General features: G+C 39.5%; 7 protein-coding genes, 1 long non-coding RNA gene and 1 other non-coding gene across 14 annotated transcripts; 7 read left to right on the forward strand and 2 right to left on the reverse strand.

Annotated features, from left to right (window-relative positions):
* The first annotated feature begins 5,642 nt into the window (after nt 1–5,642).
* Nucleotides 5,643–23,089, forward strand: LOC112565691. Of its 5 annotated transcripts, none has more exons than XR_003099467.1 (4): nt 6,515–7,268; nt 8,928–9,005; nt 11,839–11,946; nt 21,437–23,089. XR_003099467.1 is itself a non-coding variant. In XM_025241339.1 (2 exons), exons 1-2 carry the CDS (start codon nt 15,649–15,651, stop codon nt 22,058–22,060), a joined length of 660 nt encoding a protein of 219 aa, XP_025097124.1. In that variant the 5' UTR covers nt 15,238–15,648; the 3' UTR covers nt 22,061–23,089. The 5 variants fall into 5 exon arrangements, 1 of the variants encoding a protein (XP_025097124.1); XR_003099469.1 differs by lacking the exon at nt 6,515–7,268 and adding an exon at nt 7,468–7,598; XR_003099470.1 differs by lacking the exons at nt 6,515–7,268; nt 8,928–9,005 and adding an exon at nt 5,643–6,045.
* Nucleotides 23,090–23,661: 572 nt separating this feature from the next.
* On the reverse strand, nt 23,662–31,898 carry LOC112565690. 2 transcript variants are annotated; one of them, XM_025241337.1, is made up of 5 exons: nt 31,757–31,898; nt 29,356–30,957; nt 28,697–28,950; nt 28,293–28,436; nt 23,662–27,321 (listed from the first exon to the last, which is right to left on the reverse strand). In XM_025241337.1, the coding sequence occupies exons 2-5, from the start codon at nt 29,774–29,776 to the stop codon at nt 26,782–26,784; spliced, it is 1,359 nt and encodes a 452-aa protein (XP_025097122.1). In that variant the 5' UTR covers nt 29,777–30,957; nt 31,757–31,898; the 3' UTR covers nt 23,662–26,781. The 2 variants fall into 2 exon arrangements, with proteins under 2 accessions (XP_025097122.1, XP_025097123.1); XM_025241338.1 differs by having other exon boundaries at nt 31,623–31,759.
* LOC112565692 (V-type proton ATPase subunit E-like) lies at nt 31,870–38,543 on the forward strand. Its single transcript, XM_025241340.1, has 9 exons — nt 31,870–32,026; nt 33,225–33,290; nt 33,463–33,572; nt 33,776–33,842; nt 34,591–34,680; nt 35,054–35,152; nt 35,500–35,567; nt 35,815–35,902; nt 36,348–38,543. The coding sequence occupies exons 1-9, from the start codon at nt 31,994–31,996 to the stop codon at nt 36,408–36,410; spliced, it is 684 nt and encodes a 227-aa protein (XP_025097125.1). The 5' UTR covers nt 31,870–31,993; the 3' UTR covers nt 36,411–38,543.
* Nucleotides 38,544–43,225: 4,682 nt separating this feature from the next.
* Nucleotides 43,226–51,042, forward strand: LOC112566436 (ras-like protein family member 11B). Its single transcript, XM_025242638.1, has 4 exons — nt 43,226–43,523; nt 44,734–44,791; nt 49,396–49,472; nt 50,872–51,042. Exons 1-4 carry the CDS (start codon nt 43,460–43,462, stop codon nt 50,904–50,906), a joined length of 234 nt encoding a protein of 77 aa, XP_025098423.1. The 5' UTR covers nt 43,226–43,459; the 3' UTR covers nt 50,907–51,042.
* A 303-nt stretch (nt 51,043–51,345) lies between these two features.
* Nucleotides 51,346–52,957, forward strand: LOC112566437. Its single transcript, XR_003099588.1, has 3 exons — nt 51,346–51,776; nt 52,021–52,089; nt 52,396–52,957. It is a non-coding gene; the product is annotated as an uncharacterized LOC112566437 (long non-coding RNA).
* A 12,638-nt stretch (nt 52,958–65,595) lies between these two features.
* Nucleotides 65,596–65,668, reverse strand: Trnav-cac. The gene has a single exon. It is a non-coding gene; the product is annotated as a tRNA-Val (tRNA).
* Nucleotides 65,669–65,680: 12 nt separating this feature from the next.
* Nucleotides 65,681–68,894, forward strand: LOC112566588 (protein SMG9-like). Its single transcript, XM_025242826.1, has one exon. The coding sequence runs from the start codon at nt 65,751–65,753 to the stop codon at nt 67,353–67,355; it is 1,605 nt and encodes a 534-aa protein (XP_025098611.1). The 5' UTR covers nt 65,681–65,750; the 3' UTR covers nt 67,356–68,894.
* Nucleotides 68,895–69,494: 600 nt separating this feature from the next.
* On the forward strand, nt 69,495–81,126 carry LOC112566587 (CTP synthase 1-like). The gene is made up of 16 exons (XM_025242824.1): nt 69,495–69,666; nt 71,033–71,216; nt 72,815–72,985; nt 73,242–73,342; nt 73,945–74,061; nt 74,245–74,328; nt 74,877–74,957; nt 75,785–75,939; nt 76,131–76,263; nt 76,456–76,544; nt 76,844–76,938; nt 77,132–77,238; nt 77,814–77,910; nt 78,227–78,282; nt 78,776–78,872; nt 79,751–81,126. The coding sequence occupies exons 2-16, from the start codon at nt 71,051–71,053 to the stop codon at nt 80,008–80,010; spliced, it is 1,809 nt and encodes a 602-aa protein (XP_025098609.1). The 5' UTR covers nt 69,495–69,666; nt 71,033–71,050; the 3' UTR covers nt 80,011–81,126.
* Nucleotides 81,127–82,482: 1,356 nt separating this feature from the next.
* Nucleotides 82,483–119,400, forward strand: LOC112566033 (small subunit processome component 20 homolog). The gene is made up of 65 exons (XM_025241959.1): nt 82,483–82,619; nt 83,244–83,327; nt 83,809–83,875; nt 84,569–84,633; nt 85,303–85,373; nt 85,873–86,067; nt 86,761–86,845; nt 87,155–87,214; nt 87,423–87,500; nt 87,681–87,839; nt 88,384–88,539; nt 89,169–89,303; nt 89,892–89,969; nt 90,233–90,417; nt 90,583–90,705; nt 90,881–90,972; nt 91,569–91,677; nt 92,369–92,513; nt 93,036–93,101; nt 93,349–93,498; nt 93,855–94,011; nt 94,735–94,960; nt 95,712–95,945; nt 96,278–96,368; nt 96,705–96,790; nt 97,151–97,276; nt 97,511–97,677; nt 97,987–98,065; nt 98,563–98,758; nt 99,104–99,181; nt 99,421–99,500; nt 99,781–99,971; nt 100,712–100,892; nt 101,503–101,594; nt 101,756–101,763; nt 101,847–101,920; nt 102,542–102,611; nt 102,839–102,892; nt 103,157–103,312; nt 103,576–103,731; nt 104,278–104,415; nt 104,828–105,099; nt 105,359–105,462; nt 105,716–105,984; nt 106,285–106,424; nt 106,857–107,013; nt 107,509–107,775; nt 108,044–108,207; nt 108,356–108,500; nt 108,750–108,866; nt 109,126–109,200; nt 109,234–109,296; nt 109,747–109,878; nt 110,208–110,318; nt 110,568–110,717; nt 111,575–111,694; nt 113,329–113,391; nt 113,755–113,889; nt 114,148–114,280; nt 114,394–114,533; nt 115,218–115,289; nt 115,471–115,635; nt 117,437–117,560; nt 118,113–118,258; nt 118,852–119,400. The coding sequence occupies exons 1-65, from the start codon at nt 82,584–82,586 to the stop codon at nt 118,990–118,992; spliced, it is 8,184 nt and encodes a 2,727-aa protein (XP_025097744.1). The 5' UTR covers nt 82,483–82,583; the 3' UTR covers nt 118,993–119,400.
* The last annotated feature ends 5,064 nt before the right edge of the window (nt 119,401–124,464 follow it).

The following is a 124,464-nucleotide window of genomic DNA, read 5'->3' on the forward strand; positions in this document are numbered from 1 at the left end:
GTGATAGCAATCTGAAAAAGTCAGCCAGTAGCCGAGATTAAACCAGAGAAACACTGTGATCAGGTCAAGATCGCTGTCACCGTTGCCCTCTGGCAATGTGGACCTCACCAAACTCGGTTCCGAGGAAGTCTGGGCTCAAGTTCACGAGGTGCTGCACAAAGCAAGTCCCTCGCGTTTCAAGGTTGGCGGCATTTCTCATGCTTTTGAGATGCTGCCTGCCCAAGTGCCCGCGGAATTGGCAATTACAACAAGAGGCGAATTATTCTGATCGAAGTCTTTGCCGAAGCTTTCGTACAAGGCACACTAGAAAGAGACAGGCAATAACTTGTTGAAAACCCGCTGCTCCCTTCCCTTCCTTTGACCACGATGGGTCTAGCAGACAACAGACAAAGTGTTTCGTCTTTCTTGTGTCCTTCCTTCCTTCTACGACACCGTAGGTTATGTTCTGCCATCGTCCTACCCCCCTCCACAACCTCTTTGATAGCATAGCCACTCCTCCATACGAGCACAGAGATCAATGTCAGGCTATTTTCAGAACACGGAGGTGATCGTGTTACCCAGTACATCCTCAACTTGCTTTACTGAAATAGGTTGGCGGTTTTAATACTTGGACTGTACCAAAGAAAGAACAGTGTATTGACTGACATGTATTTTCTAATGAGACTTTCTAAGTCTGGGTCAAATAAACCAAAAATACTTATTTTCAAGACAAATTAGTCACAGCGACCTCCTGATCCAACAATCAAGCTACGAAGCGTTTGTACAAAATATCGAAAGGCAGTCTGGAAAAAATTAGAAAAAAAATCAATGACCTTTTAAAGTTTAAAGTTCGAGAACACTACACAGAACGATTACATTGAAAGCTTCATTGATGGAACTCTCGTTTCTATAGTTCTAAATAATAACACATTCAGTTTCCTGCAATATCTAATTCCTCTTTAGACCCGTCATTGCAGCTTCACTGGGCATCATCATGTGATGCTTTGCAATTGTCTGAACAGACCTTTGACACGGCGAATCGAGCACTGAGGATAATAAATATACATAATAAAATATACATAATAAATATACATTATCGTGTCGCCTCAATGACAGTAACTCTCAGCATCTCTAGTCCTAGTATCATAAATATGGCAGCTCAGCTTCCAACTTCCATTTGTCCAACATCAGAGTATAAAAGAACAACAATTAATTTATGTTATCCACTTCCTACTTTGAAAACTGATTTAAGTATACCTGTCAGTACATTTTTCAGACAATACAAGATTTTAGAAAGATACTTCCTGGAAAATGAATGAATTAGTAACGGCCTGGTCTGATGTTTAAACATCTTTTTTGCCACATGATAGTTGTTTAGTGCGTTTGGAGAAACAATTGTAACATAAATTGTCCTCATTTTGATTTGTGGTTTGTGTTCCGTACAGATATTTCTTCCTTAAGAGTGTACATCCAGTAAAATCTTTTTTTAAAAAAAAGTAGGGAAGGTATTCTGGAAGGACGGCACGTACGTCATCAGACTTCCAAGCAAACAAAACCTCTCCAGCAAATAAAATTTAAATACAAGGTAAGAGCAATAGGGACAGCAACTGAATCCAGTTAGAAGACATCGGAGCAGGCAAACAAAAACAGAAGGGGAAAAACTAAATCGAGACCCTGGCGAGAGAAAGCATCCAAAAACACAAGTCTGGTTGACAGAAAGGATTTAGAAGCACTTTGTCCAATCGCACAAAGTGTACAGAGCAAAGGGGGAAGAATTGCTGTCGGTGACAAGAAAGGTGGAAAAGTATTTACGCTGTCAGCAGCAAACGAAGTGCGATTTGTCAGAGAATTGAATTGGTTGCTAGGCTGGACACTGGCGCTGGCTTTTACAATGATTGGGTGAGCTCAGTCACGATCAAGATTGACAAGTGCATTACAGAACTTTCCTACCAGGCCTCAAACCTTGCAACCTGAAAAGGGTCCCTTTTCCGCCGACACGACCAAATTTTTTTTGTCTAATTCGATAAAAAGAAGCCTTTGGTTTCTTAGGGAGTTAAAGAGTGTTTTTGCAAACTCCTGTTTGCGTGCTCTTTGATTATCTTTGCCCACCGTCAAGATGGAAATTTCTGGAACGGCGAGCAGATATGCAAGGAGGGAGAAAAAATGCAGTAAAAGAGAGAAGAGAAAAAAATGTGGCGAGAAGAGAAAAAAGAGAAGTGGGAACCACGATGGATAGATGGGAAGACTAAACACATCAGAAAAACAGTGTCACGCGCGAATACGCGAACAAAAACGCAGACCAACATAGTGTTACATAGAAATCATAGTGTTACACACAAAGAAACAGTATTTTTTGAAAAATTCTTTCATACGACGACACAAACAAATAAATAAACACATTCCCTCTCCAACACGCACACAAGGAGTCGCAACTACACAAAGCAGACATCTTCTGTTTAGCTACTGAGTGACTGAAATCTTGCGGATTGTTGTATTCAGTAACATCTCATAATGTTTGCACCACGTTGTTGATTCATGCTTGACCTCTCCCCTGAGGTGACTCAGTCTTCCAGTGCCACAAAGGTCACTCAAAGACCCTCTCCACACTCCCGTTACTTTGGCTCTCTGGACTGAGAGGGTTGAAGCATGGACTCGTACCGACTGTGACCTCCTAGGTTATTGTAGTGACTTTATTTACTGTACTTCCTTCAACCTCTTCTAGTTCTTCCATGCCTGTAGCCCTATTTCCATCATAGTCTGTGAGCAAAGTATCCCTGCGTTTTTAACAAACAATTACAAACTTCTATAAGCTACAGTGAAAGAGTTTTGTCAACATTTTCGCCATCAATGTGCGAGTGACTTAATGGATTATAATTATAAATTTGGGGATGAAAATATAATCCAGAATAGAAAGAAAGGCACATGAAGGATCTAGCAAACAAACGAATCAATAAAAGAATGAACAAACAGAAAACAAATAAGTGAAAGAAAAGAGAAATTCTTCAGATTGAAGAGAAAAAGAAAGAAAAAATGAATGAAAGAATAGAAGAAAAGAAATGGAAGAAAGGTTTGCTGCAGTTTCTCCAGCAAGGCAGGTGCCTGTGTTCCCAGGGCTCGTGCACAGAAGAGAGAGAGAGCCCTGGGCGAGTCACCCTCAGCCGTCAACCGCACACTGCAAGCCACGTGAAAAATTTCTTGGCGCCTACTGGGTATTTGATCGGGTATCGATCATCTCTACCCTTCTTCACTCTCCATCTTGTTTCTCCTTCTTTTTGTCATCTTCTGCCTTCTCCTCGCATGGCACGCGCGTACACACACATGCACATACGCAGAGAGAGAGAAATGGGGAGTGGGAGCAGAACAGGTTAAAAGAGAAAGAAGGGAAGAGAAAAGAGATTGAAAGGCCGTCTGAAGAGACACATGGAGGTACAAGAATTGGAGGGGAGTAAGCGGTAATGAAGTCGCATTTTAAATCGAACAAGATTAACTTCCAGGATTCTGGCCGTCAGAAACTGTTTCATTCTTTGGCAACCAACGTTTTTGGAAGCAAAAAAAGTTGGACAGTTTTGGGATTAGATTCTTTAGGCAATTTGGCTTTTTAAAATTTAATCCTTCGGTCTGTCTATTTGTTTGTGTTTGTTTGTTTCTTGCATTTTATTTTCTTGCTTTCTCTTCTTCGATTTTCCTTTTTTGTGGATTTTATTTTTGTTACCATCTTCAAGATGTCCTCAGGGTATTCTTCATTGCTGTGTCCATATTTTGCTTTCACAAACGGAGCAGACAAACGGCCGACATTACTTCCCAGCACGCACGTGTCCACTTCACTGGTACAGGAGGCGAAGGGCTGAGTTGTGTCCCTGAATTCCGGATTCCCACCAGAGAGGTCAAGTACATCACCGTTACCAGAGTTCAAGCACCTCGCCACCAGTCCCATACGCAACAGAACTGCTGCTGTTCGATCTGTGCATCGCTGTTTATCAAAAGACGTGGATCTATAATTCTGGACATTGGAAGAAAACTGGAACTGCTTGAGCCTGCTGGTGAGCAGCTCTTGAACTAGAATGTTCTTTCCCGTTCTAGTCGTCGTCTTACTTTGAAAGAGAAACTCCACCTCTTCTTCTAGATCCACCTTATTCTTTCTCTTGTTTGTCGTCTTGTCCTCTTCTTGGTCTTCGTGTCCTCTTGCTGGTCTTCATGCTTCATGTCCTCTTCTTGGTCTTTTTCTAGATCTCGTTTATTTTTCCCTCTGCATCGTCTTCTTCTTCCTGTTTCTCCTTCTTCTTGTAGACTTAGATGTCTGAGGAAGTCGCCATCTTGGTCAGCCTGATGTTCTCGAGGGCCATATGTGACCTCATGTCCTCCGCCAATATTAGTATTTCTATGCTCACACATCCCGCTACTCAGCATACATCATGAATCGACCGGAAGGCAAAACGAGTTTATTTTGCTCTCAAAAATCGCCAGTGATAGAACATTTTGTCATGTGACGTCATCTGGAGATCGAGGAATTCTGGGATTGAGACATGGCGCTTACCCTTCCCCAGGAGGAGTCAGCACAGTTGCTACTCCCCCATCTCCAACAACCCGCACATCCATGGACCTTTTTTTTATGCCTCGAAGGAAGCACGCTCGTCCTTTTATCGACAGTGCGAAACGTGACGACACTGATGATCTATTGAAAGATAATCAATATTGAGCCTTCGTCGTTGATTAGTTCTCTCTCTCTCTCTCCTCCTACACACATCCGCTCTCTCTCTCCCCTTCTCCACCACGACAATGTTTTTTTCCTTATCGTCTCATTTTCTTCGCGAAATATGACCAAGACAAAGCCTTGTGCAGACTAGATGAACATTAGATAGCCATCTTCACTCAATCCGACTTTTTATTTAGCTCTTCAATTTCTTTTCTTTTTTTCCCCTAACCATTATCCTTGTCCTTCTAGAAACACGTAAAGCGGGGATAAAGTAAGGTGCTGTCCTCCAAGTTGTGTTCACACACTCAAGAGACAAGCGGCTATGAGTTCAGACATAATGGTGCAGTTAAAGGGAAGTAACTATTAAAACTTCTTCTTAACTAATTCTACCTTGGATTTTCTCCCCTGGTTCGCCTTCGTTCGCTGAGCGCAAGATCAAGTTACAAACAGAACAGCGTCGATAGTGAACCATTAGCACAATGCAAGTAATATAGCTAATAATCAAAGTTTATTTAAATGTACTTATTGCATAGTTATTTTACTTCAAAAATGTGAAACACTGTTAATCAGTCTTTCCTGCTACCTTTCTTTCCATTTTCTGTATTTCATTACTTTGTCGTCTTTATTTCTAGCGTAGGCACCGTGGCAAGGGGGCAAAGGGGACAGCCACCCCTTAAAAAATACTGAGGCAAGAATGTGAATATCGTTCACTGTCAGCATGGACCTTTTCTCCCCCCCTTACCTTCCCTCGATATTTACTTTTATTGCTTTGGCAAGGCGCAACAAACGAATAGTAGGGTCCTAGATCCCCGACTCTACCTCACACTTCATTTTATTATTTACCTCTCTTCTCTCTACCCCTCCCTATTCCAATCTACCATTGCACAGGTACTTTAATGTTTCCCGCACTCATGCAGTAAAATAGAGCAGATTTGTCTACTTTTGTCTTCTCTTCAGTAGGGCCGTGGGGAACAAAGACACCTTTATGTGTTTCAAACTGTTTCAACTACAGCGACTCGCCAAACCGTCCAGCAAGTTCGTCGCTGTATATTGCTTCTTTTGTTTAATCATGCTTGGGCTGAGGGTGGGAGGATTGGCACGATTGCTTTCCGTTGGCACAATTACTTCCAAAGAAGTCGAGAAGTTCTGCAAATAACAAGTGCACCTGTATAGTGGAGGGCTTAAGATATCTGCTGTAGCCTAGGAGTTGGCGGAACTTTCAATTCACCCCAAGCTTTGGTCGATGATCTGTTTGAACGGTGAGACACCCTGCGGTCTGGGGTATGTGGATAGGGGCAGATTGAACAGCCACTAGTGTTTGGGGGGTAGGGAAGGAAGGAGGAAGCACCACCACTACAGAGAATGCTTTAAAGGTAACTGATCTTTTTCCAATTTCATTTTTTTCGCGGGCTGCTGATTTAAAGATAGAAGCTTCTTGTCTTTTTTGTGTGTCACCCTGCTCGGCTGGTTCACAGAAATTCGACCCCTTCCCATATACCCATATTTTTCCTTCAGAGGATTTTTTATTTCACGGGTGAGTAGAGGTGACTGGCAATGGTAGACAACTTTTTATCCCCGTGGTAGCGAAATCTCCAAACCGTGTTCCCATGAATAATGCTTTCTTCTTGGTCTCATGAAAAAAAAATAGAACAGTCACTAGTACTCCTTAAATTACGATTATCAGAGCTCCTAGGTTAACTGATGAGCAGGTTTGTATTTTATTCGAATTGATTAAATTAAAGAATCAGGTCATTAATAGACACAAATTCTTCAAAACTGGTGTTAAGAATAATTCACCTCATTCCACGAGATACACGTAGACCAGCACAGAAAGGGTTAAACCTGTGACTTTATTGAAGCACATTAACCTTCCCCCTACCCACATCTGTTAACGCCGCACTGCCAGACCCGAGTACCCGACATTCTACCCGCACTCACCGCGGACGCTGAGTACCTGTAGGTCCTATTCTCACCGCTATGACAAGGGAGGCTTAGCAAATTGATTTCCTGAGGATAGCCGATGGCAGTGGTGGTCGTCAGGCCACGTATCCTATTCCATCTATAACTTTTTTAAGACTCTACAGCGCAAGGTTCTTTTTTTTTTTTCTCTCGGGGCGCCTGGATCGTGCGAATCTCTGTACCTGCCACCAGAGCTTAATTGTCAAATCCACGTTACAGCTGCGGATATAAACCATCAGGGGAGAGACTGATTTCTTACACTCCCCTCACCAAGTCTTTTTTTTTTTAAAAAAATATTCAGTAAAAAAATAATCCACCGTCTTCGTGAGACAGAGATAGAGCCGAACTACTGATAAGCGTCTGACGAGGAGTGAGGAGGTCCGTCTGCCATGCTGGTCTGACTGAAGGTATGATTGGTGTTATCATCCACCTGAAGTACAGGTCGTCTGTGTTTGCTCTGCTCTCAAATGTGACACTTCTTCCCAACGGTGGTTGTCGCAGCTCTCGTGGTGAACTACGTACAGCGGTTTACTTACCAGAATCAGGTTCTCCAACACTATTGACTGCAATGTAGCCTTGTGATCTGCGCCTTGCGGAGGGATTCTGTGCCGAGGTTCTGAAGGAGTTGGAGTTTCGGGTGAGTCAGCTTCACAAATTAGTTTTACACGAGTGTTATGATTATTGGATGATGACAAGCTGCAAGTCGGGTTCGCGAGTTTGTTTAGTCTATGTGATTGTGACAGAAACACAGTTGTGAACTGCTCCTTGGATTTAGGATGATATGATAGTTATAGGTCAGTCTCACACCCCTGCTTGGAAGTTTACATGAAATAAAGAAGACTGATGACACACACACACATACGTGGAGATGACAAAGGTGTTCAACGGTAGATAAGCAGCGACAAAGATTCCGAGGTTGTTGACTTTGGGGAGATTAAAACTTAGACCACTGCGGAAAGATTTTCAGGTAGGTGTTCCGGCGAGGAGCGAGCATGTCATACAAATTAATATATAATGATACAAAATTGATGTAAAAATTGTGACAACGTCTGATATGACATCATTTTTTATTTAAAAAAAATGGTTAACGATAGCAATTTTTCTCGCAAAATAATTTATTTCTTAAAATAAGGAGTTCGGGTTAGGAGGTAAGGTACTCTTATTTTATATTTTTACTCGATACGCTTAGAATTATCGTATAAGTGTATCAGCTCACTTGAAAGGCTGTGGTGTACACATGGACTCAGACACAACTCACTGTACCGCTGTAAATATTGTGTACTGTATGTGTTGTAAATACGGGAGACACAATGGACACACATGTACTGTTGTAAAGATTATGCAATCTCATGTGTTGTACATTCGGGAGACAGGTGGACAGACTGACAGAATTAGTCTCCGAAGGCAATGACGTTAAGGTTACCGGGCCAGGTAAAATAATTGCCAGGTGGTAAGCGGGTCAAGATGCCACCGTGCCAAGCAAGCCGCTATGCCGTCGCTGTTGCTGGTGGTGGAGAAAAAAAAAACATAAAAAATGCTCTTGCAAGTAATTTTGCTGCTGCCACTGACGGTCTAAATAAGTGTGACAAACGATCTGTTGCTGTTGCATTCAAGTCTGAGTTGTTTTGTTTGACTGGCTGTTATTTGTGTTCCAGTCATTCGCACCTCTGCATTTCTTATAGTGCTTTGCTCGGGGTGGCAGAGATTTAATATTTGGCGATCAAATGATTGGTGTTCGTAGTTTACAGGTCGGTTTGAATAGATTGCGTGTTGTTTTCCTCCCAGTAAAACTCTATTTTTCTCTATCCCCCCGTCTCTCTCTTGTGTGTTAGTGTGTGTGTTCGCGCGGATGCGTGTACATGTAGGTGTGTCGGTGTCTGCAAATTTACTCGTTCTTTCTATCTAGTCTTGATTTACCCGACGTTCGTGCATGTGCGTTTGCGTGTGTGCGCCAGAGTAAACATGCTTGCGTCACAGACAGCTAAGTGGCAACAGCAACATCCCGCACTCAAGTATCGTCCCCTTCAACCTCCTCCCTCCATCAATTCAATCGATAACACTCTCTCCCCCCCACGCACGTGGCCAGCTTCCTACAAGAAAACTTTGGAAGAGCCCTCGGACAAGCTTTGAGGTTCCCCGTCTTCACAGACCTCCCAGGCGCGTGTGTTTCCGCTTCAGCAACATTCTACAATGGATGGTTAGACGGTACAAGTCGGGCTTAGCAGGGCGTTCGAAATCCTGAGATTCTGCTGCATCCTTGTCGCCGTCTGATTAAAGTAACTTCTTGTGCGTGCAGAATAACGGATGGGGCCGTGCAGTGCTCTCGCCGGTGAGCTGCGTTCATAGTCCACCTCTTCAAAAAATAAAATCCACGGTATGTTGAGTTTGCGAGTTCTGGACTTTCTGTGAAATATTAATTTGTCATTTTTATCAGTAAATTATTGATATCCAGACTAATCTCTGACCTAATGTGTGTTGAGAAAAGTACAAAATTTTCTTTATTAGTATCTAATTTAAATAATAGAGATAAAAAATTGTGAAATGTTAAAATCTTGTTTTTTGGTTCCCATGGTAGCAGTGCATATCCTCAGGTGTACACAAGAACCATACACCATTCATCTCATCCACAAGACAGTCTACTGAGGGTCGATGGCGCCACCCTGTTCTCGGCCTTAATCGCGTTTTATTGTCACCGGTCGCGCCAGTGTCGTTGCAAATTGTCTCCCTTAAACCGGATGTGGCTAAGTAGAGCAAAGTGCGTGTGCGCATGCTCGTTGGTGGAAATTTGCCACGCTGGCTGCAAATGAGTGGGTGCTAGTCGATTTGTGCGAGGTGTGCAATTATTTTTGCCACGTGACAACTTGCACCTGCCGCAACTCCGACATCGGCTAATAAAACATGGAGTTCGCGAGTGACTCGGCGGAAAAGGGTTTCGTTTGAGTTCTCTTCCAGGCACATTCACGTTTTTGTAAATCAAATTTGCCATCTCTTTCCCCTTCTCCTTCTCATCCTCTTTCTCTCTCACACACACTTGCACGCGCACTCGCATAGAGCTCGTTATTTCTGGTCGTTTGTCACCCAGGCGAAAATCGTGCCGCGTTTAAATCGCGTGGTACCGGCAATTTCTCACCCCGTCCCTAAGGCTTTTTGCCCTGGCCAAAACCCTGCCTCCTTTAATGGTGCGATATAACGACACCTTCCGGACACTTTGTCGCCAAGAGCCTCCCACACAGCGGACTCCGAGGAGCCTGGACATCAGCCCGCACCTAAAAATTAATTTTATTTTTTTTTTGCTTAGATTTTTTAAGTACGATCGTAATAATATTTTATAAAACACGCTTTTCCAGTGGCTTGCATAGGGAAATATCTTTTCGACATGCAGGGTCATAAAATAAATTTTGGCCGTTATCTTCGATGGCAGGTTTATGAATGTGGCATTGCACAGCGACGATTAGAAACGCTCGGAAACGAAATGTTGGGAAGCGAAAGCCTCCAAATTGGATAGAATATTATATTGTTTTCTTACACGAAACTATAAGTCATTACTTCTTAAATTAGTTCTCTAGAGCCTGTGGCTACTGATCCAGTTCATACAAGTTTTTCCAGTCACACAAGTTGGAATGGCATCTATAGAAGTATTTTATCTCGGTCCTCTGGATACCTTTCAGCATGTTGAGGATTCTTGTTTGTTTTTTTTTCAGTCAGTGGCTTTCCCTCCTGGCGTTTACATCTGTTCACTGCTCACTCATGCGCACACTGATAACCGGCTATTGCCTGTATGAAACATGATTATTAAATGCAGTTCGCCGACTGTTTGCTTAGGAACTGCTTGTACAAGCTCAGTCAATTTAGTCGTAAAAAAAAAAAGGCAATCTAGTGATGAAAAAATATGCCCAGGCTCTTCAAAGGTATTTCGCGATAAATTATCGGCATAAACGAGAAAAAAGGGCAAACAAATCGGAATGACGGCTTTATGGAAAGGAGAGGTCGTATTTCTTTGACATGAGTGCCCTCGCAAAGAATTCCGTTTTTGGTCCGTTGATACCCAGAGGAGTGAACGCAGTCGTTTCCATGCATCATTTCCCTCTGCGTCTGAGCTGTGCAATGGGCGAGCTGACAAACAAGGAATGGCTCCAGGCTCGCAGAAATCTTCTTACAGCACATGAAAGATCACACGTGATTATTCAAATGTTTGCCAGGCTCTGATACTTTTACTTGCTGTGGAGAAACTATCTCTCTTTCCCAAAACCGTCAGGTGTCATTGTTGATGCATCGTTGTCTCCTGCATCTCACATCATTGCAGTCTGAAAGTCCACCTCTTCGAAGATTCTCCGCCATCAATGTCCTTTCTAAATTTCTTGTGTGGGGTGTAGATTACCAATATTTCGTGTCGATCTCTCTAACCATTAATGGGACAAACTTCAAAGGGTTCAGAGTAATGTCATTGGTATTGTCTTCCGCAGGCGAAAAGCAGACCATATCACGCCCCTCCTCCGCTCGTTTCACCGGCTGACGGAGATCACCGATCTTGTAATTATCCTGCCATGTTTTTCAACCTTGTCCAAGTTTGAACTACTGCCTACCTACTGTCTGAGTCAGTCTCTTTGATCTGTTATTGTTTATGTTGCTATCTATCGGATAAACAGTTCGAATCTTTCAAGTCCTGCCTCCAGATCCACCTCTTAAGGAAAAATCTTTTATATTCCAGCAAACTCTTTCATTCACTCTTCAGTTTCTTACTCTTCAATCTTGGGTAAGATTCTCTTCAAGTTCATCCTTGTACTTCACTTTTGTTTGCCACGGTTTTATCCATTTTATCTCTCTTGCGGGTATGTGTGTGGTTCGTTCCTAATCTTTCAAGCACAGCTCACCGTTGGCCGCCAAACAAGGAAATGCTTTTTCACAAAGTCAGCTCATGATTATTATAATTATTTAAATCTATCTGTAACTGTCCCATTATCTCAAGCGCATTCCGGTTTCATAAAGGAGTCTAAGGGATTTTGTACGCACACACACACACAAACACACACTTGCATAAACGTGTTTATGTAACATGATGCCGGCTGAAATCGCGATATAAACTGCTCCACTTCTTTATGTAAAGTTTAGTAACTCGAAATAAATTCTCATTTCGTGCTTGAAAATATACAGGCAGTATTCGTATGTGTGTAATTTCGCCTTAGTTTCATTTACTTTTTTTCTTTCAGAAGGGAAATTGCGATGTCCGCCCGAAGCTGTGCACGCGACACCATGGAAACACTGTTCGTCCGGAGTCGTACTTTCACCAACCGTCGCTGCTTTGATCTACCCGAAAGGTGAGTGGAATGAAACTAATGGAAATTCAACATAGGGTAGGGAGGGGAAGTACACTCTCCAACACTCGTGTGGGAAGAAGAGGACTTGACCATAGCAGTCGTCGTACTGACGAAGCTGAGAGTCGATTAACATTTGTACCGATGTGACATCTGCATAGCTTGTTATTTTCCTTCCAAAGATTAAAAATGGTAGTTCACATTAGAATTCAATACACACATGTGTGTGAGAGAGAGAGGTCGAAAAATCATTATGCGTCATGACAAGGCAGCAAAGAGACAAAAATAAAAACAAACGAAATATTGAAAAAACATAAAAACTTAAAGCATATAAAATATCAGCAGCTTAGCAAACCATTAACATCCAACTAGAGCAACTGTGCACCCGGACTCCAAATAACATAAATAATATTTAAAAAAAATTTTTTTTTTATTTTTCCGTTTCCCTGAGAGCAGACAACAGCAGGTCACATTTCTCACCGCCACCACACGGTCGAGTATTTACTCGCATCCTTGACAACCTATGGCAGCCTTGTGGTCAATATGGTCTACCTGTGCTCAGATATGTAAACAGACAACTTTCCCTGCCCACCCAGCAAGTGCTGTAGTAGCAAAGACATTGTCATTTACTAGGGTAGGTAAGCCATGCCCTAGACCAGGGGTGGGCAAAGTTTTCTTTTTAGCGGGCAGGTCTCAGAATTCTAAGCTGTGGGGCCGGTAACATACGAAACACCCAGGTGAGTACATAACAAATCTAGTGATAATGGAATAGACAACAAATAAGTTCATAATGATTTATACTTACCGAATATATTGTGTAAAGTGAAGCTGTGTGAATTCATTCACGATAAAACTTTAAAACCAACCTTTCCTTTGAAGGCAGCTGCCTCCGATGCTCTTTAATGATTCCATCAGACATGTCAGCTGTTATTTGTTATCTTTTGTACTTTGTTAGAATGTTACGGGCTGGCGATTTCTGATGCTGTTGTACTTGATAAATAAATTTTTAGTCAAATTAACATATTCCGAATAAAAGACATGAAAACCAGAACACTTCATATTTTGGCAGACGGACCGGTCCAAAGTTGTCCACGGGCTGTAGTTTGCCCACCCTTGTCCTAGACACAGTGGACCACGGTTATTGCTCCCACACCTTCTCGACTATTAAATCTTTTGCTTTTTAGTGAAAAGACTGTAGGGTGGGACACCAAAGAATGCTATTGACTGGAAAAAGAAAACGGATTTTTAAAGCAACTCAGCCGGCGTATGACATCCTTTAGTTCACTTTTATTTAAATGGTGAACCGAGACTACACTATCGAGTCTGAAAGTATGTATCCCTGTTCTACTGAGTTCCTTCTGCGAAGCGTTAAACGGTCGTTTTGGCCTTTGAAAGCAAAAGCAATGTATTAATCTTTCTCTCAATTTCACTGTCTTTCACATAATCTTTTCCCACCTCCCCCAACACACACAAGGAGGAGGAGGAGGAGGAAGAGAGAGAAAAGAAAGAGATAAGTAAAGAATTTTTGCTCTAATACTCTCTGGAAAATTACTTTCTCAAACAGCTTTCACGGGTCTGTGTTGTCGTTTTCGTCTGAATGCCTGGAACCGTCCGTGCTCACGGATCAACACTTTCATGTAGCTTGTCAAGAACCAAGTATATTCACGTTTTCTTATTGAAGCTGAACTTATGTTCAGGTCAACGATACTCGCATAAAGAGCCAACCAAAAGTTATAAACTGACATTTCTAAGCCGCGCACTCCAGTCCCCCGGCTGTTTTTTCTTTCCCAAGTGCAGCACTCGAGAAAGAGGGCAAAGGTCACAATACATAATACTTTTTCGATGGCGCGATCAGTTGAACGCGCAGAGAAAGAAAAAAAGAAAAAGAAAAGGCATAGCCTTGGATCACAAGTAATGAAAGTGTTGAAAGGGTCCTCTTACTGAAAGAGCCGTAAATCTCAACAGTCAGCTTCGGACGTATATCTCTACACCGCTGGCTGTCTGCCGAAAACAAGTCTTAACATTCCGGTAAGTCGTAAACTGTCAGGTATCGGCGAACCATTGAACAGTTTTACATCCAGAACCGCGATAAAATTCAACAATAGACTTGAATAAATTGGTTACTTATCCATTTTTCATTTCTTTCTTCTTTGACAAAAGCCCTTGTACTTTCACTTACTTGAGCCAATAAATCGAAAATTTAACAGACCATAGAAGTTAAGCTTTTGTGCCTCTGTCAACACGAGAGTTCGCATTGCCTGCTCTTCATGATGTTGATAGTTAAACCGGAAACGAATTTGTGTTTTGGCCTCGTTCTAGAAGTTAACAAGGGAAAGGACGCACGTTCCGTACATAAACTATAACCTTAGATCACGTGCCTTTATTTCTGATAATTCTTATATACTTCTTTTTAACACATATCTTTCATTTTCACTTTCATGCACCGAGCCACAAAAGGTTTTGATTGATCTGTCATTTCGCTAAAAGCTGTCGAAAAATACACGAATCTGTTTACACCATCTGCTGGTGTTTGTGAAATTCATGAGACATCCGGGTTATTCGAGATGAATGAATATTACAGGAGAGTATGTTTGGGCAAGATTTGCTCGCTTAACAACGAGTAGGTCGTCACAAAAAAAAAATAGGAGACAGTTGCTTGTAGTATTTGCTACTCCATCATGGTGTTAGTACCACAGATATTCTAGCAATACGTAAGCTGTCACCTAGCTATTATTATAAGACACGCTTTCCAATGGCACCTCACCAAAAGTCAAGAGATGTTGGGGTAATTAACTGCGACTCAGGAGGTAAAATGATGACAGGGACAGTTAGTTTCGACCCCAGAGGTAAATCAACATCGGGGACAGTACTTTATGATCTCATAGGTCGATATTACATTTTAAAACCTGTTTCTGTAGTTGTCATTTCTTCGTTTCCGAAGATCAGTTATTACCTGCGCACTGCGAAGATTTTAAGATTGAGATTATATCTTCATTTACTTTTCGGAAGTTTCAGCACAGCTGTAAAGCTCGTAGGTATCGTACGTGTTCGAAGATTTGAAGCTCCTAATTCTCAGTTAAAGAGTTAAAGCTCAGCTGATTTCTCTTCTCTTCGTCCTTCTCCACAAGCCAGTCATCCGTCACACACCTGAGATCTCCCTTTCGATCATTTGACATGACACAGGGATCGGGTATCATGATATCCTTCTTGTCTGAGTCGTCGGCACCCTTGTATCGCCCCATTGATCATGCAGCAATTCCACCGCTCCACACCCTCCCTCCTCGCCCCACTTCCCACCCGTCCCACCACGTTTTTACAACAGACATTCTCTTTGTCTCTCTCGAGGGTTTGGCATGACTGATATCCACGCAGCCAGATTTTCCTGGCGGTCGCTTGGAGAAGGTGAAACCTCAGTCCTTTGCCTTTATCAAACAGACAAAAAGCTGTTAGTGACAGGGTCAAGAACCCAATTCTCATAAAAGACTCCTTAACCGGGTGGTGAGGTCGGTTGCTGTCTGATTAATCTGCAAGACATCTCATGCCGAGGCAGTTGTGAGTACGACCGCCTTCAACAATTTTTGTGTGGGTGATGTTTAGAGAGAGAGAGAGAAAAAAAAAGAAGAAAATATTTAATTAATTCAAGGGACTCCATATAAAAATGACAACAAAGTGCATCAAGCAGTCGGTCGAAATCGCCAACGACAGATGGATTCATCCTTGGAAGGAGAAATTCTTTTTGGTGTAAGTAGAAGTTTTATCATTCATGACATCGAATCCTAGCATCAATATGGGCATGGATGTGTATAGGTGGACTGTTGTCTGTCTGCCGAGACCAACGCTTAGTCTCTTGCGAAGTTCTCCGCTGTTAGTCTTGGCGAGCCTAAACAAAGAATGTGACTAAACCGGAAGCTTTGAATACACCAGCCTCGTTTTAGTAGTTAAATGGGGGAAAAAGAATCGTCTGCCAGCAATCCAGTAATACAAGTTCGTGATACGGGTGAACGAAATAACTTCCGGGAGTGAGCTGGACCGAAGAACAAACAACAGCCAACTAAACTGCTCGTATTTTGCTACGCTAGAGAGAAAAACAGGTAAACACCTTAGCTTCAAAAACAAAATGATTAGAAAATCGATGAAAACCATGATTACATCTAACAGAAACAGTAATCAGCTAAATGTATTTGTATAAGCCATAGATTGTGGTAAAATATGTCGATAAAAGCCTGAAGTTATAATAATTGATAATAGAAAGGCATCACCATTACGATAAAATTATTGTAGTAGAGACCAGCTATCGGCGTTCGAACAAGGGTAAATCTTCCTGGGTGGGTGATATCAGCTGTAGATAAAGCACAATCATCTGCTGTGTTGTGTTTATAGTCAATCCAATTTCCTGGCACGCGCACGCGCAAAACACACACAGAGTAATGCACACAGTCACACACAGACACGCACCCACGGTCACACACACACACAGAGAATCACATACACGGAGTCACACACACACAGTCTCACACACACAGGCACGCACCAACAGTCACACACAGTCACTGCCCACTGACTTCTTCCGCTTGTGGTGATGTTTGTAAATTTGCATTTCTAGAACCGAGGTGGAAAAGAGGTGGGGAGGGGGATTGTTAGTCGCTCAAATTTGGGGAAAGAGTATGTGATAGCAGCGCCATCTGCACAGAGAGAGAAAAAAAGAAAGAAATAGTGGCACGCTGATTGTTTCCGCCTCCAGTGAATGTCGCAACGGTCACTGGAGCGTTGGCGGGTCACCTCAAGATAACCCCATCAAGTTCTGCACCCCATCCTTTCGCTCCCCCGCCCCCACACTCACCGCGCGACGTAATCATTTATATTTTCACCAGCACACACACACTTTCTATCATTTCTCTCTCACACACACACACGCCAGCAGCATGAACTGCTGTTTCAGAACCCCGCCCTCACCTTAACGACTGCTCTTTCTTTTCACGAAATCTGTCCAGCTTAGTCGTTAAAAAAGTAAAGAAACCGCTTTGGACACTTCCTACCTCCACCATCCAAAAATGAGAAGCCGTTCAATAATGCATAGACTTCGCTGAGTGCCCTGTCCCTCCACGGACGACAATCGAAGGTGGTGCCGTCTGTGCCCTGTTGGTACAAGGCTGACGTGCTGCTGCTCGTGCTGCTGCTGCTGCTGCCAGACTTGCGCTGCTGCAGGCCTGGAAAACGACCGAGGCATTCTTTGTGCTTTAGTTGTTTTCTTGTGAACATGTAAACATGTTGTCATGGCTGCAAATGAGCCGCGTGAGATGTGCTGCTCGTTAGACGTTTAGGTTTCACTGTGAATGTAACGGTTCACGATGTTTCAAGCGAGGAAAGCGCACAGAGTTCTCTCCCTTTGCCAGGCTCCTGGTGGATCAGGTATGACAACTTATTGTTCAGGTTCGGGTGGCACAGCCTTCGGATTATTTTTAAAGTGAATGCAAATTTGTAGATTTTGAAATCTCTTTGTGTATGTGTCACTGAGCTAGCTGTACAACGAATAATAGCCATCGTTTCATCTGACACTATTAGAACAGCTCTCATTTAACTTTGGCAGTTCTTAGATAAAAGAATGCAATTTTTTTTTTCATCGCTTCTATAATTTTGTTATCCATTATCCTTATCTGACCGAGAGGATAAGGCTGGCGGCCTGTTTGTTAAGATGTATGCATTTTTCTGAGGAACGTTTGATAAGAAGCTTTCTCAGTGACAGTAACAGCATCAGTCACAATTTCAGTGCAGAGAAACTGTGCAGTCACGTATAATGAACACACACACACAACAAACAAATACAAAATCTGTTCACGAACACATAATGCACATCCACTCCTACACATGCATCTACACACTCACGAGAGGTGACCTAGCTAGTATTACAGATCACACTTGCATATTTATATGTTTATGATATAGTGGCGGGGGTAATACATACAATGTAGTATTACAATAATGATAATAATATGTAATATAACACTGCACGTAATGTGGGATATAGTAGCGAGTGTGTCGTATCATGTATTATTTAATGGATGAAATATTAGTATATCATGTATAATAAAGTATTAGCGCAGCAAACTTCTCCAAGTCGACCCATCTGTTTGGGAATGGGTACCGGACACCATAGACGGCATAGAGGGTTTGGGAAGGTAAGCCAGCGAAGGAGAGGAGATGGGCACCACCCAGAGAAATGTGAGGTTTCTAACACCTCATTCCCCACCCCTACCGAGCTAAAAAAAAAAAAGGGTTAAGGGATGACCTTACTTTACCTGATATATTTATACACAAACGATATAGTGGAGGGGCGTAATACATCATGTATAATAATAACGATGACCTGTGAAATTACATAGCGATAATGCTTGATATAGTAGCGAGCATGCTATGATGTATTATTTAATGTAATGTAGCATGTATAACACAATATTATGGCCGACTACTTTATTACCCACACAACAGCTCCGGCAGCTTAATTTCGACTAAAATAAACACATCCCCGCACTACATTCACGACTCGACTTTCCCACTTCGTTAGGTCACATAATTAAAAATAATATTAAAAAACTCCTGGAAGGCCAGACACCCAACAGTGCAATGTGTGATCGATGTTTGTAACGGAGATGGATCACCCGGCAACGCATCCGTTGGGTGAGATAAGTAAAGCGCGGCTGTCCGTCTCCTGCCGGGTGGCCCCAGCGCGCGACACAGAGAATCGAACGGCCTCACCTTCCAGACCTGAGGTCAGTCCTCTGCCCTCCATTGTTTTCATCTTTTGTCTCGCACACGCGCATGTTTTCTCCGCTCAGGTGTGATCGAATAGATATCGACTAACATTAGACACACTGACCTTCCACCTCTGCGTATAGCCATTATGAACTCGGCCAGCGAGGCTTGTTTATTTATTTTATAATCAGACCATGATAACGATCACTCATGCATATTGCATACTTATAATACCGGTTGAGGGCTTTTCTACGATAAATCCTCTCTTTATGGGGGGCGGTGGTGTATCAGAAATTTTTCATGTTATACATTTTGTAACGAGCGGTGATCCTGGCTATGGATGGAAACAGCAATTTATATTCTTTGTTTGTTCCTTCATTATTTGTGTCAATTTTATTCTAGCACTCGTTGATTTATATGGTTCGTTATTCTCCTAGTTTGTTTTAGATAGCCCTAGTAAAATAACCCTAACCTTATGTCTATACACCGAGTCACAGTCACATAAAAGCGTACATTTTGTGATAAGCCCTGGACATGTGCAAAACACACACAACACAAACAAACAAACAAAATGACAGACAATAAAGACTAAGTCATAAACTTATTGTGCGTCCATATGCTCTAATGGGGATGAAGAGGAATAAAAAGAAGACACACATTGTAACAATGGGTAAATCAGAGCAGTCTGCAAAGACATTTCTAGGGGATAAATTAATTGAAATTTTAGAAGAAAAACAACCAACACCATTGAACAGTTGTTAGGAGGAAAAGACCTGCTTTTTAGTGCACACTTGAATTTTTTAGAATTGATTAAGTGCCGGGTACCAAGCTTCTGATGGAGGGCCATTTTTACAATTTGCTGGATGACCAAACAATTAGTTGTGCTCTGACCTGAGTTTGCAAACTTGTTTGTTTGGTGGCTGTCTGTATGTTTGTCTGTTTCTAATTCTACTATCCTCTTCAATGACCAAAATTTCTCATTTCAGAATACAGAATTGTGACTAACCTTCAAAGCGTGTGCTTCAGTTTCTATGTGTACAAATGTTTGTCTGTGTTGTCGTCGAGAGAAGCGCAGTCTGTTCCTTGCATAATACGATTTTTATAAAGTGCCGAGTGTTCATCCAACCAATTACAGATAAGAATAGGCATGTTCCCACCCGGCATTGTTGCATTGGGAGGGTGGTGGTGTGAGTGTATAGGTTGGGGCGATAATCGATGGCACACAATTACAAAACTTGGCAACGCAGGTTCCTGTGTCCACCCATTCGAGACTCGGTGTTGATTGATTAAACTGCACAAAGCATCGTAAACGCTTTCATGGAAACGCCTCCTCGACATTTCCCCCCAAACGATGTGTTCTTCCGTGGTACAGCAGGCAAATGGCGGGTTGGATGGCTGTCAGAGTCCCAGAACACCAAGCCGAGTTGCCCAATGTCATTTTATTATGCTCGGACTGCGAGTATGATTGATTGAATGATTGAATTGTCATGGTTGTGACAAACCCTGATTGTTATGGTCGTACGTGTAACGGGGCCTGTCTCATAACGGTTGTAACTGTAACAACTCCGATATGAGGGTCAACTGCCGGACTTTAAACTGACCAGAGTTGCTGATGTCCGTCACCTGCTAATAGCCTGGCAGATGCCTCGCTTGGTCGTCTGCCGAATCCTCTTTAAGACTGAATCTCTGACCGTTGAAAGGAGGCCGGGTGTATGCGGTTAGCTACACTTTGGCAGTGTGAACACTGTTTCGTGGTCTCTAAATAGTACATCTTGTCAGCCAAAGTTATATATTTTCATGACTCACAAGAACTTTGCACCCATCCTCCTGAACAGCACTCAAACAGGAAATGTTCAACTCCTTTTATAAATATAAACGGAATCCTTTAGTAAGGCCAGTCAACTTCTTGAGTCAACTTTACAGGCACAGGTAGAAATAGCTGTTCTTCAGCTTAAAACATCAGCTCGGAAAAAAACAAATAATAACAACAATAATAATAAGAAGAAGAAGTTGATTTGTATAGCGCTTTTCCCTACCATTAAAGGCGGGCTCAAAAAGCTTTACTATAATGAAAAACACAAACATAATAAGAACGGATGCTGGAACCAACGCAGACGAGACACACACAAACACTATAATTTTATATATACGCACATTCACTCACACTATATATGCACAAACTATAATTATATATATTCACACACTATACACACACTATATAATTATATATATACTATATATGTATACACACTCTATGATTATATATACACACACATTCACTCACCCTATACACACAGACATGTTGTCTCTCTCACGTGCAGCAGGCGACACGTTCTTCCAATCAATGACGCACTCAGTCTGACGTCATTCTCACTTGACGTCATGTTGTTCGCTGCCCCCTTCTTCCCTACAAGTCAGTGACGCAGTCCATGACACTCCTTATTCCTTCGCCTCCTTTCATCGCATATTTCTGGTGACCAAGGTGATGATAGTGCATAGTTGTCACCCCATAAACAGTTTGCACGTGAAAACGATTCACCTGCCGGGAACACCTGTTGGCATCATTGCGTCTTGGCATGAAAACTTCGCTGTTTCTGTGGATACCTACTTCTTAGTTTTCTTCTAGTTTTCTTCTTGATTCTTCGCCTTGTGCTTCCCTCCTCTCCCAGTCCGCGGAACATAAAGTTACAAATGACCATTGGAGTTCTCCATTTTTTAAAATAAACATTGCTTTCTGTTCCAGTGCTTTGCCGTGTTGGAAAACTACTTCGACTATCTGCGATTTTCTTCCTCTAAGTCCACTCAGGTCAAGGTCGGCCCTAGTGACCTATGCCCCTGCTTTCCCAGCGGAAGTTACGGCATGTCGCGAAATAACGTCAGTGTCGCCCGCTTCTACGACCTGTCGGACGACAGGCAGGGCACCGCCTCGGCCTCGCACATCTACCGCGAGATGGCCGGACCAGCGGGAGGACCTCTCTCGCTGTCGGAAATCGCGACGAAAAAGGCGGATGGAGTGAAAATGTCGATGTCTAAAACTACCGCCCGGGTGACGCCAGGAAGGATGTTTCTGAGAGACAAGGGCATGTTGACGAAAGGAGAACGGGAGATCATCAAGGGCATTTGCAAAAATCGCGGCGACCTGCGGCGTGACGGCTGCTCCCAGTCGGACATGACGGTGCGACACCATCACGAGGCCTGGCAGATGGGTAAGGCAATGACTGCGAGCAAGGATCTGCTGCGTGGCACCCTTTTAGAGATGGCCTCATCAGGGGTGGCAGGTGGAGAAGCCGTCAGTGTCAAATCATTGACGCAAATCAAGCCAAAGCTGGTGGAGAAGGTAACATCGCTCATCGTTCTCAATGTTTGATGTGTTTGAAAGAGCAAACCTGCAGCACCCGAAGCTCCGCCTTCCGACTTCTCGCCGTGATGGCGGCGGTCTGATAACACCGCCATCCACTCCAGAACCATCCAGCATCCACGGCGCCAGTTTGTCGAACAATTTTCAGCCCCATCATCACTGCCAAACCTTAGCACCACACCATCACACCATCACGCCTGCACCCAGGCTACCCCACCGACGTCAGGAAACCAGTTCCCATGAAACGATAGTTGTGACCCCTTTAAGTGCACACACCTCTCAGGATACGGAACCCAGTGACTCTGACAGCCAGGATTCCAGAGGCAGACGGAAGATTCAGGTGAAAGTGTACTTGCCCAAAGTCGGCGCCGATACGGTTGATGACGACATAAAGGCTTGTATTCTACATGGAAAACCCATACTGGCCAGGGAGAGACACATAAACCAGAACGATCTCAAACACAAGAAACTGCACAAAGACAGTTTGGAGACTACTCAAGCGTCCACATGGGAACGACTTCCGACAACAAAATACAGAGACAAACCCAGAGTAGTGACTCTTACAAACCGGCCATTCCGTGGTGCCACAGAGGGAACAGGTACAGGTCGATTTTTACCAGCGTGAATATGCTAGGGTGATAAAATTATGGTAAGGAATAGAGGATGAGTCTGGACATGGTAAATAATGACTTTGGGACTTCTTTCATGTGATGTAAGTAGCTATGAAGAACATGTTCAACATCATAAGTATATTACTTCATGTGAATGTTGGATTTTTTTTTCCGTCATATTCTTCATAGATTTCTACAGAAACAAATCTTCATTTGAACAGACTGCATTGCAAAGTAGTAGTATTGTGCAATAAAGACGGTTTACAATTAAGCAGTTACTATAGAGCAACTATGATTATGTTAAAAAATATTGCTACTGTATTATTTAAGGCCACATTTTTGGACTGAAGACATAACCTGTTGCATTCAAATGCCAACATTGCATTATGGCATGTTTGTCTTGTATAAAGGCAATGTTCATGAGCATGCTTTTGTGTTTATCATGCTTTAACATGATCTTCAATTTAAACATGTTTCCTCTGCCAGCAGTCTGTTTATGAATGTTTATGAGTGATAAATGTCATTTTAAAGTGAGTAAAAGTCACTTTTAAGTTTAATATGTGTGTGTGCAAATGTTTTGGACATTCTGCATAAAGGAGGGGAAAATGCATCCAGGTATCAAAACCTTAAGAACCCAAGGTTCTACTCTCCATTTAGATCAAAGTGCCTGAAAGTAATCTGGCTTGCACCCCTTAAGTGTTCTCCTGATGGCCAACTATAAGCACTTCTGACTACTGGTTCTTTAGTACCTTCTGAATGACAGAAACGAGCCTCAAAGCTTTCAATGTCATAAGAGAAAATATATATATATACACAGAGCAGTGCTATCAAACAAATGTGTATAGAAATTTATATCATGAGAGAACTGAAATACCAATGCCTCTGCTTTCTCCTCTGCTGAGATTCATGGATAAATCATTATGGATGGCACACACAAAAGCATTTTTCTCTTCATTTGCCATGCACTTTAACAATATCTCTTGTTGCTACTAAACCAAACTGATTTTCCATTGTTTATTTTTAACATAAACTGTAAACATTAACCAAATCACAAAATTTGAGACCAAAGCAGTGATGTATTCATGTCATTAACCACATATCTATACCTGCTTTGTAATGAACTTACTTGAACTGGCACTTGCAATCAAACAGCAGCATTGACTATCAGGGAAGGAAGAAAACAGTCTGTATTACTGTCTTCCATTCCAATTAGGATCAATATGCTTACCCTTAAAAATTCATTACTAAATAAGTCATAAAGTTTAGGAAAATAAGTGTCTAAAAACAAGTAACACAAGAGCAGTGTGAAAGATTAGTGTCAACAACAACACACAAAACTGATGTCGATAATTTCGTAGTTATCAACAAGGACCATAGTCATTTCAAATATAACAGTAAGGCATCACTCAATCCATGACAATGTATAAATCAAATGCAAAGGGTGAATATTAATGTACAAAAACCACAAACAGTTAAAAACAAAATACTGTCAATCACTTATTAAGTACAGGAGATCATAATACGCAGTTAAGACATCAGTTAATGAATGTCTGCTGACTCTTTGACAATGTGCTCATAAAAGGCATACACTGCTATAAGCAAACATCCAAGTGGTCTTCTCATCTCACTTCCAACTTCAACCAACAACTGTAAAATGACAAGTAACAAGAAATATAATAATGCACAGATGCATGTGGACTGGAAACTTCTGTTTTGTGCCTGCTTCCTTCAGTAAACAGAATCAAACAAGTCTTGCAAACAGAATTACAAGTTAACACATACACTGCTCCATTCTAAGAAATGGTTCACAGATACAAGAAATAAAGTTGCTTTATCATTCATCCTATAGAACAAAATATGGACAAGCTAAATATTTTGCAATACAAATGATTGCTTAGGTAAAATGTTCCCTTATGAATACCTAAAAAAGATGTGCTAACTCTGCACTTAACTATACTCTAACTTTAGAGCAGCTACCCAACATGACTGGATATTTATGTCGCTTATTTACTACAATTAAACAAAACAGTTTAGTTAGGCTTGCAAGTTGAACTCAAGCATTAAATAACTAACATAATATTGTGCTTGCACTTATTTTTATCAGCTACCATTTATTTTGGGCAGTGTCAAATCAGCAACATAAAAGTAATTGGATATACACACACACACATGGAAGAGTGCAAAATTTCAGGTGAAAATAAATTAAGATGTACACTCAAATCCTCAAGTCTTAAATCCAGCATGCAAATAAAATAGTATTCACATTCTTTAACACTTCTCCATAGTAAGCCAAGACCAATGCAAAATTCAAGATTCATGAATCTTCATCAACTGTAAAATGTAAAAGATGCCAGAATAACTGTCAAGCAGGACAGTAACAGAACACTTGGCACAAAAGATATGAGTAATCCAGCATGGTGTGCAGAAACAGAACAATTGGGGCTATAAACAAGTTTAGATCTATTTTAAAAATATAAACACACTTATTATTCCATACTCCCATTTCTTTTTCTGTCTTTTTTATTCAACCACACACTCCTAGGCAGATTGCAGATCTGCTGTGAATTTTTCAGCAAACACTTTACTCATTCTTTATTTTTTATTTTACCAATGTGTGACTCATAACAATAGATAAAACGGTAAATCATTTTTGAAACAAATAGGTGATCAAAGACATCTGTGAGAAGTTGACAGACAATTTTTGTTTCTTTTTGCAAAAATAAAATGAACTTTTTTTTTAAAAAAAGTATCAACAATTCTTTATTTTCTAAAAAATCCATGCAGTTAACACAAAATGTTTCAAGAAAAAAAAAGCAACTGCAAAATGAATGATATCCAACATCTTTTAAAATAAAACCAGAACAATACTTCATCACACAGATCAATTTAAATCATAATCTTTTTTAATCTTGTTAAAATAAACAATTGAAATCACTTGGGGAACATTAACATAAATCCAAGTATGGCAGTTTTTGTGCATAAAACAGCACATAGGCAGTCTTTAGTTTTCACACAGCACCACTTACATCAAATTCCACAAAAATAAAATGATTCATTTTATCTGAGAAAAGCACCAAACCCCAAAATATTGTGGATATTTGCCTTAACTCCTTCACAAAGCGTAACACTAACTCAACTTTTAAAATAACATTAACCTAACCCAAATTTTAATCTCCATCTATTTGTCACAGTTTCCGTACACTACCTAAGCGTGCATGAAAGCACACACAGTCAGGCAGTCCTATCTTCAGCTTAATGTGATGTGAACCACCATTAGTATCCATGTGGTACTGCTGCTTGGTCTGCCTGCAGTAATAGGCTATGACTGGATAACTTAAGACATTTATTCTTAAAACAATGTGCTAACAATAATTCTCAAAATTAGCATTTTTTCACCTGCAAGAGTTATTATTTGAAGCAGGTAATTCTATCAAACCCAAATAATTTTTTAAAGATATCTCTTGTTTTAATATTCTTTTTCAAAATAAACCTTTAACAACACTCTGGCTTCAGATCTACTTTTGTCTATTTAGTGACTAGTAATATTTTAAATTGTATATAGCATTACAGAATACAATGTATTTACCACCAAGGGTAGACTACCTACCGATCCTGCAGCAGGAGGTCCACACATACTTGGTGAAGGCAATACAGCTGGGGCTGCCTGTGTCACAGCTGCCCTTCGCAAATGTAGTTCAAACATAATCAAACATTCTGTAAAGAGTTTATTTGCTCAAGAGTTAACATTTGACTAAAGTCTTGATAATGGATTTAAAAAAAACAAAAATGTATTACCCTGTTCATCGCATCTTTAAGATTTTTGGAGGGAGACTTGTTTTTCCCAGTCATGAAAATGAACACAGATCACAGGTGTAGAGGATAAAGAACATTTGTGCTGATACCTTAAGTGGCACTTTTAAGCGTAATTCTTTTATTAACAAAATTGATAAAGAATGCAATCCATGTTTGTTACACACACTGTTATGACTTTTTTCTTGTCCAAAAATACACTTTCCTTAACAAATAATTTTGAGCATCAGTTACAAAGTCCAAACAAGCATGCATGCATGAATTCCTATGCACATGCATACACACACTGCACTGAACAGGTAGTTAGTGTTAGTTGCGAAAAAGATTTAGCATGATTGCTGTCCCAATGGCAGCAAAACTGACAAACCCTGCACACACAGGTAACAGATGACTATGCATCAATGGTTCAGAAAGAGTGGGTGGCTTACTATTTTCAGTATCTACACCTTGAGCAGCATTGCCATGAATCCCCTCTGCTGTCATTGCCGGATCAGCAGGCATTATTTCTTTCACACTCTCACCTCCAAGGTTTGTCTCTGGCACATTAAAACCACCATCTACAGGTCTTGATATTGCCTCAAAGAATGCCTGTTGATGTTCAGAGCTGTCTGGAGAAGGGTCACGTCTATTTCCACTGTTTGGGATGTCTAGGGGCTCAGCTTCCTGAAGCTGGTGACCTTCTACAGGTGCAGTATTAATGCCATCTGGAAAATCAGTCTCATCTGTTTGAGGCTTATCCACTCTAGCTGTTTGAGTTGGTAAAATTGAATCTATAACTGCATGAATCAAAGGTTTTGTTTCTTCTGAGGAGGAGGATGTTGCACTATAGCCTGAAGGATGAATGCCAGCCTAGATGAAAAACATACAACCACAACAAACAATAAATTTAACTTTTAAACTATGGAAAACACCAATACTTTTAAATAATAAAGAATAATAAAGAAATTTTATAACATGTCATTTATCTACATAGGCTGAAAGCACAGAAATGAATGAAAATATATACATAGTACAAGGCACAGAATACCTTACATGACTCATGATCTAGTCCTCTGGTAAATCAAACTTTAGCCAGAAGCTTTGCCAAAAAAATTAAGCATGTCTTAATCTGCTGTTTAAAGAATGAGAGTTAGAGGAACGTGGTGGAAGAGAATTTGAAACTTGTGGTGCCTGGTAGCAAAAGGACTGTGTACACTACAGGTTAACAGGTAAAAAAAAAACACCGGAAAGCTTTTCCCATGTTGACTTCCTTTCTAGATGAATCACAGCCTATAAGAGATAGAAAAGTTAAAAGAAAGGCTGCTGTCAAAATGATGATATGCCCTAGCTGCTCATTTGTACTCAATCCTCTCCTTCACAGGTAACCTATGCAACTATTCCAATACTAAAATACTTGTGAAGGGCAATTCTGCAGACATAATTTTGGATGAACTGAAAAATATAGCATTACAGCAGTCCAGCTGGGATTTTATGTAACAATAGTTAACCTTGAGCATCACATAGGCTAACTTAATTTGATGCAGATACTGCATCGCCTCTTTGAGGTTAGTAATTTTTGTTTTTTTCGCACAAAATTCGAAAGCCAGATTAATGCTTGGGGAGTTAACACCAAGGAGATTAAAAGTCATTTCTTTACTTTAAAAAAACCCCATGGAATTAAAAAGGATAAAACATAAACATTTAACATTTTCAATATTTTCCAGTGATCTTTGCCACATATCAAAGAAGTTTGGAAAAAACTGGTGTATCTACTTCCATACCCACATGGGTTATCAGAATTATGAATAAATAGGACCAAGCAAACAGCACACATCTCATACCCATCCTCCCTGTCTGATAATAAAGCCTGCGGCTTTTTCAGCAAGCAGCCTGACTGTGCAGTCAACCACAAAATTGAGCCCCCTTAATCCTGTCTGCACCATCTGCATCGTCACATGTTGACTATACAGCATCACAGCAGCAACCTGTTAAGCAAGACACATGAACCTGCATAGTTAAATAGGTTTATAGTTTTTACATTTATATAATTATTCATCACAGAATATTAGTTTCTGAAGAATTACGCCACCATATAATTCTTTTTTTTTTTGCAGCACTGCTTCACAATGTCCATCTCTGTATGTAGTCATATTAAATGTTTAATAGCTAAATTTCTTGTGACAAGAGAAATTGCATAAAACAACCAAACAAAACCAAAACCAGAGTAGCCTCAAAATAATTTTACCTGTTGCCATCCTTCAAGATCATGTTCTAAAACTGCTGAAGCTGCTTCACGGAACTGTTCATAAGTAAACATTCCTGAAATTAGGTCAGAAACAATATATCTAGCAGCTCTTGTAAGATCACTATGATATCGCCGCTCAATGTCATCTCCTATGGCCATTAGGATTCGCGCAGCCTCTGTCTCAGGTGTGAGGGAACGACTATGATTGAGAGAATGGGAACTTGATGAGCTAGAAGATTGAAATTTTAGCTGCCCTGCAAAAGAAAAAATTTTTTGCACTAATAAAATAGAAGTGCCGAATCATAGGTCATGAGCAAATGTTTGTGTCTAATTTATCCATGGACACCTCCAGTTACAAGATTAATCAAAACCTTCACAGTTAGAACAAGTACTAAATGATATAATAAGGAATATTATTAAGCAACACTGTTTCACTAGAAGTGTTCTCCTAATGTCTGGTATCTCAAACTTTCATTTAAGTCAAAATTTGATATACAGTACTTTATATTATCTGAATCTAAAAGAAAAAAATCGGAAAATATGAAATGCACTTAACAAATATACATATACACACACATCCCAAACATTTAACTCTATCTCTATTAGAAACACAAACATCAAAGACTAAAAATGAATATTATTTTAGAATCAGCACTAGCCTTCAACTCCATCATCAAACTCTGATTCAAATGATGAGATCTCTTCATCCAGCTCCCTGTAGAAGGAAAGCAGATGTTGATTCAAAGGGGGTGCTTCCTGGTCACTCAGCAGATTAAGGGAGAGTCTCGATCGATCAAACCTCGGTCTGCTGCGATCACCACTGGCCCCTTCCTCAACCTCCCTTGATTCCCCCACTTCAGTTACATCTGAATCTTGGAGAGTGGTTTTTCTGCTTCTGAAAGGAATGTCTGCATCCTCATCTGACTCCTGTTGAGAAGTTATTAGCAGCACATCATCACCGTCCAATCCATCCAGGTCTCCAATTTGGAAAAGTCTGCCCCGACTCTGATAATTCCCACCTGGGTCATCACGTTCAAAGCCATGCACGTTAAGTAAAGGCTTATCTTCTAGAATGATCATTTCAGGACTAATAGCATCTTCTGTTCTAGTACTTGGCACCAGTTTTCCTGTTTTCTGATTCTGTGAACAACTCTGTTCCTGAAAGGTCTACCAACTCAGCTTCACTGGGAAGTGTGGGAAGCCTCTCAGAATGTACATTGGTCAACCGGTTTTTGAAACTGATGCTTGTGACACTGCCCAATTGACTGGATTCAAAGGAAGAGTCCAGCTCATCATCTGCATCACTGTTGTAAGTGCTTGGCTCACTACTGTCTGTATTCTGGCTGATGCTTCTCATAAAACCTTCAGTCTGAACATTTTGCAATAACTTGGGTCGAAAATCATGTGACGCTGTTGCTGGTGACTTTCGATTTGTACGTTTAGTTATAGGCATAACTCTGAAAAAATGTGCATCTTTGAGATCGGGTGAAGATTTGTTGTCTTTTGTTCTGGCAAAGTGGGTGCGGTTTGCTTCCACCAGGGGATGATGGCACCGATTGGGATTTATTATCCTGCCATCTTTGTCTGATTTTCTGAGTCTGATTCTTTATTTTCAAATGATGCTCAGATTCTGAAATGTTTGACAAAGAAGTTTGTGAATGGCGCAGGACATTTTGTTCTGATGCTGTTTGCTGCAAAAACTGCAGGACAACATACTTCGTCTTCTTCATGAATGTATCATCAAGGACAGGGTCTCCAATGGGCTGCGAGTCCCCTGAGCTTGGTGATTGACCACCATACTCTGGCGTAAGATTATTATCAGTCTGATGAGCAGTGAATGTACTACCAGCGGGAATATCATTACCAGAGTCTTGAAAGGGGACCTCCTCAACATCATTTGGAAGTGTCAGGCTGACACTGACAGGAGTGTCAGAACCAGGTGCCTGACTTGTGATAAAAGCACTAGTCAGAGTTTGTGAAGCTGCTTCACCATAAGTTTGAAGCTCCCCTTCTGCATTCACAAGACTGTCACATGTCAGGCTCTGATGGATCTGACTCTGAGGTGTTAAGAAAACCCCAGAGTCACTTTGATGCATACATGTAGTCTGATCTTGAGCCAATGAACTATCTCCAACCACATCTTTCTGACCTGGATCACTTGTATGCTTCAAGTTAAGGGCAAGACCAGGGGTTGCATTTTCTGTTGTCATGCTGGCTGGTCAGTAAATGCACTTGTAAACTGTTGTTGTTCTTCCATGTGCCTGAAAATAATTATTTTCAAACAAAACTCAATAATGCATTCTAATCTGCATCCTAAAACACCCTTTTCAAAAGTTAATCTATTGCTGTGCAATCTAAATTCTTATGCTGAAGTGCTTTTTGTGTTTTGAAAACAATACTTCGACGTGAGAAAAGATAGAAACACAAATTTCAACGAAAGTTTGCAAGTGCATTTTTTCATAATGATTTCTTTTTAATTTGCTAACAGTTTAATAAGGAGCGAAATATGATAATATGTTCAAGTCCTTTGTAACTTAGATTGTATACCAACATGGATTCTGATCCGTTCTTTTTTCATTGTTGTATTTCATAATTGTTTTTATGACATTTATATAAAGTTTTAAAAGCCCATTCACAATATGATTATATATAATGATTTGTGGGCCAAAGGACAATTTCTGTCCTTGACTATGCCTTGCACAGACAATAAAGATTGACTGACATAATCTTTAGATGGTAAATTTATAAATTGTTATAATTATAGTATACATTATATTCCAAACTTTTTACAACTACTGTCATAATCAGAGCACTTCATTTCCATATTAAAGAACATTATGTAACTGAGTTATACTCCATAGAGGAATCGTGTGATTGCTCATCGTTAGAGCAATATTTAGTAACTAATTGCTAATACTATACTTACTATAATTATATAAGCGCTGCAAGCTTTCTTTCCGAAATTTCGACAAACTAAGACGCTTCGATTGTTTTACTAACATTCAAAGTTAATCTGGTTTGTATGTCAAAACTGCTTATTCTCAAACAAAAATGTCTTACTTAGGTCGCTCCAGAATCTATCGAGAATGACATCAGCAACCCAAAGTCTCTCCCAACAACAACGCTGTCCTCAAGGAAGTTAAGTTAGCAGCGAAACGAAACTTGCGCTAAACGTCACCACACTTTGTGGTCACGAGACGCGTTCACTTCCGGTGTTGTCGTACGTGGAGAAATTAGTGACAAAAGTACCTTCCTTCTGCCGGTGCACACCTACTCCTGCTAGCCTTATCCACGAAAATGGCTCTAAGCGACCAGGATGTTCAGCGGCAGGTAAAAACTTGATCACTAAGTGCTACGTATTCCTGGTAGAAAATTCTTTCAAATTATATGATTTCCCAGTGTGGGTGGTTTCGTTTAGCATCAGTCATCAAATGTCCACATCCTGCAGTTATCGTCGTCACCTGATCATATGACTGCTGATTACTTTTTCAAGCACTGCATTTTGAGTATTAAAGGGAGAATGTTAAAAAACCCAAAGAATTTATCTGATTATTTCATATTAAAACGTGGAGTTCTTTCTTTTTCTTCTCATGCTTTACAGCGAACCGCAGTTTTGCCTGATAAATAATCTTATTTATTTATCACTTCTAACAAATTTTTGTATCAAAAGAAAATTCACTTATTTAGTAAATTTATGTGGAAGGTTAGAGCAGAGATTTCTGTTCCTAACACATTTGCCTGTTTTCGCTATGTTTGCTTCTTATAAACTCTCTCTCTCCATCCTCTTTCCAAGTTATCGGCAACTCCCATCCTGTGGGCTACCACATTAAATAATTCATTTTTGCAGTCAGTTTTCAAATTTCGACCTCTCTTCACATTACATTAAATTGCAAGGTCATATTAAACCAGCAATGTCAAATGAGTACTGAGTGATTTTTATTTCTAGGACAATAACTACAAGGTCATATTAAACTATTAATTGTCATAACAGTACTTAGAGATTTGTTATTTTTACTTGGCAGATATAACTTTAAAATGACATCCAAAACTAACTGTGCAGCAATGTCCTTTAATTTATTGTGAAATTTTGTCATTAACATCGACAGTTAACTACTATTATTACAAATTAAGATCGGTTGTAGGACACATACAGATACTTTAACAATTTTTGTCAGCTATCTTTTTAAGTCTTTTTAAAAATTGTTGTAGCCATGTTACAAATTGCATTTTTTTTAAAGCAAGAGTCATCAAAAAAAGTTATGCATAAAAAGAAAAGTTATTTGTTAATGCCTTGTACTCTGTTGATTATAAAGGAGTTAAAGAACTGTGATGCCTGTGACATTTTCATAATAAAAATTACAAATGATACATGATTAATATAGTAATTTTTACATCATTGAAAACCATTAGATTTATTTTTAATTTTCTTTTACCTTAGTCAAGAGTTTTGCAGTGGTGATGACGTTTTGTCACTTGTGATTACAAGGGAGGTAACAAGTCTCTGACAAATATATATTCTCTCCCCTAGATTAAGCATATGATGGCCTTCATTGAGCAGGAGGCCAATGAAAAAGCAGAGGAAATTGATGCGAAGGTAAGGTAGTTGTTATCATTATAATATTATTATTTAAATATGATGCATTCTTTGCTGATTTAAAAAGAAAACAAAACTGTTAGTGTTTGCTGATATTTTTCTAGCATTGATGTTATGACTGTCTCATCCAATCTGTATAATCTGATTTAATTGTGATGTCAATCAAATACAGGCAGAAGAAGAGTTTAACATAGAAAAGGGTCGTCTGGTGCAACAGCAGCGTGTAAAAATCATGGAGTTCTATGAACGAAAAGAAAAGCAAGTGGAGCTTCAAAAGAAGATGTAAGTGTTCACATTTTTTTGTGTGCATGTACATATGTGACTGAATAAGAAACATGCTCACAAATGTGCATTTCATATTCTTAGTATATTTTGATTATTTCAGCAGGTTACACAAGGGATTTTTGTTTTTAAAAAAAACTTCTTTCAGATGGTTAGAAATATGCACTTCTGGAAACAGATTTTGTCATTTCTGTGTCTTTCAGTCAAAGTTCCAATCTGTTGAATCAGGCTCGTCTGAAAACTCTAAAAGCACGTGACGACCATATCAAGGTATGCACCCTGCATTAGACATAAGCTAACAGATTGTATGTGTGGCCTGGGTGGGGTGGGTCTATAGTCTGTGTATTTATGTGTATGTAGTTTCCTTTGTGTGTTTATTTTTACACGTAGGTGCTTAGTGTTGTGTCTTTGTGATATTTGTTTTTCTATATGTTCACATTGTACAAGGTTAGTCAAAATTATGTTAACACTTAAATGATAAAACCACATTTTACAATGCATATATAGTTCAAGATGATTCACAGGATGATCTTAACCTGTTCATCATCGTGTTCAGCTCACAAAAACCAGCGAGCAACCTTACCATTTAAAGCTGAATAGATGATACCACAGTCACTCTTGTGTTAATATAATTTTGACTAACCTGTATTTGGCAGACAATTCAGTTTGTCCAGAAAGTATTTCTCATTACCACAACTGTAACATTTTAAATCATTAAAATTTTGTGACACAATCATTTGTTTATAATGTAGTATATTATAGTACAATAGTGTTTTTTAATTTAAAATATTTTTATTAGCTATATATTCATACTTCTAAGATTTCATTATTTAGCATATTTCTGTTTCCTTTAACTGTGTGAGAGGAAGGAGTGGTTTTCTTGTATGCTGTACTAGTATTCCTTTGAAATCTTGTCCTGTAAGATCAATGTTAATCCTACACATTTCTTTTTAAATCATATTATGCATGTTATTTCACATTAGTCTGTATCATTGCTCTCTGCATACATCTTTCGCAGATTATAGTTGAAGAGGCAAGAAAGCGCCTCACAAAAGTGACAGATGACAAGCAGCAGTATAAAAATGTCCTTACTGGGTTGATTGCACAGGTAGTGCCACTTTCTGCTTTAGGATGTGTAAATAAACTGTGGAAGTTACATGTAATCTAAAATGATTTGCAGTATAATCTGCCTAACTGAGTTGATATGATAAAGTGTTGTGATTGCATCCTGCTTGAAGTTTTTTTGACAACATGTGTTGATGTATAATTGCACAAGCATTTCTACATATTTGTTATATTGCCATATAGTAGAAACTACCAGTGACTGGATAATCTAAAGTCTGTCGTGGGTTAAGTTTTGTGTTTTGAGAATTTTCAAGCAAAAGCTATGTGTATTGCTTTTTTCAACTGGCTTCTTCATTAAATCATCTGTGTGTGTGTGTGCACGAATGCATGCATGAAATGAATGTGTACATTTTTAGTGTCTATACCAATTGTTGGAGCCTAATGTAACACTGCGGTGTCGTGCCAAAGATGTAGACCTGGTTAAGGTAAGAGATTTGCCTTCATCTGAATTTGCTGTTTTATAAGTGAATGAGAATATACATATATTACTTATATCAGTTCTTAATTTGTCCTTTTTTCCACCAACCAAAACTTTCAGTCTAGGTTTCTTTTTTCTTTTTTTTCTCTTGTTTAAAGAAGTCTGTTGTGTTTTAACTTTGTGGCAATATTGAAATTTGTTGGAGTCAGCAATCTGTGGAAGTGATAGTACACTTTTCATATTAAAAATAAGGATGCTTTAGATTTTTTACCTTTCAGAAAACAAAAATATAAGCAATTGTAATACTTCAGCTGTGATCCAACTTATAAACTAAAGTGGATTTTATCTCTAGGATGCCCTAGGACCTGCCATTGAAACTACAAGAAGGCAACAAAAGGAACAAAAGAAGTAAAGGTCACCCTGGACACAGAAAACTATCTGGGTGATGACATGTACGTTCTTATTTTTAATCACTGGGCAACAGTTACTGTTGAAAGTTATACTTACATTTACATTTTTATTATAATAACTTGGAAGTGTGCAGTCAAGATGCAAATCATCGTGTACTATGTTATGCAGTAGTTTTGGAATGTATGGTTTTAAAAAATATCTGATTTGACATTTGTTACTAAGTGTGATACCATTTTGTCTTTGTGCATGTGCTTGTATTCTATTGTTTTCGATCTGTTCCCATTTCAGATCAGGTGGTGTTGTTTGTTCAAGTCGCAGTGAGAAAATTACAGTTTACAACACCTTGGACAGCCGGCTAGATCTCATTTGCCAGCAGGTACATTGTAGATTGTATTCTTGATCTTTAAATTTATGCATTTGTGTACTTAAGTATTATGTAATAATTGCATGAGGAATAATAGTTTTCTCTATGATTCAAATATTTTATCTGTTGCCTAATTAGTTTAATTAGCAGGCATTTTGGTCTTGGTACAGAGCATGGGTCTAACTAATGATTGGCTTTCTTGTGTGGGTTTGTTGCCTGGAAGATATTCTACAATAATGTTATAATAACATTTTGCACTTAAATGACTCACTGATAATTCTTTTCTAATGCACTTGCTTGTTAGTTTTCAGGCTGAAAACAAAATTATAGGACAGAGCCTTCTATATGTGTTGCTGCAGCTAAGCTTAAAAGGTTACTTGATGTTGTGAACATGGTAAAGGTCTTGACAATTGCTAAAGCAGCTTACTTCATTTCTTTTTTTTTCTTTTTTTTCCAGATGCTGCCTGAGCTGAGAGACATTCTTTTTGGCCACAACCCCAACCGGCGTTTTATGGACTAAGAACTGTTGGTAGTCTGCTGATGATTATGTCTAAGCCAGTCACTTCCAGTTTAAATGATTCTACAAGCATGAAATATATGATCCAGACTAGGACCACTATGTTTACATTAGGTTACCGTGAGAGCCTATCAAGCATTGTTGTAATTTAGGATACCCAAGGCAGAGGTCAAGAGAGGACATAGCTATTCCTGTAAATTGGAATAATCAAAAGGGAGGAAAGGTCAGTTGCTTTGTGCAAGTAAAGCTAATACCAGATGATGTGCTGACAGCAATCACGGTTGATAGTTGTGAGAGCATCAAAGTAATTGATATGGATATGGGGTATTTTGTTTGTGCATGTATAAAAATATATGTTGATATTTTAAGAGTACTTACAAACATTTGTACAAGGTTAATTGCAACATTTTTTTAGGTGGTTTATCATTGAGAAGATTGAATATGTCTTTATCTTGACATGTCCTCTTCTTATTTATCTCATTGTCAAAAGACATGAGTTACTAGTAACTTAACTATAATTTAGTAATAAGAAAAACTGTAAATGTCAACAGAAATTCTTTTTCACTCTAGGTCCAAAATAGGTCAAAAACTATATTAATAATTTACTTGCTGGCAAGTCTGGTGATAAACTAGATCCAAGACCAGATCCATTCCTTTTTTGTGATGTTCATAAGGTTCATGTGTGTGTGTTTGCAGTTAAAAAGTTGCAATGTTGCCAAAGATAAAAAACCTAACACTATGTAGATTTTATCTTGTGCGTAGTAAATACTGAGCAAGGAAGTAATTAGTCTTGTTTTTTTCCTTTCTTACTGTGGTGGAGTATTGTTTTTCAGGATAATATTTACCATGAAGAATTGTAATTTACATAAAAATATGACTTCACGAAGGTTCCATACATTGAAATCGCAATCTTTCTTTTAAGTAAGCTAAAACAAGGTAAACAGCAGATGCAAATATCTAGCAACTGAAAACCAGATTATTAAAATATTTACGTGATTTTCGACAAAAATTTTCTTTAGATTTTCTTTATCTTGTGCTTCTCTTCATTGATAGTGCATGGTGTATGTCTAATACATTTGTAGTTAATTTTCTCATGGATGGGAAAGAATGATACTTAATCTGTTGACTACTATTCTCTTCCATTGTTGCTTCAAACCTACCCTAGTTTCCTGTGTAAAAGATTTCCCCAAATGTAATCTGTTAATATTTGTCTGCATGTGTGTGTGTGTGCCTGGATTGTATACGCATATTATATCACAAAACCTGACCTGTGACACAGGTTTGTGGGTTTTGCTTCATCACCATGGCTGTGATTCTAAATAACTAGGATTCTGAGTATTTGTACTTCTTGAATTGTGTAACCAGCAGTCTTCTTTTTTTTTTTTTAACATAAAGATTTTCCGACTAACATATATCATTTAGAGCTGACATTCTATTTTTCTTATGTAAGCAGAATATGTAGGGTAGGTTTTAGATAAATTATGTAAAACCTTTCGTACAAGAAACCTTTTTACTGGGTGGGCACTAAATGCAAATATTTAATAGCTGCAAACAGCGTGCATGATTTTGCATTATTTTCTCTTGTAACAATCTTCCAAGAGCTAGTCAGGAGTATAAATCATTTACATGCAGGAGTTTATCTCGTATATATATATTTAAAGAGGATCTTGACGGTTTTAAATCAAGCCGCATTCTCCCCCTTACTCCCTAGAATAAAATGTGCCATCAAATAAATCGACATGAAGGAAATTCAATCTAGAGACATCGCCTACTTCTTTAGCCATTTAAAAGGAAAGTCCATCTTAACTTTGACATTTTGCTTGATTTCTATAAAAGATATATGTATTCCATAAACTCTGATGACAGTTTGCAAGAGTGTATCCATGAAGAATGTACAGAAGTGTCCAGCTATGCCAGTTAATGAAATTTGACAGTGTTTACAGAATGCATTTGAGAGCAATTGTAACAAGTGGTATTTTCTATTAGTACACGCAAGCATTTTCTTAAATAATATTTATGATGTAGGTTTTTTTTCTTGCAAATATGGTATGTCCTGTTGTACTCAGAATATACATGTTGTTCATTTCTGCAGTGTATTCAAGGCCAATGAAAAATAAACTCTTTTAGCTAGTAAAAGTTTTAGTATTATTTTCAGATTTTTTAATGAAAGAATGAAAGCTTTATGCAAAAAATAAAAATGGTGCAAAGAGATAATTTTTATTGCAAGTGACTATGACACATGAGATTTCCTCAAATAAACTGCAGTTTGCTGATGACTGCAATTCTTATGAGCTTGGGCACCAAACTTGTCAACCACTTCAATGTCTGATGTAGATTGTGTATCTCTCTGTCCTTTAACTGTTTCCAGTCAGGTGGGCATCAGGAATTGCAGCAAATTTGGTGTAGGCGCGCCAGTCGAGACTATTTTGTGCTCCTCCCAGTAGGTCTTCCAAATGGCGGCCTATCCACTCCTTGATCATGCTTGATGTTACTCAACCATCACTTTTTCAATTTGTTCAAGTGCTTCTACCGCCCCGGAATCCGGCTTGCTCCACCGCGAGCAGTTCTTCCCGTATCCGCGTGAGACGTTTCTGCAGCACCTTCACATGGATGATGTATCAGACTGGACATACGGCAGTTCTGGGGCTGCCTTAGGTTCCCCTCTTTCGGCAGAGATATGAAAAGGGATTGCGTCCATTTTTTCGGCCATTACTTGGTCTTCCGAATCTTGAGAGAGAACTTGTTGAGAACCTTCACTCTCTCTTCCCACCACATTTGAGCAACTCGGTTGGGACGTTCCCATCCTTCATAGTACGAACGACCTCCTCACCCTCTCCCTCCAAGACCTGTAGGGTCTTCGGTTTACTTGTCCGTGGTCATATCGTCTTTAAAGTTGCTCGGATTTGTCGCCAGCTCGGGGTTGCATAGAGCAGAGCAATATTTTGTCCATCGGCTAGTACAGCCTTCTGTGAGGAGATTACCAGCGCTGTCGTCGATGACAGATGCGAGACGGTTTAACGTCGGAGGATGGAAGTGCGTCATCACGACAATGAGACAAATAATTGCATGCAAAAGGTCGCACAAGTGATTCTTCCATATTGTTTTCCCTTATCAATAGTGGAAGCTGATTGTTTCGTCAGCGGAAACATCCGGGGAGACAAAAACTCACAGACAGTTCTTGCGGTCAATAAGCATCTCAAAACAAGGGATACGCTTGCGTCGTCGATGTCGGTCCCCTCTCTCCCCTCGACAAGCCTTCCGTCAACCCCCTGAACCCTTCGTTTGTGCACTTGTAGACTTTCGTTGCAACCTTCGCTAATCCTTGTTGTGCCCTCGGGCCAATACTACATAGGGGGCGTAAATTTGAACTTTAGTCCCTGTGTGGCGTTCTAATAATTTTTTTTCATCTCTTTTTATTCTGGACACTATAATGACTTGTATGAAGCCTGCCCCAGCGTAAATACTACTTACTGTAGTGAAGAGTACATTTTTATTTTGGCAGCGTGTCACCTCGCTGTGGCTGTTTGGACACAGAGAAACTAGTCTCATGGTCAACGTCGGCCTAAGAGAGTTAACGAATCTTGACCACTGCTAGTGCTCGCTGACTTTGCTCAGGTAGTTGACATTTCAGCAGTAGGTTGTGACACCTGAATTATGGAATGCGAGCTATGGTATTAGACGAAAGGGGTTTCTTGTCGTGTCACATGGTAAATAATACCATTGATTTTTGGAACCGAAAAGTCCTATACTCAAAAATAAAGTCCTAGTTCAAAAGCGATGCCTTAACAAAATACATGCTTTCTTCACGACTGCGAGACAAGAACAAGACTTTGCCACTAAAGTTGTTGTGGGTACCAGTAACATGATGCCAAGTCAAAATACTTCTTTGTGACATCCAAATAAAAGACTTCAACCGTTATCTCCGTTTTCCCCCTTCATTTCAAGTGAGCTGGAATGTAGCAAAGCTGGGGTAATGTGTGAAAAAAAAGGGGGTTATTCACAAGACAACCTCTACCGATACGCCTGCAACTGTCTGTTATGGCCGCACGAAAAACAATCTTTTAATGTCGCTTCCTCCCCTCCCCTCCTCCCTACACTCGGCGCGAAATTCCTCATGTAGAGGACAACCAGTCGTGATGTGAACAGTTAATCAATGTCTCCAAAGCTTGGCGAGGACATTGGAAGTCCTCGTGAAAACTGTGTTTTAACCCCGTGTGCGTGAAGCATCCCCACGCACAGAGCACGACCCTCACATGGAAAGCTCACGCATGCGCGTTGAAGCAGCGAGCGTTCGGGTTATACTGGCGCATCTGTTGACCACAGATCAGCTAATAAGCATCCTCGCATGTAAGAACATTTCTGGAATGTTTCTGGATCGTTTTGGTTGCTCATTAAAGCAGCGCGAAGCAATTGTGACATTCAAGTACTACACTTGCAGCTTTCATCAATCTCTCTTCCTTTGTAGTCTAGAAAGATTTCAATATGATATATGAATATTGTATTGTGCTGCGTGCTTTTAGCCGACAAACACTGTGTTTTGATGATAACTGTATTGATAAAACAATATTGCCGACGCGCCAGCCTGCAAACATCCTACAAAGACAATAAGAAATACCCCGGATGTCCCATCACAGGTTAACTTTAATCACGACAAATATTAAAGTTTCAAATCTTATGCTATGAAATTAATAATGGTTTTATTAAAAAATACTAAAGTGTAAACACTAGTTGAGATGGGATATTTTATTTATTGATATAAGGAAAAACTTATTAATTATGGCGGACTGTTATTTTCTCGTTGTGCAAGAGAGTGTGTATCGTCAGATGTGGAAATAGTGTATTTGTTATCCCAGTAGATGAACTGGTTAGCACAGCTCGAGTCCGGGAAAGAAACACCAAACAACGACCACTGCCGACGGCACAACGACTGCAGGCTACATCGCAAAATAAATGTCGATGTTTAGTTGCTGAGAATCTCACCTCCAACAGGTGTCTACAGAAGCGCAGCCGCGACTGAGAAAGATGATAGACCGCCTGCCAGGTGGCATCGCGCCATATTTGTTATCTCCATTTCATGATCCCTTGTTGAAGTTGTCTCTTCTCCAACGATTTTCTCCGCATCCTTTTTGCTTTTTCCGTACTTTTTTTTATGTTCTGTTATTGTTTTGAACCCTTAAAATAACTCGATAACTGGTGAAACAGATTATGGGTTTGTGTTGTGCCCTTCGTGTGAGCTCTTGTTTCACTTTCGGATGATGTGGGAGCAAAAAAGAAAGAGTATTAGAGCAGTTCCTGGTATATTTCATATATATGTAAAAAAAAAAAAAAAAAAAAAAAAACGAGACGCGCTCTTCGATTTCCTTCCATCATAATACCGATGACCTTCTTTAGTCTCTCTCTCACTCACGTGTGTTAGCTAAGCTGGAAAGGTATGTCTTGTAAAGGCCAGGTTATATCCATGTTTCAAGTGTTCTGTCGAAGGACAATATGTTTGTTGTCCTTGGCCAAAATAGCCTGGATTTGGAAGCGATTTATGTTCCTTTGCAATGGAGAGAAGGCTTTGTAAAAGTGCGCTAAAGCTCACTAGAAATATGTCTGGGTATTCTTTCTTTCTCCTTCCTCTTCTCTCTAGCTTTATATCTCTCGTGTTTGTTATAGTTATAGTTTCTCTCATAATTTATGTCTGTTATAGTTCTACTTTCATAATCTCTTTCATGTCTGTTATAGTTGCATCTGTTTACAATGCTGGCTGATTTGCCCTGATGTTAGCTTTAGTTCTGATAAATCAAACACCAATTCAACCAAACTGTCAAGTGTCTGTGGGTCTATCTTTAATGATGCATTTATGAGACCTTCATTTGAATATGGATGACCACGCGCTTGTGTGTGTGTCTGAGAGAAAAGACAGAAAAGAGGAAGAAATCCTTTTGCTTCCATTGACATGGAATCACCTAAATCGCTGAAACAGCAGTACATGGACCAGGTGTATAGGCTGTTTTACTGTGTAGCACAGCTCACTTATCAATTTGCACACAAGATCACAGGTGCAGCTAATATGTTTAGCTGCGAAATTGTTAGATTTTTAAACAAATTATAAGACATAAATTACAGCCGTTACCTATATTTAGATGTGTGTGCTTACACTGTGTAAGTAAGAGAGAGGAAGGGAATACAACTAATGTATAACACAAACAGTTCGTTAAAGAATAACGATAAACGAATACTCGAGAATAATTTTGCACCTGACAAACTCAATTTTGCTTAATAGATGTCTTTGTGCACGAGATTTATCATCTTTTTTCAATAAATAACCGTCACTACTACCATTTCTGCTGCTGAATCATCATAATCATCGATGCGTGAAGTCGTGAACCACAGAACATGGGAGCCAAAATGTTTACCTCTTACAATTATTTCTTTCACATGCCCCTTTTCGCTGGCAGACGGCTGTCACAGACACTTGGCCATTAACTCCTGCTACTTTCTGAAATGATATGTGTCCGCCAGAAGTCGATCGTTGATCTTCGTTCAGCGGTTGGCGCCATTCTTTGTCTGGACCTGTCACGAAGCAATGCTCTGACCCTCTGGGCTCTGCCTATATCCCCCGTGCGCATCGATGTTTCCCTTACCTGCTAGGCACAACGGACATCTGTTTGTCGGTCTGAAGTAGAAGTCAGAGAGTGTGTATGTGTGTCTGTTCCTTTCCTTCTTGGAAAGGGAGTGAGGGAGCATCCATTCATTTCGTGGGTCACGATACCTCAAGGACCTACCTGCGCAACACCTTCTTCTTTAAATAGACTCGTCCAGCGGAGGGGGTGTCGGGTTTGTAGGAACAGGTTACAGGCGGAACCCACGGCCTTGGGTCCGCGCTTCATGTGGACTCGTCCGTTGAGGCGCCATTCGGCCAGCAGACGACCGACCAGACGACAGTCGACGACCGTCAGTTTGGTTGAAGTCTTCAAGAGAAGTATTTGTAAGTTGAGTCGCCCACTCGCTGTTGACAGTTGTAAGGACCCTAAGGCCTCGGCGACACAAGTAAACCAATCTTCACCATGAAGACCACAACCTCCGGACTGAAGATCGTGATTCTTGGCGCTTCGAAAGTCGGAAAATCAGGTAACACTGATGACACAGGTTTAAACTGAACTAATCAGAGTTTACCGATTATCATAACTCGATATGGCTTGATTGTTTTTGACTTTCTTGAGATATATATGAGCAAGGGTATATATAAACAGATTACAAAGATGCCATAATTTGGTGGCAAAGTTTTGTTTACATACTGATAATTTTATAGATGGAAAGATATACGTTTTAAGGTGTGATTACTTCGTTGTTGCTTTTGTTTTTCTTTCGTGTACTTACTTTTGTGTTAGGTTTTCAAACTATAATGTAAAGATGCATCCTCCATTGATGAAACAGCTCGATCGTTGGTTTTCATTGACATGGCATCTGATATTAATCCATTGTAAATAGGGTATTGTCCCTAAAATACGATTTTTTCATCCAGAATCAGAAAGACTTTATTTCAGGTAATTGAGATTTATCACAAAAGCATTATTTCGAATAACTACACGAGTTTCATGCCAAGTAATGTTGAACGCCTGCTTTATCAGACATGGGGGCGAGCTCGTGACATGCCTTTGTGATACCATAGAAATAAAATTATGAAGTAAAATAATATCTATTCATGAGAAGTAGGTAATGTTGGTTGGCAACATATGTCCAAGTCTGTTGCCGATCCAAGTGTTGATACGGAAACATAGCTCCGCTGGTTACCTAATGGATCGTCTGACCCTTGGATGTGTTCTTAGTCACGTGGCCATTGCTGACATTATTCTAAGTCTTGAGGTCATGTGAAAGAAACAAGGGTCTCTGTGTCACCCGTGGCCGACAGCTCGACCTTTTAGTCCAGCTGGTCAGCGACTATTTTACTCACTTCCACTGACCTGTTCTTACGCATGAACGAACAATATGTAATGCAGTCTGCAGTTAAACAAACCTTGACCTCGTCCTTCTATTTGCTCGCTCATTGTGCTCAATATAAAAACATGTGCCAAACCCTGAACCTAGAACCATCAAACCCCAAAGTTATCTTATATAGATATAGGGATGAAACCACATACGCACGCGCGGGCGCAAGCTCTTCAATGAAGGAATAAAATGGTTAAAAAAAAGGAATGCGCCTACACTATGACTTGATAGTCTGATGTGTTCTTTATTTGAAGATAAGCTATATCTTTATTTGTAACTGCTAATTTTCATTAAAGTGTTGCTTGAAATATCGTCGTGACAGTTTTTGATGACATTCTTGATGCGTTTGCAGCTGTTGCGGTCCGGTTCTTGACGAAGCGCTTCATCGGAGAATATTGTTCTGGCTTCAGGTACGTATGTCTTGAACGTGATGAATGAGTGCCGCCGTCGTTGTCGTCGTTGTTGTTGTTTTTGTTGTTTTGGACTGTTGGGGATGGAGGAGTTGGGCGTTCTGGTGGAAGTCTTCCTGTTTTAATGGAGCAAAAAATTCGTCGGATTTTCCTGTTTTCTTCTATTTTACTGATACTTGAATCGGCTTATTTTTTATTATTATTTTTGTGAGATCTCTCTCTGAGTGTGAATGTGTGCGCTCGTGCATACTCGTAACGTTTAAAGTTATACCTACGCATAATAAACAAATAACACAATATTGAACTATAAGCAGCCTTCACTCAAAAGAGAAAAAGGGTTGCCCATTCAACAGGTGTATCCAAGAGGCAGGCAGTGCACATGGGACAAACAAAGGAGGAAGCTAGGGGTTGGTGGGGGACATATCCACACAGGACCGAGCGCTAACAGGTGACTGTTTTTGTAACGTTCGCCTGTTCGATGCAAACAAAATGGCGAGTTTCTGACGGTCAAATATTGAGACGTCCTCAGCCCGCTCCGGTTGTGCGATGTTGCGTGTGCATACCTGATGGTTTTCCCAGCCGTTACAACGGGCGACACAAAAAAACTAAGGGACAAAGAGCGGCGGCATGTTTGGTACGTTTTGTTTTGCCCACGCTTCCTTTCTGCTCGAGGAAAAGACCTTTGAACTGTTATTGTGTTGACGCAACAAGTTGTGGCAAATGTCCCCAGGGCAATACTGTTTCCCGAAAAAGATTTTTTTCTCCCCTCTCTCTCTCTCCAGGATGCTTCTCCTTTTTTATGTTATTGTTGTCTCAAACCAACCCGATGTTTCTGAATGTGAGTAGTGGCTTGGAGAACGAATTGTGACTCGGCGTGTCCCAGCCGATCCCTAATTAGTGCACTTTATTGCCCTCGAACTGATGGACTTCTTGAACCCATTGACAAATGGCAGCAGTAAGCAGGCTGGACGTGATAAAACCGACCACTTAAGATGTGTCCCGTTCAAACTAAGAGCAATTATGTGAGCGGATTTTCTTTGGTAACACATCCCCCGCAGGACACTGGAGGTGGGGGGTATTGCGGTACAGTTGCTGCCCTACGGGTGTGACCGGTGGACTAAACAGCTGGTATCGTGTCCGACCGCCCAGCATGGCAAATTTTCTCCAGTCTCGCACGTGCGGTCGTGTCTGCTGAAGTGTGACGACAGTTTTCACCTCAACCGTTCAACTACAGTTTGGCAAAGTGTTCACATGAAAGTTATTAAAACGTTGCCACACTTGATCAAACGTTTGTCCATGTTTGTCGGGTGACTTTTAGTGAGCTATGGTTAACTAAACAACTCACTGACAAGATAACTTCGTATAACTGTCCACACGCCTGTCAGTGTGTCTGTTTATCTGTCAATATTATCCTGTCTCAGTGACTTTGTGTGTTATCGGCTGTGACGGAACAAGAGAGAGCTAATTAATACAGAAGGTATACAGAATGAAGTCAAAGGACAATACCCCAGCATAGGTCGTTTCTTTCCCTTTTCGGTTTCATTGATCCACTGTGCCTTCCCCCGAAGGAAGTGAATTACTTGCCAGATTGTCTTCCCTTTGAACGGCGGAGTGTCCACAATCATTGCATAATCCTAGCCCGGGTTTCTGAGTCGCTGCCACTTTCTGGACTGTCTAGCATACCCTTGACCCTTTTGTTTTTCGTCTGTCCAGCTGTCCGTCTAACCGTTCCGGTCTCCCACTATTCTCGCTCCATTTCTCCTCACACACACACCCCTCTCAGCTCTCTCTGTGTCGACATCTCTTTAGCTTTCAGAGAGGGAGACAACTTCAAAGGAAAAGCTCGAGCGTTGGGCCCCTCGCTCCTCGCACCATAAACGCCGATGCTACACTTTCATTGTCTTTCCCGTTACAGGCAAGGGGGTGCGGGGAGGATTGAAATCCTGTAATCTGTGTTCTGCTGCGGTTCAATGAAGCGATTTATATATTGCGGGCTTGCTCAAGTTACCTTGGCACGAGATGGACAACTTGTCACAAGAATTGCCAGAACCAGTCGCAGGCTAATCAATGTTAGCTGTCCGGTAAAGCGCGTGCCACCTACACAGTGAAGATCGGCAGGTTGTGAATTCAACTCTCGCTTCTGGCACACATTATTTCCCTCTCCATGTGACATGTGTTAACAGAGCAATACGAGCTTCAGTAACACAATCAGTCAAAAGTTCTGCTCCTAATTGCCTTCGCGATTGAAAGCTTCAAACTTTTTGCTCGTTAACACTGCGCCTTGTAAAATTCAGTGTCCACTAATTTTATTTGTTAATGGGTTGACATAAAAAGTTTAAACTCGTGGAAACAATACACTGGGTATATCGTCTACTTAGAATTCACCCCGCTCCATATTTATCCATGTGTTTAGAGTCGGCGTATTTTAATCCTAGCTTATGTTAAACACACTCTTCCCCGTGGAGGGCTTAAATACAAGAATAAATATTTATGGTGAATAAATTGTGAAGCTCGGGTTTCTCGGACAGCACCTGGCTCGGCTGGAGAGGTTGCAGCCTCTCCAAATGACCTTACGGCGACCAGTACGTCACCGCAGCCTACAGGTTGACTTCCCTTTGAAGTCTGACAGTGGCGCCTGCCACCCCTGCTCCTCAAAGCGTCGGTGTGGCTGGTCATCAACATTCCTCCAAACATAGCATACCTGGATGAAACGTCACACCTGTGCTTGAAGATAGAGATTATTATCCTCCTCGTCTTTCGTTTCGTGTTTAATGTAGAGGGTGAGAGTTGAAATGTTGTGAACTTTGACATTGTATTTCTTTCTCTCGTCTTGAAATGCTCGATGTTTCAGTCAGGGAAGGTTGAGGAATAGAAAGGATCAGTCATGAAAAAATTTTTTTTCCCCTAAAACAAACGAATATATTTCCACATCGTTAGCAGGAAAAGATAAGGGTTTGAATGTATGTCTTCGTGTTTTTGCGTATTCACACAGAACATTCCAGCGTGGTCAAAAAACCTCGCAAACATTCAAGTGTCAATGATGTTTGTATGATAAACATCGGAGACTGCGAGCATTGATCACAGAGCCTCTGGCTCCCACATGATCTCGCGCTTACCTTTCAACTCTTCTCCCAAGCAGACGAGAGATTTAAAGACCAATCCTTTAATTATCGCTTGTTTGTTTTGCCCTTTGTTCTCTCGATGGACACCCTGGACTTGAAGTGCATGATGATGTTTTCGCCAAAACCGATCTGGCAGCCGGGGTTAGCAGGTCACATGCCACTAGTCAGTGTCACATTTTTACTAATACTATGGTGTCAATCATTTTTAGAGGGGAAATGTGAATACCACAGCTCGAAGAAAAACAGTTTTGTGCTATCTGATGGGAAATCCTGTAATTAGTGTCACTGTGCAGCGGCGTGTGGGCCATGATTGTCCTTACAGCGGGTTCAAGATCTCTGATAGGTTGACCCTGGGTAGATGCTGGAGCTTGTGGCATTCGGATCAGGCAAAAATGTGTCACATTTCTTTTGTATCTACCCTGTATAACGCAGGCCCCTTACCCCAACAACATCTGTCCCCATGCTCAAAGAAAACCTGTTTACCGGGTAAACCTTTAATTAAAGAATAAACTCCCAACCAGAATAAGAGATTGATGGCTAACTGCCAGAAGGTCACATCTACCCCATAAAAGGCTTGGTTGCTTTTTCATTGGGACACCTGGGGCCAGGAGAGGGGGTATGAAAAGAACATTCATGCAAGGTAAAATCACATGTACAGGAGTTGTGAGACTTTTGTAGTCATGTCCTGTCACAACAAACACTTCATCTCAACATGTTTTACAATAATTCGAGAAGCTGGATTTTCTGTGGCATCTGTCGCGAATTGGTTGGATTTGTTATGAGAATACTTGAACATAAGAGTCCTTTCCGTAAGATAATTGAAAATGTCCGATTTGCAGTGAGGTAAAATTTGTCCTCTAACCTTTTCAGTCTTTGGGGAATAAATGTTAAAGACCTTCCTGTTCACGAGGCCAGCTTCCCGTGAGGGCCGTGCTTCTCTCTCCTCGTTGCTTTACCTTCCCCAGTGTAAGGAGTCAGGTATCCATTCTCGGCAGGTGGGCTGACTGAGGAAAGTTTGTGCCCTACACGAGTATCTAACCAATGCTCCCCTCAGTTTGGTTATCTGCTTCCCCAGTTATGTTCGAAACCACACTGGCACGCACTGATGGCGCTTGCCTACAGCAGATGCACACAGACCCCTTTTAGTTTAATATATTTTTAAGCTTTGAGGTAGAAAAAAGCGAAAATATCACACCTTGTTGGAATAAAAGCCGATACCTTTAAAAAAAAGCACCATGTAAATATTTATTGTTTTTTATTTAAAATTTAGAAATGACAAAATGACAGCCCTAGAAAAATCAAGTTGTTTACAAATTTCTGTTAACTGCTGCATTAAATGAATACGTTTGAGAAACTTTTCAATATAGTCGGTTTCCTGTTTGTCATCGATTAATTCCTATTTTCGTTTTTTTTTTTTAATCGTCCATTCACATGCGGCATTGAAAGCAGAAATGCTATTCTGGTTTGTTTTTTTTTTTCTAGATTGTTCCTATCAGATGATGTTCAGATACGAAGATGCTGCGGTGAAAGTGGAAATTCTAGATTGTTCACCGGGATTGGTAAGTAGCCACAAACCAGCGCACATATAATTCACTGCATGCCCCCATCATCTCTCACACAAGCACACACACACACACAGACGCGCGCGTATTACACACGTTCACCAACACGAAGGATCTGTCCTGTGAAAGGATGGAAAAAAAACACTTTTCACCTGCCTTGTTTAAAGACCATCAAAAAAACCTCACGGCGCTGGCTTAAAGACATTCGTCTTCATTTATTTTCCGTTTGCCTGAGAAATACCTGACAAATACAAGTCCCTCCTTGGAGATTGCACGAGACCTGGCATGAGGTGATATGTTCGTGACAAGAGCCGCGAGTTGGTCTCGTGTCTCGAGCTGATATCACCTGCGCCCCTCCCACTTTCGCCGCCTTGTCAAGTGCACTCTCCTCGGCCTGAACTGACCGAGGGTTGACCGCATCGCAGAGTAGCTTTGCTGAGCGATCAGTCACGCGCGTTCGCCCCACCCCTACCACTACCTCAGCCACTGGTTTACTCTGTGTGTACGTGCGTGTGTGTGTCTGTGTGTGTTAGATTCAATGAACTTTATTCATTAGGACATTGGCCCATTTCAAGTGATTAGTGGATTTACACATATATAAAGAGATAAGCTTTGAGCCATAAATAGCCAAGAATCACAACAAGCGAATACTTTACAAACTGCTAACAACTGCATTTACGACTCTATCTTACAGTCCAGTTTACATTACTCCCATTCATAAAACACTTACGAATTTCAAATGCCATAAAAACAAATAGCCCTGTGTTGGCCAGGATTTTAGCCCTGTGGTAATAAATAATGTTGCTAACTTATACACGGCCATCTACAAAACTTGATGAGAATGATTTTTGCTCGAGTACTTGCATATGCCACACACACACAAAGTGGCTGACTTCTCGATGTTTATGGCAGAATGGGCAGTTACAATCCGTAAAAACAAGGCTAACTAAATGAGATTTTAAATGTGAGACGGTTAATCACAAGAGAGAGAGAGGGGAGGGGAGCGAAGATGTGTTGGTCTCAAAGGAAGGAGAAAATAAGGACTCATTTAACAATCATCACCCCTAACTTCTCTTGGATGAACAAGAAGTGTTGTATCGGAATCAATTTGGGTAGGAATAGTTTAGGAAAATGAAAATATTGACCTTTAAATATTTTTTTTCTTCAAAACAATAACTTTGTTGCTTTCTTCTGTGGTGTTGCTCGAAAACTATGGCGAAGTATCTTACCCAATTGATTAAGTGAATTTATGCAAAGCAATCTTGTGAAACATAAATGAGATCTTACTTTAGTTAGACAGGTAACTTTCTAGCGCTTGTCACCTCAAAACAAATCGAAGTTTGTTGCATGTTAACCGCTGTACATCCGTTATCTCGCTGCATGGTGTGTCCCACAGGATTCCAGCAACTGTCGGCATCTGGAGGTGGCTGACGCCTTAGTGATCGTCTACAGCATCGTGGACCGCGACTCCTTGAAGGCCGCAAAGACGGTCTTGGAGCACCTGAACAAGCGCGTGCACGGCGCCATCCCTGTTCTGCTGCTGGGCAACAAAACGGACCTGGAGCACGCCCGGCAGGTGGCGCGCGATGACGTCACGCTGCTGGCGCACCAGTTCAAGTGCAGCCACTGCGAGGTGTCGGCCGCGGAGAGCTTCAGTCCCGTCAACTCCATCATGCAGCAGTTGCTGGAGGACGGCATCCAGTTCCGGCGGACAAGGGTCGGGCAGGTTAAGAGAAGGAAAAGCATCTTTGAGAACGTTTCCCGCAGACTGGGAAGCGTCTTCAGGAGGAAGAGCCTGGAAGGATCTCCTCCCAAACGCAAAGCTCCTCACGTGACCAATAACATTAACAGAAGATCCGTGTGATTAAAAATAAGACATATCGATAAGTTTGACTTCATATACATATATATAAAAAAGCGTTTGGGACTAATTTTTTCTATTCTTATAAATATTATTCACATCAAGAACTGTCTCCGTATATTTATTTTTATAATTACACCAAGAGACGATATCTCCTCACAGAAATTGTACAAGTGACCATCTCTTAGCGGGTTGTGCTCGAGAAGGACAATGCTCATCGAAGCAACACCGAGTGTTTCGTGGCTCTATACTCGTCTTGCTGTGATAAGAGAATCCCATCAGTCCAGCTTCATGCGTCTTCAGCAACGAACTGGTGTGGCTCCTCCTCTTCCTCGTCCCCCCTCTCCACCTATATTAGTTTCGCTCGGAGAATCAGTGACGTCTGTTGCCCTCGCCAGCCTTCTCAATTTCTTCTTCCTCTCCAGTTTGACTCCGATTGCGTGAGTTTTTATGTAATTGTTGCCGTTTATATGAATTATGCGTGTGCTCATGAGTTATTATAATGTGAGTGATAAAGGTTGAATGGACAATCTGCCGCTGACCCCGTTATGTCATATTTGTTCCATACCTTTGTGTGAAATTCTAAATTTAATTCAAGTAATTGAAATTATCTTGGATCAATGAAAAGACTTTGAGAAAAAAAATAGTGTGCAACTGCAATGAACCTCACAAATTTTATTGCAGAAGATGAAGGATCGCATCAGGATGTCCATAAAAAGTGACAGGTCTGGGTGAAGATAAGTCTACTCTAAGGTATACAAACCTTTTTCGTCTCACACAGGTACTCTCTTCCTTCCACTACCGCATACCATTTCTAGTTGTGTGTGGCTGTCTTCACTGATTCTCTCTCCAATGGCTGGTCCGCAGACTTGTTTGATCACTCACTTCTTCGCTGTATAGACACATATATGCATATCTTTTGTTAGATAAAATCGAACTTATCCGTTCCTTACATTCGTCCTTCTGGCAGTTCCATTTTTCGTGTGTGCTTGTGTGTTTGAGAGACAAACGAAGATATAAACTAAAATTAACTCTCTCCTCACTCTCTGCCTATCACAGCTGATAGGAATGGCTGGCACGAGTGATGTCAACTGATGAAGAGATTCGTGGAATGTCGCACCGCTGTGATTGGTGTCCCTCGTTATCAAGACACCTACCAGTGCAGCCGAGCGTCCAGCGAGGACAACAAAAAACGAGCAGCTGACAAGCGGACACCATGTAGAGTGCGAGCCCGATGCTGATCTCTAGTATCGTTTGTTACTTTTTTTTTTTTCCTTTGTGCTGAGGTACCAAGGGCATGTTGGTGTAGATTCTCAAAAAAAAAAAAAAAAGCAAACAAACAAATGAACTTATTTTTGTGATGAAATCTCGCTGTTACGAGACCAATACGAGTATTTGCCGACTTGTGTACGTGAAATCCGTTGCTATCACTCTTGGAAACGAAGAGCGTTTAAGTGGAATTATGTTCGTGTCAGGCTGACAGCAAGACATTTCAGTAGTTTCAATTTTACTGTTAAGTGCCATAAGACCTGTCTACTTCGTGTAGATAATACAAGACAATTTCAATTTACTGTCTCACTTCAGAACTGCCTGAATTGTAAATAAATGTGTATACATAATACCTTGGTCTTATCTGTTAAGATGGCTAGAAAGTAGAAAGAATGAGCGTCATCCACACGACACAAGGGAGGTCACAATGCTTTTACTCCTGATAAACAAGTAAATAAATTAAAGCCGCTTTCGTAAATACATTAATCATATGTTATTCTAAGAGATGTAAAATGTTCACTCCTTTGTTCTAAAGGAAACTGCAAAATAGTTTTCGCATTATCAGAGCTTGTACAGTTACAGGTTCTTTGTGTTTTCTCACCATCGCCCATAGCAACAGGGTCGTAGGCCACGTAGGTTATTAATGATAATAGCTCGCTACTTTACAAACAAAAGGCGTGTACAGATACGAGAGTCCACCTGCCACAACCTGCATCGTTCACACTGACAACCTGCTTTTCCCACAGCTTGTCTCCTACAGACTCGGAGAGAGATGGAAAACCTAAAGACGGAAACAGTCCTTGCTTACTGCGGGCGTGATGGACGATATGCCAGTAGTCCGGTCACACCTACACCTCATGTTTGCGGGTCACCCACCTGCAGTTGAACGCCAGCGACTATAACTGATTTTTCACCTGAACACGTGTTGGTTCAAAGGCTCTGAGGACAGTGGACATTTTCTATCCGAGTGTCGCATACTCTTTCAAACATTTGCCTCCCTTTCTCTCTCTCTCTTGTCCCGTCCGCTTCTCTTTCTCTCTCTCTCTTGAAAATGCCATAAGAAATGAACCCAGAGAACTCAAAAACGCAAAATTTGCAGTCCTCCTCCCCTTATCCCACTCCTGTGAAATGTTTCTTTGAGTACTTGTCTACATGGTTGTTTCCCCTTCCTTCTTTCGTATGCTGTCCATGTTTTTTTCTTGAGGGTGATCATGCACCACATAAAGCACACGTTTATTATTCTGATTATTCTTAAACGTATGCAGCACACAAACACACACACACACACACACTAAAATAAAGGGCAAACCAATTTCAGTGCTGAAGTTAACAAAATGACATGCCTCTCCAGAAAAAGGAAGTCATTCTTTTAACAACAGGGGAACACTTGTACCCGTGGTTAAATTCCAAAAGCCCCTTACCCACCCCGTGTGTTCCTTCTCTCTCAGCGCGCGCGCGAACGCACACACGCACACGCATACACATGAAAGCGAAAAGCAGTTTATCGTCGGTACACACGTGCACCTAAGTCTTGTATCAACATTACTCGAACTTGAAAATTTGTCTTTTTAAGGCCGCTTAATCTCTCCTCGATATTTCGTGCCAAGCCCTTTTAATCCATCCTGGATATTGTGTATTCAAGCCACCTGCTTCGAGGCTCCATAGAGCTTGAGTCGCTAAACACTACACGCCCTCCATTCCACAGGAGAGATTTGTTTTGGCCACATATTGAACATTAAAGTGCATGTACCAATGTTTCTGGACTTGGCCAATGCCTTAAAAAACAACTTTCCGTATTGTTTCATTGGTTACAGTGTATCATTCGCACATACCTTCTATAGGATGTCTTAGAATGAGTTGAAAAAGATTGTGTCTGAAGCAATTTAGCTTCAGGATTGGACATCAAATTTCTGCTCCTTTGGTTCATGTAATGCACGCACACACGCACGCGCACACACAGAGAGAGGCAAAACCAAGACTGATCTTCAAAAACCGACCGTTTTTTGGTCCTTTGGTGTCTTCATTTCTTTATACAAAAATTGTTTTTCTTAGCGCTAGTCAAAATAAGTTGAAAAAATACGATTCCTCAAGTTACACTGGCTCTTTTCCGAATCCAAATGCTAAAATAATTCTTTCAAATCCAAACATTCAGCTTTCTGTTGTCACATAATGCATATAGAAAATAAATCATCAGGTTATATGATAAACCGTCGTCGTTACATTCAACTGTTGAAGAGAGATATTTTAAAGATCTAGTTGGGTGCAATATTTGAAAAAAAAATTACGAACTCAATGTCACTGTTAGCTAAGTTAAAGGTAAAAGTCATTCACTAAAATTTTAGATCGTTAAAGAGTGAGGTGTTGGAGACCTTATTTTTCTCAGGGTACCCATCTACTCTCCCTTTAACAACCCTCCATGGAATCAGGTACCCATTACCGACAGCTGGGAGGACTGAGGGAAATATTAGGCGCTGCATGGGTATCGAACCAGAATGCTTGTCGATTCGGTCGCCAAAGCTCTAACAACTCCGCTTTCCATAAACAAGATATCATTTCCACAAATCTTAGTGTAACCTCTCTTCTGTTCTCCAGATGCACGCCTACAAAGATCCCCTCGCACAATGAAAGGTCAATGAGAGGGGTCATGATTAAACATGGATGGGTCTACGTCGTCAAGGCGTCAACCAATGGGAGAAGTGTGACCATTTGTTAATTAAGTGTATCTGTGTATCGTGACCGCGAGTTTGACCTCTTTCTGTGTGTGGTCATTTTTTTAATGTAGGCGGGTATCTGCAGAGCAGTGTAAAAAAAAAAAAAAAATTGCACCCCACTAGAACCTTAAGAAATATCCAAGTAGTTTGAAATAAATTACATCAACTGAGTTTATCGCCAGAAAGTTCCTTGTTTTCAAACAATGGCATCATTCCAGTGTTCTTTTCGAAAGACAGAAAGGCTCCAGAGTTTGGTAAAACTGTTCTATCCTCGCTCTCAGCACCGGATGTACGGCTCCACGATCCGCTGTCCGTAACGGGCGATGGTTCTGCTCCACCAGCCGCTGTAGAAGTCGTTGCCGAGCATGCTTAGGGAAGATCACCGCCACCTTCACTTGCTTGCGCGAGTCGCCCATGGCAACAGGGGTCTCCATGGACAGCCTCTGTAGCAATCTCTCGCGGCGTGAGGTGTAGAAGGGGTCAGCTTTGTACCGGTCCTGTGGCCGCACGTAGTTGAAGATTTTGTGGCCTCGGAACAGTGTGCAGTCGTCTGAGTCGACGGAGTCTCTCCTGATGTACGTGCGGTGTCCAGATCGAGCAGAGGGCGAAACTACTTCGTTATCGTTGTCGTCGTCAGCAACAGCAACAGGCTGCTCAGGCTGTTTAGGTGACATTTCCGTGTTTTCTGTCTTGATGAGTTTTGTGTCCATGTCTTTATTCAGTTTCGAAGATGATGAAGTTGTTAACCCATCTGTGTCAGAAGGGTTGATCGAGGTGTTAACTTCAGAAATCACAGCAATGGCGGGATATTTTTCTGTGTCTGCAAGACGATGCATTCTCTGTTCCTGAGGTCTTGTCTCTGGATGGCGGGTCTTTCTGGCACGATCAAAAATATCTTTCTTGGATTCTGCTTCACGAGATTTCTTAATATCTGCACTCGACAGTTTTGATGAGCTCTTCAGCCCAGTCTGGTCAGATGACTGGTCAGTTCCATCAAGACTGGGTGTTTTGGAGTCAGTGTAAGTGACTAACAACATGCCTAGGGACGTTTGAGCGCTGGGGTCAACATTCACCTCTTGCAAGTTTTTCTCTGTCTTACCCGACACCTCGGCAGGAACTGACTCAGGTATGACTGACAGCTCATCTGGGTCATTCTCCATGAAGTTTCCTTCACGGCTGCGCGGTTGTCTTTTAATCTTGTCTGCAAGAATCATCAAAGGCGTTTCGGTAAGGGAATTCTCTAATATACCAGAATACTGAGGAGAACGAGGACATTATCAGCTATTTTATCTTCTCTTGACCCATTTTCACGTCCTAGTGGAGAATCTTTGGTAGAAGCATCTCCTGGTCTATCAAAGCTGGTTGCGCGGTATGGAAGGTATGCATATTCATTGTCTTCTGTCAGATGTTGCTGTGTATCCAGGTCCTGTATGTTATAGTTATTTTCAGAAGCATGCAACTCCAAATGTTCGCGTGCTGGTATGTCCCGCTCGGCTATTGTCTCTGTCAGAGTCCGTTCTTGCCCGTCACTAGCATCTGTTTTTGCCGAGTCCAAATTGTTCGCTTTGAAGTCCGGCAAGAAACTATCGCCGACCGAATTCTCGCGAGTTTCATCACGTGACAGAGGTAGCAGCTGATCTGCACTCACTTCCTGCTGAGTTAGTGTAATGTCAGAAATCCCAGAACTTTTGAAGAAGTCCCCGTAAGAACTACGCTTTGCACAGCCGTGTACCGTTGAGGGTCGAAGAGAAGTTTCTTGGCCTCGAGTCACGAGCATCGATGTTCGAGGTCGATTTTCTGGACCCTTTTTGCTGCTGACCACGGCTCGAAAACGGACGCGAGGAAGCCCCTTGGAACTCGAGTGGCTCGAGCGGCACCCGTCGCTGGTTCGCCGCGCATGGCTGGAAGAGGTTACGCGGCCGCCAGGCTGACCTTTATCCTCGCCTTCGCTGATGTCCGAGGCGGACCGCGACCTGTCAGTGACGTAGCGGAGGAACAACGTGGCGGCCTGGCTGCGAGCAGCTTGTGCTGCTTCGTTGTACAGGGAATTGTGGGACGTCTCGGAATACGCGTAGGCCCAGGGTTTCTGCAAGCGAGTCAGCGCCTCGTTGTGAAAGCTGGACGAGCGTGCCAGTTCCGTGGCCGAGAGGGATCTTGCTTGGGGCGACCCTCGTGACACCGGGTAGCCTCGGATGCCACGACCTTGACCACAAGACGGGAAAAGAGAGGCGACGAGATGGAATCTTCTTCGTCCGGATGCTCGTTCAGGGTGGACCAGCCGGACGTCTTGGCGCTCGCGCGGCAGAAGGAGTGCCACTGGGTGATCTCCCTGTAGTGTCTGTCTCTCGCGGACTGTGCCTCCAGGTTGATCTGGCGCATGCGTGTGTCTAGCTTCCGGTCTGCATAACGGTTTCGCGAGTAGGCCTGCATCTCGCTGTCGCTTAGAGTACGCTTGGTTTTGACTTCTGCAGCAGGCATTTGAATCTTGTTTCTTAGAGACTATATATATTTACATATATTAGCACAGTCACTGTGAGTACTGTGCAGTATCACCACGAAAGGTTAGGGGAAACAACTGCGAGAAAAAGTCACTCGTTGGCATGTAGGACCTCGTTTTGCAGTGGTTGCCAACTTAAATGTTTTACGTGAAGCGTGTCTTTACTCTTTGTTGAAGATCAGACTAGTGCTGGAAATAATCAAGTACTTTTTTTCTGGCATGAACCATAATCCACTATCTGAACCATGATGGTGAAGGACTCTTGCACGACAGCAGTTCTCGCTTCTGCCTGTTGCCTTAGTAACGACTCATTTTTTTAAACTTCTTGTTGCCCAAAAGTGAGCTCTGCTGATCTTGCTGCCCAGAGTGATCTGTAACAGAAATGTTCTGTGCTTCAGATTCTCTATTCTGTATGTTACAAATGAGTTATAAAGGTACCCACCTTAGTGTGTACACGTGTTATAAATTCAGCTTCTAACCGACTTTTTCTTTTCACGCATCACACGGTCTAAAAATTTCTTTGTGTGCAGACTTTGCATCTGTGTGAAAGACCTCTGCTGTCAAACAAAACAAGTTTTACAATACAGACTAGCAGAGAGCATTGCACTCAAGGAATCATGGGATCTGGCTTAGTGGTGTTCACAAGGGAGGACCTTCTTATCCGATCAGACCTGAAGCCGTTGATATTGTTGCTGCATTCTACACAATTGTAGTTGGCTAGCACAAAAAAGCGGCAAACATCTTCATTGTCGTCAACTGGTTAAAATGACACTCACTGAAACCCAGAAAACCTAAACATTCGATCAGTGTGATTCCCTCGCGCATACATATATTCTTGTGCTCTCTCTCTCACACTCTCTCTCTCTCTCTCTCACACACACACACACTCTCGAATGTCTAATGCAGTCTAAAGAAAATAAACATTCAGGCATTGCCTGGCTGAATCCCGAAGAGAAGATAAAATTCCTTTGTGAGCAGCCAGTCTTCTGCCCCTTTCAGCGGGTATAAAGTTTGGGGTGCAATGCCTGTCACTGGTATTACCAGTCTACCACACACCATCTCAGTCACGGCCCCTGTCGGACGCAATTAGACACGCTTGTTCAGTCACATGGAAATATTTCATGCGCGGTCGCATAAACTAATATTCAAGGGGATGTCACCTCGGTTCTGGTGAAGCACAGACCGGGGAAAATTTGATCCATTGCATAGTTTGTCTTTACCTTTCTCTTGTCCCTCCTCCCAAAATTTTCTGTGATAGGTTCTCTTTCTAAAGTGAGAATAGACTGAATTAATTTGAGGTTGGGGCACTTGCTCGTTGATGATACAAGAGGAGTGACTGTAGACAGGGCGAACTTACTCTGGCATTACACATGAAATATTCTTTGATATATTACATTTTAAAAGTCCTTGTTACTTCCTTGATTGACTTTAACTTTGTATTGTCCAGTAGTAAACTTCTTTACTGTCTGAATCCATGTGTGTGAGAGAGAGAGAGAGGAATAACAACAAAAGAAGGTAAGGGAAGGTGGAGGGCACTGAAGTCGCTTAGTGTTTAGCAATCGCTTGTCACAGTCCTGTGAAGTTTGTAAGAATGTGGTTCGGATCTCATCTCGGACCACACATTTCTTGTGACGAAAAAAAACCAAAAAACAGCTGGGTGTGCAGGTACTCATAATTTTTTTTGTAACTACTAAAACAAACACCCTTTATCCGTAGGAAAAATAAACAGCACAAAGTTATATAAACCCAGCCTCACAATACTTGCCGAATAATGTTGCTTACGAAAAAAAGAAATCATGCTACAAACCTGCAGTGCTACGATAGGAGACTAATCCTGCTGTTGGTCCATTTGAACAACTCCTTGTACAATGTTAGCTTTCTCGGTATTTCCCAGCAGCTTCCATATGATAATTGACCTCTCGCACCGCCATCTTGGTCAAACAGAAGTCTTGTTTCAAGAGAGCGATTTTTCTGACCAGAGGAATTTTTATTACAGAAAGCCCGAAACAGGGGAGAAGCACCCTCTCGCCTGCAGACCAAGGCTGATAATGTCTTGGTTCTCTTACACCTACAGACGACGATACTGGTCCTCGCCTAGCCCACCTGGCCGGGTGGAAACAACACAATATTAGGGGTTCGCTGTAACACATGCTGGTGGAAAGAAAAGGGAAAGGACTGGACAACTGAATGTAATGTTTATTGCAATAATAACACATTTTATTTTAGTATGATACTGTCCGCATTGATTTAACTGCTGTTTCTCTAAAGCTGGTGCAATAGAAGTAACGTACATTAAGAATACACCATCGCTTTCATAGGTTCGATTTCTTTTTCCTCTTAAATCAACAATTGAAATTAGAACATGCCCATTGCTGTGTAACTACTTGTAAACAGTGTTACCTCCAACACCACCCCTTTATTATTTTCTATTGGTAACTTTCTTTTTTAATGTAGTCTCTTGGAAATTCATGTTTTTATAGATAGATGAATGTAGAGCAAAGACATTATAATGGGTCAGGTCCTCGGCAGGGTAATTATAATTAGTCTCAAACAACTGTTTGCGTCGTAATGGTCTCACCCTAACAAAAGTCATGACGATGAGGCCTTGTGGGCTCTGCTAGAGCACTTGCACATTACTCAGTGTGAAGTGGGAGATAGAAAAGAAACTTTCCCTGATCGGATCTTTCAAGAGCAAATTACGGCGAGATTATGAGCGAGAGGTTTTCGTCGTTTGGTTGGCAAAACGGCACCCGCCCACCCCTTGTACTCCGTCCTGCCACTTTTATTGATCTTGTCATCAGAGATGACAACGACATGAGTGGCTGTGCCTTCAGACATGCAGAAGACCGCGTTGACAAGATAGTTTATTTCCTTCTACACAAAAAAATCGACAAACAGCTTTGAATTTGTGATACTTCGCTCTCACGGAGGTGGACTTCAAACTTACCTGCGAAGGGTGGTTGCACACTACAGATGTAAAATGTTAAAAAAAAATGTTTCTTGATTCCTAGTTAAAAATAAAAGTTTTGAAAACTCTGTTACCAAATTTTACAACATTTCTTTTGGGTAATATTTACATTGCAGTATATATTCACATATATATTTTATCATTTCGAGAGAAAGGTCTCCCAGTTCTGTCTTTAGACAAACTTTTTTTTTTATTTGTCCCACCTCTTGTTTACTGCTTTTATCAAGTTAACTGTTTTATATTCTCGTCTTCGTGTCTTGATATCAGACAAGCGTAAATGAAATGCTACCACATATAAATCATCATCATCATCATCATCATAAATTCATGTTCTCCTTCTCTCTCTCTCTCTCTCTCTCTCTCTCTCTCTCTCTCTCTCTCTCACACACACACACACACAGATGAGCGAAGAGAAAGGAATGCAGGTAAAAAAAAAAATCAGACAAGTTTTGACACATTATGATCCTTATTTACAATGGTGTGTTTTAATTTTATTCTTGCGAGGAAATAATACGACCTGTGAAAGACAAGTGAAGAAAATGCAGGGTTAGGGTTCGCCCACCAGATAGACGCCTTAAGGAGACCATCGTTAAAACCCGATTTGTCACAACGCCGGGTCAGTTCAAACGGATTTTTTATTCTTACAGTCCTTATCTCAGGCGGTGACAAATTGATAGATGAGATAACCTTTCAACCTCCACCGCTCATCGCCCAAGTGATAGAAACAACACTTTGACACGTCTCAACACACTCACGGGAATCAGTTCAGTGCTTGTCATGTGTGTTTTTACTTAGAAGTAATGCCGATCACGTGATAAGAATGATGACGACCCTCGACTGTGACGACATCAGCTGTAGCATTCCATTCAGTACAGCTCTTACTGTCGACCGTTGTTCCTGCAGAAGGACGGTAATATGAACGCTCATTCCTTCAGTCCAGAGGACAATCCTTGCAAGCCGGCTCTCGAGGCTGAAGATTGTCATGTGATCCTGGACTTAGACTGCGTCATGCATGGCTTTGGCGGTACGTGGATATGACGTCATACTTTTCTGTAGATTGTTTCATGATGCCATACACTTGTTGACACTTCTTGCTTGTTATCAGTGACGTATACTGAGTTTAACGTCATACTTCTCTGTAGATTGTTTAATGATGTCATACACTTGTTGACACTTCGTGCTTGCTATCAGTGACGTATACTGAGTTTAACGTCATACTTCTCTGTAGATTGTTTGTCATACACTTGTTGACACTTCCTGCTGCTTAGCAGTGACATATACTGAGTTTGACGTCATCTGCATCTTTTTTTAGGCTGCGGTAGTGAAAAATGGAAGAAGGTAAATTTTGACTTATGGGTCATCACGAGGTGAGACTGGGATATCGAGTGACGAAGGCAGCTTGCAGCATGGAAGTAATTTCTGGAGACTTTGGCAACTTTTTCCTTAGAGAAAATTACGTGATTTCGCAGACCTTACAACAACAACAACAACAACAACAACAACAACAACAACAACAACAACAACAACAACAACAACAACAAGGTACATTTATATATCACAATTTCATTAAACGTGCTCATTGCCGAAACAGACACAGAATCAAACTAGCATTCAAAAATACAATATGAAATAGTTTACATGGTAACAATGTAAGAAGCTTAACAACAGACCCATAGTCATAAATATCTCATTGAAAAAAATTAGTAGAATTAAATACCTCGTGCACTGCATCGTGAAAACAAGTTTCACAGAGCGATACCTACCTCACAACAGATGCACAGGCCTCTTGCCAACAAATGCGATTCATCTTTATGACTTTTGAGAAGAGGGCGACTTCTGCAACTTTCTCCTCCCCAGCAGTTTATTGTCCCAGAGATTCCTATTTTTAAGCATACAGAAAAATTGCGATTGCATTAGTTGGCAATAGTTTGCTGAGTATAATGATACGCGTTCTGTATCCAAGAGCAGAATTATATCTTTTAATGTGTGCGTCTCAGAAACGCAGAATGACCTACTATGAAGAAAGTTAGTTACAAAAATTGTCAGTCGCGATCATCGTGATGAGGTAGAATTGAATGCAAAAACAGGTCACCATCCAACAATTTTTTCAACGGAGACCTCCTCAGAACGTTCAAGCGGCATCTCAACCGGGTGATTCTTTCCTGTTTAAACCTGTTTCAGCACAGTCAGCCAGCACTGTCCCGCACTCCTCCCTCCCAAATCCCCCACCCCCAGAAGACCATCAAGACGCCAAAAGAAATGACCTTTTTTTAACCTTCCTACTCCACAGGTTTGCGGCCCTATGCTCCTCGAGAAGAAGTAACAAGGAGTGAACTTACTCCAAAGGTACCGGGAAGTAATTCACTACTCTTACCCCCAACCCTTTTCCCTTCGTCTCATTTTGTCAGCAGACCTACGGAGCTCATCTTGCGACAAGTGTCTCGCGAGCTCTCTGCCCTCACTGAAAGCATGTCAAACACGTTTGCTTGAATAACTTTTATTACACCTCCATGGACCTCCTCAAAGTAAGTTTTAAGAGAGTACACAAAGGGTATTAAGAAAGCCAAGATAAGACGAAAGTACAGATTATTGCAGAGAGAAAAATGTCTGTTCCCTCAAAAGAGAATATTTGGATCGACTTGTGATGGGATTGGCTTGATTAGTTTAGGTATCTACCCACGCCAAATGTGACAGTCTCGACATTTAAAGAACTCATCACTTTGCTGACGAGCTCTGCAAGGAGCAGATTCCTATCATCTTGGATGAAAAATTGCATGCTGTGTGTTTTGAAACATTAAAAAAAAGAAAAAAAAAGAAACAATCTTAATGGAACCTAACGCTCTTTTCAACAAGACTATATGAAGAAAGGCAATAATATTACAAAGGAAGCTTCTTAACCCTTCTCTTTTTTCTTCATCGTTCAAACATTTGTATATCATTGGTTTACACTGGGGTATCAATGTTTCTGCTTAACTGGATGCAATTTGTTCTACGCATTTTATCCGGGCAGCTTGAGGTGATAAAAAAAAGCCGGAATGACAAAAGTTTCTGCGTCTGTCTTCTCTTGGCTGTAGCAGCTAACATGCACGTGTAAATCAAGATTCATTAGCTGCCTCATCATCATAATCATATGGTTGTATACATTGAAGACATATTGATCTGGTAAGAAATAAGCCTCTCAAGAAAATTCAAATTTGTTAAATATAGGGCACTGCAGTTAATGAAAAAATTAATTTTTTTTTAAAATCCTGTCGTCAAAAAAACCTTATTTTGAATGTTAAAGAAAAGCCAAGAGAAAATTGCATTTAAATTAGCATGGCGTAATATCTATACATGCATGGCGGCCGCTCAATGATAAATGTCAATTAACAGAAATTGAAAATGGTCGACGTTTTTATGTGCCACTTGATCGAACAGATTGTCAGACCACCCCTTCTCCATTAAATGCTGTTGTGAATGAGTGGTTCTGAATATGAGAAAAATCGCATGCTATCTGACACAAACGAAAAGCTATCGGGGTCAAGATTACGGGTAGCATTCGTTTGGCAGGTGCAGTTTGGCATGTCGTCGAAGAGCCTTCTAACTTCTTGTTATTCTTTGAGTATTATTATTCATATGCTCATGACGGTTTGAGAAAGGGCATTGAGTTTGTCCTGGTGTCCTCAAAATCTTCATATAAAATACTGTCTCTGGTGTCCTTTACCACAATTTAGTTCATTCCTACGTCCGTGTTCATTTTAATCGACAGATATTTTTATACAGATGCCTAGAGATATACTAGGATGATGGCTATTTTTAATATCTAGATAAGGTAACACATATCAGGTGATAGGTGTAGAACTGCACTTACAGATAGATACAAATTGTGTAAATAAACGTTTGCAACGCATATGCCTATTGTGTGTGCATGTGTGTGTGTGAGAGAGAGTCCCAAAGAATTCTTGAAGCTGTGTACGTTTTGTCCTCGTTTGAATGACTGAAAATAAAAAGGACTTCTTTGACGAATGGAGCTTGTCTCCTCGATTAGCGCAACTTTAAATCCAAGAGGACACAGTACGATACACGCGAGTCGGCAACAAACCGAGAGAAGAATCCGGATGCTGGTAAAATAGCTGAAAATAACTTTTGTCGCTGCTAGCAGGGGGACAGTATGATTTCATGGCAAAAATAAACCGCAGATGAAGAAAAATCTCCCCCTTCACAAAAAAAAAACCCTTATAAAATTACAAACTTTAATGCGAAGAATACTTACGTGCCACAGTGAGGTGACGAATGAGTAAATACAGTGCATATTTGTCGCTTTTTATATTTTATAAGTTTTATCAACTTTTTGAAATGGTTTACGGTTTGTAAGCTTACTATACTTCACGGAGGTTCAACGTGTATCGGTGTATAGTGGAAAGCATTGGAGCGGAAGGTTGGTTCACACAAGGGAGGTAAATACAAAGAGACTTTGTCAATGAATGAAAATGATAGTTGTCTCTCTTGTCATGCTCATGTCTGGAGGACACTACTTGTAACCATCAAGGATTACATAACTTTGGGATTTTTAGCATCTAGCCCTCGCTCTTAAAGTGAAAAGCATATTAAAAGAGAGGGGGAGAGAGGGATATTAACTGCTATTTCTACACCCTTGATAATGACAGTGAAGGAATCTGAAGAATGATAAACTGATTAGAAATGTAATCAACCCTGATGTACAAAATGTAAGCTATTTCTTCCTAAATTCTTAGAGATAACGATTAAAAATGTATAAACCTCAAGGACGATCACAAACACATGAACCTTACTAACACAAAAGAAAACAATAATATTGGTTCGGCTGGGGGTCGAACCCAGGACCTCTCGCGTGTGAGGCGAGCGTGATAACCACTACACTACCGAACCAGTTGAGTGTAGGGTCGAAATAAATCTACATAACTGTGATTACCATTAGCTTGTCTCCTCTCCTCCCCTCAAATACTCTTCAATGTGGAAACAACAAGAAAGGTATCATGCTTTGATTCTATGTGGTTGTCATTCAAGTGTACACTGTCCAGTCGCTTATGATTCTACCATGTCTGATACGCAAGATGGAACCTATCGATGGCAAAGAAGAGAAAGGATGGGACGAGGAGGTAAGGACAAAGATTCTTCGCCAACACCAGCTTCAAAACCTCCAGCTCCTATTATCCTGGGATTAGCACGTCCTTCAGCATCGCAGAGCCCTGACCATCAACCATTGACGAGTTCGCAGCAACCGCAGGCAACCCACGGGGACACTACACACGGTCCCTCCGATGGAAGTTACGGTGGTGCAGCCAGCGGTGGGTCAGTGGTTGGCAGCGCTACAAGCATAAACTCGCCTCAGATCCACAGAATTGCAGATAAACCTATCGTAGTGCTTAAGTCAAGAGATGACACTCGTGTCTTGCCAGCGTCCGCTTCCGCTCAAGCGCCTGCGGCGCCACAAGATATCCCACATCCCACCCCTCACCTGCCAAGCTATCCTGTGCAGCAGCAGAGACACAGCCTTTCATCCCAGCAAAATCTGGAGTCAGGTATCGTAAATCGCCTTGCCCCGCCACCAGAAATGAAACATAGCGTTAAACTGATTGATGAAAATTTTCGATGGGTGGACGCGGGCATCGACGAACTCGTGGAACAAAGTGATTACCTGGTTGTTGGGACTCTTGGTTTACAAGGAACAGGGAAATCAACAATTCTGTCCTTGCTAGGAGGCAATACCCCGCAAGATGCTTACAGAAACTACATCTTTCAACCTCAGACGAAGGAGACGAGGGAGGAGGGCTCACATCAGAGCGTTGGCGTGGATATGTTTGCAACACCTGAGCGCATCATTCTGCTTGACTCACAGCCAGTCCTCAGCCCCTCCATCCTCGACTGTATGATCCGGCATGAAAAAAAGTATCCTGCTGACTACACCTCAACGGAGAATTGGATTGAAATGCAGTCCCTGCAGATTGCAACTTTCTTAATGACAGTGTGTCATGTTATTATTGTAACACAAGACTGGTTCACAGATCTCAACTTTTTAAAATTTTTGACGACGGCAGAAATGCTGAAGCCGCAGATGCACTCAACAAGTCATGAAAGCAGCCAGGAAGATTCCACTGAGTTTTATCCAACCATTGTGTTTGTTATGAACAAAGCAGGGTCTGATGACTTCACTCCAGAGACATATGCGAACATGCAAGTAGTTCTTGACCAGATGTTTCACTCCTCCAAGCTTAAGTATAAAGGTGCTGTCTCAATGAAAAAAGACAATATCATATCTGTGTTAAAAGCTAAGGAAGGTGGACTAGAGACAGATGTCAATCTGTTCTTGCTTCCAGTGATGGAATATTACAAGACAGAGCCAGAATCTATTCTGAGCTACCTACCAGAGTATCGAGGCTGCCCTAGCTTTGCTTACTTGCTGCGGTCATTTCGCAACCAGGTCTATTCAATGCCAAAAACTATGATAACACAGTCACAACTGTCTGAAAGAAACTGGTTCCATTTTGCTGCTCGCATGTGGGAAGCTGTCAAAAAGTCACAACTTTTGGCCGAGTATAACCGCCTGCTACCTTAAAGTTTGACTATTTCACTCACTTTTTTTTTAACTTTAACCTTCTTAATACTAACCCTGAATGTTATTCTGGCCATTCTATAATGCTGGGTTGCTTTAGATTAAACAATCATCAGCACAGTAATTATTTAGATGCTAGTGTTAGTCATGAAAACATTGTTAAATGTTAAAAATGTTTAGCATTCTGTCTAGCCTGAATCATTTCATACTCTGAACTCTTTGGTTGAAAACTGTGAGCGTAACGTGATATAGTAGTTAATGTGACATTATTTCAAATCCCTTCTAGATACAGTGCCTAGACTGAAAGTAAAAGTTCCGATTTTATTTTTAGGACTGACATTTTCCACCCATGTGGCAGATGAGATAAACTTCATTTATTTTCTTGTCATCATTCTGCTTTTGTAACTTTTGTCTAGCTGGTCATTGCCTGGAATGGATACAACCAGCAGCTGACAGAGTTCACTGCAGTGTCCTTTGTTGTATGGTATAAAATAAGTCCAGCACATGAAGGTCAAAGGTCAGTCCAATCATTGCTGTTTGTCAGCCAGTACTTCTGCTGACATCTACATCAAGCTTGGGTGTAGTTTATCATGTCAAGCTACATGGCCAGACCACACTAACTTTCCCTTTTTCAATGGTTGTCAGAAAGGGTTCCTATAGGTGATTTTTTTCACCCCACAACTGCTGGTCTTGTGGTCACAGTGGAAAATTAGAAGCCGTTTCCTCAACCAGTTTGTCTTAAAGTACCCAAATCTTTTTCTCTGAATTGGCATTGTGAGTGGAAAACCTGGTCAGTAGAACATAGATGACATGTCTCTGATAGATGATTGATGCCAGAATAACCCATAACATGCACAAATTTCTGGGCAGACTTTATGAAAAAAGAGGGGAGGGAGTGTTATGAGTAAATATTTGACCTTATAAAAGCCAGCAACACCTGACAGAAACAATGGTGCTAGTGGAAATCAGTAAAAGGGGTGATGACCCCTGACATTAGCAGTTACAAAACATGGGGGCAGGATGCCAAATTCAAAACTTCCTATTACACTCATTTTTATTCTGAGAGATCAGAACCAACTAATATAGTCTGAGCAGCAATAGTTGAAAATTAAACAAGATTTGAATGTAATTTGTACCAACAATATTTTTTTAAAGAAAGGCTAAAACCATAGAACAAGCATGATTGCTGATGATCTAGTCTATGTATGACTTATATAAAGTGCAATAATCAAATCTTTGGAAAGGCACTATATAAATCCTCATTATTATCTACTATTAAAATAACAATGCTTAACTGATTAAAATATCTAGAAAAATGGTACCAGTTATTGGTGAAACCACAACAGATCAGTAAAATAGAAAATGACAGTGTAGTTTTTGAGTATTAAGGAATTTATGTTTATTGATAGGTATGAAAAGCTTTAGTGGCAGGCCTATTTGAGTTTGCATCACCAGAATGTGTATTTTTCAGTGAATAATTTTTTTTTAATGAAATGTCTGCTTGCATTTTTAAAGCCCAGAAATAAATCAGTGTTAACTGTTGTTAATTTGTTGTTCAATATGTGTAGTGAAAGATAGAGATGGGCTGCAGCAAAGATCCACATCCGCCAATTGTTACTTTACCAATTTCCCAACTGTTGTTGACATTTTCAACATGTGTTTTCTTTTTTAAAAGACAGCTTTCTCTAATATTCAGAAGATTAAAAAAAAAAATCACAACATTGAACACCACATGCAACAATATATGCTTGAAACGCACACTACGTTTAAGTAAGTATCCGTGTGCTTTTGGAACTGTTAACGATTCTCATGACGTACCAAGATTCTGTTTATTGTGATCTTTTTCTAATTAAGAGACAAAGGTCGCAAAATAAAAGAACTAAACCCTGTGCACCATACAATCATAGCAAAAGCTTGACCTCCCGAACGTCTTATGTCCGGACCACGAACTTATATCCCCTTATATTAAATATTATATTATGTTATATATATTAAATACAAGTCCATGGTCCGGACAGAATTGAATGGTATCGTCCCTGCGAAGGAAGGTAGGAGTACACGCGGTGCGGACTGCTAGCGTCTCCAATTACTACCCGGACAGGGTAAACATCACAGGCCTGTACGATCACAGTAAAATGAAAAAAGCTCGACCTCTCGAACCATGTGATATGTAAATTTAGCGGGGCGAGAGAACTTTACGGGGAGATCACTGTCGGTGAGAGACCGCACTGCTTTTGTGTCTGATAAACGAGGGAGGGAAAAACAATTTCTGTGGACCAGCTTAAAGTCGTCTATCTCTTGCAGACTTTAACAGGTAAGTCTTCGCCTGTATAATTTTTGAAAAACACACATTTGTTTTCGTTCATTCATTGCCACTAAGCGGTGACTACTGATCGTTTTATTTAAGTGAAATAAAGAAAAATAACAATGACATTTGTCGGTCCTCTGCTCGCGACGGACTGAATTAGGCGAGCACGTGCACACATCGTGGGAATTTAGGATAAATAATTTCACACGCCTACGCACAGTGTTTCGATGAGCGACGTTTACAATAAAAGCAAAAACTGTACACAGGGTCTAACATAAATCAGTGTTTACCTGCGCCTGTGGGTCCCCTACTCCTTCCCAGGAAAAAATTTAAGGAGGAATAAAGTACGTTAAAAGCCAGTAAAACACTCTGCTGTATAATGTATGGTTAAGATTTTGATTTGTATATCTGGTGGACTGACCATCTTATATAGCCTATTATTATAGTTATTATTCCTAACATTATTTCAAAGAAATTAAAATTTTATGTACCACGGATTTTCATTTCATTTTGAAGGCTATTATAGGTAGTTAATCCAAATCAACAGGTGATTTAACTGCTAGTAACCATACTGAACAAGCATAGCGTTTATAATTAAATGATGTGTTTTATAACCAAGGACCAATGAATGACTGTCATACTAATTACCCGCTTAAACACCTTTGATTTTGCAAAAAAAAAAAACTTTCAGTTTTGTTGTCAGCATAAACAGGAAAAGCAGATGATATACATTTTTATTTTGATGGAGGTCTAAGATTTGAGATTTTATGGCTTGTTGGGATTTTGATTTATCGGCCTTAATGAAGTGATGGATAGATGTCAACAGCTTTTGCCAGTACTATAAAAAAAAGTAACTAAGTAACAAACTGAGTTAAGCATACTGTTGGCAATAATAATTTTTATGCCGTCCTTCACTTGCTGTTTCTGTGAACATTGATTTTCAAAGGACTTGCTGAGGCTTGGCTGATGAACACTTAGTATGAGGTTAAGCATTTGCAGACTGCCAGCAGTTCATGTTCATAGAAAAATTATTCACTCATTCAATAGAGGTGTATTGAACTATAGCTAAGAAGATTCATGGGTGCGAACTGTAAAGGAAGAGTTAAAAATTATAGAAAAATCTTACACAGAATACAGGAGTAAAGAAATGTCTATAAAATTAAAGCATGAATTACTTGCTATGTATACTTTTGAAATGTGTATTGCATGTAGTGACATGCAAGTTGAACGGACTTAACATCATGTAAAAAAGCACTGCTTATCATACATGGCTGTGATTAGAATCTCTCAAGATGTTTTAGCTGGTTATTTTTTAAGAATCTAGTAAACTCTGCATGTCCTTGTAACTTGTCTCTAATTTAACATCTTCCAGACCAGCTGCTCACTCAAGATGAAGTACATCCTTGTTACTGGTGGTGTCATCAGTGGAGTTGGTAAAGGTGTCATAGCAAGCAGCATTGGAACAATCCTACGTTCCTGTGGAATTCGAGTGACTGCCATCAAGATAGACCCATATATCAACATTGATGCTGGCACCTTTTCACCATATGAACATGGTTGTGTTTCGTTTTTATTTTTGCTCTTAATTGTTTATCATCCTATGTTTTAGTCTGATTTTAATAATTTTCAAACATGTTTCCAAAATGACACCATCATTTTTAGGAAAGCATATCAGCGCCTTTTCCTGCTGAGACAACTGAAGAATTGCAGGGTCAGCATCTCTGTCTTTAACTCTTTCTCTCCTATAGGCTAAAGGCGGTCAGACCCATCTGTACACATGAATTTACCTCTATTTCAAAAAATTATTAAAAAATAAGTAAACAAGGTAGAAGAACAATTCAAATTGAAAATGACAGCTCAAAATGTGTAGAAATGGATCAGTCTTACCTGAATCTCGCTTAAGAACTCACTTTCATGATAATCCAGCCAAAATTAGGTATATGAAGTTGAGTTTTGAAAAAAAAATTTCACTCATTTCAAACATGGCTTTGCCAGAAATTCGGGAGCAGATGAAAACCATTTTTACACCATTCATGGTCAAAGTCTCCTTCATCTGAAGCAGGAATATCCTCTGGGATGTTCTTTCTGTTGTTATTCGGCATTTCAGATGCATGATCAGGGCTTCTGCTAAGGCTAAATTCTTTGGGGTCCCAGGGACCCCTTCTTCAGATTTTTAAGGGGTCCCTGTTTTTCGCCGAAATTTGAAGGGGTCCTCCGAACTTTTAATGCCCACTGTACGCAATTTTTTGCGTAAGCAGAAGCCCTGATGATGTTCACGATCGTTGCAGGCTGCAACATTGTCTTGCCAGTCGCCTCGCCATGTTTACAATCGAAAAGGACAGGTAGTGTAGAATATCGTCAAGACTTCCGTTCAAACGTACTTGCTTCGTCATGTAAGGAGATAATTGTGTTCAGAAATGCCTAAACCATCTTATTTATTAAGTTTTTCTTCTAAACTGCGAGCTGTATGGGCCTTTAAAAAAAATCACAACAATACTTCACAAGTAGTGCGTAGTGCGACGTGCAGACAAGCGAGCGGCGCCTTTAGCCTACCAAATTCAACACGGAGTGAAAGAGTTAAGTCAGTATATCACACCCTGATTGAAAGCATTTCTATAAATCTTGCTTGATGAAGGTGGTCAAGACTGCCAGCAGGATCATTGGCTTTCCACTAAGATCATTAGATGATATATACACCATGGCATTGAGGTTAAAAGCTTAATGCATTATCACAGACCCTTTCCACATTACAATAAGATCTAGCTGCAGATGGAAACAACTTGTTACCAAGAAGTGTTTTTGCCAAGTTCTTACCAACTGCAGTAACACTCTTGAACAGGCCTGACAAATGTACCATAGTTTTCTTATGCAGCACTAATTATGGTGCGTCTGAAAACTATGGTTGAGTGTAAGTGTAACTGTGCATGGAACTGAAGGAGACAGTATTTTTTCTTATAGTTTATTACTTATGAGAGCTCACAACAAAGAAAATTTTCTGTCACTGTTGAGGACAGAAATACACAATAGAGACTTATTGTTTACCAAATATGTGTACTTGATGGCATGTTAATGTTGCTCCTTGCAATGCAAATGAGATTACTTTTTGAAGGCATTGTTAGATAAAATGTGGTCAGTATAAACATTTCTTTCCCAGGTGAAGTTTTTGTGTTGGACGATGGTGGGGAAGTGGACCTTGATTTGGGAAACTATGAACGATTTTTGGACGTGACACTACATCGTGACAACAATATCACAACTGGCAAGATATATCAACAGGTTATTAACCGTGAGCGCCGTGGTGATTACCTTGGGAAAACTGTTCAAGGTATATATTAGACATGTGAAACAGCGTGTTTACAGTCCTTATAGGTTTGTAGATTTGAGGGTGGACAAAATAAGGACTTAGAAGTCAGTTTGAATCTCATTATAAGACAGGGAAAAGAGAGTTACTAGTTTGCTTAATAGCTCCACTTCGTCCTTATAAAGGTGTCATAAATATAAGCTCTTGATGGTCACAATGATTAAAATCTTCTATAATTCTGTGAAGGTTTTATTTTAGGTTTTACATTTTGCTTTTTCAGTTGTTCCTCACATTACTGATGCGATACAGGAATGGGTCATGAGAGTGTCAAAGATTCCTGTTGATGGAGATAACAAAGTCCCTGAAGTTTGCTTAATAGAGGTATGCAGAGTTGTTGTCTTGTAATGGGTCCTATAAATTTCTTTTTTGTTTTTTTTTTTTTTTTTTGTTTTTTTTTTTTTGGCCGAGTTTGTATTTCTCTTGGTAGAAGGCGTCATCAAATTTAATAATTTTGCATTTGATTTTATTGCTTAAGTTATTAATTTATGAGATAATGCAGTTACGGTAGCCTCTTTGACATTGTAATATTTTTTATACTCTATATGTGTTTAGCAAACGCTGACTTACAGTATTTATGCATGTTAGCATGCAGATACTGAAACTCAAACATGCAGTCATTCTCACAGACACCCTCAACTCTTCAGGGAATAAGGTGCCATCAGTATAATTAGCACAAACTCTTTCATCATTATAGCTGACAAATTTCTAGGTTCGCTGACTGTTCAGCTTATTTATTCAAGAGATGTTTAAAATGGAAGAGTAACATTGTGTAACCAATACGTTTTCTTAAAAAGTCCTTTTATATAAACTGACTAGTAATTACCTATTATAGGGGATGTACCAAGACATTTGAAACTGTTTACACAATACAAGATTTAAATGTATTTTATGCCTGTCCTATATGGTCTTTTCCTCTTTTGCAGCTTGGGGGTGTAATTGGAGACATCGAAGGCATGCCATTTGTGGAAGCTTTCAGGCAATTTCAGTTTCGTGTAAAACGAGAAAACATAATCTGTGTTCATGTTAGCCTTATTCCTCAGGTAAATTGAATAATAACTTATCACCACTTGTCTTGTGCTGTGTTGCTACTTTGCATCTTGTCATCATCAGTGAGACAAAATAAGCAAAGTGATCATATTATTCTATCATATTATACTTCATTATTTACTTTTTTTTCTATTTTATTATTAACTTTCTAAATCTTCTAGTGTATATGTTTATAGCCAAAGGCAACTGGAGAACAAAAGACAAAACCAACCCAAAGCAGTGTGCGGGAGCTCAGAGGTCTAGGCATATCTCCAGATATTGTGAGTACATCCATGAACACAACCCCCTTGGACCATCATTTGTGTTAACAAAATGGTGCAGGCTTAATCTTTCTTTTTTTTTTTCTTTCTTTCTTTGTTTTATCAACCTTGAAGGTTACCGCTTCCGACATGGATAAATCTACATTTACAATGTAACTTTATCACTAAAACATAAGACAATGGCAGAAAAAAAAAAGTAAATATATTTTTTTGAAAATTAGTCATTTACACATATGGAAATCACTTAATTCTCTAGTACCTGTACTTTAGAAGAGGCATAGTTTTATGCATTTCCATTGTCTACTTAGTGGCTGTTAAAAGACTATAAAGACAGTGGGCCTGTTTTTTTTTTTTTATTATAATTTTTTCCATTCTTCCAATAAATTTTAAAATCAAGTCCCCTTCCCCCTTAATGCTCCCTGTCATTATAATAATTTTGTTTTTTTAATGCTATAGAGGGTACCTGACAGGAGTGACACAGTATAGGCATGTTAAGTTTGGCCTTTTTTAATTTCTTTGCATTTAATGGATATTCATTTCATTTTCAGATTGTCTGTCGGAGTGTCACACCCCTTGGTGATGACGTAAAAGAAAAGATCTCACTTTTCTGCCATGTTGCACCAGAGCAGGTAAGCATCAGCTGTTTACATATTTCGTGTCCCTTTTCATTTGTCAGAAAAGCCAGCATGAAGAAGTGCAGAACATAGGTCTAAGTATTAAAAAAGTCCGTCTTAATTTTTGAAATGGAAAAAACATATGGACTTTCTACCTCTTGAGATCAGATGTGACTATGAGGCTATACTCCAAGGAGAAAAAGCGATGTTATTTATATATTTTGGAACTACTGACTCCCTTCATGCCATCTGGTGACTGAAGCTTGATCTACATCTGATTCTATGCCCTGCAGTCCCAACAATCAAAACCAAGTGATTCTTGTCATATCCATGACCAGTGACCTCAATCCTAAGCCACATAGTTCTTAGCATCCTTATCCAGCACAGCAAAGCAGGGTCTCAGTGGATACCTGTTTAAGTTAGGCATATAGGGAACTCGTTCATAACTACAGACCTCCGCTTCCTACAAGAAGTCGAGGCTGTCTTGCAAAGAAAATGACATCGGACTGGAGGGCTAAGAAACTAAAAGCTTTTACATAACAGCTAGGCCTGGCCTGGCCAGGAGGAGCCAAACTACCATGTTCTGTTGTAATAATCCATCATGGTTGCAAGCTGACGTCTGTATGTCTTTTCAGTGTTGGTATATCATGTTCAATGTTACAGTGAGGTGTGTACATTGTTGATCTTTGATCATATTTTGGCTTGATTATATTTATGCAGAACATCTTGAAATTTTTAAGATTATAAACAGATTTAGTTTGTGATAATTACTTTGCAGGAAGATTGTCCTGTGTTATTAAAGTTTCAGATAATGTAGTTTACATGCACACTTCATTTCACAGGTATACTGTGTGCATGATGTCACATCTATCTACCGTGTTCCACTGCTGTTAGAATCACAAGGAGCCACAGACTTTTTGATCGATCGATTACATTTAAAGGTGCCAAATCCACAGTCTCGCAGGCCCATGATGCGTTGGAAAGAACTTGCTGACAGGTGAGTGTCTTTTAGGGGGGAAATTTGAGGTCAACAGAGAGAAATAACAGAAGTCAACAGTAATGCTTTGGAGTACAAATATTTGCACACAACATTCCAGGAAAGCTTAAGTTGGGGTCCATATTGAGCAAGAATATATTCCTGAATGCATAAGTCTACAGTGAAATTACGTTGACTTTCACGCCTTACAGATATGATCGCCTGCTGAAAGAAGTCACCATTGTTCTGGTTGGCAAATACACTAAGCTAGAGGATGCCTATGCATCTGTTATCAAGGCTCTCCAACATGCTGCACTGGCTGCCAGTCACAGGCTTGATTTAAAGGTATCAGAAACTTTTTTGTCTTGATTCAAAATTTTTGTCTTGATTTAAGAGGAAATGATGCAAAACATTTTTCTGATAAACAGTGATGAATATCCTAGTGAGTTCAGATTCTAAAAATTTATCTAACGTGATTATAAAGAACAGCTGAGCAAAGGATGGGAGGAAACAGTAATTGTTTGGCTCACATTTCAGTACATAGAAGCTGATGATTTGGAGCCTGCCATGTTGCATGAAGATCCTCAGAAATACCATGAGGCATGGAAAGAGCTTGTGGGTGCCAAGTAAGTTCTTTCAGTAATAGAGCAGTTTGTGGAAGCAGACTTAATGGGCAATTGTTTTGGTAGCAGCTTTATGTTTTTGATTTTATGTATGATGGAATTTAAGGGGCTGGTCAAATTGCTACATGTAGTTCAGTGGCAATCCATGATGTGTTTTAGTCTGCATCATGCAGAATCTGGGGTTCACCAGAATCATGTGATAAGCTGGTACACAGTTGTTTAATGTAGATTTCATTTTTTATACAGCAATTCTTAATCTGAAATCTTTTTAAAGTGAATTTGGGTTTTTTTTTCCCCCTTAGTGGAATCTTGGTACCAGGTGGCTTTGGGGGTCGAGGAGTGGAAGGAAAAATTCTTGCAGCTCATTGGGCCCGCACTCGAAACATTCCTTATTTAGGTGAGGATAATATTGCTTTTCTGTGTAAAATGACATTTTATATTTTATACTGACACTGTTAGTTTAAGGTACATATGCTTTATCTTCAACCTCTTGAACTGTCTTGACTGTCTTACTTCCATCGGCTATCCAAGTTTTATAACAAGTGAAAATGATGAAAGTTGATGATATGTTTTTCTTTTACAAATACAAGGCGTTTGCCTTGGTATGCAGTGTGCTGTGATAGAATTTGCACGCAACATCCTCGGCCACAAGGACGCTAACTCTGCTGAGTTTGACAGTGACACAAAAAATCCTGTGGTTAGTATTGCAATTAAGAGAAGGTTATAATGACTCATAGCTGCCATTTTGTTTTTAGGCCAAGAGAATACGCGCATTTATTTATAGCTTTGTCTTGGTCATAACTAGAACATAAGAATGAGGCTAGGAGTATCAAATGAGATCTTTCATGGCTTTTAGTTTCTTAGATACCGATGCAAAAGGCCAGGTCCTATGAAAAGTACTCAGGTATATGTGCTTTAATCAGGGCTTCTGCTTACGCAAAAAATTGCGTACTGTACGCATTAAAAGTTCAGAAGACCCCTTCAATTTTCGTCAATGGGGTCCCCTTCAAATTTGGGCGAAGAACAGGGACCCCTTAAAAATCTGAAGAAGGGGTCCCTGGGATCCCAAAGAATTTCGCCTTAGCAGAAGCCCTGTTAATTATAAATGGTTTTCTTGACTTCAACAAAAAGACAGTTCATATTTCATCTTTTAAAAGATTTCCTTGAGAAATGAAACAGATTTTTTATGCATTGATTAAGTATACCTTCTGACAAAGACTGCTATGTTGTATATTTGATAGTTTAAAGTATGGTTATGATTGTAACCTTCAGGTGATAGAAATGCCAGAGCACAATCCTGGTCAGTTGGGGGGAACAATGCGTCTGGGGAAACGCAAGACAGTCTTCAAAACAGAGAATTCTGTTATACGTAAGCATTGTGTTTAACAGATGTATAACTAATAGCAAAATATGTTATCATTTGTAATGCATATATAAAGTTTCAGGATGGGCATACATGGTTACTAGTTTGCCCAGTAATATTTGAAGCAGAGGAATGTGAATGCAGTGCTGTGACATTTTAATAACAAAATATATACATATATATTCATTTTCTTTTATTATGACTCCTGTATGAGGAGGCTTCACAGTCAGCTGGTTAATTTGGTTAGTCTGATTTAGGTCAGATTTCCTGTTAAAAGTGTGTGACTGAAAATCTGATATTTAATTTACTTTTGTGTTTTCAGGCAAGTTGTATGGAAAGAGTGAAATTGTGGAGGAGCGCCATAGACATCGATACGAGGTTTGTAATCATAAATATACAAAGTCTGGCAAACATAATCTGTGACAAACACATGATCAGTTTTCAGGTGTTTTTGAAAATTGAATGAGTTTTTGTTTTGACAACTGCAAGGCTTTTTTTTTTACCACTGAATATTTCATGTTATTAGTGGTTATCTAAAGGCTTACACATTAATGATTTCAAAACCTGTCGTGCAGTAAACCTCCCCTAGTTGACCTTGCTGTAAATGTCTGACTCTTTAGATGGTTGTGGGAGGTAAGGTGATAAAAATTTGGCCTCAACATATTTGATGCTCTAACACGTCTCTCCCCTACAACAAAATGGCCAAAAGACTACACCCACTTTTTCAAAACAATTTTCAGCTGAAAGCATGCTTCTCTTATTGATATTTAAAATTTAAAAAAAATAGACTTTTAGTCTTGCTCTTTATTTTCAAGAGTGTGTACATTTGACATACTATCTGCTTACAAGAATATATACATTTGTTGTTCAGGTAAACCCAAAATATGTCAGTCAGCTGGAGGATAATGGCTTGCGTTTTGTGGGACGAAGTGAAGATGGAGAACGAATGGAGATTATGGAACTGGAAAGTATGCATTATTCTATTTTTTTAATACATATGATAAGATTATATTCTTGTGTCTTGTAAAAGTTTACTGTCAAGCCTACTCTTTTAGGAAATGTGCAACATGTTTAAAAATGTATGAGAAAAAACTACACCAGGGTAATAAAAAGATGATGAGAACTGGTAGTAATATTGTCAGATGCCACAGTTTCATTCAGGGCTAAGGATATAATGATGGCTAGAACCAACATGCAAAATTTTTATGTCTTCTTCATAATGTACCCAATGATATGACTATGTGGAGATCACCCTCTAGCTACCTCAAATCCAGCTGTCCAAACCCGTTCCGGTCAAACGACCACAGACAATAAGACTTAAAAACAATTCAGCCTCCCTCCCATACCTGTCATGCTAATGAACATTCAACTTGTTTTTCACCTGGCTTCAGGAGCGGCCCGGTGGCGCAACGGTTAGCGCCTGTCACCAATACAGTGAAGGTTGGCTGCCCAGAGTTCATTTCTCGTCTCGGGCACGCTGTTCTTTCTCTGCACGTGGCATCTGTTTACAGGGCTGGCTGCTTGCCGTAATATAGCCTCAGTTGCTGGCACGGCGTAAAACACCAATCCCCCCCCCCCCCCTTCACCTGGCTTCAGGCAATTAAGATGTGTTGCAGCTACCTCGTTATTGTTGTCTTTTGGATGTACCAGTGCGTCCTGTGAAGTACAGCAAAGGCTACATTACATGCTAATGTCTTTTTAGAATTTGCATTTAAAATATTCAGCTTTTTGTTTTTGGTCAAGCAATTTTTTAGCAGTTATTTCAGACTTCTTAATGGCTTTGCTATTTTAAATTAATCTGTTGCTGCTTTGTCAACCTTAGTTGGTTTTCTTCTGTTGTCCTTAGGCCATCCATACTTTGTCGGAGTGCAGTACCATCCTGAATACCTTTCCAGACCAATGAAGTGTTCTGCCCCTTACCTTGGCCTACTTCTAGCCAGCTGCAACAAACTGCAGCAGTATGCAAGTCGTGGATTTCGCCCCTCACCCCGCATGTCCTTCTGTGAAGACTCGGACAGTGACAATGTTTCAGATGAGGTTGAATCACTCACATCTTCTGTGTCTAAAGTTGACTTGGAAGGAGAACTTGTAATTTCGTCTTCATAATAAAAGATTTATTTTGTTGCCCATTTGTATTCTTATGTGTATCCTATGTAGCATTGCACATTATTTAAAATAAGTGATTGTCAGATAAAAAGTCTTTGTATTCAGTTTTTTTAATTATTTTGTTATTGTAGTAAAATGGGTGACTGCGAGTGCTTCAAACTATGCTTCACGTGGGAAAAAAATCCCTTTTAATAAACTATTTTTGTGTTATCTTTATAATTATGTGATTTAGCATATGGTTTATTTCTTAAAAATTTTAATCTTCTGTAGTGATTGTGGGGGAAAAGATTTGAGAATGTTAAAATTCCTGAAAAGTATTTGGAGGGGGAGTGCATGCATGTGTGTGAGCAAGTGAGAGAGATAAGAAATTGAAAGCACAGGGTTTAGCACAAGTTCAAACTAACATTTCTTCAAGTTCAAATCACCCATTCACAGACTGGCATGTTTTGACTGATTTAGTATAATATATTAGTAAATAATGAGACTAAAAAGGTGGCTTTTTAAATTCCAGTTAGCCCATATATTTGGGAAATTATAACTTCCACTTGGAACCTTGCAAAGTTTTGTGTAAATATATCTTGATAACTTCTCCCTATCAGATAGGCAATTTTGCACATTGTAGTTAACATTGTATAATATTAATCAAACAACAAAATTATTTCCTGGATATAAGTCATCAATGTTTTGACCGTGGATTGCCACTGATTAGCCTTGCTGTGTATGAGGGACAGAATGATTGATGAGTTATGCACATCCATTTATTATGCATTGAACTGTACATAGGTTTTGTGTGACATATCTTGAAAAAATTGGATACTAAATAAGCTTGAAAGAGACAGTAAGATTAGAGAGGAAAGTTCAGCAGGATGAGGTTGTTTAATATAGAATGAATCTCTTGCCCACCAGAGACAGACCACAAATTAGAATGAATGTGAAAGCCTGTCTTGCAATTTAACAGTGATATCTATTTCATGTACATATCAAAGAGTGATTTGATTTTGTATATTACATTCACATTATTGTATATTTTAGCTTTGTCATCCCCTGAATGTTTTAAACATTTTTTTTTCAATTTTTGTAAAGGCTTAAAATGTATAAATAAATATATTACAAAGATTTATGTTTTGCTTGTACATCTGCATGCTGCAGAAAGCTACACAATCTCACTCGTGACTCAGGCACTTCTTCATCTTTTCTCGGTATATTGGGCTTGAGTAAAATTTCACAATAAATGCTGTCCGGCAAAAACCTACTGGTGAACAGTGTTCACTACACACTTTCTGTCACCGTTAACACTTTCCAGCTAAAGCTCAATGTTCTAATCCATTCAACATACACTTTCAGTCCATGTGCCACCTATAAGGGTTAAACATTACAAAAAACAAAAAACAACAACACCCCCCCCAAAAAAAAAAAACAAACAGCAGACACAGACTATGGTCAGTGACAAAGTAGCAGTAGTCATATCACTATAGTTCCTTTGTTCTGTATGGGGTTTGTGACACCTATAAGGGTTGTGCCACCAACTTTAATTCTGTGCCATTCTCTTGCCTATCCTTAGATGTTATTTCTTTAAACTTTCCTCTCCTACCACCTAGTACTGTTACTTCTGGATTGGCACAGCTAGTTCTGCGGTTCTTAATATACATATGCCTTGTTATACATCCGTTTTGTCAGTTCACTGTTGATGTCTATGCCAACAGCCATCATACCATGAGCATTGCTTCCCAGCCGCCTTTGAGTTGGTAATGCTAGATGTATGCACTAAGTATCCCAATTAAGTTGTCATTATCATGAAACTTCATGGGTTAGTGACCCGAGGATGTCTGCATACACATACGTCTGCATATGAGCACACGTGTCATGTGCCACTGAACTGCCTAAAACAAGAAACAAAAAACCATAATGAGTATCATAAATAGCTTGTTATTTGTGTATTATACAGTAAAACCTTGATCTCTGTTAAAACTTGCTAGAATTCAACTTAAATCAGGACTTAACTGAGAGAGGTTCTAATAAGGAGAGCAACCTGTCTGCTTTGATTCCGCAAACCACGACTTAAAACACTTGTACAGGACCAGTTAAGGCAGGTTTTGAGCAGTAGGGAATGAGTAAATATAAATGATAGCAAGAAAAAAAAAACCAGTTTAGAATTAAGATTCTTTATTGATCAACAGGGAAAATAAAACATGTTGTGGGAGTTAACATTTTTCAACTTCACGTACTCAAGACTTGTGTGTACGTGTTATCTATTATTCTTACTTGAACGTAAATTTGATTTTTGTGGCCTTGGTAATTTGATCATTTACCTATAACAAAAACTTAAGCTTATTCATTTGATGATTCGTGAACAAAGCAAGGATCCGCGAGTATAGGATATAGGATTTTGTTCGTGGACAAATTGAAGAAAAAAGAGGAAAAAAGCGTGGTTTGTTTTGTGCCTGAGAGTTGTCCTCGCTATTTATGGTTCGGGAATAATCGTCACTTCCGCTTTCAGAACACACGTGTGAAGTAGGCCGATGTGTTTGTGTGTGTTTTCAGCTGGATACGATCGAGCCTTGTAATCTGCAAATATGGGGAGGTCTCATAAAGAGACCAACACCTACAGGGTAAATTTTACTTCTTGTGCTGTTGGCTACAGATTGCTGAACGTTAATAGTCGTCGTGTTTTCAGTCTTTTTTTGGCAGATTGCAACCACGTTTCTGTTTACTCAATATTTGGCCGATTTTAATACGTACAGTGCTTTCTGTAATTCATAGTTAAATTTGTCTGGCTAAATAAGCACTGGTAATGTGTAATGACCATAATTTTGTTTTTGTGTCATCATTTGCTAGTTGTTTTCTACATCATTTTATTAGACCTAATAATTAAAAGTTGCGAACATTCATAATGAAGCAAACCAAAAACTGACAAATGATTGTTATTACTAATGTTTAAAAATCGTATTTATAGCATAAAAGCAGAATCGCAGTCTATTACAAATATTCACGAAACGAAAATTTACATACATCACTCGCAAAGGTTTGATCTTTCAGACACAACACTTCAAATCCTGATAACTTTGTTTGGCTGACTGAATAGAATCTAAATTAATATTATTCCTTTGTTGATGATAGTTAAACCATTAATATCTGTTAAGTTTCTCACTACTACAAAAATTTCTTGTTTTGGTGTATTGAGCTTCAAAAAAAAAATGAGAGCATGTTTAACAGTTTGTTTACTTATTTTGCAGTTTCAAAATTTTTCTGAACGAATTGCTTATATGCACTTTGATGTTGCTCATCACACACATAAACAGACTGAAGGATATCCTGAGGTTCGTGTTTATTTCGTTCACTTTGGTTGAAATTGATAATTTCTATTTTATTATTGATGGTTTTTATATTTCTGTATAATTTGGTACAGTTGAACCTCGGCTAACGACCACAATCCGTTCTGGAAAATAGGTTGGTATCTGAAACAATTTTTCCCATAAGAAATAAAGGAAATAGATTTAATTGGTTCCCAGCCCCTGTTTACTTACTAATATATGAAAGTTACAGGCTGTATCCCTGGGAGCAAACTGGTCTTGATTATGTGCAGTGGTAAAAGCTGTTACATGTATTTAGGTGTAAAAAGTATTGAACATGTTCCTGAAATAAGTGGAATCACTGTCAACTAAAGTTGTTTTAACATTCAGTTTAAAATTAGTTTCACTACTCATAACAAATTTTAGATAATCCAAAGATTTTTTATTGTTTTGGCTTTGATTGTGTTTAGTCTCATTTCTGGTTTGTTACATACCCTGTACATTGCAGTCGGACCAGTCTTTCTTTAGAAATGCCATTGCCAAATGGGTGGATCTCAACTGTACACAGAATTTCTGTAAGCACTATTGCTAAAATTCTAGAATCCTTTAATAGAATAAGATAAAACAGAATGTATGTGACATTCTTAAGAATATACTTTTGAACTGGCTAATACCTGCATCATATTTGTAAATGGCAATGCAGCAATATCACTTATCATTCATTGTAAGCACTTTCTTTTATTTAAAAATACTAACATTAAAAGATTCAATAACAAGACCATAAATAATATAAGGTAAGAGATTTGATACTAACACGCCACTTATGTTATTTCCCTTGGAAAGGCATTAATCTTGTGGTAAAATGTAAATATATATAATGTAAATACATATATTCCAAAAAAAGACACAATTTTCAGTTAAAACTAAACTTTTGTCAGTCATTTCTCCTAGTTTCAAAAGAAATGTTCCTAAGTTGTGAAAGGTAGTCGAGAAATGGTTTTTATTAATAATAATTTTATTAATAATTATTATTGTGTATTTTTATGGTATGTGCCAGAAATCCTAGATACTAGGCTAGTTATGAATTGCATATTATCATGTTTCTTATGTTTGCAGTTGTGTGCTACACAACAAATCTGAGTGAACATCTTTAAATTACTTCTTTTCAGATAAAGGTAGTCTGTGAGCATTGTCTGCTTATGCAAATGGTAGTCCAGTGGTATTGTCTCTTTCAAAAGTTGGTTACCTTGTGGTTCTCTTTGTTTCAGGTGACTTTAGAGAAGAGATATCTAAATTCCCATGTGACACCTTTGTTCAACTTGTACACCATGCTGTGAGTTGTGGAGTTTCATTTTCATGTCATTTTTGTTAGACTTGCATGTTTGTCAGTTTTATTGCATGTTATATCCATACAGCAGACTCACAATAGGTGAAGTAAAATGTACAAAATTGCACAGCTTTGTATCTTCAGGGCTTGGTTAAAAGTCTCATTGTTAGGATTCCTTAAAAATCCAGTGGTCATTTAAGTACCAATTTGTAGTATAGCAAATAATAGATGTAATATTTATAGAAGATATAAATTTCCATTAGCCAAAGCTCGATCAACTTCAGTGGTGAGATGGTGATTAATTTTGGATATAAATACTACAGATAGGGCATAACTGTTCAGATAAGCTAACTGTTGTACAGCATCTCAATGACATGCTGAAATTTCTACAATATCTTCAGGAAAAGAGGCCATGGCTGGGCAAAGATCAGCAGTCACTTATGTGTCTACGCAAGTGCTAAACATTGTTATCTTTTCAGGCATTAGAGATAGTGCTGTGAAATTAAAAACAACTGTCCTTATTGATGCTTGCCATGCATGTGGTTTTCATTTTTTAAAACTGTGTGAAGTCTGAATACTTTACTAGTGTTCAAATTGTAAGTAAAATGTCGTTTTGGAGTGAAATGTGGTTTTTGAGTTCAATGTTGATAATTAGAACTGCTGGCTTTTTTTTAGGAGGGCATTATGGCTACCATAAAGAAACATCTACAAGTTCCAGACACACTTGCCCTGGAAGCTCTCTTGGAGTAAGTTTGACTGTTTCTCTCTAAGAATTCAAAGTAAACATCAGTATTAATGCATGGGAACGTATCTCTTTGATTGAAGATTCTTGAATTAGGTTGGGAGTGTGAAAATGTAATTTTATGAAGCAAAAAGTACTTTGCATAGAGTGAAAAATAGAGAACTACATTGATGCCATTCAGATTCAGAAGATCAAGTTGTGTGTACAAAAGCATTCATTTGCATGAATTAAAGAAACAAATGTTTGCAACCAAGCATGTGAATATAGGATAAATAGTAGGAATAGTATTATAGTGTGCCCCAAAGATAGCGTTTTGATTGAGTGAAAGGGAGTTGATGCTGCAATAAATTAGTAATGTTAGGGAGATGATGGGATTTTTATAAGAAACTACATAGCATTTCAAGTATTTATGCATTTTAGTATATTTTATTTATTTAGCTCTCAACCCTCCCACATAAAACACAACCAACCAACCTCCTCCCTTCAACCTCCTATTTTCATAGCCTGCTGGTGCAGATGGCTCGTGACTTGGGGCCAGACTTCTACCCACACTTCCGTGAAGTCTTTGACATTCTTGTCCAGCTTTTGCGGTCCAATTCTCACGATGCTGACATACTGGAAAAAGTCTTTGAAGCCATGGCTTACCTTCACAAGTATTTATGGAGATACTTGGTCAAAAATATACAAGAAGTTTATGGGTAAAGTATATTGCTTTTTTTATTTTGTTTAAATTTATGGGATTGCATTATAATGGCTAGTCAGCTAACTGTAATTGTAGCTGAAACAACTATGGACAACTTTAAATTTGTGTTGGAGAGGCCTTAACACCTCATTGGTAGTCTAGATTCTGGAGTTTGGTTCTTGACCCATAAGAGCATGCCATTAGCCAATACTCATCTCTGCCCAGCAGCAATCGATACCTCAGTTATCAGGGCAGGTAAATGACAGTAGACTTGGGGGTTGTAAATACAGCAATCCATTTACAGTTCACTGCCATTATAGCCATTAATGTCTTTTATATGTGTTTATATATTTTTTGATAGTAAAAATATTTAAAAATTCCATTTTGACTAAAAATTAGAAATAGAAGAGAGAAAATGGGCTTTGTCAAATATTAACCTCAACACAAGGTAGGATATATAAGAAGGCAAAAAAAAAAAGCAAAAAAAAAAAAAACCAATTCCTCCCACCCATAAAAATAAAATTATTGTTAGTGTATCATTTAGACTTCACCTACACAGTGATGTTGCTGCAAAACACAAATTTCAATATCTCTTCTTGCTCAGCATTGCAGATAAGTGCATTGTATAATTTGTTTGCTGATTTTCATGCTAAAGAGATAATGTCCTTTAGGATGTTCAATTCATTTGGCCTTGTACTTTGTTGCTCAGGTATTTTTCCTGTCTTCTGACCCAGAGCAACAGAGATTACATCCAGAAATTTGCTGCTGAAAGCTTTGCATTTTTGATGAGAAAAGTAAGGATATGTTGTGTGGTCTGTGCTTCCATTTCAGAACTTTATTTCAGAATTTATGTCCCTGTACACATGCTTCAAGGTTGCCTCTTTTTTTTCTCTCTTCTTTTTTAAAACCTGACTCAAGTGGCTTATCGTTGCTTTTGTGTTTTTTTTTTACACTGAGTAATTATTAGCAAATAGAAAATTAGACTAAAACCGACTTTTTATGAATTTTACACCAGTTTATGATGCGTAAATCATTGTAAAAAGTGTGCTACCGGTGCATGTAGAGCATGTTTCTTATGCTGGATTAACTGTTTTATTTTGCAGGTGAAAGATTATGACACTTTGCTTGAGTTTCTGTTCAAGGACCTAGAGATGAACCAACAGGTGAGAGAGAATTATTAACTTTATCATTTAGGAGTCTGTAATCATGGTAGAGTCTGATTATCTTAGGTGAACATATGCAAGTGCGTCCTATCATGTAGGTGAATCTGCACACATGCTCATGCTTATGCACACCCAGAATTGTGAGAGTTTTCTAGGATGTTTGAATTTTCTTTGTGGTTGTATTTTTTTATGTTTGTATATTTTTCAGAAAACAGCAGGAGTAGGCCAGTTGCTGTTTGAAATGATGAAAGGTGTAAAACAACACTTCCATACAGTCAGCAGCAAGGTGAGTAAAAGCAATGAAGATGCCTCTCTCTCCCAGCTCCCAGTAGATCATTAAGACACCAGAGCATTGGCTGTTGAAAAAAAAAAAGAAATAAAATGCTGCTTTCTTTCTTACAATTGAAGCCTCAAAACTATAATTATCCAAAGACAATCTCAATTTTTGGTTTTTTTGGTTTGACAGGTATTCACCTGCATCCTTCAGAAGCTGGGACCGCATCACATTGAAAATGAGACCCAATTGCCATGGAAACAGGTGGAAGAAACTGTTGAACATATGATGAAGGCATGTGCCACATATACTAACAGGGACCAGGCAGGACCATTATGGACAGTGCTTCTTGTGAGTATAAATCTTGTTGATGTTTCGCTAGCTTGCGCCGGGGTTTTAAAGGTACTCAGTCTTTGAAGATTGAAATGTCCGAGACCACGCTTTCCTCTAGGCCTTATTTTTTTGTGTGAAGACATTGCTCATCTCCTTTGCTGCCTTTTCTTCCCTGACTCTTTATAGCATGAGGTACTCGTTTAACATCTGGGTCTTCTTAAGGAAGCAAGTTTTATTGTATAAGCATCTAACCAAATATATGCTCACCTCCGACCTTGTATGCTGGTGCTATTTAAGAAGCCAAAAGAATGTTGTTGTAAATGCTGAGTGGGGATAGCAAAGTGTTACTCAAGAGTACCATGCAGAAGGTGCTGCAGGATCTTCAGATCACCAACTGCCTATAATCCTAAACAATGTAAAACCTGTTGCAGGCTTGTTTTAAAAAATGTAAAAATGAGTAGGCATAATCGTATTGTTATTTTATGACTTGTAAAATTTTGTTGTGTTAACATCAAAACTCAGGAAAGAAAGGTAGCATAAGTGGTTTATGATCTTTGTGCAGAATGTTTTGGGAGATGTGCACAAGTCATGTCTGACAAGTCAGAAAGAATCTCAGCCACTGCTCAACAGTCACTTGTGTCGTCTGCTGCGAATGTTGACTGTCTGGTTGCAGCACAGTAATGGCAGTATAATATCAGATCCACCTGAAGTTGCAAAGGTATATATACTTAATAATTATTTGGTTATATTTATAAAAATTTTTTATTTTAATTAAATGTTTAATTCTTTTGAAGCATATTCAGAGAGTTGTTTATTCACTTAAATCCTCTATAAGCACATTTATAATGTTCCAGTTTTGTTATAGCTTGCACCCTAGACAAATACCTGTATGGGGCACCTGGTAGTGTAGTGGTTAAAACACTTGCATGTGACCATTGCAGTCAAAGGTCCTGAGATCAGATCTTGTCTTTGTATATGACACCTATTCCCAGGCCTGTCATCAGGAGTTTTCTCTGGGTACTCCTGTTTTCTCCCCTTTCCCTCTCCCCTCATAGCATGAAATCACCTGTAGATGGAAGCACTTGTCAGTCAAACCAGCCAACAAATGCCTATAGCTGTGCAATTCTAAATGTGTTAATCTGTTGATTTGGTGCTTTAAATTTAACATAATATAGTGCTAATAGTATTCGTTAGCAAGGTTAACCCATGCCAAAAGTCTATCACTTATCCAAAGAATATATTTATAAAAAGTCAGCATTGACCTTTGAGTTTTGAAATTAAAAAAAAAATGCATTTAATCTAGCTTGATAAAACTTTTCACTTACATTTTCTGTTCAATATCGCTAGGCTTTGATGTCATTGTTGAAAGAGCTGCCCTGGACAGAAGGTTTGTCAACGGACCTGTTGAAGAGCATCTCCTTGCTTCTTCAAAATGCCGGTTATCGTTTGTCAGTAGAGTTGACTGTCCAACTGTTGTCTTCGGTAAGTCTCTCTGAAGCTGTAATTTCCTAGCATAAGTTATCCAAGTAGAGCTATCTTTTACCACAGTATTTTAACAGACTATTTCAGTAGACTCTTTCTCTTTACTGTTTCCACCCACTTTCCTTCTTTCTTTTTTATTCCTGCTGTTTTGTTTTTTAACTCGTTCATATTTCATTCCCTGGTGCAGCATTTCCATGATTTGACACATAATTGTAACATTTATATCAACTGAAAGGACATGTGCAACAAATGGCTGTTTAATGTAGGTCATAGTCCATAGGTTAACGTATGCATTCAGTTATGTATGTGTGTTGCATTTATGTATCTATGCTTAGGTGTATATGTGTATACATACCCACACATGCGCACACACATGATCACACATATTTGCAGTTGGCTTACTTGCTGACATCAGTGATGTAAATTCAGACTTATTTTTGTGTGTGGAAGATCCTCCTGTGATGCACATTATGGTAACAAATATCTGTGTTGTCACTGGTAAGTGCTAATGCCCACCCATAGTACAAATGACTGATAGAGTGAAATTGATTTTAGAGTATTATTGCATTGTTCTTATTTCATTTTCAGGTGTTTTCAGCAGACTTTTCACTAAAGGACATGAAGCTGTTTGCCATGTCACTCATTTCAACACCACTGTTTGAAAAGGTAATCATGGGAAAGACCACTATAGCTGTCTGTTAGTGCCTTTTTTTTATTTTTTTTGTCTGAACCTTCACATCCTTTGAAGGTGTTTGCATATGTGTACTCATCAAAGCAGTCTACTCTTTGTTTTTTATTATGCAGTCTTTAGTCCTATTCCTCTTTATTCTTTCACTGCTTAGAAACTAACATACAATTATGTGAAATTTTAAAGGTGCAATTGACACAATAGAAAGAGGTAAGCAAAGATTTCTTTTTGACTCTTCCAGGATGTTGTACCAGGATTTCTCTCCTTAATAACTACAAAGTTTGATGATGCCAGTGAGGATGAGCAAAAAGAGATGCTGGCATGGTTGACGAATGTTGTATTACTGAAGACTACCAGCCCAGAGGATGGCAGTCAGCTGCATCGACTACAACTATATAGCCTGGATTTCGGCAGAACAAAGAAAAGGTGGGTCGCATAAAAAAGTACTTGGTAAAGGTCCAGATGTTAGTGCATAAAGAAGCTGGAAAATGGAGGACTCCTTAATGAAAACATAAAATGCTAGGTCCCATAGAAACATTTAAAACTTGTCCTGGTTCTAATTGTTGCTCTTTCCATACATTCTTTTTATAGCAAGAAGAAGAACAGCTTTCTTCTATGGCTTCAGTCATTGGTCAAGACTACCCAAGGGAACACTGTGACGAAGGAATCTCTGCCACTTGCATGGATGGCTGTGACATGCCTTCCTCACATAAGGTATTAATTTTTCATTTATTGTATTGTTCGTCATTCAGATACTTAAAAAAAATAATCCTGATAAATTCATTACCCATTATGTGTGAGATTAAGTTTTAAATGCCTCATGCTTTTTATTGTCCATTAGTCCATAATTTTTAATTGCAGTCTCCCTTTTTTCCTTCACTTTTAACAGCATCCTAAACAGAAGTGCTTCAGCAAAAGCTCTTGCTTTATTCTGGAATCATCTGAATAGCTCCTTATCAAGGATCTCCAGCATAGACCAAGGTAATAAAATAATTAGTTTTTATCTGTGCTTGTCTGAGTATTACAGTTAAGGCAAAAGTGTGTATATTTGGCTTGGTACATGCATGTGTGTTTTCTTATACATCCATAAACAGTGCTTTTGATGCCTACCTAAAGGTGTGTGCACCTTTTTTTTCATATAGTGACTGGAGAAATATTAATAGTATATGTTTATTTATAACTAAATCAAATGTACTTTGATGTAGATCTGTGTTAGACTGCGCCGTGATAGTGTTTTTTATTTGCTTCTGTGCATTTCTTGTGACCTTCACATCAAACAGTGCATGATACTGCCAGATGGGAGACAAATTGCAATTAGCTAAATTAAATTTATTAATGATTTAGAGAACCATATGGCAACATTAGACTTTAGCTGTATGCTGTAAGGGAGATAGTGGGATCACTTATTCATGATGGTGGATTGCTAGTTCCTGCTATAACCATTCGTTCGGTAATGGAAGTGATTATGTCACTATTATTATTATTTTCTGACCAACATTAAATCCTTCATCTTCATCATCTTGTGCTGTGAGATTCATAATCATAAAAGTTTTCATCTTTATTCTTTATGCCTGCAGATGTTTTGCTCTTTGTGATGCATCAAGCAGCCATGTCTCTGTTTCTACTTGACTCAGAGTGTGAAGTATCAAGACTTTTACCATTTAAGGATGTCATCGCCTTGTTAAAGTATGTTCTTTTACGCCTGTTATGTATCACACTATGTTCACTTTGTATTTCAATATGCTGCATGCCTTTATCATACTCTGTGTGGCTAGCATAGCTTTATTTTCACAGTAGCCAAAGATGCTACCAGTCCCAGGAAGAATAAGTTTCATCATGTAACTTAAGATAGTTTTTATTTTCTTCTGGTCACCTGATGTGTGATGTAACTTCTGGTGTAGCTGTATTTATCAGACAAAAATCTTAGTTCGACCCATTAATATGTAGTTTGTAGAGACTTTGAGAAGAAAAAATAGTTGTGTTCAAGCAGCCTACAGCAAAGACTTTGTCAGCCCCACCATGTGGTTTAGCATAGGTGTCCATAGACCAATTATGCTTTCATAGCATACATATGTATGGGAGATGTCCTCCTAACTTATAATGCTGTTTTCATTCATCATTTTAATGTGCAGCAGTGAGCCACTCATTGACCAGTCTGAGTAGGATAAAGGCACTTAGTATGAATTTCTAACCTTACTAAAACGAATTTTTACTGTAAAAAACATTTCCTTTTTTGTGTGCCTGTAAAATTAAATTTAAGATGTAGTTAACTTTTTGAATTTACTTGCAATAACCATTGTCTACTAAATATGCCTAGCCTGTTCTATTATCAGTTGATTTGCCTTTGATAAGGAGAGTGCATGTCCTCCTTGTGTAGGTTATATCCTGCCAACCTGTCAGTATTGCATACTGCTGACCTGTATCTCTCACTGATAAATGAAGAAGAGGACCTTTTTACCAGTGACACGATGGGTGAAATTTACCAAGCTCTGGAGCCTAATCTTATGTCTGGATCTCACAAGGTAGAATGTGGATTCTTGGTGCTTGGAAAACTAAAAATGATGCTGCATCTCAATGTTTTTTTCTATTTGCAAGAGACTAAGATTAAACGCATAAAGTTTTCATGTGTATGACAAACTTTGTCTGCGTCATGTTTCAGTTTTAAGTAATAAAAGTATTTTCAAAAAGAATTCTTTGTGGTCATCTGAAACTGAAACCTTATTCAATCTTAAAATCTTTCAAAGGAAAACTTTATTAAGTTTTGATACTTTTGGGGGTTTTTATTTTTGAGGACACAGCTGAAAAATGGTTAAACCACTGGCATCCAGTCTAGTTTGATTCCTATGGGGTGCAGCAAAGTTCCCCTCATTGTTCCCCTTGTTTCCCTAGAAGGTTAGGGGAAGTAAGGTAGGAAGAGAGAAGATGGACACCCCACTACATCAAAAGCTGGTTCTTAAAAAAATGTTCTCTAACACCTCACTGGAAAAATATTAGGGAATAATTTTTATCTTTACTTTTTTTTTATTTTTTTTTTTCTCCTGCAGATACGTCTTCTTACTCTACACATCCTCACCTTGTTCCCTGTGTCTGTCCCAGAGAGACCAGAATCTGTAAGTTTAACTTTAAAAAAAAAAAAACTATTTCCAACAATGTTTTGCAATTTGTTTAAAATTTTTGTCTTTGTAGAATACGAATATGCAAAAATAAAACTGGTTTTTTTTTTTTATAAAGTTTTGAAGGTGTGTGTGTGTGTGGGGGGGTGTATATATGCATGTGTGTGTGTGTAAAGATGTAGTTACTTTACTTACATACATCGTTTGGTGGAAAGATTACTTACTGGCTGAACTTTGTGGATAGAGTGAGGAGTTGTCCACAATCTTCAGTGTGTCATTAGCAGCAGAGAAGACACCCCTCAGTGTGCAGGATTCTCGCCAGCGTTTGATGCACTTGCGCAAACTTGACCACAGTCTTGTACATGTCATCATGCCAGCTGGTTCCTTTGCCAAAGTAAGCTATGTTTCTTCTAGCACAAGTTCTTATTCACATGCAAAACTAATTTTTCATGGACCCTAATATCGCTTTGAATACATTGCTCAGTAGGACTATGCAGTGTTGAACATAAATGTGAGAACTAGGCCATTGAATTGTGAGAGGAACTGGCCATTTTGTACCAAAATCTTTGCAATTATACAAGAGTAAAGGTTTTGGCAAGTAGGTTTATAATTGTCAACCCTGATAAGTGTTTGGATCCTTAATTATGTTAACAGTCTGTTTTACATATAATATGTAAAGCAAGCGTACTTATTTTTGGTAGTGATGCAAGCAATATTCATATGTAAAATGTGAACTTGTTAACCTTTAAGATGCCACTTCTCTACCTGATGGGAACCCTGCTGTGCCCCTTGACGCTTCTTTGGGGACCAGTTTCTGAACTTATTGCCACTCATGCTCGAGGTATGGACAGAGAGGAATTCTGGGAAGCTTTTGGTCCTTGGCTGCAGTTTTCTGAAGCTAAAGCAGGTATTATAGAGAACAATACAACTTTTTTTATTCCCAGGGACAATTTAAGATAGTGCTTGTTTTAGCAATAATATAAACATATATGTGATATAAAAGAGATGATTTAAATGTACATGTTGAAATAGTGTCTTCTCTCACACACATTTTCTCTCCACCCCCCCCCCCCCACACACACATATATTCCCAATAACAGCAGATACAGTGGGCCACCTCAGGCTCGTACAAGATCGTGGTAAGTAGAGTTGATCAAGTGAATGGTACATGGAATGAATGAGTTGCGGTGACAAATGGTTCTGCATAGAATAGCTTTTGAGAACGAATTTGCCTGTATCATTTATCTAGGGTGACAGGTATTGTCTTGGAAGTAAGAAGTATGAATGTTTTCAGGAAAGAATCCATTGCTGTGAATTTTAATTTTTAGAATATAGTTTAGTATTCAATGAATTATTTAAAGAAAGTAGATAAAAGACCTTAAAAGATCATCGTCCCAGGTACATGTTATCCAAAATTAATTTATGATCATTTGTCCTAGATTATCAGGTGCTTACTACCATTGACAAATTTCTGTCATCAAATTTCTATTAATAAAGTAGTTTCCTTTCAAACTTTTTTGGTTGAACTTAAGGCAGATGTTTTTGATGGTCCCTAGTGTTTAGTAAAGTGGTTGTAGGAAATACAATGTCACAGTTTTGATATTTCTAAAATATCTTTGATCATTTTCAGAAAAAGAGTTGAATGAGCCAGAGGGAATTGACAGGGATGATGAAGACCTAGACATTGCATCGCCAGCAAACCTTCTAACACATTGGTTGAAGGCTGAACTTATGTCTGAACGAAAGCCAGACTACATTGTCTTCAGAAATCATCTGTGGAAAGCAATGCAGTTGTTTCCAGAGAAGTGTGAACCAAAGTCCAGAGAAATAGTCCCTCTCTTCCTTGGCTTTCTCCAGTGAGGATATTTTTGCATTTTTTTTTTTTAAATGCATACCGGTATGCATGTATTGAAGGGAGGAGTAGATATGAGGAAGTGGTGATAATGGGGAGTAGGAGGATTTTTGGCACATTGTAAACAAAATAACATATTCAGAAAGAGTTGCTGTCGCACAGCTAGATGCATGCAGAAATAACAGGTGTCAAACAGCTTAACTGGAGGATTTGCTAAAACTGAGCCATTCCCATCCCACATCACTTCCCATCCCAAATGTCTTTGAATTAAAAAAATAAAGCTGTGTCCAATACTCATGTTGCTACAGGCTTGTGTGTAGGGAACAGCTTACAGAAGGGAATGATCTACCTTCTCTTGTTAAACAAGGTGCCTATCACTGTTGTGGGCAGAGGGATACAATACAACTTTATTAATCCGCAAGGGCAATTACAGGATATTTATGACCCAAGATCTCTCTTTTAAGCTAAATGCACAAACAGTTGCATCTCTCTTATAAGAGCTTGGTATGGTAAAAACTACAATGTTTGTCAGTAACTGGCCTGCCAAAAGAAAGTGCTGAAAATAGACAGTTGTCCAGATTGAAGAGCTGTCAACATTATTATATCTTGTGACAGTGAAATGTGTAGTCAAGAAACTAACATGATTGTTCCATAGCCATAACACAATAATGGGAGATTGTTATTAACTCAGTTATCAGCTGTATTAAGTTAATAAATACTGGTAAGATTTGGATGCATGCTTCTTTAATCCACAGAAAGGAATACTACAATGATATGATTGAAGACATTGAAGAAGAAAAAGAGAATGAAGACAGTGATAATGTCACAAATCCAGAAGGGACTGTACAGGACTCTTCTGAAAGAAAGACCATGGAAATTGATGGGGGAGAACTCAATCTAAGCACATCACAGTTAAGAAGACAAAGCATTCACACACCAGATGGTATCAGTGGTGGTGTAGGAAAGAACAAGTATAAGACAATGATGCAGTAAGTAATTCTTTGAGGTTTGTCTGCTACAAGATTACAAATGTTTCAGTGATGTTCATTTTAAATATTCATGCAACAGTATAATACAAACATCCTAGCAAAGTTTTATTGAGAGTGAAGGGAAAATATCAAACAGTTAAATTCAATTAGTTCAAGGAAATAAAGTGATGTTAAGCAAATATTTCAATTTGGCATTGTATTTGTGTTGTTGCTGAAGTCCATGATAGCTGACTAAAAGATGGACTTATGAAGCTCTTTTAACAATAAATGTTGATCGAAAAGAGTGTCTTTGTATACTCAAGACATGCTGCTTTTTATTTTGTGTACCTTAGATCACTACTTGCACACCTAGAATTATTTGCCAAGTTCCAGAATCCTCGCTCTCTTTATCAGGAAGCAGAAGTTCAAGATATTTACTTACAGGTGAGGGTCTTCACCTCCAGACAGTGTATGATGTCATTAACCTGATAGGATGTCAGAAACTAATTGTGAAAGGTTAAAAAGAATATGTTTTTTTATATTAAAAACCCCCTGAAAATTGCAAAATTAAAAAATGTTCTTTTGTCAGTTTTTTTTTTTTGAGTTTTTGATGTTGTGATGAAAGGACATTGCTTTTATTTCTCTATGCATAAAAATGTTGATCACACAGTCTTGTGTTCTTTTTCACATTTAGCAATTTTTCCTTCACCCATTATGACTTCTGAGCTATTTTTGCCATGTCATTCATCTGTTTTGAGTATTTTTTTTGTTGTTATTTAGTTTTTAGAGCACAAGAATCCACAAGTTCAGAAGGTAGCCTTTGATTGCATTATGACCTACAAGTACAAGTACCTCACTCCATACAAGTAAGTCATTTTCTTAAGCTTTTGTCTTTATTTTGTTTTCTTTAAACATTTCTTTAAATCTTTTTTTTTTCCTCTTTCATGAAAAGATCTCAAAATAACCTTACTCTAGTTATAATCTTGTCTTTGCTACTCTCTCAACAACATATGCAGGAAACAGCAAATAAAAAAAAGTAACTATACCTTTCAGCTAGTCACCATAGTTAGTGTTACAGCACTTAAGTATGTTGAATTTGTTTTTATCTTAGTCGGCAGACATAAACATTAATGGCAAATTGTACTTATAGTATGGATGTTCCTGAAGCCGACAACTCTGACCTTTGGTCATGCCAGTTTCTGATCTCATGTTTGTGTTATATGCAGAGAAAACTTTGAACGTCTGCTGGACAACAAGACTTTCAAAAGTGAAGTAGTTCTGTTTAGTGTTGACCACGAGTCCAGTGAGATCAGACAAGAGCATCGTGCTGAACTCTTGCCAGTACTCATGAGGTGATGGATTTTTTTCTGTGTAAGAGTGGAAGAGGATGTGCAGACACATTTATTGTTTTTCTCATTTATATGTGTATGTATTATATAAACGTGTGTAAAATAAACATTTTATAATGTGTACTTGTATTGAAATATCCCTCTGGGACTTTTTTAAAGTTTGTACAATTGTAGTACATATGAATATTCCTTTTTTATGTAAATCCTTTCAATAGTTTATATGAATCCTTTCTATAGGATTCTTTATGGCAAGATGCTAAGCAAAGCTGGTAACGAAACATCAGGTCGTCGAAGGGCAGACACTCGCCGCTCTATTGTGCTACGATTTCTTGCTGGATGTTCTTCCAAAGAAATGCAGTATTTCTTGGGGCTGGTTTTTGGCCCTTTCAGACAGTATGTGACAGGTCAGTAGGTGGTGCTATTGTAACTTATTACTTTTATACATTCTGCTTCTTTATTGCCACTGTGGCTTCTTCATCTTCTGTCCTTACAGTGTTAATGCCAGTTCACCTTAGTAGGATGTCATTGCTTATTATTGTTATTTGCATCCATCCTTCCTTTTTAATTCTGTTCATTGATACTGTGCATTGTTACGGAATACTGTAGAGCTTAAAAAGACCCTAAGGTATATAAAAATATATACATTACTTGTAACTTGACTTAGATTTTAAAACTTTTTAAAATATAAACAATAGCTGCATTTTTATTTGCAGATGATCCCTTGGCTATGGTGAGAGGACTGGCTGAAAATTTAGATTTAAAAAAGTTTGTTCCTCCCAAGAAAATGAAAGGGTGAGCTATATTCTTTCTTTGTTTCTTCAGCCCATCCTATGTTTCTAAATAATTTTAACTTCCCACATTTAAACATGTTCCTTCTGTCGCCTCTCACTTAAACCGTCTCACTTACCTTCCCCTCTCATCTACTGACTCTCTAAAGTAAGGGTTAGATTAGTCCTAGTATTTAGTTTTGTATCAGGTTTTGGATTATGGTGATTGTAGGCTTTGTTAACTGACCTAGGACATGTCATCATGCAGGTTTCCTGCATATTGCTAATCATTTAAAGGGCAGGCATTATTATGGAGAAAAGTTTCTTTGTCTGAATGACTTTAATAGGCTGATAAGCAATGCTAGAGTGTTGTACTAAGTTAAAAGTTTTATTGTAAATAAACTGTTAACCTGTAAACTGAACGTTTGCAAAGAAAATCAGTAGACCCTAATTCAGTTCCTCTCATCCTGTAATAATTTTCTTTTTTTTGCTCATGCCATTTAAAAAATTTCTTTTGAACAGAGTGCTGGGAGCAGTTAGCATTGTGATGGATAAACTTGGACATCTCCTTGAAGACAATGCACGCTGGGTTTTGCATTTACTTTTGGCTATTGGTGCAATGTGTGCATCTTGTTTGAAAGAACGGCATCTGGTGCGACCATCTATTATTACTCAGTTAAAATCTGTCAGGCAGCTTATTTTTATAAGACTTATTCAGGTGAGTTTCCATTTTTCATAAAAAGAAACATGTATATTATATGTAGTCACATATACTCTGAGACATACACACACGTGTTATATGGAATGAGCTTACCTTGTCATTCTAAAGTCATCACAAGAAATGGGCACCATTTCTATCCTTACATTGAATTTAAACAATATTATATATATATGATTGCTATCTTTAACATTGTATTTGTAATTAAATGTTTAAAATTATAAGGAATGAAATAATCATGTGTCAATACTACTAAACTTTTCATCCATTAATTTGATTGTTTGTTATATTTTTACTATTTTATAATATTTGATTGCATTTTTGTTTCTTATTGGACTTTGGCAGTTTTTGGGTGATTTTGACAAATTCGAGTTCACAGACAAGGAAGTGGAAGCTATCTTGGAAACTTTTGTGTGGCCACAGGTATGAAAATGTGGCTAATTCTCTATTTTACACTTTACAGACTTTTATTTTTTTCAGTTGGTTATGTTTCAAACTTTGCTTGATGAATTGGCACTTATCATGAAGGACTTCTCTTTTCAAATAATTGTTAAAATATCTTTTATAGCTGAGAATTTTTTCCTTTGTGAATAATTTTATTGCTGTTGTCAATTTGATCAGTTTTTGCATTGCATTGACATGCTGTGTTTGGCCATCTTTAGCTTGACAGACTGGTCATAGAAAGTAAGTGTCAGCCTTCCCCACTGCTGAGACTTTTTGAGAGCTGGAGTTTGGATCCAAAGTGAGATTTTATTATGTTTCTCTTAGATATATATTTTGTCTTATTTTTAAAAAAATTATCACTTTTTATTTCAAATATTGAAAAATCATTTTAATGGTTTCTTTACATTTGATATATGTCTTGAAGTTATTTACTGAGATTTGTTAATAATAAAAAATTTGTATTGACATTTTGTGCTCACAACATCTGGTTTCTGTGCTTGTGTCAGTATTATTGCCACCATCAGTGACCATTTTATTTTGACTGTTGTGTTTTATTGTTCATTTAAATATTTTTTCAGGTATTTTGTCTTCCTGAACAAACAGTTTTCATCTGGTGGCAAGTCTTCCTTGGCTGTCATGTTTGATCTGCTAGTATCTCCTGGTCTGGGTCATTCTGTGGCTAATATAATTTTAAAAACCATTGAGAACATGATAGAGGCTGAAGATGAAGTTGAAGATGATGAGCCAGCAGCTAAAAGAAGGAGGACAGGTATCTCTTGGCTTGACGGCACATGTGTGCTTGTGTTTGTTGGGATGGGAGGAGGAGAGGAGGTGGGGGTGTTGTGTATGTGGCTAATGTTTCATGGGAATGATCTTCTAGTGTTGGTTGATTTTGCATTGTACAGGCAGTCCTTGGGTTACGCCAGCCCTGAGTCACGATGTTTCGTGGTTACGACATATCTCCCATTCCCTGTATAAAGCCTTGTTTCGACTTAAGTGGTTTTGTGTCGTAAACGTCGTAACGCGAACTGTTTATTATTCCTGTTTCATTTCGTTATTAAATGTATTTTATATGCATTTTTTATAATTACTGTGTTCGGATAGGTGTTTGGATAGGATAAGTGTTTAAAGTATGTTATTTACATACAGTATGTACGTATGTTCCGACTTACAGCGAAAATCGGTTTATGACGCGACGTAGGAACGGAAATACGTCGTAAGTCGAGGACTGCCTGTATTAGACAGTGAGGATACCGGTAATTCAGAAGAAATGAGGGATAAAGGTTAAGGAGGGGATATGTCATCTGCTCCATGTGAATGTGTGTTGTGGGTGTGTGTGCGTGTGTGAAAAAGAGAGGCAGAGCTTTAGATATGTTAAATGTGTAATTTTTTTTTTTATTTGTATAAAGTTCATAAATGGCAAACTGTGATATGATAATAACAGTTTACTACTGATACCAGCAAGTAAACCAGGATATCTAATGAGAGTTGTCCTTTGTGTAACTGCAGAAAGTGTCTCTCAACAAGCTGCTGCCAAGGTCCCAGATAGCATGCTGATGCTTGAACCTTACATCCCAGCCTTGCTAACATACATAGAGGGTGCAGTGAAAAATCACAGTGGCTCTCTGGTTAAAGAGTTAAAAAGCAGTGGCAAAGAAGAAATGTTTCAAGAGATGAAAATCCTTGCAAGGTCAGTTTGCACATTTTATGAAGAACAAATTATCCTTTCGGAAAGTCTGCACTTCCTGAAGTTCGTGGTTGATGCTTTCAGCCTGTGAATTCTAAGTGTGTTAAGAGGTCTCCTCAAGCCTGGTTGTTCTGTGTTTAGTTGTGTCTTAGGTACCTGCATCTCCTTCTCTGCAAGTTTTTTTTTTTTTTTTTTTTTTGTTGCTTCAAATGTGTGCCCAGGGTGCTTGCACTGTCTTTGCCTTCCATTGTAATGTTCCTTTGTCAGACTTTTGTCCACAGTTCCTTTTGTGGCAGTCTTTTTTTTTTTTGTTCCTGCTGCATCTATAGCTCTGTCGTATTTAATCATGATGGTCGCTTCCTATCATCTCATGTGGTTGTTTGTTTCTTCGCTCTGCGTAATCTTTATTCTCCTATGGTTATGTCATCTGGTACAGTCAAAGAAGAAATAAAAGTTTGAGGGTAAATTCTCTTTTATTAAGACTTACTAGATGACAAGTCTCAAAGAAAGCAACTTTACTCTCAAAATTATATTTTGTTTATTTCCAGTGAATTTTAGAGTGTGATATAATAAAGAACATATTTTATTAATCAGTAATTTTTGTGTGCCTTAGGGTGAGTGCTTATGTAAAGAAGATGAGATCAGTCAGTGCGGCTGTGTTCATTACTCGTGCCATTTTTGGGAACTGGGCAGAGTCTGCATCAGGTAAGCTTATCTTGTTATTTCTCTGTGTGTGTCTGTTGTGTATTTATGCATGTGTACATGTGCCTGTGTGTGAACACATGTTTACATGCCTTATTCTTCGTGTACATATAGTGCACAAATATTGATGTTAATCATGACTTTTTCTTGATTTTTTCCCATAGAAAATCACGTTCTTGAAGAATTAATTATAACCCACATATATGAATACTAACTTTATAATGAAATCATCCTGTTGTCTTTTGGCTGTTTAAGGAGCTTGAGGAGAGCACGCTTGAGTCAGTTTTGAATCTGATGAAGAGAATTGCCAACCCACGTCCATTCTACAGGTATGCCATTTCTGACTTGCAAGATGGATTTTTGTTTTTCAATTTACAATAAAACTGCTAAATATTATCATATTTCTTCCAAGTTTTGACTGAAGAGGCACAGGCCATTTGCAAAATATGGTAGGGATATCTTTATTACTGTGCAGACACAGTTGACAACCATTTACATGGTGTAATTCAAGTCTTGTTATACCCTACCTCACTAAAATATGAACTGCACAAAAAAAAGGTGCTATGCAGTCATCTAGATTAAATTTCTATAGAGAGAAGTGGTCTATGCTTCTTTAGTCAAAAATGTTGAAGGAATATGATAATATTTAGTGGTTTTATCATAAACACAGGACAATAAGAGCTTGCACATTACATACTTGACTTAATGCTCAGTATCTACAGAGCTTAGTCATGTGTAATAGTTGCTGCTCTCATTTCTCTGTGCATTATTTTTCTCTCTGCAAGATTTTTTAATTCACTGACTGCTTGCTGGTTCTTCCCTTCCCACTCTCTGTTTCTTTTCTAAATCGTGCATAGCTTAGCACTCCATAAATATTTGTTACAATCTTGTCCTTGGTTCTATGGAGTTGAATTGACACAGATGCACTTTCACAATCTTTCTATGTGCAGATCCTTGCTGCCATTGTTTGTCAATGTGGAACGACGCCAGTCAAGAGTGCTCTTGTGCCAGATTCTCAAGGTGTGTGTTACTCTTAATCTATTTCCAGGATTTTCTGTTATGTATGAATGTATTGCTTTAGGAGGGAAGCATTTTTATGTTTTTAGGAAATGACAGTTGCTGACTTGGCAGAGTGTGGATGTCTGAATTACAGTTTTGCTTCTGTTTTGTGTTCTATTGTGAATTACAATTTTGGTTGCAAACGCTCTAGGTTTTAATAATATTTTTGAAATTTGTCAATTTTTCAGGCATTTGGAGAAAAAGTGCCAGACCTTGCTGACATTGCTGGTATTGTGGAAAATGTGAGAACTTAATATTGTGTGATGTCATCTTGTGTATGTATGTGTGTGTTCTTGCAGATACATATTTGCTTTTAAAAAAAAGTAACTAAATTTACTAGATTATTTTGTAACACTAATATCTAACATAAAAAATTGTAACAAAAAAAAATTGCTGAATATAAAAACATTTCACTAGAGACAGTATTTTTTGTGCGTATTTCATTCACCTTCCTCACTGCCTCAAGGCCTCTAGACTAATTTTTTTCAAACACCTTGTGTCTGCAGCTCAACTCTTGGGACCCGAAGAGAACAGAAGAGCCAGACTACACCCTGCGACTTCAGACGTACCGAACGACAGTGCAGCGTCTTACAGAATGCACTTTTGTGGACTTAGACTTCATTCTGCCGCTTGTCTACAACTGTTGCTTCATCATTAAAAATGTAATCATTGACTTTGAATGGATTTTTGGCGCAGTTAATTTTTCTTTAGTTTATTCACCAGTAATTGTATATATGTATTTATGTACAAATATACACTACTTACTGTACTGTGTGTGTATATATATATGCAGGCACTTGCACACACACACAGAGCTTTTTACATTATTTTATTCCGTTGCAAATTTTAGAACTGAGAGAACAAAGTGTCTGGTCAGTTGTTTATGAACTTGATCATATCTTTAAAGAATTAATCTTTTTGGCAGTTTGATGACCTGTCGCTGCGAGACAATGCCACCCATTGCTTGGTAACCATCATTCAGTGCCAGAAGAGACTGACTTCAGATGTCAGTGTGTACAAAGAACTTGTGGGTGAAGCTATTCTACCTCTTGTCAAGAAAGGCCTCCGCAGCAAGCAAGAAGTAAGTCTACTGTTGTAAAGTTTTCACATATTTGGCATGACACAGACCTACTTGTATTTTGTTGATATGATATATTGCAGCATGCATAGTTTTTGTAATATTTGCCTTTCATTATTATTAAATGAACTAACATCCCACCAGACTACTCTGCTCTTCTTCTGATGACAATATGCTCTCTATCCCTGTTACCAAGCAACCACATTGCTACAAAACTGAGGATCTCTCTTTCCCTCCATATCCATCATCTACCCACTATCGAATCCTTCGAACATGCATGAAAAACACATCTGTTCCATGAGCGTTACTCCTTATAACTAGTCCACCTGCTCGTCTTCCTCTGCAGATTTATTACACTCTCCATCCTTACTGTTTGTTCCCTGATTCCTCTTTGTTTGTCTTTTATTGCTTGTGTTCATGGTTGTTTATCTTTCCATTCTTTGTATCTTGTCTATGTCTCCTGCTTGTCTTAAGTGTTTAGTGCTACATCATGTGCTTAGTGTGATCTTGTGCGATATAACTCACATGTTTATTGTTATTATCTTTCAGCAAATAAGACATGAGTTCTTGGCTGTTCTCCAAGCGCTGGTGTTGGCTTACCCAGAACACCATGACTTTGTTGGGCTGTCAGGGCTTTGTGACACAGATGTCGATGCAGACTTTTTTGTCAACATCAGACATATACAGGTAAATTCTTTTTCCATCATGTTCTTAAAATTGTTGACGACATTGACCAATTATTAAACAACATGAAAGGGTGCAGTTTGTTAAAATCAGCACTCAGGGGGCCAGTGTTCCTAATTATTTTAGGTAATTGAGGTTGCTGTCATAATCTGATGAAATAATACCTTACAGTGTCTTGTCTAATCTCTTTTGAAAACAAAATCCAGACCTTAATGATTTAAGTCCCAGTAGCACTCTTTATCCAGTATTACCTTTTTGTGTCCCCTCTTCCCTCTTCCTATACTGCTTTTCTTCCTTTCTCTTATAAAAATGTTAAAAAACATTTTCTCTACTTTTTTTTTTTTTTTAAATCGTTTTCTCTAAAGTATGTGAATGAAGCCAGTCTACTGTTAGTTTCCTTTGTTCCTGTCACCAGCTTCACAAACAGACCAGAGCACTACGCCGGCTGAGTCGTTACCTGCACAACTACAAACTCACCCCCCAGCAGCACATGGGCTTTGTGGTGCCTCTGCTGTACTCCTACCTGCTAGATCCTCGTTACGCCAAGTCAGGCGGGATTCTGGATGCATCTGTAGATCTGACATGCATGGTGTGTCGCCAATTACCCTGGGAGAGTTATTTTCAGCTGCTGCGGCTGTACCTGAGTCAGTTGCCGCGTCGTATTGAAAACCAGAGGATTATCATAAAGTTAGTCAGATACATCATCATTGTCAGTGTCATCATCATGGTCACTTTATGAAAATCACACATCCATAATTACATTGATAAAAGTAGTGTTGCAATGTATGTTGCCAGAATACTCAGGCTTGCAATTGTGACCCCCTGACAATATGTTATATTATGATTGTGTAATCAATATTTAGGTTTTGTAGCATTCAGGTGTTTATAGCAATGAGTAAGATGTGTGTTCTGCACAAAACTTATGTTTTGTATCTCCATATTTCAGGGTGATTGTTGCCATACTTGATGGATTTCACTTTGATTTGTCCAAGTCTCAGTTCCACATTAAACCTGAACCCAAGGCAGTTGAACAAAAGAGTAGTACTTCAGGTCAGTTGCATTAATGTCTTAAAAATTCATGGAATAAGACTGTCTTAATACAAGCGGCAGTCAGAAAAACATAGCAGAGGCTGGGCAAAAAAAGCTTGGAGTCGGATACATTTTATTTGACTGCTCCTTATACAAGCTATTTTGACGACCAGCATATGTCAGTGATCAAGGAATTCAATGAAGGAATTAAGTAGCTGGCCCGTGAAGTATTTTCGAAATATGAAACTCATTTATTACTCTATTCATATTTCAGATGCAACTAGTGACACCAATGACTTTATTGTGGAGCTTGACACCGTGATGGATAAGCCTTCCGTGGTAGAGGATGATGTAGCAGAAGAAAAAGAGGAGATGCTATCTCCAGAAACAGAGGACACAGGGAAAACATCATTACCTGTTAAGAAGCAAAAAGAGTTTTCAGCAGACCGGCTAGATGTGTGTCCACCGGGCCTGGCCACCCGAGTCCACCGCATGATGCTCCAGAGTCTCATTCCTCAGCTGCACAAGAAGCTGACAGAAAAGGTGAGGCAACATTCATGGCAGTTATATGTGAACCAGTGTGTACATCCTTGCCCACATACATGATGGCTACATGCACTTGTGCATGCATGTGCAAACATGTATACAAATGCAAAGCACATGCTACATGCATAAACACACACACACACATGCCTGTGTGCACACACACTCTGTATTAGATGCAAAGTCGTTCCTTTCCTCCTCTTCCTGTTATAAAGCAAAAGGACAGAGTTGATAGTAATTTTTGTTGCATTTTTACTTAAACAGAACTCATGTTCAAAGTCTTTTTTTTAATTATTTCAGGTTAAGAGTGATGAGATTCACAAGATGGCAGGTCCAAAATATGCTGAAGATGATGAGATCTTGAGAGTTCCTATTGCCATGGCAATGGTCAGATTGCTGCAAAAGCTGCCATCTGGAGCCCTGGAGAGCCGACTCCCAGGGTAGGCACTTGATTATTAAAGTAAAGCAGGTGAACTGTTTTCTTAATGAGTTCTTCAGCTGTGCATATAGGGCACTTCATTGTAGGGCAGAAAGTTAATGTTGGAAACTTGCCTGGTCCTCCAACTGCAAACACAGTTGTGTCCACCCAGTAAAAAGGAGGGTAACAGACTGATACCATTCTCTATGGCTGCTATGCTCTTTGAGCTCTACATTCTTAAGACACATAACTGAAAGCTAAAGCTAAACTTACAGTCAGAACCACTCTCAATATACAGCTACACTAGAACATAAACCTTTTATGTAGGTATGATTGTAGATGGTTAGTACTGCAGCACCAGGCCCACTTTGTTAGACTTCCTTAGTACTGTTCATTTACATCTTACTGTGATCTTGTTTTATTGTTATTATTTGTTTATTTTAACTTGTTGCAGAATACTTTTGCGTGTGTGCAACTTCCTAAAATCCCGAGCTGAGAGCATTCGCATCATTGCCCGAGATACCTTAGTCAAGATTGCACTAGCACTTGGTCCTCGCTTCTTGCCTTTTATTGTTAAAGAGATGCGTTCTGTGCTTACAAAGGGCTATCAGGCAAGTTGAATTTCCCGCTACGAAAAGAGCAAATGTTATTACTAGTATGATCATTGAATGCTTTTTATTTATTATTTGTAATTTAAAAAAATTATTATTTAGAACAATTTTTGGAAGAGCTATTTAGCCTGTTGTATTACATTATTGTTGGCTGCTCACTTTTGCACAGTCCATCAGTGCAGACAGCATATTTGTTGATAGCAAATTTTAAAGCTTGAAACAGAAGGCTTGACCACATATATCACTATTTGTTTACATGGCTGTTGTGCAAGGATGATGAAAAATACTGCTTTCGTTAAACACTCAAAATATTTCTTGTGTGGAATTTATGGATGTACCCATTAAGCATGAAATGAATGACAAAGGGATTGAATGTTGATAGCATTTTCCCCCTTTTCTCTTTGCTTGGGCTAGCAGTTTATACTTTTTGGTTTTGTTTTTTCTTAAACTATCAAATGCACTTTTAAGTTATGCTTTTTTTTTGAATGTTCACAGCTTCATGTCCTGAGCTTCACACTAGTCCACATTCTCAAGAAAACCATGTCAACACTTAAATCTGGTGACCTTGATCCTGCCATGAATGACCTACAGTGTGTATTTCAAGAGGAACTGTTTGGCAAGGTGTCAGAAGAAAAAGGCATTGCCGGCATAAGAGCCAAGACATTTGAAGCTAAGGCATCGAAAGGCTTTCTGGCATACAGGCTAATGGCTCGCTTCATCAGCCCTGATATGCTTGGAGTGCTGGTTAAACCCCTTAAAAATGTAAGTGGACATGGCTTAGATAATTAAAAGAATGATGATAGACTGCGTTGGGTTAAACAGATAACCATAGAAACATGCATGCAGAGGCATACAGAATAATAATAACGATTTGTAATCCACATTTATTTTACATCTACAGATAAATTGAGTAACTTTGGTATTTCTGAATAATGATTTACTTTTATATTTCGTAAATTACTGTGATGTTATAATGCGCAAACTAAAAGTGTGGGACTTTAAAAGTCAATGCCATTATTTTCTTGCTCAGGTCCTGGAGGGGACCCACAGCCAGAAGACTGCTAACAAAGTGCGCCTGGTGCTGCAGAAGGTGGAGAGTGGTCTTGTCAGCAATCCAGCCATTGACGCAAAGACCATGATGATATTCATCCACACTTTAACAGCTGACAACTTGCCCATGCTGAAAGAGCAAATGTATGTGCTGGCTAATTTCCCAAAATGTTCTTGCTTCTGTCTCCATTTCTTTCTTTAAAATATGGGACTTTCTCTGCCAGTTATATATGTCATCATCTATGAGGTCATGATTTAAAATGATTGCTGTCCCTGTGCATGTTTTTGACAGACCAACAGAAAAGAAAGAGGATGTTCAAAAAGTGATGAAGCCAGAGAGCTGTCTTTTGATACCAAAACCTATTCCTCGTGGAGGTATCAAACCCAAAACCACAAAGAAAGCTACAGTCCATGTTTTGGTGGAGTTTGGCTTATTGGTAAGCATACAGTGATTGTTGCACTTATTGTAACTATTAAACTTTCTAAGAAATTTAAGTTGTAGAAAGTGATGTTGCTGAAGATTCCTCTGCTGTGAAAAGAGCTTGTATGTCATTGTTTAGAGCCACAGGAGCCCTTCACATGGCTCTTATTGTCCTATATTTATTTAAAAAAACATTAAAAAAAATCAACAACTTTTGTTTCTGTACTTGTACTTATTCTGGGCATCTTGGTCTGTGATCTCTCAGCTTTTAAATTCCTGCCTGAAAAAGTCCATGCTGAAGCCAGAGGACTCTACCCACTTAGCTTTGCTGGACCCACTCGTCCCTAGCTTTGTTGAATGCCTGTCCTGCAAATACATAAGAGTAAGTAATATTTTGGACTTCGATCCTGCTTTCCAGCATCATATATATAAGAATGCAGTACTTCCTCTGAACATTTATGTGATGCACATTTTTTGTAGCAAGACAAAAAATAGTTACAATAAATTAATAAAAATGCTTTAGACAGTTTGTCATTGGATTATATGATTCCTGCATAAACTTTAGTGTTTTGACTGTGGCCTTCACCTATTCAACTGGTATTAATACCCTTGTAATATCTACCTGCCCATAATGACCACAGGTAAATGCTGCCATGCTGCGCTGCCTGTGCTGGCTGCTGACATTTCCCGTTGCCCACCTTAAAGAAGATGATCAATATAATCGGTAGAAAGATGTTTGTCCTGCTGAAAACTACGCCTGTGCTGGGGCTGCCAAGGGAGATAACCAGGAACTGTTGCTCATGGCTTTTAAGGTGAGATGAGGCGATGTGTCTGGAAAATGAAGCTTGGCTAATGTCCCAAAGCACCAAATGTTATTTTCAGACTAAAGTCTCTGATATGCATTAGTGTATGCAGAGCAAATGATATTGATTTTAACTCACAACAAATGCTTATTTGGAAGAGACATATTCTTTTATAAAATTTAATGTTTGATCCATGTATTGCATTTGACTTTAGTTTCCTCATTCTCATCCATGTATGGTAAATGCTTGTATGTGGATGCATTTGGTTCATTTAACATAATTTTTTTTCAAAGAGATGTATGATTTGAGTGTGTTTTAGTTTTTAGTTTTAATCAGTTTCTCTGTAAGGAATTTTTCATCAACGAAAGCAAACTGAAATGTGTCAGGCAACATGTACAGTTTTTGTTATTTTGCAGTAAACAACATTATGTGTGTCTTTGTGCAAAATGTTATTAACAGGCAGTGACTGTATTGGTGAGAGAGGTGAAATATTACGAATTGTCATCAGAGCATCTTCGGGTTTTGCTATCCTTTTGTGAGAGCGACTTGCTTGACTTTACACGCCAGAGCACTGCATTTTCAGTACTGAAGGTTAGTCAGTGTGTATGTTTGTGTGTGTGTGTGTGTGTTTGCATGTACATACATGTGTGTGGAGTTATATTGTTTAACCACTTTGTTGTTTCTTTGTATATGTACATGGTTGCAACCATTTGAGAATCAACTGTTTACAAATGTTAGAACTTAGTTTTTAATCTGTGTTAAATAAACATAGTAACTACAGTTATCTTTTGAAAAATGATATTAGGTTTTCACAAAGACTGATAGACCATTCATTTTTGATCTTTGATAGTATAAAATTTGTAAAAAATATCTGGATGATGTCACATTCCATTTAAATGAGTTTTGAGTCTTTCTTTTAGGCCATTCTACACCGAAAGCTCAATGTTCCTGAACTCCATGAACTGATAAAAGCAGTTGAGACAATGGTAGTTACAGCAGAGGCTGAGCATTTACGTTTACAATGTCGACAAGTAAGTAAAAGTAAATTTTCACTTATTCATTTATTGGAAAAATCGTGTGTTTGTGAGTGAGAGAGAGAGATTACTAATGTCTTGGGAGCTTTATTGTAGTATATTTGTAGTTATATATATTTTGATATTACAATTTTTTTGTCTGTCTGGTATGAGGTACATTCAGTGATAATTTGATGTAATAGACCAAATCCTGTTTGTTTTAGCTCACTTCTTTATATTCTCTTTTTATTTTCTCCAAATGTTAAGGTGGTGCTGCAGTATCTGCTTGACTATCCGCTTGGGAAGCGCCTGACGAAACACCTGAATTTTTTCATAGCCCAGCTGATGTACGAGCTTGAGGATGGGCGTCTGTCTACTTTGGAGATGATAGCATCAATTTTTTCCACCTTCCCTCAGGTGATTAGAACTGCCTTCTTTTAGAAATCTATTCATTTACTTGCTACACTTACTAACATATGCCTTCGTATCTATTTTCATTCTTAATTAAATGAATTTCTATATCGCTTTATCCTGCTGTCAAAGGCTAACTCATAGGGCTTTACAGAGAAAAAAACTACAAACACAGAAATAAGAATAATAATGGTCTCAAAACAAAGAGTTTATTGTGTTCTCAAGATGAATGCTATCATCATAGATGCAGTCACTACAGCTTAGTTATACTACCAAAATACCCATTTTTAGCCTTCACTTCTTCATTGATTGTCTTTTGACTTTCATCTGTGATTAGTAGTTGAAGTATCAGTGGGAATAGTAGTGGTGGTGGTACCAACAACATAAAGTTACATAGATATGTAGTCACTGCCTTTAAACAGGTCACCTATGGTGATAATAAAATAAAATAATTATAAAATAAAAATACACCTGTACCTTGCTACAAAATCTACAAGCACAGCACAATAAGAAAAATTAGGATATGGAGGTAAAAGCTAAATCTAAGAAGAATGAATGAAGACTGAGCATATATCATTTGTGAGTGATTGTGATGAGTAGAGAGGTAGAAAATCCAGCAACTCAGTTGAAGTAAAGAAACTGGGGTTGGGGGGATAAAAAATTGTAAAACCCAACTAGAATCTAGACATACTGTGCAATACTTGACACATCTTTTTGGAAGGTTCCTGTATGCCTCTTCGAATTGCATTTGACAAGCAAGGTAGACATTTTTATATAGTAGACTAGTGCTGTCCCTGTCGCTAGCAGGTGATACAAGGACACGTTGATAACTGGTGATAACTTTATCTATTTGTCTTAACAAGGACACATTGCAAAAACATGCTGGCGTCTTCCTTGTACATTTGACGGTGACAATGGTGAAGGATGAATCGGAGAAATGCCGAAAGCTAGCAGCACTTGCCATCAAATCCCTTCTTGGAAAGGTATAGTGTGTTCTTCAGATATGTGTGTGTGAGAGAGAGAGGACAAGAGATTGCATATACTGATGCAATTATGCTGCTTGTAATGTGTCACGGACCATCCGCAGACATGCGCATTCTTTCCAAAAACCAATATAAGATCGCTTAAGGGTGGGCGTCCCTCCTTAGAGGCACCAATAATTATTAGAACCAAACACAAGTTTACAAGTAGACAAAATATGCACAGTAATTCACAGTCAATAATAATAACACTCCACGTTCACACCATCAAAGTTTACCAAGTCACTGCCGGAATCCACACGGCACCAATTTAAAGAGTTACAATAATAACACACCATCAAGGTTTAACATGTCACTCAGCCGGAATCCACACGGCATCAAATGAAGAATTGCCATAATAACACACCATCAAAGTTCAACATGTTAATAACCGTTTAGTCCATGCAGCTCTCCAGTCCCCGGTTTCTTTTAGTCCACTTTAATCTTTTCTTCTACAGTTCAATAAATGATAAAAGAGTGTTTTTACCATACCGATAAGTTACTGTTCAGGCGGGGTAGCACAATATGCAGCTGGGATAAAACCAAGAGGGAAACCATCCCTCCTCCGGCGGTTAGTTTCAGCTGACCAGGCACCCTCCCTGGTGGTGGTCGGTACGTCCGCGTAAGGAAGGGCAGGGTAGCCCCCTCCTTACTCCGAGTCTACTGCTCCTGCTCGCCTACGTCGGTGTGCAGTTTCTTGGCCCCCAAGAATTTGCACGGCCGGTTGCTCTCACCACAGAGCTCCCACGGCGATGATAAGGAGTAAAGAACACGATGTACATCCACAGTAGTACATCTGCTCTAGTACATCTCCCGTAATACAGCCACTGTATCACATCCACAGAGATGGTACCACCACAAAGTAGATCCCCCGTAATCCATACATATTATTACATCCACAGAGATAGTACAACCACAAAGTACTTCTCCCGTAACACATACATATTATTACGTCCACAGAGATCGTCAAGTCGGTGAATTAAAACCACGAATCCACCAAACTACTATCAGCCGCCGCCCTTGGCCACTCATGGTCGGGCTTAAATATACCCACCCCAGTCCCTCTAGACCAGGTGTCAGCACTGCCTTGGCCCGCACGTGGTCTTCGCTGAATTGCGTCGCAAGCATTTTCTAAAAACAAACCGTCAACACCGGATGTCAACCTTCCCCCATCCCGTCTTGCCCCCTCTACTACGCAGTTGTCCGTTACATAATGGATCCCTCTGATGAAGTGTGTTTGGAACTTGAGTGAATTTTTTTTTTTTAAGTTTTGTTTCTTGACACCATATTTAGTGTGTAGTTCATTACAATCTGAATTTCGAATTATTTTTTTTCAAGAATTTTAATTGAAATGCTTTCATTCTATTTATAGAAGGACTAAGTGAATTAATATAGTCTGATCACAGTCTCTGACCAGTAATTTATTTTGATGAATTTAGATGAAAGGGAATGTCTTTTGCAGCTTTATCTCTGTGTATTTATGTGCGTATCTTTTAGTTTTCACAGTATTAAAATGCATTGAGCTCCCTTGTATGGGGGAAATGCATTATACAAGAGACCTTTTCTATTGTTATTACAGTATTTGTGTGTTTGGGTAGGTGGATGTCCCAACTATGGATTCTCTCTTCTCCATTGCATTCCTCTGGATAACTGGCAAAAAAGTGGGTATTTAAAAACTTGTTTTCAAAGAAATAAGTTTGCTGATTGAGTAAATGAAACAAAGATGTTACAGTTATACATATTTGTAGAGAAGAAAAACCTCAGCACAGGATATCTGTCGACTGTTATTGTTCTTGGCAAAAAAATTTGAAATCTTGTCGACTGTTATTGTTGGCATGCTTAATTTGGCAGAGGGAGAGAGAAACATCTACTTTTTAAAAATCAAGACTAGCACATTTATTTCAACATTTTAACATGACACCATCCTAGCAAACTTTTAAAAAATTGCAGCACACCGTATCTACCAATTACCTTCACAGGTACATTGTACACATCTGCATTTTTATATTTCCTTGTGTGTACAGACCACTCACAGAACATATGCAGCCCAACTGTGTAGTCTTTTTGTGGAGGTGGAGGCAGCCCATTTCCAGAAAGCTCATCTTCCTCAAGTTCTTCCTATCATTATTCAGCAGATAGATCCTGAGAAGTTTGAAAAGGTGAATGGAGAAAGCATTCATAATCCTTAATACCTGATGATGTTCAGATTAAAGGTCAAATAATTGCTAAGACATGAGCTCAGGATAAGAATGAATAATGGTAACTTTCGAGTTTAAGGTTATCTGTGTTGAATTTTCTCTTTTGTAACAAACTGTATCCTGTGTACTGTTTATATTGTATGGTGATGCTCCATGGCAGCTAGTATATGTAGACTGAAGCATCTGCAATGTGTGTGAGTGTGTTTGAATAAATTTCAGCCACAAGATGTCAGCGAGGAGGAAGAGTTAGACCAGTGTCTCTTCAACTTTTTGACACTTGTTACCAAAATCTTCCTTGCAACTGACATCCTACGCAATGCTCGCTGGACAAATGAAATCAACATAATTTTAGGTGAGCTATAAAAAAAATTTATTGCAAAATATATTATAATAAAGATACTAGCTGGACATTAATTGTAGATTTTGTGTAGTGTCTTATTTGTGAGCTTGTGTTGCTTGGTACAGGGTTTGTGGAGCAGCATCTTCTGTACCCTCACACCTGGGTTCGTTTGAGAGCAAGCGAGATTTTTGGACATGTGTTTGCCTCTCTTCCCCAGGACGGACATGAAATGGTAGCTTATATTGCTGAAAACCCTAGAGTCAAGGTGAGCTGTTAATGTCATCTCTACAAACTTCTCACTGTTCTTGTTTAACTTATTCTGTACTTTGTCCATCACTAGTGAACTTTAGTTCCCTCCATCTTAAATGAATGTTACCTTATGTGCATATGCTGTCTTATATTTCTAAATATTGTATTTTATGTGTTATGTATCTGTGCAATGAAAAGAAGGAAAAATAAAACTTCAGTTCCCTCCTCTCGCTCCACCACATGCGCTAGCTATGCGAGCAGGGATGTATAACTGATTGATTAGAAGTCTACAAATTATGAAAGGTCTTAAAATGTGTATTTAATGTAGTTTTATGCAGATGTTATTAGCTATACCTATGGTTATAATTTTTTTTCTCTTTTTATCATTGGAAATGTTGAAGATCAAAGAAATGAATGGGATGGCCCCTTCTAGTTCGTTTTGATTTCTAGAAAATATTAACAGAGTGTAGAGGTTTTTGATATAAATTTAAAAAACAATATTGATAAAAGAGTTTTGCATATTTTACAGGTGTGTTATTGTGTGCACTCTTATTAAAAATGAATCACCTCTTCACCTATAAAATATTACTGACATTTCTTACTAAATTTTGTGGCTTGTATTACCAAATCACTTATGACATGTGGTATTCTGCCTTTAAGATGGATTTTATTTGTAATTTTTTGTTTGTTTGGTTATCAGATCCGAAAACTGGTTCTTGATATGTGTAGTCAACTTCAGGCACCTATTCTTGACAAAGCACTAGCCCTTCAGGTGAGAACATTTGCTTAAATCCATCTTTTAGCCATAACTTTACAGGAAATGAGAAATGTATGAATTAAACGCAGACTAGACCATGAATAGTTTTTACACTATTTCCAGTCAGCTGCTGAACTACATGGTATTTTTTGTGAATGATACCTTAAGAAAAATGTTTACATTCTGTGCTTCACAGGTTGTGAAGAATTTGGTGTTTCTATCAAGGAACATTCACCATATTGTAACTGAAAACCAACTGGATGAGGAAGAGCAGAAAAAGTTTTCTGTGTGCTGGTTAGCCCGCAAGATGGTGCGAGAAGCTAACTTTGAAGTCATCAACAATCCTAAATTTACATTAAAGGTAATGTACACAAAGAGCATTTTATTGCAGAATAATGTATGTGACTGAGTGAGTGAGAAAGCTTTGTGTATGTTTGTGTAGTGAGTGGAACTACAGGACATTCTCAGGAGTCTGTGGGCCTATCTTGCACGTGCAGTTTTCAGTATATGTCAGCCCTAGTCGCTACATATGTACAGTGTAAAGTTGGCAGTGTGATAATGTGCTGGTGGTGCTTCAGATTCAGCATCTCGTCATCTGATGGTGGGTTGTTTTTTTTCCCCAGTGGCTTTTGAAGTTGTGCTATGGCTTTGCTGTAGGGTATTGTCTACTTCTGGCTGCACTACATGCACTTGTGTTGCGATAATGTGTGAATGACTCCATCCTCTTCTAAGACTATGGGTCCATGAGAAGAGGTAAGTATCTTTATTCGGGGTTTTGACCAGGCGCCACAGCAGGGCTGTATTTTGGTGTCGCTTCAATGTCAACATCTTCTCACTACAGATTTGTTGAATTTTTTTAGTCTTGGATTTGGATCTTTCTTTAGACTGTTACACAGCGCAGTGGTCTAAGTTGAAGGGTTTCTACTCAGTTTGTTCTCTGACAGCTGTTAGTGTAAGTTGGCTAGTGTCTTACTCCAGTATGATGTTTGAAACCATGTGGGATGCATTAACAAGCTGTTGCAAGGATCTTTTCAGCGAAAGTCTTCACATTCTTGTTGATGTCGTTAGTGGTTTTTCATCACGAAGTTAAAATTTCTTTCAGCTCACCTTCTGGAAGCTCCAGCTGATTGTCTTCCTACATTGTTCTGTGACATTTGATATGCCAGTGATTTGGAGCAAGATGGGTAGATGGTCACTGCTTCCTATTAGGTTGCCAACTCTTCTACTACTGGTTCTCTTCTAGATGTCATTTGAGGCAAAGGGCTGGAGATATTTTCTTCCAAGCCCTGGAAGATGGCTTGTCATCAGGTTTGTTAATGAGAAGTAATCTGTTGTCTGTCACTCAGTCTTTGATCTCTTTTCTCTTGAGACTCACTGAAGTATTCCCTTGCTGGTGAGTGGCTGTTGAGATCTGATTGAAAAGCTGTTGAAAGCTGGAAGATGTTGGCAATCAGCAGTTCTTTTCCTTCTAGGTAAACTTTCATGGTGATGTACTGAAGGCTGCCGTTTGTGGCTTGAGCTGTCAGCACATCTGTGATGCCATGTCAACAAGAAATAGGACTCTTCTTTTGTGACCAGTTGGCCTGTTTTGCCTGAATGTTTCAAAGCCTCAAACATGAGAATCTGTAGGCTTCAGTTTGATGGGATTCTTGGATGCAGTTGAGATCAGTCTTCTTATCCATCTTAGAAGGCCTGTACTGGTTTTTTTTTCTGTTGGACACCTGCATTTCACTACAAAACCATAAGGGTTGTCATGGTAGTTGATATGCAAGCATTAGCTCTACTCTGCTTTCCTTTGCTGCTTAGGTTTGTAGAGCCACCAGTTGCTGGGGTGGACCCTGGGCCTGACAGTCCCAGCCTGGCAAACACAGGGACAGCACTATGTCAAAATATCTGTCAGATGATCTAAGAGGTTGCATGTGATGCTGTTTCCTGATGAGCATCGTCAGCATCACTTTGCCTTCCAATGGCATGGCTGTCAGCCAAAATCCAGTGTTAAAATGTGGCTCACCTTTAGTTGTTGATAAACATGTACATGTGAAAGTTATAATTCATCAAGGTAGGCTTTAGTGCATGGAATAAGCATCAAATTCTGAAAATAATTGGAGTTTGTGTTTCTTTTATATTTGTTAGCACGGTCTGCACATTTTTTTTTTTTCCAGAGAATTCATGTGTTCAAATGGATTGCTGCTGTTGTGTCTAAACTAGACATCGAGACAATGAAAGCACTGTTGCCTATTGTGCTGCCATCTCTTCAGCGAGAAACAGCTGACCAATCTCATAGTGGTAAGTTGTCACAAACTAAAATAGAGCTGGGTGTGCCATCACATAACTAGTTTGATTTGTGTGTGTGTGTTTGTTAATTGCGTGTTTTCTTTGTTCTTCACTAAATGATATTTTGTTAAGGTGAATGAGAAAAAAAAGAAATTGGAACAAAAGTGTGATTCTAAAAATTTCTGGCATGAATGTGGCAAACACATACACAAAAGTTTTCAACCAGCCTATGCAATTGCAATTACAAATATATACCAACAAAAGCTGTGACAGAATTGAAATTGTTTTTAGCAGCTCATTACAGGTTGTTCTGCTAGTCTTTTATTGCCATATAAACACACTGATGGCACCACAAGACAGCAATTTCAGATAAATGGAAATTTCAGGAAATGATGTGAACTATCTGATTTCCTTGGATTCTTGCACATTAGAGGTAGACTCCATTCTTTGGTGCCTTGTCCTCATAGTATTGAAACTTGTGAACATCAGTGAATGACTTTGTAAATATTATTTCTTTTAGTTTTGTTGTGTCTACTTTTAACTTTTGAGCTTTTGTTTTCACAGATCAGTATTTGAAGACAGCAGCACAGGAGATTATCGCATTTTTGAAGAAAAAGATTGGAATCAACGATTTCACAGCTACTTATGCCTCTGTACAGCAAGCTCGAAATCAACGTAAAGAGAAAAGGAAAGCCGACCGAGCAATATCTGTATGTGTCTTGTTCTTCTTCAGTCTGTTTTGTTCCTTACTCCTCTCTTCTGTTAACTTTCTTTTAAAGTTTAAGCTCTATGTTTAAGAAATGACAATTTATAACTGCTGTGGGTTAACTGTATGCAGACACTTATGGGATGGTTAGCAATGCGGTGACTAAAGTACATATCACTGCCACAGTGAGATTTAGTTGTTATGTGTTTGCATCTCAGTTCTTACACAAATCTCTTTGGTTGTGACACCTGTTTACGGGGCTCATTGTCAGTAGTTTTCTCTGGTTTCCACCATCCTGTCTGAGAGTGTGTGAGAATTAATAAATGATGAATGAATTTGTAAGATGCATTTGGTGCCTACTGACGATGTGTGCTTGTTCGACTCCATGCATGTAATGTAAAGTGCCTTGAGCCTGCCTTCATTGATGGGGAAGGTGCTCTATAAATAAACATATCATGTTTATAGTTTTCCTTATGTTTTATATCTTCCTGTATTTTTTTTTTAATGAGCTTAGGATCATGCTTAGATGCTTCATACACGAATCTGCATTCTGTATGACACTAGCTTTAACGTCACTACTGGCATTTGTTTCAACAGGCTGTCAAGACTCCAGAAGTGGCAGCGCGCAAACGGATGAAAAAGACAAAAGCTAAAATAGAAGCCAAGAAGAGAAAAATAGAGCAAAAGAAAGTGCGCGTGAAGAAGAGCAAGCTGAGTGTGTACCTTAAAGAGCGATGACAGACTGGAGGCCCTGTGGAGAACTGGTCATTTCTGGTGACATACAAGACCTTTGACAATTACTGAAGCACAAATCATGCTGAGATTTGGTTACATGACATGCTTTCAAAGTCCTCAGAAATTCATGAGTTGCAGATTGTCTTATTTAACAGTCTCTTGATTTCAACTTGTGTCATGCTGAAATTCAGTTAGGTTTGTGCAAATAGGTTTGTAGAACATTGAAAATATGGTTACGCACTCAAGGATTTAGAGAATAACCTTATTTTTGTTAATTTGTGCTTTTTCGTAAGATGCACCCAAGCAAAAGCTGTTCAGAAGAAATCTTAAAAAAGAATCTGAGGTAATCTTACAACAGCCTAAGTGTGGAAAGATAAATGAACCATTTTTGACATCACTAGTCAGGAAAAATGTGACTTCTGTGGTTTTTTAACGCAAGAATAGTGAAGGTGCAGAGTTGCATGTAAGACTTATGGTGCATGTTTGTATACATGTACAGTATGGGTGTGTGTGTGTGTGTGTGGAGTCTACATGTTTGTGTTCAAATGTGAATGTGTGGGTGCAATCCCATAAAATCAAATCAAAATCAAAATCAAAATAGACTTTATTGTCTGCCCAGGAGGACAGAAATTTGTCTTTGCTCACATACCCATACAGACATTTAACACACATTTAACACACAGTTAGGAGTAAAAGTGAGGAGTAAAATAGTGTTGATTGCACCAGTCCATCAAGGCAGTGTATGTTTATCCTAACAACAAACCTTGGGTGACCAAGGGCCTAAAAGCACTGCTTAACAAAAAGAAACATTTGTTCATCACGGGCAGAAGCCCACGACAGAAGATTAGTACATAGAGAGGACCATGATACTATCCGTTGGGTGGGCAGAGGCTCTACGAGCATACTAGTTAGTCCGCTTTCAGTAGTTTGCATGTGGACCAACGAGTGTCGACGAGATTGAAACAGAGGTCGAGTTAGCTCTCGCCATAAACCCGATGTGTCAGAATGCGGCTCGTGGTTACATCTTGAGCTCGCTGGAGGGACCTGCCAGACGTCGAGTGTTGATGCTTCCGCATGACGCAAGAGATACGCCGAGAAAGATCTTGGGTGTCCTAGTGGAGGCGTACGGCAACGGAAAGAATCAGTGCCACAGCAACGTGATGAGGTGGTCGACGAATAAGCCGCGAAGCTCCAGAATTTAAGCAGGCGAGGTAGAAGGCGGCGCAGAGCATCGAAGTGGCGGCGATTGACACCATCACGGAGGACTGCAGCCCGACCGGTCAGGGAAAGTGACTGCCCCCGTTTTCCGTAACAGGATGACAGGGAAATAAAGTGTAGCTGGCCTGACTGGAAAGTGTCCGACGGCGGAGGTTGTCATTTATGGCAGTTGAGTGATGGCGTTGCTCGACACCGGCAGTGAGGTAACGACGGTCACTGACGAGTGGGCACGAGGGTACATACACATACAGGACTTACAGCTAAAACAAACTCAGGAGTGGCGGTGGTGGACATGTTTACGGCCAGCGTCTGAGGACGTTCCTATCCTGGTGGTCAAGGACCTGGTCGATGTGGTCACAAGTGAGCGCAGGAGGCGCGTGTCGCTTCTACTAGGGAAGAACGTCCTTGATCAGATAATGGACTCTACCGCAGATGTGGCGCAGGCAGTACAGGCAGCCGTGCATGAAGCTCATCTTGAGAAGACATTGTCAACAAAAGGACTGGCTAGGGCCGCTGGCAACACGCCCGTTCCAGGATGCCAATGGGTCTGACGTCCACACCAGCCACTTTCCAGAGGTCAATGCAGATCACCATGCCGAACTTTTTAATTTCAGTCCTTCTTGTGTACCTAGACGATCATTTGGTATACTCCAAGATAAAGGACATTCAACTGCGGGAGGCGCCATACCTTCAGGATGACGACAGTGAAGAGGAAACGCCAGGGTGGTATGCTACTCTTCCAAACCATCACCACAGAACTCTTGTGACAATGCCTGTGGTGCCAGAAGTAACAGTGTCTGTGGTGTCAGATGACAGTACCAGAAATGAGTCCCTATCGTGTCCGAACCGCGCAGATCGCAGCGACTTACCGCGAGACAGGCAACAAACTCGCACAAGTGTAGGATGAAACAGTTCGTGCGACGCTATGCCATGGCAATATGAATACCATGGATATATTTTTTAGTTGCGGTGATCGGTGACACCGTAGATGACACGTACGCATTGATCAGTTGTTTATTTTGCTAATTGTTCATTTTTCTTCAACTTTACCGCGGCTGCGTCCAGAAAATGTCATTGACAAGAATGACACACGAGGTGATGGCTGACAATAGATGTCAGCACTCACTCTTCTTCAGTCTCTGTTTGATTCCTCCTGAGTCCTTGTGCCTTTATTTAGGATGGTGATGGCTGCTGGCACGAAGGACCTCTGGTAGGCAGCTTTCCTTATGCGTGGTACCTTATAGCGCCTGCCTGAGGGCAACAGCTGGAAGCTGGTGTGGAGAGGGTGTTTCAGGTCCGAAATGATGTTATGTGCCATCCTTCTGACTGCATGAAGGTACAAGTCAGAAAGTGGCAGCTGTGCTTGACCAATAATTTTATTTGCCTGGTGGATGATTCTGGCCAGCCTTGCCTTGTCTTTGACTAGTAGATGACCATACCAGGCAGCGATGTTGAATGAGAGGATGCTCTCAACAAGAGACCTGTACACAGTCTCAAGCACCCAGAGCTGACGTCGAAGCTGCGAAGTCTCCTCAGAAGGTACAGCCGTTGCTGGGCCTTTTTGTACACTTGGTTCACGTGATCACTAAATGAGAGCCTCCCGTCGATCACTGTACCAAGGTACCTAAACACAGCAGCCCTCTGCACCTGCTGTCCCTTGATTTGGAGTGGTGGGGAGAGAGGGGTTGTGCCATCTCTTCCTTCGTAGGCTCTTCCAAAGGCCATCTCCTCCGTTTTGTCAACGTTCAGATCCAGAAAGCTGCGGTCAAACCACTCCTCCAGCTCCCCCACACAGGCCAGGTACTGTGACAGGACTGCTCGTCTTTCAGGCAGCCCACAAGGGCCATGTCATCTGCATATTTAACAAGTTTGAGAATAGCACTGTTAATAGTAATCCATTTGTATATACAGAGAACAGGATGGGGGAAAGCACACATCCCTGAGGGGTACCCGTGTTGAGGATCTGCTCATCTGACAGAATCATTCCATCCACTGACAAATAAACTCCGTCGGACGAGCTGCTGGACCCTATAGTACCTGTCGGTGGAACTCTGAAACCCACCCTCTGTGGTCGGTCCTTCAGGAATGATCTGATCCATAGAACTAGGCCAGTGTTGACATCCAGGTCTAGTAGGCGCTGTACAAGAAGGTGTGGCTGGACCGTGTTGAAGGCGCTGGAAAAGTCCATGAACAGGACCCGAACATAGGTGCCAGAAGTGTTCAAGTGTTGTAGGATAGTATTTAAAAGCGTGAGAGTTGCATCAGACACCCCCCTGCGTGGCTTGTAGGCAAACTGCAAAGGATCCAGGCGATCAGCCATGGTGGGGATTAACAATCTTCCCACAACTCTCTCCAAACATTTGGCCACAACAGACGTGAGAGCCACAGGTCGAAAGTCTTTCAAGTTGGTAGCATGAGGCTTCTTTGGCACTGGTATTATTGTGGATGTTCTCCACACGCGGGGGACACTATGAGAGTCAAGGGAGAGCTGAAAAAGTCTGGTAAAAACACCACTCAGCTGACTAGCACACTCTTTGAGTACTTTGCCTCTCACGTGGTCAGGTCCAGGGGCTTTACGTGGGTTCACATGAGAGAGAATTCTGACAACATCTCCCTCACAGATGGTGACAGTGGCTGCCGACAGTGAAGAACAGATATTTTCTGCTTCATTGCTGAAGTCTCTCACATCAAACCGCGCGTAGAAAGTGTTGAGCTCATTAACAAATGACACTGGGTCATCACACTTTACTCTTTGTGTCTTGCGTTCTCTACCCATCATGGTGTCCAGGCCCTTCCAAGCATCTCTTGCGTTGCCTCAATTAATTGCTTTTCTACCTTCTTTCTGTATTCCACTCTAGCCGTTCTTGCCTTTGCCCTGAACTCCTTCTCCTTTTCTTTCACTTTCTGTTTGTCTCCTTGCATAAAAGCTATCTTCTTTTCATTGAGACAGTGCTTCAGTCCTTTACCTAGCCATGGTTTGTTATTTGGATAGCTGCAGATCTGCTTGGTAGGGATGACAGACTCTTCACAGAAGGTGATGTAAGAGGTGATTGTGTCTGCCAGACAGTCCAGGTCGTCTCCACAGGTAGTGAAGAACAGATCCCAGTCAGTGACCTCTAGGCAGTCTCTGAGCAGCTCAGTTGCTTCATTTGTCCAGGTCCTAATACATAGTGTTGTCGGCTTTTCACGTTTAAGGAGCTGTCTGTATGTGGGTAGCAGATGAACAATGTTGTGGTCCGATCTGCCCAGCGGCGGCCGGCACTTGGAAACATAAGCGGCCGGCACATTACCGAAACACCTGTCTAGCGTTCTGTCGAGGCGGGTGGGACACGTGACGTATTGATGGAGACAGGGGAGCAGCTTACAGACATCACAGCGGTTGAAGTCACCGAGCAAAAATACAGGCTGATCAACTGATCTTGTTGTCGCTCGATTATATGTGTCTGCAATGTGCTCAGCTGCCAGGTTGAAGTCTGGGCCGGGCACATAGACGAGGACCACAGTGATTTGGCCGAATTCACGAGGTAAATAATGCGGCCTGAAGGACACTGTCAGTATCTCATAATGGGGGTACTAGTCTGTTCTCGTACTGTGTAGTTCGTGGCCATTTCTCATTTGCAAGCATACACAAGCCTCCCCCTACATGCTTGTTTGTCGCTTGTGCATTTCTGTCAAATCGAATCGTTGTGTATCCTTCAAGTCCGAATGTCTCCTCCTCTGTTAGCCATGTTTCAGTGAAACAGAAGAGGTCACAGCGTCGGTAGTCTCCATCGAATTTAATGAGCGCAGAGAGCTCATCCTGTTTGTTGTGGAGAGAGCGCACATTCGACAGGGTGATGGCTGGCAGTGGATGTCGGCACCCTCTCCTCTTCAGTCTGTGTCTGACTCCTCCTCTAGATCCTCTCAGTTTCTTTTTTCTTTGCCCGCCCTGTGTCGGAATGTCACTGAAATTCACAACAGGGGCCTGTGTGGCCTTCTGCCGCAGCGACAGCAGAAAGTTTCGACTGTAGATCAGCATGAAGACAGCGCCACTCTAACCCATCGAAGTGTGAAAGTCTGCCGTACAGGCACACACACACGCATAGACTACACTACACTGCTCATAGCACGATCATGGCAGATCTATCACCGATTCAACTAGGTATTGGGATTGTAATAGATCTACTTGGTAAGGACGATACTCAGTCACTGAAGGGAGTGTTGTCAGCCAGATAGTCCTGAATGGCCGCACATGTAGTCCGTTTCAGTCCGTTTCTG

The sequence above is a fragment of the Pomacea canaliculata genome, linkage group LG6 (genome assembly GCF_003073045.1).
Source record: "Pomacea canaliculata isolate SZHN2017 linkage group LG6, ASM307304v1, whole genome shotgun sequence".
Classification (NCBI taxonomy): domain Eukaryota; kingdom Metazoa; phylum Mollusca; class Gastropoda; order Architaenioglossa; family Ampullariidae; genus Pomacea; species Pomacea canaliculata.

What these genes read in the sequence shown, in the direction of transcription:
- LOC112565691 (XM_025241339.1), top strand. Translation starts at nt 15,649, where the DNA reads ATGGATTCATCCTTGGAAGGAGAAATTCTTTTTGGT. An exon ending in AAGGAGAAATTCTTTTTGGT is followed by an intron (nt 15,685 to 21,436) that starts GTAAGTAGAAGT and finishes TTTCTGTTCCAG; the next exon opens with TGCTTTGCCGTGTTGGAAAA.
- LOC112565690 (XM_025241337.1), bottom strand. Translation starts at nt 29,776, where the DNA reads ATGATCATTCTAGAAGATAAGCCTTTACTTAACGTGCATGGCTTTGAA. An exon ending in ATCTTGAAGGATGGCAACAG is followed by an intron (nt 28,437 to 28,696) that starts GTAAAATTATTT and finishes CTTGCTTAACAG; the next exon opens with GTTGCTGCTGTGATGCTGTA. An exon ending in TTATCAGACAGGGAGGATGG is followed by an intron (nt 27,322 to 28,292) that starts GTATGAGATGTG and finishes TTTTTCATCTAG; the next exon opens with GCTGGCATTCATCCTTCAGG.
- LOC112565692 (XM_025241340.1), top strand. Translation starts at nt 31,994, where the DNA reads ATGGCTCTAAGCGACCAGGATGTTCAGCGGCAG. An exon ending in GTGGAGCTTCAAAAGAAGAT is followed by an intron (nt 33,573 to 33,775) that starts GTAAGTGTTCAC and finishes TGTGTCTTTCAG; the next exon opens with TCAAAGTTCCAATCTGTTGA. An exon ending in TAGATCTCATTTGCCAGCAG is followed by an intron (nt 35,903 to 36,347) that starts GTACATTGTAGA and finishes TTTTTTTTCCAG; the next exon opens with ATGCTGCCTGAGCTGAGAGA.
- LOC112566436 (XM_025242638.1), top strand. Translation starts at nt 43,460, where the DNA reads ATGAAGACCACAACCTCCGGACTGAAGATCGTGATTCTTGGCGCTTCG. An exon ending in TTCGAAAGTCGGAAAATCAG is followed by an intron (nt 43,524 to 44,733) that starts GTAACACTGATG and finishes ATGCGTTTGCAG; the next exon opens with CTGTTGCGGTCCGGTTCTTG. An exon ending in TAGATTGTTCACCGGGATTG is followed by an intron (nt 49,473 to 50,871) that starts GTAAGTAGCCAC and finishes TGTGTCCCACAG; the next exon opens with GATTCCAGCAACTGTCGGCA.
- LOC112566588 (XM_025242826.1), top strand. Translation starts at nt 65,751, where the DNA reads ATGTGGAAACAACAAGAAAGGTATCATGCTTTGATTCTATGTGGTTGT.
- LOC112566587 (XM_025242824.1), top strand. Translation starts at nt 71,051, where the DNA reads ATGAAGTACATCCTTGTTACTGGTGGTGTCATCAGTGGAGTTGGTAAA. An exon ending in CCTTGGGAAAACTGTTCAAG is followed by an intron (nt 72,986 to 73,241) that starts GTATATATTAGA and finishes TTGCTTTTTCAG; the next exon opens with TTGTTCCTCACATTACTGAT. An exon ending in ATGTTAGCCTTATTCCTCAG is followed by an intron (nt 74,062 to 74,244) that starts GTAAATTGAATA and finishes ATATGTTTATAG; the next exon opens with CCAAAGGCAACTGGAGAACA.
- LOC112566033 (XM_025241959.1), top strand. Translation starts at nt 82,584, where the DNA reads ATGGGGAGGTCTCATAAAGAGACCAACACCTACAGG. An exon ending in TCTTGTGCCAGATTCTCAAG is followed by an intron (nt 102,612 to 102,838) that starts GTGTGTGTTACT and finishes TCAATTTTTCAG; the next exon opens with GCATTTGGAGAAAAAGTGCC. An exon ending in AACCAGAGGATTATCATAAA is followed by an intron (nt 105,100 to 105,358) that starts GTTAGTCAGATA and finishes TCCATATTTCAG; the next exon opens with GGTGATTGTTGCCATACTTG.